The sequence below is a fragment of the Triplophysa dalaica genome, chromosome 25, assembly GCF_015846415.1.
Source record: "Triplophysa dalaica isolate WHDGS20190420 chromosome 25, ASM1584641v1, whole genome shotgun sequence".
Classification (NCBI taxonomy): domain Eukaryota; kingdom Metazoa; phylum Chordata; class Actinopteri; order Cypriniformes; family Nemacheilidae; genus Triplophysa; species Triplophysa dalaica.
In genome coordinates this window covers 2,202,643-2,346,821 of record NC_079566.1, presented here as the reverse complement: position 1 = coordinate 2,346,821, position 144,179 = coordinate 2,202,643, and the positions used below count along the sequence as shown (strand labels likewise).

General features: G+C 39.0%; 3 protein-coding genes across 13 annotated transcripts in view; 1 reads left to right on the top strand and 2 right to left on the bottom strand.

Annotated features, from left to right (window-relative positions):
* The window catches only part of tmem200b (transmembrane protein 200B), a 5,130-nt gene extending 3,184 nt beyond the window's left edge, over window positions 1–1,946 (top strand). The window contains exon 2 of the mRNA XM_056741407.1: window positions 1–1,946. This exon is cut by the window's left edge and continues 340 nt beyond it. Coding sequence (XP_056597385.1) covers window positions 1–888 — 888 coding nt within the window. The 3' untranslated portion in view covers window positions 889–1,946.
* A 71,185-nt stretch (window positions 1,947–73,131) lies between these two features.
* On the bottom strand, window positions 73,132–122,259 carry epb41a (erythrocyte membrane protein band 4.1a). Of its 11 annotated transcripts, none has more exons than XM_056742084.1 (21): window positions 122,170–122,259; window positions 106,209–106,588; window positions 104,941–105,441; window positions 103,238–103,342; window positions 103,024–103,066; window positions 102,462–102,537; window positions 101,139–101,357; window positions 100,871–100,958; window positions 99,810–99,962; window positions 99,248–99,345; window positions 98,500–98,675; window positions 95,840–96,087; window positions 94,516–94,590; window positions 94,154–94,192; window positions 92,474–92,536; window positions 88,807–88,977; window positions 80,139–80,267; window positions 77,986–78,084; window positions 77,301–77,381; window positions 76,873–76,989; window positions 73,132–74,942 (listed from the first exon to the last, which is right to left on the bottom strand). In XM_056742084.1, the coding sequence occupies exons 3-20, from the start codon at window positions 104,992–104,994 to the stop codon at window positions 76,891–76,893; spliced, it is 2,016 nt and encodes a 671-aa protein (XP_056598062.1). In that variant the 5' UTR covers window positions 104,995–105,441; window positions 106,209–106,588; window positions 122,170–122,259; the 3' UTR covers window positions 73,132–74,942; window positions 76,873–76,890. The 11 variants fall into 11 exon arrangements, with proteins under 11 accessions (XP_056598062.1, XP_056598051.1, XP_056598054.1 ...); XM_056742073.1 differs by lacking the exon at window positions 122,170–122,259 and adding an exon at window positions 114,599–114,762 and having other exon boundaries at window positions 106,209–106,606; XM_056742076.1 differs by lacking the exons at window positions 77,301–77,381; window positions 122,170–122,259 and adding an exon at window positions 114,599–114,762 and having other exon boundaries at window positions 106,209–106,606.
* Window positions 122,260–123,274: 1,015 nt separating this feature from the next.
* ccn2b (cellular communication network factor 2b) lies at window positions 123,275–127,686 on the bottom strand. Its single transcript, XM_056742085.1, has 5 exons — window positions 127,199–127,686; window positions 126,306–126,522; window positions 125,896–126,159; window positions 125,523–125,734; window positions 123,275–124,776 (listed from the first exon to the last, which is right to left on the bottom strand). Exons 1-5 carry the CDS (start codon window positions 127,253–127,255, stop codon window positions 124,471–124,473), a joined length of 1,056 nt encoding a protein of 351 aa, XP_056598063.1. The 5' UTR covers window positions 127,256–127,686; the 3' UTR covers window positions 123,275–124,470.
* Between the last annotated feature and the right edge of the window lie 16,493 nt (window positions 127,687–144,179).

Genomic DNA, 144,179 nt, shown 5'->3' with positions numbered 1-144,179 from the left:
AGCGAAAGGATGAAATTACTGGGTCCCGTCATTATGGGAGTGGGACTCTTTATACTTATTTGTGCCAATACGGTCCTCTATGAGAATCGGGACAGGGAAACTCAAATGCTTCTAGCTCAGATGAGGAGTGTGATATGCTCTGTTTCTGCAGCCGTTCCTTCAGCAGACCTTTTACAGGTCAACTCTCTTGCCAGGCACTACCAGTGGGTCAGTAGTTTACCTGCAGCCCACCTGAACATTCTCTGCCTGCAGGAATTATCCAGCTCAGAGCCGCTACTCCAAGTCAAGAGCATGGATGAGGAGGACAGCATACAGCAGAAAGAAACTAAGCACACTGAGGTTCTCCATCATCAGGACTCTTCTTCCACCTCTTCTATTCATTCATCCAACTCCTGCAACAACAGCAAAGTGATCTTTTGTGACAAGGAGCAGGGGACCACGTCTGCACTGGATCTGCAGCTGGAAAGTCATTTTGGACTCAGCAACTGTCTGACCGCATCCTCGATGTCCACACTAGGTGGCTGGGACTATGAGCTCTTCTCCATCCCACCCAGGCGGTCCTACAGCATGAGCCACAAGACTAGACAACAGATACTGCCCAGCGATGTTGTGCGTCAAGAGGACAAGTCCATGACCTCCTTGGATCATCACAGATTGCTTCCAAGCAAATCCAGCTCGGAGGTGTGTGTGAATATTGTTGGGGTTGACCTTGAATTGATACCTGTGGAAGAGCAAAGAAACAGCAGCTGGCCCCGACTAGACCTCGGAAACGTCAGGAGGTACCTCAAGCTGGAGAACAAAGAGGACTCTGTGGACAGGTTACTGGACCAGCTTGAGCAGCAATGCTTACAGCTAAACACAAGCTATGGCTCGGGTCCCTTCCAGTGAGGCAAGGTTTAATGATTACATCAGGGTTACTGGATTGGCAAATCTCACAGTCATACGGAAAAGCCTCACAAGGTTATGTACACCTGGAATAACCAAAAGCAGAAATGAGCACACATTTTTGTGGATGTCTTTGCACAGTTTCCGGAATCCCTTGAGGCTAATAGATCTACAAGACCTAGCCAGTTGTCTCACTTGACTAGTTTCATAACTAGTTTGTTCGGAGATATGTGGCAGATGCAAATGTCACTTGAAAGGTCAAAAAAACATGGTACGTACTGCCCTGGTATGGATATATTAACATACGTAATGAAGGAACGTAGGGGTGGAGGTATGTTCAAGACATGATAACCGCTACACCGCATGAATCCCTTAACCTGTGTCTAAATGGGCAACGGCAAGAGATGGTTTATAACTCTTCTAAAGCACTACTTGTTTCCAAGACACAGTAAGCAACATTTCAAGCATCACAAATAAAGGTACAATAAAGATATTGTCAGTAAATAGATAGAAGAGACTTATGAAGTTAGGTTGGGCGGAAGCATGATGCCATGATCTTGAGATTTGTACTAATGTGTTAGTATTAATGAGTGCTGGTTATTTGACCAATAATACACACTTTATCTGGTTCTTCCTTTGCACATTGTTCGTAAATCTTTGCCAGAGCATTTGCTCTCCTCTTCTTCATCTAAGCCTTACGGCGATATAACAGAAGATTAAATAACGAGGGCACACTGCTCTCTTGACTTCATTTTTGAAGGTGATCAGTGTCTTTGCATGCACTAATGCGGGTACATAATTGCTTTCCCTTTAAAGGCTGGAGCCCGACCGAGCCCCTCCTATTTGCAGTGAGAATGTGTGACTTCACTTTTTTGTTTGTTTACAAAACAATCTCCATCTCTATTTTGTTTGTTTAGCCTGTTTGTGAATGCTGTGTTGTATGCCATGTGTTAATGTATACTGAGCAATATCCAGAATCTGACCGACCTATGAGTATTTATGTCAGACCCTTTACACATTTGACATGCCTGTGTTGCAAATAAAAGGCAAAACCAAATCAACTGCATATGTTTGTTCACTGTCCATGATTTTTTCTTTGGTGGTAAAATCCCTTTGCTGTCAGTCGAGATATTAAGATTCCTTGGGGCAAAATCTCCAATTAATCATTTGCCTTCTATGACTTAATAGTAATAAAACTTGATCAAATAAACTCTACCTGTTTAACTTTTATACTCTTATAAAATTGTTTACCCTAGTTCTATTTTTTTGCCTATTGTAAAAGGCACTACTTAATGAATTAAGGTAAACTAACTTAAAACTGCAAAAGCAAATGTCAGACTACACTTGTTGTGTCTGGTGCAAATAGATGTTATACTGCGACACCTCAGCTGTGCTCTTGTAAGAGGAGATCTTCCAAAGATTTACAGATGTTAGCTGATTTACTGCTTTAAGCACAATGGAAGTAAAAGCTTGATTGTGCAATGACGGGTAAGCTGTGGAATATAGAGGTTTGCTTTTTGGCGTGAATAGAGGTGCTTTCTCATACTTATTACAGTACTATTGTTTACATAATTTTTTACTTTTTCTGTACTTATTTATGGGCTCTTGTAGAATTTCAGAATTTTATGTCCTATCTATTTTGGCGAGTAAACTTCGTATTCATTATTTAAATATTTAAACCTAAAAAAGCATAGTGAATTGCATTATGTTCATCTAGTATATCTAGTAATATTCCTGCTAATCAGAACTATTAGTTTAAATCTTTAAGGGGCGGTTTCCCAGACAGGGATTAATTTAAATTAGGAATAGGCCTCAATAAAATTAGGATATTTAAGTCATTTATAAAAACATACTTTACTAAAAGCATAACTGTGTGGGTCTTGAGACTAAAAATCACACTGATATATTTTAGAATATGCCAGTGTAAATTGTTTTCGAGACACCTCTAACATTTAAGTTAGTCTGAGACTAGACTTCAACCCTGTCGGGCAAACCACCCCTAGTTTAGGAGTTTACAACTGTTGAGTTACAAATGTTGCAACTTTAACATTATTTCTTATGAAATAAAAATGTATTAATTATAAAAACAAATTATTAAAGCTCAATCTATAACAATGCAAAGGCCACAGGTTTATATGCTGGCAAACATGTACTGTGAGGTCCAAAAGTCCGAGGCCACTAGATAAATGCTGCTATTTTTAATCTAATATATTTTTAATTACAAATGTTTCATTAGAGTGTGTTGTTATAGTGAAATTTTCAAAGAACATCTATCTTCAGTGGAAGCAAGGAAAGGTTCTGAACATGAGATTAAATGGTTAGTGTTACAATTGTGCATTTGTTTGAGTAATATGTTTTAAATAATATGTCTAACCTTTCTTTTTCAAGTTATATATCAGAATGTTATAATCTCTGCCTTTATAAAGTGTCCTCTCTCGCTGAATGTGCTTGTACCTTTTATCATAGTTTGATAAAAAAAAGTAAAATAGGAGAATCTAAACGTTAGTACCTTGGGTATTACTAATAGTAGATGTTTGATGAAAGGTAGTGGGAGAACGAGGAAGGAAAGAGGGATGGAGAAATTCCCTGCTGTAATTTTAACCTCAGCAGTATTTTTGTCAGGGGCCAACTTTTCCCCCTTATTAGATTTTATGGCTCCTTCCGGGCAGGTATGCAGGCTCCCGGGATTTAATTGGTCATTTATAAGATGGCTTCTGCGATTCTAACAGCTTGTAAAGCTAGCAGGCAGGATCAAGCCTCATTTTGCAAAAATTCAAAGAGGAAGAGTGTTGTGAAGGTGGTGATGAAGCAGAAGAGAGGTTTGACAGAACTGTTTTGTGTAGAAATATAATGTTTTAAACACCTCTATACTTGGCTATAGGGCTAGGCGGTTGAAGGTACAGAAATGTGACTTATGTTGGGTTGTTAACAATGAGTAGGACTTCATGTTATTAACATAAAAAATGTCGTCCAATGAGCAGGGTGGTGTCTTCAGAAATGTTATTATTTTTAATTTGCGCACTGGATTGGCTTATCCAGTTAACGTTTACAGTTGGAGCTTTTTATTATACTGTAAAAGTAGTTATATTGTTGTGGTTATAATTTAAACTGAAAGAGAAAGTTCAACCGAAAATGACATTTATTTTAATGTTATTACCCTCCTGTCATTCGAAGTTACGCACTGGTTAACTGGCCAATCATAGCACGCCTCGCTTCTCAGAGCGATGAGCTATGTAAAAAATCAGCACGTTTCAGAGAGGCGGGGCAAAGAGGAGATACAAACATGCACGGTGTGTGCAAAATACAGCGTTTTTTAACCTTAAATCGTGTTTAGACATTACATTACATCTAAAACAAACCATAACATTTGTTTTCGCCCTGTCATATGACTCCTTTAAACAAACGCATCGATTCGCTTCAGATCATTTACATTTAAGCATTTGGCAGAGGCTTTTATCCAACGCAACTTACACTGCATTATTCCATACATTTGTATACGAGTATGTGCAATCCCTGGGATCAAACACCCATGACCTTGCCGTTGTAAGTAGCAAGCTCTAACCACTGAGCTATATGAAAGCTTACATCAGAAGACCCATACCACTTGGGTGTAAAATGATATGTGGTATTATAACTCCGACTGCATTATTCTTCTAGAAGAAAATCATATTCAGTAGGATGTCTTGAGGGTGAGTAAAACATGGGGAAATTTTTATATTCTAGTATAGTATCCCTTTAACGCGTTACATAATGTGACGTTTTTGCCTTGTCTGCCAGATTCTTTGTTATAATAACAACTTTGGTTTGTGTCCAAGTCCAAAATAAGATAAAATGATTGAATCAGCGACCTTTCAATGTACAAAGTTATAAAGTTGTTTTAAATTGACCGGATTATATAAGGTAAATAAAACAAAAAAAATTAGAATACAAAATCCAGACTCAAGATTTTGGTTTATAATGCTAACTTCTGGCTGCACTGTCTTCTAACTCATCTTCGTCAGAAACTAAGTAATCATCCATTTTGAGACCTATTATAATAATTTAGATTTATGGAAATAAACTGGCAAAGAATTGTGCTGTGCACATACATTATCATCTGGCACACGGCTGTAAGCCACCCCCAGCATCTGCAGTGCATTACAGTAATAAAATATGAGCAAAAGGTTGCACAGTTTCAAGGGTCCTGTTGATACCTTCTTTAACACAATCCATTAAAATTGTGCTAAACACAGCCAGATGTGACACAAAAAAACTATTTTAAACCGAGTTGAGAAAATAAACATTGTATCATAATTTGACCTGTTTACTTTGGACCGTGAACTGCAGCCTACAATGTTTTTTAAGTGGATAAGAGTTTTAAATCATGTTTCACGTAAAACAGCACTTGAGGTCAAATCGTGCTTTTTGAGGTTGATAAAATGTGTGTTCACGTTGTGTGTTAGTAAGGAGGGTTGTTTAAACGGCCTGGGTGTAATTGTATTTTACTGCTGCATGTCCCAGAGGCAGTCTCGTTGGCTTGTATACAGGAAGTCAATGGGATCCAGGTGCAAACGGACAGAACACAGAGGGAAGACGCCAAAGGAAGAAATGAAAAGACAAAAAGGAAAAATGTGTCTGAAGTTGTATATAACATAATGTTTCTTGCTAAAAGAGCGGTACACTGTTAAAGATGATACAGATATTTACTTAAATAAATGATACAAAATATTTTACATTTATAAAGTATTTTTTTCTACTATGGTAGTCAATGGTGGCCAAGAACTGTTTGGTTTCAAGTGCAACAATGTCAAAATCTCACTGTACGGGTAATGCCTCGGTATATTCATTGCAATATTTAAAATGACAAATAATGACTTGGAAACGTGCCATAAGCATCTTCTTTTCTCTATCCTCGAATCAAAACTGTTGCCTGGAGGAGTTATTGTAAGAAATTGGTCAAATGACCTAAAAGTCCCTTTTATAAAATAAATAATTGCACCATGGACCTTGCCAAAGGTAACACCTATAATTTTTTCGAAAATTCTCTATGTTACACCCGGAAGACCTATTGTTTCATACAGTCATGTGACCATGATAATATTGAGACAATTTTGCTATTGCGATAACAATAGATCACATCTTTCTTTGTTATGGAAATACAATATATTTTGAATGGTTAAATTCGTTTATTGCATTGTGAGACTTGATTATGCAATTTACTGTATAATGCTTCATGGGAGTGGAAGACTGCCGCCGGGCATTCTTGTTGTCATTTCTGGTAAAAATCACACTGGCTTGTGGCTACAGACACATATGCTATTGCTTAAACTTACATCTGTATTGAAAGGTTTGTACACTCTATACGGAGCAAATGAAAAGAATATTACTCCACTGTAGCGTTATATACCCATGAGGTTTCTGCTAGAAAGAAGCTCATCTCTAAATCTACTCAAATCAGGACTGTAAGACTGCAGAAAGAGAGAGGACAGAATGACTAACAAAAAAGTGAGGGTGAACAGCAACAGAATGACCTTGATGTTCCTCACCAATGTTAGGTGTAACTAGTTCATAAGTAAATAGTTACTGTAATTTAAAAAGAATCCCTTAAAAAAGTAAAGTAACGGATTTCTCTTATTTTTTTCTGTAATTTAATTACATATTACATAAACTAAATACTGTGTAATGTAAACAATAGTGGAATTGACATTCAAAGTCTAACTGTAAAATTAATGTATTAATGCATCTTTCTCACATTTGTAATACTTTAGTCAGTTAATAAGAATACTTTATGTAGCTTTATGATATTTATTTGATTGAATTAAGAGTGTTTTGTGTCTTTCCTTGAATCACTTAACTAATCAAGGTTGATAGAATATAGAAAGTAATTAGTAATAAGTAACTTAATACTTTTTGGAGAGAGTCATTTGTACAGCAATCTTATTACACTATTGAATATGTAATTATGTAATTAAAGTAACTAGTAGTTTTCAGAGAAACTTCCCCAACACTGTTTCTCACAGAAATTCGCATGACTCCTTGAATGATGCTCCTTATTCAGTGTTTGCCTGAATATTTAAATAATAAACAAAATAACAATGATTGTTGCACCATATGACAAATATTTATTGACAATTACTCTATATTAACTAATATGTCACCAGCATCACCTTGATAACGGGAAACATTGAATTGACAATGAAGGACTCATAATCCCATAATCACTGCAGAAAACATCATGTGATGAAACTTAGATTGTTGCTTTATAATTTTTCAGCTAGGCTTCATATGGTAGGCTAAACTGTAGGTTCTCTGTCAAGTTAACAACAACTATTTTTATAATACCGTCAGTCCTGGTCCTTCATTCTGATTGGTTGAGCCGGGCTCTGAGCCGTTACAGAAATACCTGACATCACATAGCCTAAGTATCACTGTGCCACTATTGTTGCGTCTGTGTTGCTTGGCTTTGCTACGCATATAGAATAACCGTTTTATAAAAGCAATGAGCCTTGCGTTTTATAACAGCTAACGGGGGTCAACAACGCCCCTTTGCTGTTACGAAAAGCACTGTGACCCATTGCTTCTTGGGGCTTCTTGTAATGCACAATTAATTTCTTATATTTTTCTCTTGGTTTTAGGGTGTAATGTTACCCAATTTCTGTACAATTATGCCCCTGTCAACCTCTTTAAAAGCTTATACTTTTTATGATTCACTCTATAATTATTATGTATTACTGCGTCTTAAGGTTATGCACATAGGAACTATATCTAAGGTGAAGTCCATGACGTTCAGTGGCAAATGATGTAAACCTTCCGACCATTCCTGAGGTCTAAAGGCGGAACTAAGGTTGCAAGAATGTAAATCTCTGAGTAGACAGTGCTGGAGGATAAACCTCTGTATCTGCATAATGTACTGTGAGCTGTGCATCATTACACGCTGAGCCTCAAGCATCACATTCCTTTTAAATAAACAAAATGACCTTTGAATGTCCTTTTACTGTAACCAGAGGGAAAGGACGCTGACATTTTATTTTAATATTATGTCAATATATAATATTTCATTTTAATATTAATTCAGGTCTAGCTGTTTAAGTATAGGTTTTGAAACAAATTGCCTCTGAAATTAGTTTAAACAATTACTTCCAAAAATATATTTCCTTATTAACATGGGGTAAATGACCCGCCACACATCTCAACAGATCAGCAAGTTTGTCTTTAGTCTGTGCAATCATCATGAGATGATGAAAGTTGAGCATCTGGACAAAATAATAAAAAAGTAAAATGTGATTTAAAGATGCTACAATAAACCCTGTATGAGTACTTTACAATATAAAATTTACATATACAGTGCAGTGAAACAAATTCAATTAAATTGTATTTTATTTACATAGCGCTTTTCACAATTTTCCTTTTTGCAAAGCAGCTTGGCATACATCACATTTAAAATATTTATTATAATTATACTAGGGAAATAATTAAAGAGAGTATATGGTATTAAGATTCATGGTATTTTTTTCTAAATGCAATGAACCCCGATGAAACTAAACTTAAATAAATGGACTATTGGATTGTCAGAAACTGTCAATAACTCATTTGAAGTATAAGTAATTTAGGTATATTATTGTTTTTAATTATCGTTATCAGTACTGGGAACATAAAATTATAATAAACCAGAACAATTTGCATTAATGCCAAACTTAAGGAAAGAATATACTGTATTTGTTAAAGTACTGTATGTTAACGCGCATGTATGTTGTTTAGCAACGTTTATATTTATGGATTTGGCAAAATCAGCAGTCTCCCAGTGTTACGCGTAGGGCAGGACCATTAAGGGGAACAGGGCCAGGGCTCTGGAGCAGAGGCGCAGGATGGGCAGGCGGCCAGGGAGGTGCAGGCTGGTCTGAAAACCAGGGAGGCGCAGATGCTCGGATACGGCCCTCGAGGATAAGGCAGGGAGCTTGGATGCAGCCATCTTGGACATGGCAGGAAACTCAGTGGGTTCGGACACAGCCTCTGGTGCAGATGAACAGCGCACAGCCCAGACACATAACAGCCGCCGGCAGAGCTGACTCCAAGGGCAGAACCTCAGGAACTGACGCCTCTGGGACGACTGGACTTGACGGGACTTCTGCCTTGGTGGCAATCTTGTTAACAGGCTGTAGGGTTGGAGAAAATAACAGGAATTTATTGCTGTCACAACCCCCTCTTTCTTCCCAAAAGGCACCATTTGCCCTTCTAAAGATCACAGGGGTGCTGAGATAGGGATCAACCACTATTGCCCGAGATGTTTGTTTACTTTGAGTCCAGTTCACTGGGGGATTAAAGGTGACCCAGATTGATCCATTTAATTTATCATGATACATTGCTAAGTTGACTCACATCGTCAAGGAAAGGCTAAAAAGGATATGTAAGATACGATTTGTCTCTTTTCCTTCTCCCTAAGCTCCTCTCTTGGAGCTCTGGCTTCTTCTATACGTTCTCTCTGTTCTTTCCTATCTCTCAGGTTATTTCACATACATTTGGAAACTGTTAACTAGTTATATTATTTACAATTTTTTACATTTACTATGTGACAATTTTACAACTACATCTATTCAAGTCTGTTATTAGTAGTGGTGGGCCGTTAACGCAGTGAGACTTTTATCGCGCGATAAAAAAAATGTTGCCGTTAATCTATTCTCAAAGTTGGGTTGGGAGCTGGGTCTATACTACGCAAGCTATGATGACTTTCACCTTGATATTTTAGCGCGGATGTATACCAGTTTAACTGCACTGTACGGGGCGAGAACGAGATTTTTCAACTCGCGTGATTCGCGTCATTCGCGGAAGCAGAAGCCGCCTCATCATCTCATAACCAGGGCTTCATTCGCGCGATTCAAGCAGCAAGTAGGTCTATTGCCTCTTTGAATTAACACATAAATCACTCGCGCTTGACACGCCAGTCGCGTTTGGTATGATCACAACATAACGTTACTGTGAAATTACCGCATCAAACGAGACGTGCTAACATGGATGCAGCTTTGAAGCCGCCGGGTTGCTTCAGGGAATATTCATTTTTAAGAAGCTTCCCAATGGAAACATCGACAAGACTAAGGTTGTTTGCACCTTGTGCAATGCGGAATTGGTTTAAAAAAAAACACTTTCTCTCAACAGGTAGTGGTCTAACTTTAGTTGAAACCAGTAACTTTGTATTGAGATCTAATGTATTATGGCTCCTGTATGACATATCGCTTGTTGCTCCCTCACTCTTTGTAAGTTGCTTTGGATAAAAGCGTCTGCTAAATGACTAAATGTAAATGTATGTAGGAGCTCTTCCAGTCTCAAGTACCACCTAAACGCAAATCATCCCTTAGCTAATGCGGAAGTAAACACAAGTTCATCTTATTGAACATAATTTAATTTTCATCACCAATTATCATAGTAGAACAGCTTTCTCAAGCAGTTTGTGATGCATTTTGGAAACAGGAGATGAACCCCTGGTCTAATGCACCACCTGGCTTGAGAAACCCGTTCTCAAAGACTTACTTTTAGTTATTATTTGGGTAGCACACATATTCTGAATGCCTTCGGCAGAATTCAAACGAGCCATTTTAATCTAGATTAATCTAGATTAAAAAAATTAATCTATTTTCATTTTCATTTTCAAATAGTGTTGGTTTAATGTTAAAATTTAAATGTCCTTATTGCAATACAAAACAGTCATGTTATAGCAACTCTCTCCCACATATAAAGCTTTCTTAAGTCAACAGCGAGCTAATAAAGTTCATTCCATTTGATACATGACGGTTTCCTCTGTGAATGAAATACTTAGATGAGAGGTTGTTTAAGCTACTTGCATTCTACGTCAATTGTTTTGTGTTGTTAAGAATAACTGTTTCTCTTGAAATTGTATGTAAGTTTCAAGTTTGATGTGTTTCTATGTTTAACATTTTTTTCTCCTAAGCAGCACACACTGCTATTATCTGTATAGCTGCAGTCAAACCCTACAGAGGAGCACAAAAATGCCAAATGGCTACAATGTGTTATACAATTGCATTTATAAAAAAGTTTTCAGCAAAACAGGATCCTGTCGCACTTTTGCTATGTTCCTTAACACAAACACTGGTGTAAGAAACTTATTGAGCCAAATCTCAATATCATACTGAGATCCTGGCTTCAATAGTGCGTAGACATTAACACGCTGGCTCCTTTACAACAACAGGTCCAAATTTACATCACAGATCTTTCGAAAACTGTCTCTTGAAGTCAAAATGCCAAAATAAGAGTTTTTTCTATGTAGATTAATGGTATTGACATGTATTTTGCTCTTTATTTGAGACCTCATAGAAATCACGTTTTCTGCTGCTCCATTCCATTTTGTCCATTTTATTTACAACACAAATTGTGTTGGACATTATTATTATTATTACAAAATCCTTTGTATTTGGATACATTAATATGTTACTCTTGCTCCTACTGACAAAAGAGGGCGTTAAGGCAAACTTTTGTTGTGTTTTTAAATGCAATGTGTTCAGCTGTTTCCCAAAAAAATGTAAGAGCTTTAAAAAAGATGTTTATTCTAATCTTGATCATGTTCTGTATTGAGTAGGGACTTAAGGCAAAAGACCATTTTAATTTGACCACTGTAAACATCAATGATAAAAATTTGTTGTGCTACGCTGTATTTTTGAATGACAGGATTCCTGTTGCTTTACATGTTGTGCAACTTCAAGAAGGGCAAAGATCTCCCCCCCCTTCAGTTCTTGTGGAGGTGTTAAGTAATCAATAGAAGTTTGCATATCAATCAAAGGTGCAACACCATTTGATGAAGTCCTCTCACGCAGTGCTGAAAGGAGAACGACGTCTTCAAGACTGAACAGATACAAGTTTGGATCAGAAGTTTGAAGATGACATCTGCACACAACTGGAAGCACATTCTTAGACTGTGTCACCATTGATCTCATTTTGTGTGGCCCTCGGTGCCAAGGGGGGGATTAAAATAACAGGAATTTATTGCTGTGTCACAACCCCCTCTTTTTCCCAAAAGGCACCATTTGCCATTCTAAAGATAACAGGGGTGCTGAGATAGGGATAACCACTATTGCATGAGATGTTTGGTTACTGTGGGTCCAGTACACTTGGGGGTTAAAGGTGGACCTGATTGGTCAATTAGAATGTTTCATGTAAGTTTACTCACATGGTCAAGAAAAGGATTTAAGGGATATGTAAGATATCTCTTTTCATTCACCTTGGAAGCTCTTCTTCTTCTATTCTTTCTCTATTTCCTTTCCGATCTCTCAGGTAATTTCTCATACATTTTGAAGCTGTTAACGTTATTTGTATCATAACATTTTTGATACATTTACTTTGCAACCATTTTACATGTAACATTGGTGGCAGAAAGGTGGAAATTGACAAGAAAAACATGTTTATTTCATCTTGCTGTTAACGTTTCTTTAGTCATTTCGGCATCCTATTGCCTAAACGGCTATAGCGGAACCACCCTTACAGGACTCTAGGCTGCCGGCCATCTTGTGAACGGGCTCTGGGCTGGCGGCCATCTTGTGAACGGGTTTTTGGTTGGTGGCCATCTTGTGAACAGGCTCTGGGCTGGTGGTCATCTTGCGAACCGGCTCTCGGCCGGCAGCCATGATGACCGGGTTGGCCTCCATTAATGTGGAGCATGCAGGCCTCAGTGACTGGTCAGACCCCATGGCTTGCAGAGCCTGATGACTTCTTTCCTTTTTGGGATGGCACTACAAGACATTGTTTGTGTGCAGAGCGTAGGGATCTGGCGGGTACATAAATTGTAGAGTGTGGAGATATGGGGGTGCCAAACCAATAGTGGTCTTTTAGGCCAAGAGCAGAGCTTTGAATTTGATGCGAGGGACTATAGGGAGCCGATGTAACTTAATGAAGAGAGGAGTGATGTCTGCTCTCTTCGGTTCATTAAAGACCACTCTTGCCGCTGCATTCTGAATCATCTTTAGAGGTTTGGTGCTGCAAGTGGAAAATCCATCCAGTAGCGAATTGCTATAGTTCAGTCTGGACAGGACAAGAGCCTGGACTAGGACTTGCGTAGCATACCCGGAGAGGAAAGGTCTAATTGTCCTAATGTTGTAGAGGATGAATCTACAGGAACGTGTGTTGCTGTCAACATGATATATGAAGTTAAGCTAATTATCAATTACGGATATTATCCATTCTGTAAGGTGTGATGGTTGATCAGCGTAGTTGAACAGGTTGTGATGAATCTTTTGGTCGGCAGGGATTACATGCAGTTCTTTTTTGCAATATTCAGCTGCAGGTTATGGTCTTTCATCCAGAGGGAAATGTCACTCAGGCTTGCTGAAACGCATGCAGAAACAGTTGGATTATCAGGCTGAAATGACAAGTGGAGTTGTCTATAACCTGCAATGCAGTGACAGAGAAGCCATGTTTCCGAATGAAACGGTCCAAGCACTGAGCCCTGAGGCACCCCTGTATTGAGATGTTGGGATGAGGAGCAGATAGATCCCTATTTTAATATGCAGTATCTTTCATATGTAAAAAAACTATATCAACATAAGCTGATAGGAATTTATACCTATTTTACAAGGTAGCTGATTCCTATTTCCTACTATATCATTCGTAAGTTTTGTAATGAATTTGTAATGAAAATGAATTTTCCCTGGTGACGTTAGGATTAGTGGCGGGGTTAGAGTAGCCATTAGTCAATGCTTTGCCACCCTGTAAAACTCTGTAATTTTTTAGCTAAAGTTAATCTTTGTGCATTTGGTTTGGGGTGAAGTAAGGTGATAGCCACCACCTAACATATGTACGTCTTCTTTTGATATCAGGTTATAAATGTACAAACACACCTGGTATGTGTATTAAAAGTTATGCCGAGTGACACTAAAGAAGGGGGAAATTCGTGTCCAAGAATACGACTAAATAGATACATTTCGTACTTGTGCCACAAACCGACTTGAGACTGGGTTGATTTTATGTCACAGCAGGTCAGAGAAAACTCCCCTTGTGTCCCACTGCGAACAAAGCAAATATTGCACGATAAGTAGTGGTTAAATGATTGGAGAAATGTTATTAATTTTAAGAGTTTAAAGTTGCGTTTCTTAAACGAGTTGGCAGCAGAAACAACATCGAATGAAATGTCCTTTAATATTAAGTCAACTTTAATAAATGCAATTGAAAACATAATTGATATGAAAAATATATACAATATAAAAATGTAAATGCCGTGATTACGATATTTACAAAGTTGTTCATATGTGTAAATTATTCAAGTTTAATGTATCGTCAATACATCAGTTTTGTGCATTTAGATGCTGTAAATAAATCAGTATTTTGTGTTTAATCTTTGTGCAAACTAAAGTAAATGTGCATTTTGTAGAACCACATTTTACCCAAAATACATACAAATATCCTACATGAATGTAAATTTATTCAAATTGATTTATGAAAATTCATTACAGTTTGTACACATTTAATAATCAGCTGCAGGATGTGGATTTCTGAGAGTCTTTTTTTGGGTAATAAGTAGAATACATTACTTGTGTGGTATTTTCAGGCTTTAAACATTAAAGAGGCTATTCAACTGAATGAGAATATATCTCTCTCCCAGCAGACAGCTCAGATGTTCACTTCTAACTGATTGCTGTTGTTTTTTTATATTAAACATAGTTACATTCTCAAATCCACGGATCACCTGACGATGCCTGTTTGGCACACCTGTTTCACTGTTATCCATTTCTCTCCTTCTCTATTCAATTTGAGTTTCATGCTTCAGGATTAGGGTAGTGAATCACCAGTTCAAGACAGCAGAGGTGGAGAAAGAGAAGACCGTGTGTGTCTGATCTTGGAAACAATAGGGGGAGGAAGATTTGATTGCAGATATCACAATCTGCCAAATCCAGTTAGGATGCCCATAATCTTATGTAACCTTTTTGATCCCACCTCTCGCTGGAATAACTGCATGCTCAAACACACTCACAACTGCCCAGATAAACTACAGTATCATGTTCTGTACTTTATTACGGTATGTGGTTTTGATTTGCAGAGTCACACAAATAATTCATCTGCTGGTGTTTGTACAGTTTAGAAGCTTCAACTGAAGACAAAAAAGGAACTTTCATTCGTCACAAGATAACCTGATTTACACAGTTATGTGTAGGATTTAGCGTTGTTAGTCTTCACAAATGACCAAAAAACCTTGATTTATGACATGCTTGGATTTATCTGATGCTTATGTAACGTGGTGTGTATGTCAACTATGTTTATGAAGTGTGTTTTTACTGATAACATAATGTTTTCTTTGCTGGCTGTAATCCCAAATGCCACAATAATAGTGAATGCTATCGGATTAGGATAAAGTAAATTCATTTGTTAACATGTTATGCGCACGTGTGTGTTTGGTCAAAAGCAGTTAATATCTTGCAGATTATGAGCTTTCGTTTTGTGAACTCAAAACTATCTCTTCAACGCTGAATTTGTTTTGTAGGAACATGACACAGTGAAGATATGAAAATCAGGAAAACTTCTCACTAGTTACTTTGGATCCCTCTCATTTCTTCTCATTCTGTCTTCTGAGTCACAGCGAAGACTTTCCACACGCTCCTCTTATATAAGATTATCAATTTTAAATGGAAAACGAGCAAATCACAGGAATTTAAAAGAGATTTTTTTTAAATGTCCACATTTCATGATCCTTATTTTCACCAGCAAATTACTTTCTTGCTGCTCACATGAAAAACTTCTGGATACCTGCTACACAACCAGAGAGTGTTTTTTGTGTGTTTTAATTTTAAAGGTTTATCTTTTATCAAATCAATTCAGTCCTAAGAGGAAAGTCTTAGTAATTTTGAGAAGTTTTTTACTTAAAATCGTTCTTTACAATAAATGCCTCTGGTACTGATATTTTCTAATATAGCGTAATTAGATTGTTGTGTGATTTGAGTGTGTATTCTTAAATTTGAATGACATTAATATGTCCTTGTCAAGGTGAATGACTGCAACTTTTACAGTTTTCTTTTTGTTGTTGTAAACTTGCCTGAAGGCAGAGGAAGACAGAACAAAATCTCTTGAGATTTTTCACTTCTTTTCATTCCATGGGCAAACACCAGACTTTCACACTGGATGTGATCAGAATAAAATATTGCTTTACTGCTCATCCATTTTTAATTTTCTGTATGCAGTATATATTTTCAAGATATTAATTGACATTATAAATATTATTTAATTGTATACAAGACTAAATTGTAAATTGAGACCACTAAAAAAATGATGTTCAGCCTTTTTGAATTGACTATTTAAATTGTAGGTATGCGTTTAGGTTAATTCTGTGAATTACTGGCAGCATTTCTACAAATATATAGCAGGTATGCAGGTAGGTCTCTTTAAGCCATTGACACAATTCTTCTGGATTCAGTTTTATTTTCTTGTAATAATAGACAGGGTCGATGATGGTGAGACCAGAGGATGGTGGAGCATACCAGAGAGCTTGGTTTTATACCAAGTCTGTATAAAAATAGCACCTAATGTACTGCTTAAATTAATTATTCATTTAGTTTTTATCCAGGTATTTAACAGTATTTTGAATTAGGAATCAATTGTTTTGTGTAGTGCAGTAATTGTTTTAAAATGAACCATTTCTCTTTTTTTACAATCTAGTCCTGTAAGGCATCTTAAATTTAATATCATTATTGTTTACGTACAGTAAAAAGTCAGGATTTAGGATGCTTCAATATTGTATCATTTATCATAATATACACATAGTGAGAGTAAAATTAGTTTTTATAATTTAAATACAAATACAAATAATTGTCCTCATGTATTGCAATTAGAAATTAAAGGTCAATTTTTCTAAATCTATATTTTTAGATCATCTGAAGGCTGAATACATATGCTTTTCATTGATGAATTGTTTCTTAGGAAAGAACGTTATTTGGCCGAGATACAACTATAAAAAAATCTGGGAGTGCAAAAAAAGACAAAATATTGTGGAAATTCGCTTTAAAGTTGTCCAAATGAAGTCCTCACAAAATTAAAGCTTAAATATAATTAAGGTAGGATATTTACAAAATATATTCATGTATGATCTTTACTTAATATCCAGATTTTTGGCATAAATAGTTTTGACCCAAACAATGTATTTTTGACTTTTACTAAAAATGCTCCTGTGCTTCTTTAGACTGGTTTTGTGGTCCAGGGTCACCGATATAAAATCTATCATAATTAAAGCATTTTGATAATCATGTAACAGAAACAGATTTTGCGTTATTATGTGTATTATTTATTTTGTGTATGATTGATTGAATATGATTGATTGATTGATGGTATAGCACAAATGGTAGCTAAATTTAAATGCAAATTTTTTATTTCATATTGCCTTTATTGAGTTCATATTCCCGTATTTTATGGACTCTTGGTGGGAAAATGAAACGAACCATAACAAGTTTATAGAGTTGTCATTTCCATTTCAGTATTATTTTTATCTAACAATCATATTTTAGATTTAGATTGACAGTAAAACTCACAACACTTCCGGCAAATGCCATGACAGACCGATCTGCTCAAATGTCAAGATACGGCAATGATGGAAATGTGCAGGGATATTTCCTACTGACAAACTACAGCAGAAGATATAAATAACTGGCTGAAAACTTGTGTCTAGCAGACACGAACAAACCCAGATTGCAATTGAGCAATGAGCTCAGAGAGAAATTTCATGCCAGACTGTACTGTATATTTATCAATTAAAACATAAAAGTGTGAATAAATATTTTACCCCGTACGTTTACAGTTTGTAGTTTGCATTTCTTGTGTGTACGGAGAGGTTTTAGCAGTGTGCCAATTTTACTAGCCCACTCAAACTTTTTGGCATGAGGTCCTGTCTGCAGCTTCATGGCCAAAAATCAGCCTCTTTGGCCAAAAGAAACCAGTTTTGATGTGCTGTTCAGAGGTTTATCTGAATCTATCAGAGTATTAATTTATGCCATCTTCAACCAATGAAGTTTGGCTGGTTAGCGCTGCTGCTAAATGCCAAAACAAACATTTTGGGATTGATGATCTATTAAATACAAAGATTTGTTTTGACAGAGACCATGAAAATAGCCTTTTTTCAAACCTCCTGGTCCCCAACCATTTCATCAACCATTACATCACTTCAAAAAAAATCCTATAAGAGCTTCATGTTCCAGCCAAGATGAAGACGTAATCAAACGTATCTCCATGGGAAAACTATGGAAGGGCAGGGAAATGCGCATTAAATGCAAGCCAAGCTCTTTTGCAAGCACTGCTCTTGTCCAAACATAACAATCCACAATGAGTTTACATTATTGAACAGTTGGTAGGTGGAGGAAAAAAGACTGAACTGTATCTGGAGCTCAATCTATCGGTTGTATATGAATAGCTGAATGGTTAAAGAGAGAGTCTTTCATGCGTGTGCACTCTTGTTATCTTTCTACATTAAAATGGGAGCATAAAGTGCTGGCTTGTCATACCAGTGAACTGTAGTTCAGAGGGAAATGGACTGTGACATCATGCGTTTATGTTGCTCATCCATTTCAAGGAAATACATCCTTGCCACTGAATCTCTTCTTAGAGAACTACTATTCTTTACCAAGCAGGAAAGTACCGTACCTGAATGACAGTATATTGTTTTTAATAACTTCCACAGCCGTCTGATCTCATTACAATAGAGCAGTGACTATAATGCCTGTAAATGCACATCTAATGCAACAAGCTGCTTTTAACTTGACCAATGGATAACATGAAAAATGACATAATATAGAATATAATGACACGCAATATTATTTAATGACAAAAAACATAAAAAGGACATGAAAATAATCTTTTCAAATTGTGTGGGTGTGTGAAACAGTTGCATTACTATTGTGGAACAACTAAGCACAAACACACATTTAAAAAAAACCCACAAAACTCAACTTATATAGTGCTTTTTACAATTTTCAAACCAGCTATACATGAGTGTGTACATGAGACATATTGACTATAAACTTTAACATTTTGAAGCAGCCTCCCTGGCCAGGTAAATTGTGTAAAACAGTATGCAAACGGTGCCGAGGAACCCAAAACTACAATTGAGAAAAAAAACCTCAGCAGAACCCAGGCCCAACCAGGGGATTCCAGAAACACAAAAGTCTACTTTCACACAAACTGTGCCTCCAACTCAACACAGATCACTTTTTAAAGTGGGCTAAAATGTTTAAAAGGAATCTAGCACAAGCGTTTCCAAAATAGCATGAGCTTCATGTTAATATCAGCTCATCCAACATTATCTTTCACAAAAATGCAAACTTTTAGTGCAATGCTTAACTTTATGACTGTTGAATAAAATGTTTCAACATCCTAATTTCTCACTTTTTCACCAAGACAGCTTCGATGTATTTTACTGTCTATACACTTTGATAGATCACTTAGTACTTAACTGTACCCTCTTTATATTCTTTTACAGGTTTCTTTTACAATGCACAGAAGTAGGAAACACAATGTACAGCATTCCAATAACTATCCACGACAATCCATTCCAAAATGAGTTGTTTCTGGTTCCCTCGACCGAAAGACTTTGGAAGATTGTAAAAACGTACACTTTGTGATTAATAATGGTGGCAGTATCAATAAAATAATACATTTTAGTATAGTAAATGAACATTTGAATATTGTATCTTAAAATCTTTCATATAATCTATCCTTTACAGAACACACATTACCAATATTCATCATTTTGGCCTTCAGTCTGGATTTCACAAGTAGTGTCAAACTTATTAGAAAAGCAATAATACTCTGCCCGTAACTCTGACCTACAACTTACCATCATTGGTGTAAACGCAGATAGAAATTATCATGACATTGTGTTGGTCTACTAAATGAACGTTAACCAGAAGACAGTCAGGTATATCAAGAGTGTACAGTATTCTATAAGGTCATCACTTTTTTAAACTCCAAGCTCAATATTGCCTCTTCATTCTGAATATCTGCATCTGCACAAGCAGCTGATGAATTGAAAGGATGGAGCTTGTGTTATTGTTCCCTGAATACAAAGCTATCTCAGAACCTGATTCTGCACAGGCCATTGAATATTTGTGTTTGTGCTGGCTGCTGAACCGCTGTGTTGAAGCCAACATAACATAGAACTAAAAATACTTGCAGAGATAAAACCACAAACTGAGGACGAAAAGCATACGGAAGACTCTGGCAAGCAGAGTGGCATTATTATCCGGCTTATGTCATTGTGTATTTTGAAGTGATACCACCGAAGTGATTTTCAACGCATTCCATTTGTGGCATTCGTTTTCTTGTTGCACAGTAAGAGGAACTGACTCATCGGGCTCACCTCAGCAGCGGTGCTCAGTACTCACGGATCCCTTAAAAGGCTGACAGGATTATGTTCCTGAACTCCTAACATCAACACTTCATGTGTTATGAAGGGCTGAGCCACCAAATTTAGATTTAGAGTCTTTTGTATTTCTTAAAAGTGAAGTGTGTAATTTTTGAGATGTTAAAATACTTCATCTTATTCCTTTTTAGTGACAATTACCTTAGGAGACAACTATGAATATACCATAAACATGTTCATTTCTAGAAGAGTGCAAGCATTCCGTCTCTGTGCTTCTTTTAAAACAGAACTTTGTTTGGTTGAATGCCCATCATGTCAAACTCTTAGGTCAATCCGTTGGGTAAATTTGGGGTCAGGACTATTTGTTTGGCTGACCAATGGCACAAACACATGTGTTTGAGAAACAGAATGGTCCAAATGGAATGGTGTACTGCTTGCTGCATACTGCACAACAAATATTTAGTTAAGCCTGCATCATCTCATAAATAAAACAGTTGTTTAGCATTTTAATCCAATTTTGGGCAAAAATACTGGTATCCTCTTAAAATTCTAGTAGAGATATCATAAATCAATTTCTTTGTTTCATTCATCATGCATGAAATATGAAGGTCAAGGTGTGCACTGCTTTAAGGAATACTACACTGTAAAACTTTGCTGTAGTTTTTGCAGCAGGTTTGTCAGTAACTTACTGTAGATTTATCTACTTAATCCTACTATCAATTTGTAATGTTTTCAATTACTTTAATCAGAATGAAAACACTTTGACTTTTAAGATTCAAAATGAGCAAGAAGAGACTGGCATAAACACAGCAACACTGCAAAAAATACATTCGTCCTAAGCATTTTTGTCTTTTTGTTTTCTAGTAAAAATATTTAAAACTTCTTAAATTACAAAACATTTATATAACAAGAAAAGTGACCTAATATATTACAGTAAGTCTTGTTATATGGAAGAAAATGAACTGGGTAAGTTTATGCTTATAACCAAATTGTAAATTATATCTACAGTAAGTTACTGGCAAACCAGTACTGGCAAATGTTTTACAATGTACATTTGACAACTAACCAATTAAGTAGGAAATCTGGGTATTCTGTGACTATAGAAAACTTAATTAGTGACAATACTAATATATTATCGTCTCCATTAGACCCCCTTGAGAAAGAGACCCTAAACTTATGTGTAACAGATATAAATGCTTGCATGTATCTGCTTGCAAAACTGCACAACAACTTTAGACTTCTGAACTTATGTCCATCAAAGAAGAACGATCGTTTTAGCCCACATAATGGTAGTTTAACAGCAGGGGTTAACTGATGAAACTAACCATCCAAACCTTCACCCCTGAGGGGAACGGCCTTGAGAATCAGCGGGTGCCATGCAGGGTCATTACAAACTAATCACCATTAACAATCCACTAACCCACAGCAGATAACAGTGAAATTAAACAGACGCCAGAGGAATCTGTTTTACTGGTGTGTATTTTTAGCAAAGGGAAAAGGCAAGATTGCCCATTTGTGGCAACAATTGAATTGTGGGATCCCTCTCTGTTCTCCTTACCTCCTGTCAAACTAAATCAGTCTCTGATTCACATTCCCAGGAATCGCCGGCAATGCCATTTCTTCATCAACAGCCGAGCCACCTACATTCTAGTGAGGAGGAGGAGGACTACATGAGCAAATTCTTCATTCTTCACCTACCTCTCGATCCAAAAAAACGCAGCTAAGGCAGCTACTTTCAGCAAACTGATGCAGGGAGGAGGATTTAAGAACCTAAACGCATGAGTCTCCAATCGAATGCAATAGAAGTGTTTTGCATTTGCAGTGCTGCCACAAGGGGTGCCATAAAATGTACTTTTTTCTTTTTTAGTCTGACTAATTATTTAAAGAACTAGTTGATTAAAGTTAGTTCAATCTGATGACATCATATTTGGATAAAAGCATCTGCCAAATGAATAAATGTAAATATATACAGTAGCTTCCAGAAAGATAAACGTCTGGATAAGTTTCACAAATATTTGCATGCGGCCAATTGCACATTAAGATGAAGTTTGTTACAACAGATGCAAGACAACGCTGAGTACATAATTACTGCATGCTTGCATGTGTTAGCCAAGGTTCCATGTTGGCATAGTCGCTGTCCTTTAGATATTTTACATAGTCACATACAAGCCCACCCCGAGAGAAGGGGCGAGAGTGAAGTACTGTAATTGTTTATTAAATAAGAGGTTGCAGGATTGCTAGAAAAAGGTAAGATCAATAACTAGAACGCCTAACTTATTTAACCATTAGCTGACGCAGTCCACAATTGGGTCTGGTTAACATTTCTTTGCTTTCATACTCAACAGAAAGGTCGCCGTTTTGTGTGATTATTAGTATTTTGATAAATCCTTTATACCTTCTTTCATCTTGCTATTTAGGCTTAAGAAACTCGTTCCATTGTGCTATGAATCCCATTGCCTTGTGAATTTTGTTAAAAATATTGATGCCATGCAGCCACTATTGGTGGATTCACATAGGTACGTGGCAGTCACGTTTGTCCAGTTCATTCTCAAAGGGAAACATGCGGTAAGCGGCAAAACGCGGGTCACTTTGTTGGTGGTTGTGGTGCGCAAGCTGGGCTTGTGCATCCCGCAACTTCCATGGGCAAGGCTCTTTGCCGCATGCGTAGCTGAAGATACAAATATTTTATCTTTTTGTTATTGGCAGCGGCAACACAGTCTCACAGGAACCGTGAAATTGTCATGAACGTGTTCATCAATATGAATTTCCCTCTTTTTACGTGTCGGTCAGCACGCAATTTTTGCGTGTCACCCAGCACGACTTTCCATCAAAAGTACTTTAATACGCAATATTTTTCAATATATGCCTGGTATCAATATATTAAACAAAATACAGCTGTTAGAGCATGCCAAGGACATTAAAGTTTGTGACAATTTTCACACATTCCCGTGCAGCGCCGGCTTAAAGGCGAAGGACTCGTGTGAATCCAGCATAACAAAATTAAGCTGAGCAGAGTGGTGGTGTTTCAAAGCCCACTGCTTGCATTATGCATTCCTGGCACCGCTCACTCCAACAACACCCGCTGAAATACCCAAACCAGCAACATAACAAACCTCACAGGAGCTCCTTTCCCAACAATAATGTGACAGCAAGAATATTAAGCTTCATTATCAATCGCCGAAATGTAGCCTTTTTCACGAGAGGCCAGAGGAGAACAATAAAAGCCCCAGTGGAGTCTGATGTAGTCTAAGCTTATATTTTAAGAGGAACTCGAGAGATTTCCGATTGGGAACTATCTGTCCAAGAGCTGATTGTGCTGGGTCAATGGGTAAACAATAGGAGAGGTCTGAAGATGTTGTTTTGTCTTAATTGAATGCTGGGCTCGTCAGTGTGTGTGTGTTTGTGTGCATGTGTGTGTGTGTGTGAGGCTGACCTTTGACATGATTCTGATGGAGGTAATTGAATAGGTGTGTAATGTGAAGCAGAAACATCCCCTCAGGGGACACATTATAGTGAGACAGTTTGTCTTCTGTTATTGCTCTGAAATTCATGTGGCTGGACTGAGAGACACAGTCAGTCTACTTAAAGGTGCCAGTGATTTTCTTTGCAGTGATAGAATCGTTTCCCCCACCAAGTAACCTTTCAGCGAATATCTATATTATAATATACGTATTTTCTCATCTTTCTATAGTCTAATCAACCTTTAGTGCATATATATTACAGGTCCTTAATGGAATCATTCAACCCAAGAAAGAGACATTAGGGTTTCAATGCAGATTTGCACAAAGCTTTGGCGGTTTTGACAGTTTAGTTGCTGTATTTAGGCCATCATATAAGATGTTATATAATGTGAATTCCTGTGAATCTTTCCCTTTTCAAATGTTCTGCCAAAACATACCACGAATGGTCATGTGACTTTTTCATACGCAATGTGACTTATAAATGTGTTTCCATTGCAGTTTTGCGAAACTGCCTTAATCGTATTTCCTGAAAAAAACACCTCATGGGCATGTTCGTGCCCAACATTGAGGTCTAGTTTTGTCGTGAATTTTTATTTATTTAGTAATTCCAATTTTGTAGAAAACCTCAGCTGTCTAGATCTGCCTCAGCTGTAAAAGTGTCAATCTGATTGAGTTGGCCAATCAAATGAAGAAAGGCGTGAGTTGCTATTGACAGACGTCAAGCAAGAGTTCAGTTTCTACTGTGAAAGAGCGCGATGTTAGTACACTTTGCTGTAATTTCCCAGCTTTAACTTACTTTAGATTTAATGTACAATTTTGTTTTAAGCATAAACTTACTCAGTTTATTTATTTTTCTTTCATAAAACAAGACTTAATATCTAGGGTCGCTTTTCTTGTTATGTAAATGTATCGTAATTTAAGATGTTTTAATTTTTTATAGAAAACAAGAGAAAAATGCTAATGCCAGTCTCCACTTGCTCATTTTGAATCTGTGTTTTAATTTTTTATAAAGTTTTTGAAAACAGTACTTATTGGAAAGTATATTCAGTAGCAATTAAATCTACAGTAAGTCACTGGCAAACCTGCTGCAAAAACTACAGCAAAGTTTTACAGTGTAGCTAACTGTTTAATCTTTATCATAGAAATGTTAGCGGCCATTCACATGTGGCGTCTAAAAATGCATGCAAAACGCTGACTGCGTCGCTTTCTCCCTCTTTTCAGAGCGCCCGGGAGTTTATACTCTCGTTTTGAGCGAGCTTGATGCCCGTTAACATTTAAACAACAAACTTGAGTAAATGACTAAATGATACATCCTGTAATCCAAACACTGAAAACATATAATTTACACGTTTGATGTCAGTTTGACGCAACAAAAACATTAGCAGACCTCCACTAGTTCATGCATAAACTGTGTGGCTTTGACTCAGGTGTGTTTATAGGTTGTGGGTTAGCCTATTAAAACAACTATATGATTAGCAAATAATTCAAATGCATCACTTTTAAACAAATTATCGTTCTTTAATACTGTTTCTATATTGTTTTAAATTGACCAATTTTATATAAAAACCTAATTGTCTGCAACTTCTGTAGCAACACAAAAAGTGAAAGGGACAGTTCACTCAAAAATGGAAACCTCTTACCTTTATGTAATTTCAAACTTAAATGCATTTTGGTCCTTTATGAAAGACAGGTTGTATTTCAATCTGGTATTAATTGCATAAAAATAAGAATTGGCCCTGTATTTACTTTCAATACTGATAAACATAAAAAGACAGAGATGGTTTTAGGTTTTAAAATAATATATGCAGATCAAGAAAGTAAAATGTTTGGTTAGGAACAAATTACGTTTTTGGACCACAGTATTTCCGTAATCCTGGCACGGCCCTGCTCATGCTAGCGTGAAAATGTTTTTTTGTGATATATGGAAGTTTTTGCTAAATTGACGCGTTTCCATTGGGCATATGTTATCAATGCGTTATTAAAATTTGCGCCTTTGAAGGGTAATGGAAACGCAGCTACTGAATAATAATATAAGAATAATATAATGGAGATGATGTTCTCTAATGTGGTTGGGGCAGCAGTTCAGGTAATGAAGTAATGGCAATAAGTGGGATAAAGAGTCAACTGACATATCGATTACATGTTAATTTGTTAAAGAACACAACTGAACCCTGTAGTGCACATAAGAGATCATTACTAGTTAGGTTTAAGTATAGTGTTGTGATGTTAAAATCCCTGCTCAGGTTGAGGTAATGATGTTACGGTTATGAGGCTGATATGACTAGGTTATGCTGTTGAGGTTGTCAGGTTAAGGTAATGATGTTGATGATGTAGACACAACTAGATATCACTATCCTAGTAAGATTCAAGTATCTCTACCTCTGACATCACTTCTAATCAGTATACATTCCTCACTCTGTCTTAGCCATCCAGACAGAACTGTTGCAATGGCAGTGCAATGCTCTGATATGGTTACATGGAAGTAGATAAACTCTGCGGCTCCCCGGGGTCCTGTGAGACTCACACACTGCTACCTTAAGGCTCAAAATGTCTCCATGCTTGGGCGGTTATCTCCAAAAACACGCTGCACTGACATAAAGGGGAAATGTGAGACAGAGAAAAAGAGAGACAGAATGTGAGATGAGTCAGAATTGAGGATGTGCTGCGTTTCCCCGTCCAAAACTATTCTCATCAAAATCAACAATGGCTTTCACAAAACACAAGGGGAAATATTAAAGATTACAGAGGAGGGCTTCAACAGAGGCATTTTGTGAGCACTGACAGATTGACAGTTGCTGAAATATTTAGCTGACCGTGACACGTTTAGAGAGATCTTCTAGTACAATGATTAACCTCATGTGATAAAACTTCACAAACAGATTATTGATAGTACATTATTAATCATTAATGCACTTTTTCAAGTGTTTGGTTCTTCGGTTACACCAAAAAAATCTGTAAAACTAAGGCACAATATACTGTATCAACATAAAGCATTTTCTACAGTTGTCTTACCAGTATTTTACATTTTGCACTGCATTAAATAGCATTTTAGAATAAATGGAAATGGTCTTTTCTGCCAGTACTTTATCCGTATTTTACAGGATTTTTTACCGTGCCCATGGTTTAGGAGGAGCACGGAGATGCGGGCAGCTTTTGCTCCAGGTCATAAGAGTCTAATTCTTTGATCTTTCTTCACTCAGGGAACTTGTATGAAGCCCGAAAACCGTCTGACTGCGTGTGCTACAGTAAGCAAACACAGTCATACACACAAGAGACATACTCAATCCAGGCTGTCGCATGGGAATATGTACACATACACAACTTACAGACAAGGGCACTCAGACAGGCGGACGCAAAACAGAACAGTCAGAATTCTGGTGGGGGCTGCATCTCTCTTATACTCTGTTCACATTGACAGTGATTGATGAGCTGTAAAAGCGACAGGAAGTTGTTCATTTTCACTCTGTGATTTCTGACCACACGATCATTGGTGGCTGCAAAAATATTTGCAGTGGAACATCTCAAATGCAAGCACCTGCAGAGGAGGGATGCCCTGGGGGACTTGAACCCCTGCAAGAAAACTGGTCAAAAGTGCCACCATAAAAGTGTTCACTAAAATAAATAAAAATTATAATTAAAATAACAACATATACAAAAAACAACAACGAATATCATTTATTCAAAACGCAAATCTAAAAAAATACATTTGTCCTTCATCCATGACTAAATATAAATCAATTATTGACCAGGTACATAAAAATCATATTCAAAACTGTCTCATTGCACTTAAATGCAAATATACATTGGTAAAGCTTATAATAACAATTTGTAATTTGAGCACGTACAAGGTATGTAAAGTTAGTTCAAGCAGACATGGCGACATAGAGGTAGAGATTTCAGCTAATAAAAAAAAATTCTAGTAGTATAGAAATTGCAACCAAGGACCAGGCTATTAGACTTCAAAAAAGAATTCAAAAAGGACATGAGCAGAGTTTTCATACTATATCTTGCATGTCAGGATGTCTCATCAGTACAATTTCCCATTGGATAAGCAGAATTTTTTATGAATACTGCATAAAAACGCTATGTGTACAGCAACTTCCAGGTTGCTTTAGACACACAAACACAAGCACATATTTTATTATCAGGTCACTCTAAGATGAGTTTTGTTTGATAAATTCAATAAGATATACATTGAGGATGAGAAAAGAGACATAATATTTGAGAAAAATGAAGGGAATACAACAAAAAACTAGACCATTCTGTCTGAAATTCAACTGCTAGTTAAGAGTCCTGGAGCTTATAATACCTGAAGGAAATACAGTACTACATTAGCTCTTTACGTTCTTAATTATCACAATATGTGTGACCCTCGAGTTACAGAACCAGTGAACTGATTGGCTGATGGTACCACAGGAACAGTCATCGTCACAAGCCCTTCACTAGCCCTTCACCCCCTTGAGTTGTGACGTCAAAGGCAGCAGATAGGGGAACATATGTATTTCCCGCTTTAAAGAGCCTTCCAGAAAAAAGTCACTTGCAACTCCGTTGACTCCAATTGAACAGTTTTTTCTCAGCAATGGCGGTTCATAGAGCCTCTTAATAGTTCACTGAAGTTACTAGTAACGCCAAACAGACCAACTTAGGTAAACTTCTATCCCATTTAAAGACCAAAGCAGTTTAATTAATGAGAAAATAAGAGAAATAAAGCATTTAAAGAGAAAACATAACTTCCTGGAGCTATCTGAATGCTTTATGAATCACTTGACACTGGCTCTCAATAGTCCCTTGAAGTTACTAGTAAAGCATGGAGCTGCGACTAAACAGACCAACTGAGGTAAACTTCATAACCATTTATAGACGAAAGCCATTTATTGAATAAAAAACAAAGAAATAAAGCGAGAAATAAAGAAAAAACTGGAACTATTTGAAGGCTCCATGAATCACGTGACACTCCGTTGGCAGAACTCTCTCTCCAATGGCTCTGCTTTTGAGTAGCCATCAAAACGACAGCAGAATAAAAGTTGTATAATCTGCATTTGATCAATGATAACCAGCCAAACCTTGACATAAGAATTGCATTGTCCAAACATTTGGCCTCAAAACGAAACTATAACTTTTATAAACTCGTTTTTATCCTATGAATTCAAATCAGTCGATGCCAAAGGCATTCACTCAATGCTCTTTCCTGCAAGGTAATCATTTAAGTACCCTTATTCTGCACGATCACAAATGTCTTATGCTAGTGTTGTGCAATATTAGACTTATGATGGCAAACAAGTTCAAGCTAAAAGGTTTAAGACTGAACGCACAAACAGACACAGCCTAGTCCATATACAGTCTGAGCACGTTGCCGATCTCAGCTGCGTGTCAGGCTGAAGCCAGGAGAACTTCATCTAATGCAGCGAGAGGATCAGTCAGTGCTGGATCTCAGTAAGCTATTAATGGCTGGATAACTCTCTATAAAACTATCTTGTGCTTTCAAGCTCAAACGGCACAGTACTGACAGGCTAATACAGGAAATAAAATGCTCTTTCCTATTGTACATAATGAATGAAAATATTTTTTTGCAATATTCATGTTCCTCGTAATTGCCTAATTACATTTGAGCCGCTTTGAGTTTAAATTCCCAGCTCAGGCTCTTAAAACGTTTCTCTCTTCTGTCATATTTCTTATAGCTGACACAATCATATATGTCTGTTATGACTACACCCTGCCAGCCTGCAAAATCTCTAGCTTGAGCGGCAAAGCTAACTTTGCCATTACAAGTCATGTCAACGAGGCAGATGACAGCAAATGTGATGTGCAATTATCAAACAGACACGTCAAACGGCTGAATAGCTATAAAAGCACCCATGAGCTGCAATGAAGGCTCGCTCTTGACCTGCAATCTCTATTAGATACTAAGAGTGCATTAGTATTACAGATGATGGTTCTGTGCATGACTGTGTTTGGTACTTGTACTGTATGTGTGTGTGTGTGTGTGTGTGTGTGTGTGTGCAAGGCATAACTTGAAGGACGCTGGGGAAGAGGAGGCGGGCCTACGATGAGGTCCTGTCTCTAAGATCAGACTCACACTGGGCGCTAATGTAACGTGACAGTGACGTCTCACTACAGACGTTATACGGCCCCCCGGGAGGGTAATACCATTTCATCAGTCGTCCTTTATCCTTGCCTCTGATGGTTTTGTGCTTGGATACATGATAGTACAAGGACAATTACATATAATGTACAAACACGCACACATAGAGTAGAATGTTAACAGTGTGGGTGAACAAGACCAGCATTAGCTCCACTTTAAAAAGAGCAAGCTGTTTGCCTAAAAACATTACAGAGCCAATTAAATTAACTAATTTTAACATTACGAGTACATTTTGCATTTGATTATATTCTAGCAGCGGATGTTATTTTAACCAATATTTGTGAAACGAGGGGACATTTTATCCATGTGCTTCTAAAAAATATGATATACAGTAAATTAGTAACACTTTACAAATTCTGTGAGATTATTGTTTTAATGATCTAATCTCATACACTGAAAAAAAATGACTTTCTTATTTAGACATTTGTACTGGAAAACAAGACAAAACTACTATGAATTCTTGAATCAAGATGCATTTTCCTAACGAGCAAAATTACCTTGTTTTTCGACCAAAAAAATTGAAATTTCATCTTGAATTAAGGTTTACCTTTTTCTTAGTCACTAAATTCAAGACTATTTTCCTTACCCCATTGGCAGACTTTTTTGCTTGATTTAAGCACAAATTTCATATTTTTTGTCTAAAAACAAGACGTAGGTAATTTTGATCATCAAGAAAATGCATCTTGATTCAAGATTTTTTTACATATGTATTGGAAAACAAGACACAAATACTTAGTAAGAAAGTGCTTTTTTGCAGTGTAACTATGAAATTATGTAATGCATTATTTAAAGGCTTTTTTCATGTGCAGGGTTAGGGTGAGGTGTGATTGAGAAATTGAGAAAAATATAGTTTTGTTGTAGCCGACAAAGTAACCAATGTAAAGTAAATACAGTAGATTAAATAGTTTTTCTTCCTTGCCAAAAATATGAATTTTTCACACGGACAAAAGGTACAATTTTGTTTATCTTTGTGATAAACTGGGCCAGTTTGTCCCTGATGCAAACATTGTTTGAAAAGGTAATTTAGGTGCGACATCATAATGATTGGATATTTAAAAAAGTGTCTGTCATTTTAGTTAAAAAAAATCTAAACCTGCCAAAGTAATCACGGAATGGATTGGGGTCAGTGAAGCATTCTGGTCCATCCTAAAACACTAGAGGGATGCCTGCAGTGGCACGTAAAGTGCCCTTCACTGTCTGTCTGGACGATTATACTCGAAAAGAAAGATAATATTGAATATAAGTCCCGGCCCCTAAATCTTATCTTCTTAACTTACATCCAGTCTTTTTTTATTCTTATTAGTACTAGCACTGGCTCTGGCTCTGCTCCAAAACCAAGTGAACTAACTGTCTTGAACTGTGTACATCTGAGACAACATCAGACTGAAATGGAAGTCACTGATCTGATTCACTCTTCATAGTCACGCTCAAAGCATCATACAATAATGATCTGCATGCTGCGCACACAGAAGACTCGACTTGATTTTAGAAAAGTGGTATTAACATGTCGCCAAGCTGACATTGTGTTACACTTATAGTTGGAAGTTCTTGTGGTGCACAAAGAGTGTTTCAAATCAGACAGGTCAAAAAGATTTGATTTATGTTGGAATGCTGCCTCATTGTTTTATCTTCTCTACCTCATCTAAACACATGCTCCCTCCTTCATTCATTTATACACCCACATGTATTGGCTCTGTTCCAAATCCTGGTTAGCTGCCTACATTTTGGCATATTTTACTTTATCATAAGCCGTCTTTCCAGGGTGATTCCGACTGTCCGAGTTGTTGGGATACAACAGCATCAAACAGCTCCAGCATCAAATACATTATAAATCATCCCTTCAAACTAATGAAGACATTGGTTTTATAAAACCAATCCTTAAGTTTTGCACAGTAAACTTAGCAACATGCAGACCGTTTCATTTTGGTGTTAAGATGGGCTGCCTTACGTATGTAAACATCTTGCTAGGTTTTGAACCAGAGCTTTACTCAATCCATTTCATCTTTCTCTTCCTCACCACCTCTATTTCATCTTTATTCAGTCCTTCAGTTATGCTTTTTACACCCACTTGAAGTGACGCTATCTCACATTCAATATTAGACAATAAGACGATCTGTTATATTGTTTTCCATAAAAGCAAAGAACAACCAGAACGAAAGGCTTATGTCGCTCTAAATGGTTCCCTGCAGGTTTGTTTAGATTCTCTTCATGATTAAAGATAAATTGCTAGGCATCTCAGCAGAGCTCTCAAAGAGTAAAAAAGCCCCTGTCGTAAACAGAGGACAGTGATGAAATAGAGATAATAACAGCCATGGAATTCACTCTTTAGACTATCTTTAGACATGAAGACTGGTATGTGGGCTGGAACCAACACTCACTCTCATCATCATCTAGCTGAGAGCTGATTCAGTGCTGTGGAATTCAGCTTGTCATCTTTTAACACGTGACATGATTTGAATGTCCAATAAGAGGCCACACACCAGTCCACAGTTAACATGCCGTTGTGTCTCACTTGTCTTTTAGCTTTCTGCTAGAGGTAAGGACTGGAAATTGATGGCACAGTTTTTTTCTCTTGGCAACCAACCAAGCCATGCATTACAATAGGGCACATTAAAGTCTCAATCATATTTTTGTATGTGACTCTGTACACCAACACTGTTTTGATACTCTTGATTGGACAATGTCCTTACTGATGAGGAGGAGTCCACAAACTGGATATTTATTTACAGGGGAGTATAAAATATTGTATAGTGTACTGTAAAAAAGCACCGTCCTTCGGATGAGACGTTAAACTGAGGTCCTGACTCTCTGTAGTCATTAAAAATCCCAGATGTCCTTCGAATAAGAGTAGGGATGTCGTCCCATTCATCTCTACACATCGTGTCCTCCTTATTTTAAACAGAACGCACATTCGAAGTTTATTGATGTGTTTTTATTTGTTCATACAGATTTTAACAGGCGTAAATTACAGCAATTTCACAGTAGATGTTCTTTCAGCTCTTTCAAACCTTAATATTAAAAAGAAAAAGAAAAGTTAAACACATAGCAAGTGTTTCATTTCCATACATTTCTAAACCGCTTTGTCAAAACAAAGCTCCATAACACCATTATATTAACAAACTATCGCTATTATGGCCAGCAGTCTTACAACAACAATGTCATTATAGTTCAGTTCCATGCAAACGCTTGCCAACAAAAACATTTAACATCATAGCAACAGCTTGCTGGTGTTCAGCTGTAAAAACCATAAAAAACAAGCAATTTGAGGAGAAAAAACTAAGCTTTGGTTACATTTTAGGCCTTGCTGTTGTTGTCAATCATGTAACAAAAATTGGATGATTGTGTTAATGTTCAGTAATACAAAGACTGACAATATAAGCTCACAGAATGAACAAAGCAATGCACTTAGAGATGCTTAGAGAAAAGGGTTGAGTGATAGTTTGTTATCTGTGGGAGATCGAGCAGCCTCTGAAGAGATTCCAAAGGAGGACAGTAGTATTTGCAGGAAGAGAGGATCTGTACCACCAATACTCTCATCTACAGATGTGTATTTATTGGTGAAGGAATGCATTTTAGGAAGAGTTGGCTGCATAATTAGGGACGATTTACACTTATAGAACATGCATAATAACTTTTTTGTGTGTCCAATGACACAAGCATTCCATTTCATCCATTCACCATATCTGTATGTCCACTGCAGGGCCGTGGGAGGGATGGAGCCAATCCAAACATCACTGCCCACAGGGTCTCACACCCTGAGTAGACCATTCCATAGCTTACACAAGCATTGAATTTGTAAATGTTAAAAAAGATATAATGTTAATCTTTGAATTATGAGCTAATTCATGAGCTAACCTGTGCATTTTGGATGTGACATTGTGTGTGGCCTTGCGGTATGTGCGTGTGCTCTGTTATTAACAGACAGGAGAACAGGAAGCGGATCCAAATGAAGTACAAAGTCTTTTATTGAAGACCACAAAGTAACAATCGTTAAGCATTCAACAATAATAGACAACGGAACATAAGGGCTATATTTACAGTACACAGATGCAGCGAAATGGGACACATGTGAAACCAGTTGACAATCACAAGACTCAAGGCATGATGGGATATGGAGTCCTTACAAAAAGGCAGAAACACAGAGCAACATGGCGCCCTCAGGTGGAGAGCCAAGGCACAAGCAACGGTGGTGACAGTTAGCCAATTTTCAAATACTTTCAGATTTTATTGAAATCCAATGCGTTTATGATCTGATATGTGATGTAAATCTGATAAAAGAGCGAGTTCTACAAATGGTGGTTTTAAACCCGGGACTCCAACATCCAAGCTTTTACCAACTACACACTTTACATCTTATACCACTGGAGTCGCACTTCAAAACGTTGTCGTTCTTACACAGTCTCCATTCCAATCAGATACTTGTGGGCAGAATGTAAATAGTTTCTACCAACAAGGAGGGCTATATGTACTCAAATGACAAGTCATTACATCACTTCATTATTATTACATATTATTACAATTTACTAATGTTGCTGAACAAAATATATCCTATTTAGTCCAATGGGATACTTTGTAAACGTGTCTCAGTGACTGACAGTACTCAGGGGGTGGAGCTTAGCAAAAGAATGGTTCCTGTTGGTGAAGATGTAAACAGTACTAACCAGATGCTTCAGGTCCCATTCTGGAGTCTTTGTGTGCGTGTCGGAAAGAATACTGGCTTTGTGTGGTCATGAATTATTTTTAAATGTATGGTTCTGCTTTCAAAACCTTTGTTTCCATTTTAAAATGTGTTAGTGGATTTTCGTGTCAACCTTGATTGTAAGTGAACAAAGTAAACATTTGCTGTTACAAGTTCAGGGACAAGTTTTATTAATTTATTAATTTATTTATTTTTGTAGTAATAAAGATTAAGTTGTTTTCTGTTTGGAGTTTCCTTTAATGACTTTCAGTACAGCTCTTGCGAGATTTCTTCTCATTAACAACCATGTGTAGGCTAGTAAAAGAATGCCAGATTAAACAATGATTTCTCAGTGGTATAAACACTGAATGAGTACTGCAGATTTGCTAACATGTTTCAATTTTTAATAGCAGTTTAATCAATACAAATGGACAACCTGGCGCTTATTGCTGTCCAGTTGTGGTCTAGTGGGTATGTCTGAACTCTGCTGTGCACACTGCAGCACTTTCACACTTCTCATTGTTGAAATTATTCTTATGCGAGACATTAGCAGAGCCTTGGTGTATCCATTAGCGCAGGAGGCTAAAACCTGAAATTAATGCCAAACATCCCAAATAATTCCAAACATCCCACAGTTACGACCTATTCATGTAATATCAATATCTGAGCTCTGCAGTAGGTGCTTTAGCTTAGTTTTGGTTTGTTTAGGGTTAATAGGTGTTCATTCACCAGTGATAAAACATAAGACCAGGTCCACAACTAAATTTCACAAAGCCCGGGCATAAACTAGGGTTGTCATGATACCATAAACATATATTATGATGCTATAGCAGATGAAGTATCACAATACTGTGCAATATTGTGACAAGTCATAATCTAAAAGTAATAAATCTACAAAATAAATCAACATTTTACAATCAACAGTTAGTTTTCGTAGCCTGTTAGCTGTCACCCGTTCCGTATACGGGACACCTTAGTTTGCGTCACTATTGTGCATATAATTTATAATCGAATCATGACAAACTATATATCATTGGAAAGATCTAAGACTCTAGAATACAGATTTCTTTGGTGTTTTTTTAAATAATTTATGAAGGGAGAGTAATTGATTATTTTTTATAAAGAGTGTGCTTAGTTTTTTGTTATGCTTTTGCGACCAGTATTTTTTTTAATGTATTTTTTAATCAAAGAAAAACAAACTTTTTTTATTTATTTTTACAATAATCCTAACAACATACCTTTATTTTTTTTGTGTGTGTGATTTTTTTTTAGCATTAATCAGCTACTTTTCTTTTTTTAAACGAGACCAACCGTATGTCTGTATTCCAAAGAATTCATGAGTTACCGCCATCTTAGTTCCAACATGCGTTTTCATGTTTAGGCTCAAAAAAGGCTCCAACAGTTAAAAGGTTTTAAAGCAGCACTATAGAACTTTAGCTCACAGGTTTCCCTATGTGGTTGATAAGAGCAATTGTCTGTTACCAGTGTTGTAAATAATGTTGCTGTATAAGCTTCCCCTTGGGCAGCGCAATACATGTAAATTTGTTGACTAAGCTAATGGAAATGACAAATGCAGAAACGTTGTTAGGAAACCATGTGGCACTCAACGAACATACTTAGGGGAAATGTATCAGTGTAAAAGTATACATTTTGCTCAGGAAATGTAGTGGAGTAAAAGAAGTCTGCAGAAATATTAAGACTCAAGTAAAGTACAGATTCTCACAAAAAATTATTTGTTAAATTACAACACTGTGTAATTGTATGGTTTAGGTTTATGATGTTTTTTTCAGATTTCTGTTTTCATACATTGTAATCTTTTGACTTTATAAAACCATGATATTAATAACCGTGATAGTAATTGTGACATGACGCTCAGGAATACGTGATTCTGATTGGCCAGTCAAGACCTCCCAAGGTATTTTATTTCCAGATAACAGGAAATTAAATGAACTACTAACTGTTTAAATTAACAAACTACAAAACCGACTAGTTTAATCATGCCTTTCTCCAGTAATTCAGAGAAGTTTATGATCTCTGTTTACACTTAATCATAGAGAATAAACAATATCTAGCCTACAGCTGCTTTATAATTGTATTACATCCTCAAGCAATTCTGCAGCACTCACACAGCTACACGATAGGAGCCAACCAATAATGATAATAATAAACAACTTCATCTCCCTCTACGCTTTGCACTTGTCAATAGACTGGCCCGCCTGACATGAATGCAAAATTGAGACTAGATCTTAACAACCATGGGAGGAATGACACAGGAATCAGTGAGGAGATGTGGGGCCCAAGAGAAAGCTGTGGGCCCTCAGCACAGGATGGAAAGGACCTCCTTAAAGACTTTGAATAGGCCTGCTTTGTGCACTAGCTGCCAGCATCTGTCACACACAGTCCAGATGTAGGAACACAGTCTTCCCTGAGTCAGACATTCTTTGTGTAGACCTCAGCAATCAGCTTTTGAACAGGTTAGTTTCCACAGCTCTGGTTTTTATAATCTACGGAAAGAATGAGATACCATAAATAGACTGCACTGACGGAACTTAATACTACCCCTAAAACCAACATTTGCCCAAATGTCTAACATATCTTAGCCTCCTCATTGTAAACAGAGTTTAAAAGAGGTATTTACCATACTTCAGAGTATATTTAGTGGGTGTCCAGTATTGTTCAAATCTAAAAGAATGTTTCTGTATGTTTATTAAAAAAACAACATTAAATATTTATCTACGCTCATCGGCCATGGTATAAGGTACACCTGTTCAAACGTTTGTAACACGATTTAGGCATGTAGACATGTTGTGAAACTGCTGACATGCTGGAACTGTTACACACTAACATCACTGGGATTTAGAAAGAATGGAAAAAGTGGCAGGTCTGTCGGTAAAAATGATTTGTTAATGGTAGAGGTCGATGAGAATGGGGAGACTGAAAAAACACAACCAGAAAGAAAAAAAGAGCAACTGAAATGCACAACTTGAAGCAGATGGACTACAACAACAGAATCCCACCAGGTGCTACTTCTGTCAGCTCAAGACAAAAAAGTGTGGTTACAGTGTGCACCGGCTCAAGGGTGGCGATTTGGGTAGGAGTCGGACATGTCCCTACCAATATCCAGGGAACACTGAATTGTCCCAATAATTTAGACCACACATTGAATCTATATTTCGATATATCCACTGATGCCCACCTGTGTTTTATTTTTAACATCACATTTACTTATCCAGGAATCTTTTAATCCAGTTAAAAAATCTTTTAAAACAGTGTTCTGTAAAAAAATTGTGGAACATTTTTTTTTAAACTTTATAATTCATGTCTCTACAAGAATTCGTTTTGGCTTTGTTGAGTCCCTCCCAGTGTTCGATTTGGGGGGGGGAGTGGGGTTGCTGGAAAAGGTCCCGGACCTCATGTAAGCATGAGGGGACCTCCCATAAGGTCTAAAATAATTCACTTTGGGGTTCCCCTGGTTTTTCATTTAAACAAAACACCATTGTTGTAACAGAACCACTAGGAACACGGCAGGTAAGATCTTCAAACAATGTTTACTCACAGACACAGGTAACTAAACAGGTGAACGTTGAAATGGCAGACTGTGAGAACTGACTATAATTACTGCTAATATACACTGGTACAAATCTATGGAGAAAGTCTCTGACAACATTGTGCATAAAGTCATGGAAGACAGAGGGGGCATTTACAAGTCCATATGGCATGACTAAATCTTCATAATGGTCAGTGTGGGTGATGAAAGACGTTTTCCACTCGTCTCTCATTTAGATCCGCACCAGATTGTACGCGCTGTGGAGGTCCAACTTGGTAAAGATGTTGGCTCCTCTCAGCTTTTCCAGGGCGGCAGGGAAGAGGGGAAATGGATACCGGAACTTGACAGTCATACGGTTCAGGGCTCGGTAATCAATGTAAGGCCGTAAACGCCCATCTTTCTTGATGCGGCAGGGGATCGTTTAGGGCTTTACTTTACTTTAGGGCTTCCTGGATATACTTGTCCATGGCCTTCTGTTCGGCCTTCTTTGCCATGGGTCACTGGCCCACCCTCCTTGATTTCTATCTCACAGTCCCATGGTCGGTGAGGTGGTAGCTCTCAGCCAGTCTTGTCTCTTTGTTCCAAGGTTACCGCAGGATGCAGTTCATGCCCAGACCTGATGGCAGAGCTGAGAATGGGAAGCGGTGACCTGACAAGAGCTAAGAGGATAGAGCTGGATAAAGGACGCGACAACTTTGTTTTTTCTACAACATTTCAAATGCTATTAGATTGTTAGTGATAATCTTAAATCCTTAATTTTTTTATTTTTATTAAGCCTTGTTGTGCAAGCACTGTTGAGCTTGTGCAGAGGCAGCAGCTTTTGCCAGAGGGGAACTGGAATCCCCTGGTTGGGCCCGGGTTCCCCTGAGGTTTTGGGTTCCTCACCACCGTTTGCATATTGTTTTGCACTATCTGCCTGGCCGGGGGGGCTGCTTTAGAATTCATACTTGTATTCAATGTGTCTCATGTACAGCTGCTTTGTAACAATGAAAATTGTAAAAAGCGCTGTATAAATAAAGCTGAGTTGAGTTGAGTTGAGTAGCTGGGTTGCACGGGCAGGACAGAAACATAACTCTCAGCCACTTTGACTGAAAGCTTAGTGTGACTCTAAGATGCTGAGCGATCTTCCTAGGATTGACTGAACTTGGTAATGGATGGGGATGTTATCTTTCTTGAGCTTGAACTTGTGGCAGAGGGCATCGGAGATGATGTTGACATGGATGACTTGGATGACCAGGGAGCCTCGGATGACCCTGAAGACTTGGAAACAGGAATGATGATGAGATGCATGTCGGTGATAAGACATTTTTTCAGCACGCTAAACAGTACTGTTAGTTTACAAGGCCATTCTACTAGGGTTTTAAAAGCTGGAGTAGGGAGGGAGAGAATGAACAACAAGATTTTTTTTAGACATAGACAGTTATTTGTTGGTCAAATTAATGTAGAACAGATATGATTTGAGCTGTTTTTACTACAATTTTAAAAACCTGAAAATATTAACAACAAAAAAAGTATTTACACAGTAACTTATATGCAAAAGCCCACCCCCCCAAAATGATAGTGTAGAAATACATTGCCGGTCCGATGAGTCTCAATTTCTGCAGCGACAGCATGCACTCATCCATTCTTGAATAGACGTTTCAGGCTGCTGCTTGTGTAATTGTGTGTTTTATGGTACATTTCAGTCCCTTGGTACCAGCTAGGCATCCTTTAAAGCAGCCCTGCAACCAGAGCCGTTTCGTGCTATATGCAGACTATGCGGCTGCATAGGGCCCCCCAGCCACCAGGGGGCCCCCAAACTGCAAGTTCAGCCTCATATTTTATTATATTTTGGAGAATTAAAAGTTCTTGTCTTTATTTGCATGTATTGCATGCATTCATTATGCATTCATTTGCAAAGAATGTATTTACTCTGGTTTGGTAATTGGACAAATCTGCTGAATTCCCCTTGCCAAATTTATTAGAATATATATTGTGACGATGTAGTTTACTAATTTGAACAAACCTGTACATTTAAAGTGTCCTGTACTGCACGAGTCTGCTACTTGTCCACTTTGTAAGGCACTTCAAGATATATGCAAACATATTCCCTTCATATCATATGGTGCTCATCACTCATTTACCTTCATTTTTATTAATAAACTAGTATAATGTGGAGATAAACATATATACTTATTTACTTGAGTAAGTTTAGTTATTTATTTTTACTGTTTTGGAATGGTGGGTTGAACCTTTTTTGTTATGCCACCTCAAAGTTTACATTAAACACTTTTCAAGAACACTCTGAATCTGCTGCATTTATTAATGTGTTCTAGCCTGCTTTCCTCTTAAAACGTAACAGACTGCTGCAGCGTCACAGAATATATGTAAAAGTTAGGAATCTTATTCAGAGTATAAAAAAATATGTGCCCCCCAAATAGTATCTTGCAAAGGGCCCCCAAACAGCTAGAAACAGCCCTGCCTGCAACGATGTGTCATGCATTCTGACTTCTTTACAATGTTAAACTACTTCTCATGCTTAACATGGTCAACTTGTCAAAAAACGAGTTATTACGTAGTATTTCTGTGCTCAATACACTCCCCCAGCGATTGTACGGGTTTCGGAAAGTTTTTTTTTTAACATATAAAACTGTTTCGTAACAACTCTTCTTAGTCCCTTATTGGACAATTCTCCCGGAAAAGCACATGGCACGGCCACACGGCAGCAAGGAGAGCAGGAGAAGGAGCATGCGCAGACATCACTTTCACTTGTAAGCAGGAGAGAGAGAGCATACATTCACAAAGTTTAGGTGTTTGTTTTCGCTGCATTTGGGTGATGAATGTTACATAAACTATGGATATAACGTTGGATTTGGAGATCATTTGAAACTGATATGGAGCCGTCCCAGCGCCAAAAGATGCCAGACATGAACCGCATGCCATGCGGTGAGTGTCTGTGTTTTGTTAACAATGGTTGCGAACGTGCTTTGGTTCAGCCTACCCCTCCCCCACGTATGTTTTCGGAAACAATCATAAAGCTGTATCCATCTTTTATAAATGTGATCAAACTAAATACTCCTTGATGATACGGAGTATGCAATACTACTCTTTAGGTACTCAAGATAAGTATGAGATTGGTAGAAACCCTGTGTGTTACGCCCGCTTTAAAAACGTCTTGGTTACGTATGTAACCTCAGTTCCCTGATGGAGGGAACGAGACGTTGTGTCGAGAACGACAGATGGGGTTCGCCCTTGAGAACCAATCAACTCTGACTACTATAGAAAAGGCCAATGAAATTTGGCGAATGCAATTTGCATGCGGGACTCCGCCCCCGGAAATCCGGTATAAAAGGAGGCCGGCGTGCAGCATTCACTTACCTTTTGTTCTGAAGAGCCTGAGACCTCTCAAACTGCAGCAGAATACGATACGTGTTCGTGGCATAAGGGACACAACGTCTCGTTCCCTCCATCAGGGAACTGAGGTTACATACGTAACCAAGACGTTCCCTTTCTGTCGGTCTCTCGACGTTGTGTCGAGAACGACAGATGGGGTTGCCTATGGAAAACGCCACAACGCTGTATCGCGTCACAATCTCTTGCGAAGCGACGGTAACAAGCCTGGGCGTGTCATCTCGAAGCTTTCGTGAGACTGTAACCTTCCAGTGTGGTGGTCGGGGGGTTCCAGAGCTTTCTTGGAGAAAGATGGGTACAGCCCTGACCGGAAACTTTCACGGACGGGGCCTTAGCTCTCTATAGGCGAGAGGCCGTCCGGATCAGTTTACACCGGGTAAGCGCGACTCTTAATCAGAGAAGCGCTACAGAGGCCACCTCCTACCCGTGGGGAGGAATATGGTGGATAAAAGTATGGTCTCGTCCTTGGAGGAGAACGCATGGAATGTGCGGACTGGGTAGTTAACCGCGAGGTGGAGGTCCACCTGGGGAAGTTCATGGGTTACCATGTGTGGGAACCATAGTCATGAGAGTATAGCAGACGGAACAACCCACGGTGGGGGTGTTGCTGCGTCTGACAGCACCAGGCCGGTTAGAACTATCTGTGATAGGTCATATGGTATCCCGGCCTAAGGGAAAGGTTGCTCTGCCCAACCAATCCGCAGGGGGTGCTTTGCTTAGTGATGGATGGAATGCCTGTTCTTAACCAGAGTCTGGGTAAGAAGGGAGGCTGGTGAAGTACCAATTTCCTTAGCCATGTGATAGGGTAAGAAGAAAAGGTATATATAGCACACTGACCCAACCTGCTAGAGGGTGGGATGGTGCTTTCGCAGGCATACGCCCTCCCGGATGCCAGTCCTACATGTCGCCACGTAGGACGTGGGCTGACACCGGGTTTACGCGAAGATTGTAAAACCTTGCGAAGGTGGTGGGCGTAGCCCAACCCGCAGCCCTACAAATGTCTGCTAGAGACGCGCCTCTGGCCAATGCCCATGAGGAGGCCAGACCCCGTGTGGAGTGAGCCGTAACCGACAGTGGGCATGGGAGATTCTGTGATCGGTATGCCGTCGTAACGGCATCCACGATCCAGTGCGCTAATCTCTGCTTGGAGACAGCCTTCCCCTTCTGCTGTCCTCCAAAACAGACAAAGAGCTGGTCAGAGCTGCGGAAGCTCTGTGTGCGGTCTAAGTAGAGGCACAGTGCGCGTACTGGACACAACACGGACCGGGTTGGGCCTTCCTCCCCGATGGGGAGCGCCTGCAAGTTCACCACTTGGTCCCGAAAGGGAGTAGTGGGAACTTTGGGCACGTATCCGAGCCTGGGTCTCAGGACAACGTGAGAGTTACCAGGCCCGAATTCAAGGCAATCCGGGGACACAGAGAATGCTTGGAGGTCCCCTACCCTCTTGAAGGAGGCGAGCGCCAACAGAAGGGCCGTCTTACTCGTCAGGTGAGGAAGATCGGAAGCTTCAAGGGGCTCGAAGGGAGGCCTGGATAGGCCCCCCAGGACCACATTAAGGTCCCAAGAGGGTACGGAGCGGAGACGAGGCGGGTTCCGCCTTCTCGCGCCCCTTAGGAACCTGGTGATCAGGTCGTGTTGTCCTAGAGATCTTCCATCTACTGAGTCGTGATGAGAGGCAATTGCGGCTACATACACTTTCAGCGTGGAAGGGGAGATGTTAGTCTCCAATTTCTCTTGTAGGAAGGACAACACGATACCGATCGAGCATCTCTGTGGGTCTGCTCCTTGGGAGAGACACCAGGATGAGAAGAGGCGCCATTTGTAAGCGTATAACCGCCTAGTGGATGGCGCTCTGGCCTGTGCAATGGTTTCAGCCACAGCGGGGTGTAACCTGCTCAGGATCTCCTCGTCCCGTCCAGAGACCAGACATGGAGGTTCCAGAGGTCTGGTCTGGGATGCCATAACGTGCCCATCCCCTGAGAGAGCAGGTCCTCTGTCAGGGGAATGGGCCAGGGGGGAGCTGTTGTCAAGAGCATCAGCTCCGAGAACCAAGTGCGGTTGGGCCAGTACGGCGCAACCATTAACACTTGTTGCTCCTCTTCCCTGACCTTGCACAGTGTGTGTGCAAGGAGGCTCACTGGGGGGAAGGCGTACTTCCGCTTGTCCCGCGGCCAGCTGTGCGCAAGGGCATCCGTGCCGAGGGGAGCCTCGGTCAGGGCGTACCAAAGCGGACAATGGGTGTTGTCTCGGGAGGCAAAGAGGTCTATCTGTGCCTGGCCGAACTGTACCCAAATGAGCTGAACTGCGCGGGGGTGGAGTCGCCACTCTCCGCAGGGCGTGTACTGGAGAGAGAGCGCGTCGGCTGTCTCGTTTAGTACGCCTGGGATGTGTGTGGCCCGCAGGGAGCGGCTCACCTGCTGACTCCAGAGGAGGAGGCGTCGGGCAAGTTGTGTTAGCTGCCGAGAGCGTACGCCACCCTGGCGATTGATATACGCTACGGCTGCCGTACTGTCCAGGCGGACCAGTACGTGCTGGCCCTGCACCAGAGGCCGGAGCCTTCTCAGTGCAAGCAGCACCGCCCACAACTCTAGGCAATTGATATGCCAGCGCAGCCGGGGGCCCGTCCAGCGCCCCGCTACTGCGTGCCCGTTGCACACTGCACCCCAACCCTGCAGCGAGGCATCTGTTGTCACCACAACGTGCCTCGTAATCTGCCCGAGGGGAACTCCCGCTCGGAGAAAGGTCATGGAAGACCATGGGTTTAGAGTGCGTCGGCAGACAGGAGTTACCACCATACGCCTGTTGCCGGTGTGCCACGCCGTCCTCGGAACTCGACTCTGTAGCCAATGCTGAAGCGGTCGCATGTGCATCAATCCGAGGGGTATTACCCCCTCGGAAGACGCCATGTGTCCCAGGAGCCTCTGAAATTGTTTCAGGGGGACCGCCGACTGCCTGAAGTGTTCCAGGCAGTTCAACATTGACTGGGCGCGTGCTGCGGACAGCTGCGCAGTCATGGTGACAGAGTTGAGTTCCATACCGAGAAAGAGGATGCTCTGCACTGGGGAGAGTTTGCTCTTTTCTCGGTTGACCTGAAAGCCCAATCGATCTAGGTGCCGGAGCACCATGTCCCTCTGCGTACACAACAGATCTCGCGAGTGCGCCAAGATAAGCCAGTCGTCGAGATAGTTGAGTATTCGCACGCCCTTCTCCCGGAGAGGAGAAAGGGCGGCCTCCACGATCTTCGTAAAGACTCGTGGAGACAGGGACAGACCGAAGGGGAGGACTCTGTACTGATATGCCCGACCCTCGAAAGCGAACCGTAGGAACGGTCGGTGTCGAGGAAGAATCGAGACATGAAAGTAAGCGTCCTTCAGGTCGATTGCCACAAACCAATCCTGACACCTGATAGATGTCAGGATGCGCCTCTGGGTTAGCATCCTGAAAGGCAGCTTGTGAAGGTGCCTGTTCAGGGTACGTAAGTCCAGAATGGGGCGCAACCCTCCGTCTTTCTTTGGAACGATGAAGTACGGGCTGTAAAACCCGCTGTACATCTCGGCTAGTGGGACGGACTCGATCGCCTGTTTCGCCAGGAGGGTGGAGACCTCTGCCCGAAGCACGGAGGCGTCTCTGCCTCTGAGAGAGGGGGAGATGATGCCCCGGAACTTGGGAGGGGCCCTGGCGAACTGGATCGAGTAGCCGAGACGGACCGTCCGCATTAGCCACCGAGACAGTGTGGGCAACTTTTGCCAAGCTCCCATGGACTGTGACAGGGGGACCAAGGGGACGGTCTGCTTCATCATTCCGACCGAGGGTGGTTCGTTGGCAGGCAGAGCCAACCGCATGTCGCGGAGGTTTCCCCGGAGGGATGGTTGACTCCGCCTTTTTGCCTGCCTGGCGGGACAACGGCACGCACTGTCGGTTTGAGAGTGGTGACAGTTGTCGCATGTGTACGGCCTCACACCTCGCCAGGGTGTGAGGTCGGTTCGCCGAGCACAGTCCGGTGGAGTGTGCGATCGGCTGGAATGAACGCCCGGGGAAAGCAACTCTCTTTGTGAGTAAGTGGGCGCCAGGCCCTGAAAAGGGCCTGGCTGTGGAGACGAGGCAGGGATCGTCCCATACCGACCGGTCAGAGATGGTACTGTGAGGGTCGGGCCAGATGTTGCTTCCTCCGGTGTCTTCTCGTCAGGGCCGCTTCTTCCTAGAAGGCTGTTGACGAGGAGGAGGTCTTCCCTTCGGGCTCTTTTTCCAGGGTGCAGCACGGGGGTGCACTTGAGCCGGTGCAGAGTTCGAAGGGGTCCGGGGCTGTCGGGGAGCAGGTGGTGCGCGGGAACTCGGAGGCCTGGGGGCGGCCGAGTCGCGACGCGGTAAGATATGGCTTATAGCCTCCGTCTGCTCCTTCACCGCCAAGAACTGCTGTGCGAAGCTCTCGACGGTGTCACCAAACAGCCCACCCTGCGAGATGGGTGCGTCGAGAAAGCGGAATTTCTCGGCGTCACTCATTCTCGCAAGGTTGAGCCAGAGGTGTCTCTCCTGGACCACCAGAGTGGACATCGTCCGACCCAGGGCCCGCGCCGTCACCTTAGTCGCCCGTAGAGCGAGGTCAGTGGCGGCACGGAGTTCCTGCATAACACCTGGGTCGGCCCTGCCCTCGTGGAGCTCTCTCAACGCCTTAGCCTGGTGGACCTGCAGGATGGCCATGGCGTGGAGAGAGGAGGCGGCCTGGCCCGCAGCACTGTAAGCCTTCGCCACCAGGGATGCCGAAGTCTTACAGGCTTTGGACGGAAGGCGAGGCCGGGTCCTCCAGGTGGCGGCCGTCTGCGGGCACAGGTGCACCGCAATCGCCCGTTCCACCTGGGGGACGTCGACGTAGCCCTTGGCCGCCCCACCATCGAGGGAGGTGAGGGAGGCGGAGCTGGACTGAGAGGAGCGAGCCGTGAGTGGGGCGCTCCATGTCCGACACAGCTCCTCATGCACCTCCGGGAAGAATGCAACCGGGGGTGGGCGTGGCTTGACACCACGATCCGACCCCAGAAACCATGTGTCCAACCGCGAGCGTTGGGGTAGAGGCAGTGTCGTACACTGCAACCCAATGCTCGCGGCAGCCCGGGTTAGCATGGCCGACATCTCAACGTCTGCTTCCTCCAGAGCTTGGCCCCCCGTAGGGGGAAGCTCGGATTCGTCATTGTCGGATGCCAGCAAATCTCCCTCCGATGCTGCGATAGATATCTCATCTTCGCCACGCCCCGTTTCCGAGTGCGTGGATGAGGATCCGGACGGTATGCCACCGCCGGTTGGGGAACGGTCAGAAGAGCGTGCTGGGGTGTGAACGGCCCGTGAGCGCTTGGCTGGCGGGTTGACGCTCACAGTAGCCCCCGAATCACTAACGCTGCTAACACGAGAGGACATCGAGGCCGTAGCCACAGATGCCACAACCCTGGTAGCAGACGAAATGTTGGCTGGTTCCCGGAGGAAGACAGCCAACCGTGACCGCAACTTCTGCATGACAATCTGCCCGCAGTGCGGGCAAGATGTGTCAACGAACGCTGCTTCAGCGTGCTGGACGCCCAGACACCTAACACAGCGATCGTGTCCATCCCCCTCCTCGATGAGGGTACCGCACCCAAGAGAACAGCGGGACATGCCGCGCTGTAGAGTGCCGAGTCCTGAAAAGGACTTTTTGGAAATAGCTCTGACACCACTGGAACCACCGAGACGCCCAGGGGAAGGTCGCTGCAGGAAGGGACGATCCGCTGCAACACGTCGAAGATCCGGTAGTGAAGTTTGAAGAGGATTTGGGAATCCTGAGATGTAATCATGAGCGATGGCTCTGAAGAACAAAAGGTAAGTGAATGCTGCACGCCGGCCTCCTTTTATACCGGATTTCTGGGGGCGGAGTCCCGCATGCAAATTGCATTCGCCAAATTTCATTGGCCTTTTCTATAGTAGTCAGAGTTGATTGGTTCTCAAGGGCGAACCCCATCTGTCGTTCTCGACACAACGTCGAGAGACCGACAGAAAGGGAACCACAACCTTTCTAAATATTGTTGCTGAATGTGTCCATCCCTTTATGACCACAGTGTAGCCATCCTGTCTGTTATTTTCCCACAAGCATAATGTCTAATGCAACAAAGTTCTGATAATCTCAAACATGACAATGATCCCTGTATTCAAATAGCACCCACAGTTAAAGGTCTCAATAAAATACAGCAACATTGGGATTCTATGGAATGCTAGCTCGACATAATCTTTGAGAAAATCTGCAAATTATGCTATATATTAATACAAACTGACATAAAGAAGAAATGTGCAACTGGGAAAAAGGTTTCACCAAAAAGTGGTTTGGAGTTACAGAATCTAGACATGAAAGAGCTGAACCTATTTCTTATTCTATATAAAGTGAGAGCTTGTCTTGGAAGAAATGACAATGGCATATCTAAAACAAGAGTACTTCAGTGCCAGCTAACAGGAAATACTGCAGACTCTAGACTATACAAAATGATAACGGCTGACTTCCCGTTAAACTCAGGACATCAGATTATAATGACAGGTTTAGTCCTCAGTCCTAGAACTTTTCAGATACAAATTTAGATCTTTACATTTCTGAAGAAGAAAAAATTGAGCTTGCAAATGTAATCCTCCCTACCATGATGGTCTGTTGTGATCGGTTGCCATGGCATTACTGTGGTTGCTAAGGTGTTTTTACAAATCATGAGCCAAATCTTTCTGATATTCTGGTCTCATTTGGATCAGGTCAATTAAAGCCTTTTTTCTTTGCCTGTTTCACCATTTGCCATGTCAAATGTTTGGCTATGGCACATCCAAGGAGGACAACAGGTAGTTGAACAAAAAGTTTATTCACAATCATCAAAGGGTAACAAACACAGGTTAGCATCCACTGGTAATATCCACAGAAGAACAACCACAGGTAAGTAATCCAAGACAGGTAAACATCCACAGGTAAGTAACAACGGGTATGTAAACATCCATGGGAGAGATCACTACTAACGTTAACGACAACTTCAAGCAACTGGAATAAGGATCAGAGTAACATGAACGTAACATAGACGAGACATGACTGTGCTCAGTCAGTGATGGGAAGTGTCGTCCGGTGGAGAACGTGCACGTAGGAGCGGTGACATGCCAATGCTCATCAATTCCCATGCTCAGGTATGATTTATGTTTTTAGCACGCTCAGTAAGTTGTGTGCCGAAGTGAAATATTATGTCTGTGAAGCTAAAGAATCCTGGGAGTTAAACTTGATGCGAAACTGAACATTTATATAGTGGTTCAAATTACTAAAAAATATTCAATTTAAGTCTGAAGACATGCCACATGAGCTGTGGGGGGTATTATTAGCGCTCTGTCTGGTTTTGGTTTGAGAATAATTTTGCTGATTCAGGCCATCAGCAACGGAAGCTTAATATTCAATGCCAGAAAAGCATGACCTTCCACTGCAAGCAGCAAAAATTTAATGCATTCCCATAAATGTCATGAAGTCCAGCCTCTTTTTATGCGTGGGACAGATCGGTTCTATACGTTCGACCTAGGCAGGACCTCATCTGTTTCAGCCTGATAATGACCTGCCAAATGCAGGAGCAGTTACACATTCCCTTATGGAGTGCTGCCGCCACACTTGTGATTGAGTTTAGTGGGCAGTTAGGTAGAGAGTTATCTTGCGGCAGAATTGTCTGAGACATGAGCAGGGCGGGAGAGATGGTGAGCTTTGAAGAGAGGATGGGGGATACATTAACATAGCTTAAAAGTGTGCCTGAGCTGAGCTGGAAGAAAAAGAGCTTCGGGGTCTGAGATACAACGGTAAAAAACGGTTCATGAGTAAAATGTTAAGGCATGTGTCAGAGGTTGATAAAAAATTGTCTTATCATGCATTCCTCATCTGAGATATAAGGGAACCATTAAGGAGCTGAAAAAGATTCCGCACATAACAGCGAATGGCTGTGGCTCATACTGTTTATAGGTAGTAGTTAGTGATGTTTAGTAAGGCATCCAACCATTTATGTGTTAAACAGAACAATATCAACTTTACTTGCTGTGGCAAAACTTAGCACTAAGTTGCTTGAGTGTTTCTAGGTGACAGCTATGGTGTTTCTATGGCATCCTTGGTGATTGCAAAGGTGTTGCAAGGTGGTTGCTAGGTTGCTCTGAATGATTGCTTGGGCATGACTCGATAGCTTCACAAAGATCCTGTCTATTGGATTTTTTTCCCGGCAGATGAACATCATATGCACGATCACTTTTTAAAGTTAAGCATACAGTTGTGTTCAAAATTATTCTACCCCCACTGAAATTGATTGTTTTGGTCGGTTTGACATTGATTATGATCATTCAGTCATCCTGCTTACAATTAAATCAAAGAGGCACGTGTAGGTCAGACAAATATAACATAACATTTATAATGAAATAACCACAAATGTCTTTTCTGAGCTCACATCATTATCAGTTTTATTCAACCCCCAAGTGACATTCAATCTTAGTACTTAGTACAACATCCTTTTACAGTTATAACAGCTTTTAAACGTGAAGCATAGCTTGACACAAGTGTCTTGCAGCGATCTACGGGTATCTTCGCCCATTCATCATGGGCAAAAGCCTCCAGTTCAGACACATTCTTAGGCTTGCAACTGCTTTCCTTAAGTCCCACCAGAGGTTCTCAATCGGATTTAAGTCTGGTGACTGCGATGGCCACTTCAAAATGTTCCAGCCTTTAATCTGCAACCATGCTCTAGTGGACTTGGAGGTATGCTTGGGATCATTGTCCTGTTGAAAGGTCCAACGTCTTCCAAGCCTCAGGTTTGTGACGGACTGCATCACATTGTCATCCAATATCTCCTGGTACTGAAGAGAATTCATGGTACCTTGCACACGCTGAAGCTTCCCAGTACCTGCAGAAGCAAAACAGCCCCAAAGCATGATTGACCCCCCGCCATGCTTCACAGTAGGCAAGGTGTTCTTTTCTTCATCTTTTCCTCCAAACATAGCGTTGATCCATGGGCCCAAACAGTTCTAATTTTGTTTCATCAGTCCACAGAACACTATCCCAAAACTTCTGTGGTTTGTCCACAGGACTTTTGGCATACTGCAGTCGACTCTTCTTATTCCTTGGGGACAGCAAGGGGGTGCGCCTGGGAGTTCTGGCATGGAGGCCTTCATTACGCAGGGTGACCGTATTGTCTGAGCAGAAACTTCAGTACCCACATCTGACAAATCTTTTCTCAGTTCCTCAGCAGTCACACGGGGACTTTTCTCCACTCTACGCTTCAGGTAGCGCACAGCAGTCAAAGTCAGCATCTTCTTTCTGCCACGACCAGGTAGCGTTTCAACAGTGCCCTTTGCCTTGAATTTGCGAATGATGCTTCCTATGGTGTCTCCTGGTATGTTTAACATCTTTGCAATCTTCTTATAGCCATTGCCCTTCCTGTGAAGAGTAATCACCTGTTCTCTTGTCTTCCTGGACCATTCTCTTGACCTCACCATGTTTGTAACCACACCAGTAAATGTCTAGAAGGAGCTGAGTATCACAGTCATTTTAAAGCTGCCTAATTGGTGCTTATTAGGCTTTATTGCTGCTCCCTGATATCCACAGGTGTTTTCAATACCTGATTGAAAACACTTCATTGAACCTCTGTTCTTCAGAGTGGTAGTCTTTAAGGGGTTGAATAATTGTGTCAATGAAGAATTGACAAAAGAAACATTTACTACTGTATTACAAAACTAATTGATGTCATTTTAGTTGCATATGGTTCTTTAAGAAGTCCTTGTAGGATTTCATTCTGAATACAATTACAAATGTACACTAAATTCCCTAAAACCATTTACAGCATTGGGGGTTGAATAATTTTGAACACAACTGTACCTCTCCTCAATAAGCCGCTCAATTTTATATCCCGTTCATGGGTCTATGATAAACAGTGAGGGACAAGTTATGAACCAAACTTTTGTCCAGAATGAAAAATGAAAAATAAGAAAAGCACCTATTACTTAGTGTAAATGAAAGTATTTAAAGGTCCAGTCAGTGTAATCTAGCGCCAAGTTTGCGAATTGCAACCGACCGCTTGCTGCACCCCTCCCTTTCAAAACACTATGACGGCTGACAGAACATGGTGAATTACATCGAAGGGGACTTGCGGTGCATGTAGATAGAAATAGCTAATTATAAGGTAGTAAAAGCATAACGCTTCATTGTGTAAGCTCTTTATATTCCTCTGAAGGCATAGCTATCTATATTATAATGCATTTCTATCAATAGATCATCCCAAAAATTACACACTGGACCACCACCGGCTCCTCCTTGTTTCATAGCTTCACCTTCGTCCATGACACCCATGGCTTCCACCGGGTTGCCAACTTGACCCTCTCCTCACTCACCATCAGCTCTGGCCTGGTGCTGTGCTGCACCGCGGCCGGCTCCACCCTAGTGTCCTGCTGCTCCGCCACAGTCTCTGCCCTGGTCTCCCGCTCCTTCCTGTCTCCGGGCCCTTCCTCTTTATACCCCTCCTGTTATCCACTGTGTCGAAGCTCTGGTGTTTCTTTGTTTTTGGTCAGTCTTTGATTCTGTCTTTGTGCATCTTTGTTTCTTTATGCCTCGCATGGTCTTTTGCCCTGTAGATAATTTTTTAACCTGCTGTATTTGGATCTGCTGGCCTTACTGCCTTTTCCTATTGTGACTAATCATTTTTCTTTTAAAACTGCAATTATGATATATATAAAAGTAATAATATATATTGGTAGGACCAATATTGACCCTTGGCCACCCTCTAGTTCTGCCCATGGTAGGATTTCCCTGGTCACAACCTACATTACTTTAACACTGTGGTGGTGAGTTTTACATGGGTAATTAACACTATTTCTTCTATGTTTCCTCTTCGTATATGAATGTTGCCTATTATGCACAAACCTCAAGGTCAGTCCCACCGAAAGAACAGCACAGAGGTAATTAACTGGACCGGAGTTGAATGAATGTCCTACACCAGATGTTCCAGGACATATTGTTAGACGAAGTGGGCACAGACTGTCCAGAGATGAGATGATTATTTATCCAATCAACTTTTAGCGGTCCTCCTTGTTTGTGCTTCATTCTTTTTTCCTGTTTGTCTTTATAGAAACACCATTCCTTTGAAATATTGCCATATCAGAATAGCGTCGTCTGTGCTGATGATTTTACAATCCTATTTCCTTCCTGGAGTATTTTAATGCACAAAAAGCTAAGAACAGCACAAAAGAGTGCTGGATGGCTCTCTTCTGAAGCTAGTTTTTACACCCCCTTCCTTTTCCCAGTCGTTCAGGGAAAACATCTGTGTGCTCAGTAAGGGGCCAGATAAGCCCTGTCTATCCTCCCGCTCATGTTAAGGGAGATTTTGTTGATGCATAGTCAAAGCTCCCCATGATACTTCAACACTGGCACCTTCTGAGCCCTGTGCTCATGCCAAATAGCAGTAACGGTCTGCATTTCACACAGATTTAGTTTTACTGTAAGGGCAGTAGTGTTGATGAACAACCTGATAATGATATCATAACACAGGATTGTTAAAATTTGTGATACTAGGCTCAGCATTTGTCACAGAGGCAACAAGAAATTATATAAAAACAACATTTGCTGCATTTAACTTCCTCTGAGGAATATGTATAGGATATCAAATAACTAAGCTATATAAATATACAGAGATGTAGTGAATGTATTTATTAATAACTTAATGTGAACATTACAGAATATTTTCAGTTACCCATTTTACTTTCATAATGTTACCGGGAATATACTTTTTATCCAACTTTGTCAATTTTTTCCTAACAGAAATTGACAAGACAGTATCAACAATTTCATGAATATTTATGGTTTTAAAGATATTTTGAAGCCCCTACCCAAGCCTAAACCTAAACACTTCTCAACCATACAAAACGCAACACATGAGTGAAAGTACAGTCACTGGTGTTTATAGCATTAATTGACCAACAAACAGTATATTACAAAACAAGTCGTTGCAAACCCTAAAGACTTAAGAATGTTACTTAAATAGTAAAAATAAAGTAATAGTAATAATCCAATTTTCACTATTACAAGTGTAAAAATACCTTTATTCTGCGGTAGGGAGGTAAGACACATACAATATAAATGTACTTAGAATCCAGGGCTGTGTCTATGGGGAACCAGGGGGTGGAAAGATAAACTGTAAGAGATTTGTTTGCAGGGACTTTTTATACATTAGGTGAGTGTGAGATGTGCTTGTATTTGATTTCTGTTCACATGTTGGCATAAGTGTCAAAATTATAAGACAATTCACAAAAGTGGCCCAGTGGGTTGATACAGTGTTTTGTAGAGGTAGTTAAAATCTGACACACAGAATTCAGGCTGTTTGTATCAGCATATTGCAAGAAAGGGCTTATGTAACTTATGTATTGAAGATGCAAATTGTTGTAACTTGCAAGATGCTTTCCCAAGGCCCTGGTACCTTCAAATGCTTGCATTGAAGGTTCACACAAATGCATAATCCATACTTTGCTCTCTTTCCTTTCATACAGTATTAGTAAAGTGATGTAAGGCTTAAATACGGGAGCCTTTGACAAAGTCAAACTACATCAAGACCTCTTATTCATGAATCAAACTGGCAAATAATATAGAGGACACTGAGACTCTGTATAGTCTAGTGACTATTTCTCAGTATTTAATGCTTTCAGCATTATTTCCCAGATGATAAACATATTAAAAAACAGATAACGTTATTTTAACAAGCATGAACCTTGTGTGACAACAAGCCAGATTAATGAATGAATGTGCCATGCTAATTTAAAATACATAGCAATGAATCTGTTATAATTCTTTAAAAATAAACAGTAGCAACTGCTTTGATATTTTATGAGGTTTACATAATACAATATAAAACGTTTGAGGGACGAAGGTTGTATCTAGTCAGGACGGAGAAAAATTTGACAGCCCACATGCACAGCGATGAGAAGAGAAGTTCAAAGCTTGAGAATCCGAGTCCACATTGATGCTCAGCAGCAGCCTCATTGAACTTCCACACCAAACACCGGCCAGTTTCGTCTCTAACACTGAAAAGAAGACCTTAGAGATTCTGTCTTTCAAGGCAGTTTCAAAGAAAACGACACCTCTGACCCAGTTGAATAAGAGAAAAAAAACGGTTAAAAGGCCGAAATACTGTAACAAATGAGAACATGAAGGTTTTGTGGAAGGTGTTTGAGTGATTCATTACATGCAGGGATGGGCAGTATTTCAAATACATGTATTTAAAATACGTATTTGAAATACAAAATAGTATTTTGTATTTTGTATTTTAAAGCCTTTGGAAAAATCTAATGTAATTTGTATTTAAATACATTTAAGATGAGTATTTTTGTATTTTCAAAATACTCAAAATACTTTGAGCCAGTCAACCTTTTTATCAGGGTGTTTTCGTGCATCAACCAACATAATTCAGGCCAGACACGCCCTTCCCCAGCCCTAACATTCATGCACGTGAGCTTCAGCTGTAGCTACAACCCAACAATCTGTATTGATTGTGTGCATCTGTGATGACACTGATTAATGATACACCACACAAAATCTTTAGCTTTTAGTAGAAAAAAAACAACCTTTGGTTGAATAATGCCAAATTCTAATTTTATTTATTTTTTATTTTAGACAAACTTTCTATTTTTGTTACTGAGTTTGAAGTTATGATGGTGATAAAACATCCATCCATCCATTTTCTACCGCTTTTCCGAACTACCTCGGGTCACGGGGCATCAAGGCAGGATACACCCTGGATGGAGTGCCAACCCATTGCAGGGCACACACACTCACTCATTCGCTCACGCACTCACATCCTACGGACAATTTTTCCAGAGATGCCAATCAACCTACCATGCATATCTTTGGACCAGGGGAGGAAACCGGAGTCCCGGAGGAAACCCCCGAGGCACAGGGAGAACATGCAAACTCCACACACACACACAAGTCGGAAGCGGGAATCGAACCCCCAACCCTGGAGGTGTGAGGCGAACGTGCTAACCGTTAAGCCACCGTGGGTGATAAAACATAATAAAATAAAACATTTTATAAAGTGTCTTTTTTTGTAGTTATGTATTTCCTACCAGGCAGGGGAAGGGAAGCGGTAAATAAAATGAAAACGAAAGTTTCTTAGCAGTTAAACACATCATGCTTTTTGGCATTTAGAATAGGCCCAGATAGATTTTAGCCTAATAGGGGTACCTGCACTGAATCACCAATTTCACATGTATTTTGTGTATTTTCAAAATACAAAATACTGTATTTGTATTTAAATACATTTTTCCACACAGTATTTTGTATTTGTATTTAAATACACTTTTCCACACAGTATTTTGTATTTGTATTTTAAATACATTTACATGTATTTATGCCCATCCCTGATTACATGGTCAGACAAATGCCCAACAAATGCCCCAATCACACCTACAAGATCATGGAATAAACCTCCAGCTAAATATTTCACCTGAATTAACTCACTGCTTTGGTCTCAGTTGCCATTAAAGGAGTAGTTCACTTCCACAATAAATTTTCATGATCATTTACTCACCCCCATGTCATCCAAGATGTTCATGTATTTGTTTCTTTAATCGAAAAGAAAATTAAGGTTTTTGATGAAAACACTTCGATGGACTCCAAACGGTTGAAGGTCAAAATGACCGTTTCAGTACAGCTTCAAAGGGCTTTAAATGATACCAGACGATGAATAATGGTCTTATCTAGTGAAACGATTGGTCATTTAAAATAAAAAATCTATATGCTTTATAAACACAAATGCTCGCCTTGCTCTGTTCTGCGATGTGCGCTCACGACATCACAAAATACGCAATTACGTTGAAAAGGTCACGCTTGACAATCGAAAGTACAGAGTCAGTGTTTACAATTTGAACGTGCAAGTTTTCAATGTAATTACGTATTACCTGAAGTCATATACACGTATCGCAGAACAAAGCAAGGCGAGCATTTCTGTTTATAAAGCATATACTTTTTTTTAAATGACCGATTGTTTCGTTAGATGAGACATTTATTCATCGTCTGGTATCATTTAAAGCCGTTTGAAGCTGTACTGAAACTGTCATTTTGACCTTCAACTGAGTCCATTAAAGTCCACTATATGGAGAAATATCCTGGAATGTTTTCATCAAAAACCTTAATATCTTTTCAACTAAAGAAAAAAAACATACACAGCAAAATTAACTCTGTCAAAAATGTCACATTAACTGTCACAGTGTTTATATAATCCACACTTTGAGAGTGTGCATTATATATACTCTGTGAGTGTTAATTTGACATTTTTTTACAATGGCGATTAAACTGTGTAAGCATCTTGGACGACATGCGGGGCTGAGTAAATTATCATTAAAATTTGTGTTGATCATAACACTTGTTTTGTAATATTCACAAAATGTCTGCTAAAAAGTCTGTTTTAAGCCTGTCTGGTCCGGTCAGGGTTCAGTTTGATCTGACCCGAGACAGTTATTCTGGGAAGACACAGATCATGCGTTGACAAATTACAGCAGTATTTGATATTTCAGTGAAGAATGCTTAAGATAGGGAACAAGGGAAATGGCAGGCATACAGTATATTTCTGAAACATGTTATATAAAGTACAATAGATGTAGAGAGGGCATCTCTCAGCAGTCATAAAGAGAAAGATAATGAGTATGGATACCACACACTGCTATCACATCTGCAGCTTTTTAAAATACTGCTGAAAAGTTTTTTGTGTGTGTGGTGTGCTGGTAAAGTTAAACTTTCATATCAAGGCAACTCGAGATCAGATATTTTTAGACTTCTCAGTTTGCTTATAACTTGGGGGAAACTGTGTTGTTGAGATATACCATGATGAAATTTTTTACTTTTCTAAAAATGCTGCTGTATATACCTTCTAATAAATTGTTAGGTCTCTCTGTCTATTGTCTGGAGACGGCGTCAGCTAGAGCTAAATTCCTGCACAACTAAGCTGAGTGTAGCATTTATCACAAGAGTCTTAAAGCTCAGAGCTACGAGTGTCGGAAAACAGACTATGTTCCCCTCCAGAGAATCACTGACTCAATCTCTCTCTCAGGGTGAAAACTCAAACCCTGCCAAATTCAGTTGACAGTCCTGGTAAACAAAAGCTAAAAGCGCTAAGTGAGTGTTTCTATGATAGGCCTATACTACAAATAGGTGTCTAAAAGCACTAGTAAATATTAAACAATTTACTCTTGAATTTTTAACCGGGAACTGCTCCACAGTAGCAACATAAATTGTGTTTTTGGGAGAAAGGATTGTGGTCCTCGAGACTTGTCTGATACATATTAAATCACATCTTCTGTTGTTATTCTAATGAAACTCTAAGTACATTCACAAGAACTACAAAAGAGTATTTGTTTAAACTAAACATATCTCTTCTTTTCTGTGTGTTTCCAGTAAGTTTATATTTTGCAAGTTCACTGCTTAGCATACTGCTATAGTATTGCATATGGCTAACTGATTAACTATTAGCACATCTAGGCCCCAAGAGGTTTTACAGAATGTTGTTAAATGTAACAAGCAGACCAAACTGTTTTGATATTGCCACAATGCTAGGATGTTTTCTCTTAAAAAACCAATCATTCTGTCTGCAATCAAAATCTGAAAATGTCCCTGTAGAAAAAAACAGCTTAAGCAGGTAGGTTTTGAAGCATTTTAGCCGGTTTGTGCTGGTTTAAGATGGTCATGAGCTGGTACACTGGTCCTGAGCTACCATGCTACCAGCTACCATGCTTCAAAAAGCCTAAACAACATATTCTGTTTTCTTACTTCTCTGATCATTTTAATTAAACAGAATATCTGTTAACCCCTCCCCTCCAACTGTCAATCAGCTCCCAACTCCATTTCTGTATGAAATGGCTTCATTTCTAGATCAATCCTCAATTGTATAAGGATTGGATGGCAGCCAGGTGGTTTCTTGTTGATCAAACTGTTCCACCTCCAAATATTTAGCGACAGGGTAATAATTTGAAGTTTAATTCCAAATGAATTCTTACTATTTTAACATTCTCACCTAGACTCATATTTATGCAGTCTAAAAATGTTTGGTTATTTCAACCTATCTTTGTACAAAAATGGACTAACCCAACAGTTGGGTTACAAATTAACCTATGCTGGGTTATTTCAACCCAAATGCTGGGTTGTTTTAACCCATTGTTGGGTAAAATATAAACATTTTATGGGTTAATTTAACCCAACAGTTGGGTTTGTCCATTTTCGCCCCAACGATGGGTTGAAATAACCCAACATTTTTTAGACTGGATTTGTTTGAAAGTAAAGTAGGAGAAAGACAATATGGAAATACATGTAAACAAAAATATTAACTATATTTAAAATATTAGGAAAAAACTATTAAATTCTGTTGTATTCAATAATTGTGCAGCGAATCATCTTTCTGGAGTAGAATCCATTAATTATACAGCAAAAACATATGTGCTAGTGCGGCAAAGGAGAGTACTGGCGGTTAAGGCATCAATCCTTTTAAGGGGTTGTTGAGCATATTTGGCTCATACACATGAGGTCATGTGGTAGGTCTCAGAGATACAGATCCTCACAGGCCCAGACCAATTTCTCATTAATGCATCAGCAGCACCAGCTCACGCATATGCTTTGCCAGCATGCATGTGATTGTGACAAGAACGCAGGATTGCATTTACTGCCAACGATTTCTCCACAAGACTTCTAGAGAAAGGATTAAGTTGTCATTTAGCCGAAGCGTTCAAAGTGATTTACAGTACAGTATGTTACGCTTATTATGAGGACAATAATGCAGCAGTGGTTAAAAATCTAGTGCAGTTGCTATACCACCAGTGGTACAGCTAAAGCAACCCAACATAGTTTGAGATTTATCAGTCGCTTACACAAACAAACTATTTAAAATACATTATACCATTAAATGACCATCAATAAAGAAGCTCAAAAAAGTACGTCCTCAATCAGATTCTAATCCTCAAATCGATGCCAATCTGTTTAATACGGTATTCAGCTTTAATCATAGAGACGAGAAACATTCCCCATGTTTATTTGACTGCAAGTTCCTGTTCCTTTATTGCCAGTTGCTGGAATATTGGCCGTTGTGATATTTCAATTCCCCAATTAATTGGTAACATGTTGCTTGACAAACTGCAGTGGATCCCAATGGACAAACTAATGGATTCTCTTGAAATGATTTCCTGCCCAGATGTGATTGCGGTTCTGGCTGAAAGACTGATGAGTTTGTCTTGAAAGGATTATCCTCATCATCCCCCAGTTGCACTATTACTTCATTTCAGCCACTAGGTCAATGCACCAGGACTTAATCCCTGAATATCCCCTATGCATATACACTGTAACCTCAATGCATAATATTTAATAAGAGTATCATCCGGTTGCATTTAATTAAAGTGGTGCAGTGTGTAATAATGAAAAAGAAAATACTTTAGGCTGTTATTTACATGAAGTTATTTGAGAGATCATCATGTTATATTATTGGACACCAAAACCATAGCGCAGAAGGTGAAAATGATTTTCATTGATCAGTGATAACCATAACGCTGACATGAAGTACATTGCAGTCGATATCAATTTAGCAATATGGGACGTCAGGGCAAGGCTTGCACAAATGTTCACACACTGTTTGCACAATGTGTCTTTCTCTAAAGCTGCTTTGCAACGATGCAAATTTAATACCGTGTGCCTTAAACTGGTGTCTTTAACATAAACGTTTCATCGTGTCCTGAGCACATTTTTAAAGGTCTGTAAAACTGAGATGTATTAGAAAAATTTCTGCGAGAAACAAAATCTGGTTGAGTCTCAGTTAGCCCATTTGTAACCCGCAGCTATCGGCTAATCAAAGGAATGCCGCCGACTGTAATTTTCAGCCCACTAGAGATCTCCTGTGAGTCACGACATGGCAGAATGCTGACGGGCAGAAAATGCACTGCTGAATCACAACACAAATCAGATTTCTATGGATTACGAGTGTGAACGGCTGCATAATGAAGGAATGTAGGCACACGATGGGTTTTATTTAATCATAAGCCTAATGTTTCGGTTTTAGGTGACATTATGCAAGTTTGCAATCCTCCACAAATTTATAGATTGCTTCACTATTGCACAATACTTTCACCTAAAGTCTCCAGGAAACAAGTATTTACTGCCAACACAGACAACCAATGCTGAGTAACGGAGTTAACTAAGGGAAAGAAATTATACACATGATTGAGTTCATCTGAATGCACAAAAAATTATATTTATCAAAAATCAGCATATTATAGAAACCTTGTTTTACATGCATTTAAAAAAAAACGGCTACGAGGAAAACCGTGTTTACATGGAAATTTTTGTCCGTCTAGTAATTGAAAATGCATCTGGAAATCGGTTATAAACAGTTTTTTTTCATATTTTTACTCATGTCCGCAGTAAATTCATATGCAATAATAGTTTGTCATTTTGCCATTTCTACATCAACTGCATTATTCGAGAGCGGACATTTATGCCTTTTCGGATGTTTACTACCTCTGCCGTGTGGGTTTTGCTTGTGCAGTTTAGGATCTTTCCACCTTACTTGATATCAGCTTTTTAAGCATAATCGGAGTTAGACTGTGTATGTAATCGCACTTGTTTGTGACAGGGTAGTTGGCAGGAAGGTGGGTAAGTATACTTTTTTTCATCCCATGTGGAATATTGGGATGTACAATATGTCAGAAAAGTGTACATTGTAAACACCATACACAATATTTATAGTACAAATACAAACAATATTAACAGATAATAAAAATAATAAAAATATATAAAAACTGTATACAAAATTATAATAATTGCAAAAAAAAATATATATATGTAATAAATAAATAAAAAATATATATTCAAAATTAAATTAAATTCCACAAAAACTGATTGCAGGTTTTTTTTATTTGCCCTTGATACTCACCATTGGAGATGATAACAGGAGGAAGAAGTTACAGTCACATGACACACTGTAAAAATAAAATAGCATAGTAAGCAAACAGAAGTGAGACAGGAAATGAGAGGAAGCCAGGATGAACAGCTGAGATAAAAATAAATGCCACTACTGTTGGCGAAGGCCTGCATGGGCGATGAAACTCACAATCTGCCGCAGAATACTGCCAATGTTGACAGGAAACACAGCATTCGACGGAACAACACAGGGAGGTGGCGACAGGCATACTTGACTACACACAAACTGTATGCAAGAACACAGAGACACAAATATCTTCTTACAGCATGAACAGCCAAAAACATTACACAAAACCAAAATGTATGAGAACACATAATGAAAACAAACATTGGCTGTTTCATGAGGCATCGCAGTCTTTTAAGCTTGGCTCATCTCCTCGCACAGCTTTCTGGGTAATCAGCATGGTGTGACCACATATCTGAATGTCTTTCGCAACAGATGCGACAATGGTTTAGGGATCGTCTGGGTCACAAACGTCAAAGAAACACACTCACATGAACTCACAGCACTGTGTGTGACTGGCAGAGTCCTTGCATTGCTGTGAATATAAACTAACAGAGTGAAGCTTCATGGGAACCTTATCGTCACTATGGACCGAAAGGGGGCTGTGGACTGAAAATAAAGGGCTCGAGAATGTTTGCCATCCAATTCTTGCATTTTTTGGAGTTCCAAAACAGGATTTATAGCACAAATATTTTCATAGGCAATACTGACAAAAAACTTCCTGACGGATTATGCGTGAATATGATCACTTCAGTAAGTCACACACAAAAGAAAAAATATTCATTGCATCTTATTCTGACATTCAGTCAAGTGTTTGGGATAAATGCCCTCTAGTCACCAGCATTTTAATATGACCTATGGTTAATTGTATTCCAATGATTTAGGTCAGTTGTTCTCAACTGGGGGGCAGATGTACTGCAGGTGGGGCATCACGGATGACACCACACCGTGTCTGATTTATAAACTCTCGCTTGTGTTAAAATGGTGAAACGCGTACCGTTGTTGTGATCTGGCAGATTAATCCTTATGGAATAATGCCGAAAACACCATAGTTTTGTAAAGGTTTTAATGCAAAAAGCTAATGGCTCACAATGGTATCTTAATGGAAACCATTAATTTCTGTGATGGTTTCTTTTGTTTTTATCACGTGGTTGTTACATTTATAATCTGATCTCTTGAGATCAATCTGTTATATACAGGTATTTTTTGCTTCTTTATATATAGTTTATATATACTGTATATATAAACTATATCTAAACATATTTTACATATTATCTTATCTATCCTCTCTGTACAGAATGGGGGGGGGGGCGCCAGTTCTTTAAATGGGTTTACAGGGTAGTGCGAACCACAGTTTAAGGTTGTTCGCCTTATATGTCACAATCAATTCTTTGCATAAGTAGAAATGGTTTCATAAAAGTAAAAAAAAAGTAAAAGGACCGTCACAGGTATTTATTGAATAAATTAACCCAAAATAATTGATCGTTTTCAATCAAATGTAAGTAAACTTGTTAATTAAGTAACAAGTTTAGTCTTCAAAATGATACTAGTCATAAGTAATACTAATTACTACTAAAGTAAAACAGTCAATTAAAAAAAATTACAATGCCTGAATTTGTCATGAAAAGTGCTGCTCTTATTGATAATAGCTTATCAATGTGCGTCAATCGCTTTTTAAAAATCACAACTTAAAGGTTCACGTGGACTATTTCAACGGGACATAACAAAAGACATTAGAAACGCATTAGAACCCATTATAATTGAAAATGTTGTCCACACTGGATGCGGCGCGGCGGTGTAGACACGGTGTTACTGTAATCAAGTCTCTGCAATGTCACAGTGCACATTCACAATGACATTAATGACGGTGATCTATCAAAGCTGGAAACAATGAAGATTGTCTCTTGTGCACGTCATCCCCGCAGGCTGAAGTCACACTTCAATGTTACTCCGCTCTTGTGATAACATTGTCTTTTTGTTGCTAGAATTAAATAGTCTCATGTTAACAGAGGTTAATGACACACCTGGGATGGGGGGTTGGTGAGCTGTGATATCTCATGTTTCTGGACCAGGTGATAGTGTTGCTTTAGGTGAGGTCACATTAAAGGCATACTGAGCGGAAATGAGCCAATAGAGAAATCACTTCATACAGCACTGAATGAAAATCCTTTACTGTGACGTCATCCAAAGCATAAACACATACTGTAGATCACCACTTGAGTGTGTGTCCTTCATACTACGCATGCACTATATATTACTGTGACAGCACTACTGGGTGTTGTTTGAGGCAAGCCAAATGTATGACACCTCAGCGCTATGGTTAAACAGTAGAGAAATATGATAAAACACCATTTAAATGGCATCATATCAGTAGTTCATAAATACATTTTATTATTGATAAACATTTTTCTGAAGCACATGTGACTAGTCATTAGCAGGAAATTACCGTTAAGAAATCATGTTTGAACCCAACCTGCTCAAAATAGCAGGAAAGGAGCAATCTGTGTGGTTGCTAGGGTGTTTCTATGTGGGTTTAAAGGGGGGGGGGGGTTGTGAGGGATTGATGCTAGATGATTTGATTGCTTACTGGCAAAAAAGCTTCTCTATCTTTTTTCTAAATGTGCCTTAGCGCTCTCCTACAATTGAAGTCTTTGGATTTTTGTCATAAATCATAAAATCTTTGAGATCTAGCATAAACAGGTAATATTATGGCTTCAGGTAATTAGCATTATTTATACATTTCAATTTGATTTTATAAGAGCGTGAACTCCTTACGTGGCAGGTGGGCTTGACTTAAGCCAACAGTCTCAGTTGAAAGAAACTGGCTTTTACAACAGAACAAATCTGTTTTTCATATTTAAAAGCACTGTCACAAATCACACTTAGATTCTTGGTGAATAGACGAACATAACAACCCAAATTACCAAGCGCATCAACACAAACACTTAAATCCCCACAGGATATTGCTCGAATAATGTTTGGATTAGATGTAGCGATGAACAGCATGAATTTCATGCCCGTCTCTTGATGAACTCAGGGTAATTGAAATTCAACGGTTGTAATCCAGCAGCCTCTGAGATACTTACGGTGAATAATATCACGGCACTGCTGTTATGTGGGTGCACAGCTGCTCAATACTGCACCAAGAAAAGTGTCATAAAACAACATGTCATGAGGTTGACACAAAGAGCTAAAGTTAATTATCAAGGAACATCGACAGGAACTTTGGCAAAAATAATCATCTTGATCAATTGAATGACAACTTCACCTATGTTTCTGTAAATCTTTAAAGTTTGAAAAATGTTTACACAGTTTCTTTTCATATCTATCTGCCAAATCTTAATCTCATTCTCAGTGGTGCGGTTGACATCGTTGATGAAATTAGGTGTATTACAACCTGGTCTGCACCTGCACTTTTGTGTGAAAAAAAGTAATACTAAAATCAACACAAAATAACTTTTGCTTATGGTTCCCCATGTGGTTGATTAGCGCAATTGTCTGTTAACAGGGTCGTAAATACTGTCGCTGTATAAGTTTCCCCGTGGGCAGCGCAAAGAGTTTATTGAATAAGCAGAAAACGCTGTTACATCTTGTCACTTCATGAACTGTGCATGTACTAAAGCACTCTCTTGGCTCCCGCGGTGTATACTACTGGGCTATAATAATAGATCAAACCAGATTCTGACACTGGATCTCACCATTCCAATATGGCGGACAACCTACCTATAGACTGTTTCATCTAAACAACATGAACAAACGTTGCTGCGCATGTGCATTTTGTGACCCCAACTTGACATCCGGCACACATTCTCAAACAGTAGAGTGCCTGTAGATTATTTCTAATAACAAGCAAAAAAAAAACGTTACTTGGCTAAACTTGTCTCTCCAATATATTGAATTTAGACTACGATACCAAGCTCAACCGCTAGATGTCAATGTACCATACGGTTTCTTTAAATGCGACCAAATACAGGACCTATTCAATAAATTGTTTATTTAATTAAATTAACATACAAAAAAAATCAACAAATCGTTTATTTAAAACAGTTATTATACAGTAAAATAATAATACAAATTAATGTTTACATAAATATATTCACATAGAGGAAGTTAACGGGGTAGGGCACGCGGGAGTCCGATGAAATGGTCTTTGGCGGCCCATAGAAACAGATGCTAATGCAGCATATAGTTATTTATATGTACGGTTAAAAGCCAAGAAGCTTTGGTTGTCCTAGAAACATGTATGAACAAATGCTGCAGTAACTGACGAGAGACGGTTGATGTGAGCTCCACTGCATTACTACCATTGGAAGTTGCTTATCATTTGCATAAAGATGAACAATTCTAAACTTTATTGCGTCGCTAGCCACGCCCACTTCCTGTCGTCAACGGTCACTGTGGCTTGTTTCGCCAGAAGCAACTTACGGAAGTTGTGCCACTCGGCGGCCATGTTTTCAACGCCTGTGGGCAGCTACTCACTTCATAGCAAGTCCATCCTCTCTACTTGATTGAAGGAAGGCAGATATATCTTAAATCGGTGAAAAAAAATCACAATTAAACAGCAAATGTCCGATCAATATTTTAACATGACATGAACTGTATCATAATTTTGGTTTTCTAGGCTTAAATTGCGCTAATCACCTTACGAGAGCTCCGCCCCATAGAATTGTCAGTCTTTACCGATTAACGATTGGCTCATTTTATTGGAAGGCGGGACTTCCTTTGCTAGAGCGGCCATATTGAGCGTTGCTTTCATCGCCATTTATTCAAACCGCAGTGGTGCGTCTTGTTAATATTACTATCTTTGCCGGAAGTAGCCGATCCTCCACTTCTAGTTGCCAGCAGTATGAACGGGCTGTTAGGCAACATCACATTTCTTCTGCATCTACATCTGGATGCATGTACTGTAATAAGCAAGTGTGTGTGTTGTCACAGAGATGTAGAGCAGCCCCCTGAGCTCTCGAGTGGAGCTGTCAACAAACAATGAGCAGTTCATTACTGGCTGCTGAATTACTCCTGTCATCTGGCACGACCCAGGGACCACTTACATGACAATAAAGCCCCAACAAAATAAATCACACAGCCCACATATAAGCACCTCAATAAAACAATTTTAAAGAGCCTTTATTGTGGAGAAAGACAATCACAGGAGACAATTGGAGCTTTCATTTCCTTTACCTTAAAAAGTAAATATGAGGAGAAGAAATATACGAAGAGACAAAAGTCTGCAAGATGATATATGGAGAACTCTTTTCATAAATTGAATTTATTTCAGTTTTCGGAAATAAAAAATAAAGCAGCTGTTCAAACAGAGATGTCTAGAGGTTTATGATTTATCCCTCTGTCTTGTATAAAAGAACATCTCTATATTTATCTCTCAAAGAAAACCTATGAAGGCTGTTTTGTTTAAAAAAAATGGCTGGTGTCATAATGATGTCAAAACTACACAAAAGAACACAGTTTTATTGTCTAGTGTCTCTTTAATGATAAACTATTAATACTTCACTCTGGGACTTATTTACTTGAAAAAAGCTTCAACACATTGTTTCAAAAGGACCTCTTCGGCTATTGTAACTATGCAAAGAACCGAAAAACTGTTGAAAGAATGAATTAAGAAAATATTCAGTTTCATAACCATTTTGTCAAACCCATATGCAGATTAAACACAAAACAGGGCTGACAAACAGAACTCATGTGAGAGTAAACTTACCAGAACGATGACAAAAAAGAAACATTATAGTTTGATTCGTGAGTTTAGAATATGTTTAAAAGAAACAAGACGAGAAGAGACACATCTGCCAAAACCCAATACAAGACCAAAAGTCCAGACATCATGCTTTGCCACAAGACACTGGGCTGTGACGATCCTGCTTCAAGATACCGGACAGTAAACACAGGACTGGAACTTCTTGGAGTATTTCACAGACATTTTTCATTTCTAGTTTGCAGTGTAATCAATGTATGCATGTTCTCATCTTTAGAAGATAAATGACTGACAGGTGAAGTGAATAACATTGATAATATTATCTCCCAGAAAACAGTGTTTATCTACCAAAAGTGGTGCAGGGAAAGACAACCAGTCAACTTTTATCAGGGTCATGGGTGCCCGAGGGTCATTGATGCATGTGGGGAGCGAAGCCTTGCCCATCTGGTCCGATCACAGAAAAGCGACTGTACTATCTCAGTTGCTTAGAGTTTCTTTACACCAATTTTTTGTGTACATCTACTGATAATGTTTGCTACAATGTACATTATATTTTATAATTATTTTTTGTTTGTTTCTTTGCCATTTTTAAGCCTCTATTGCTTGTTCTAAAATATAAATCTGCTTTACAACAATGCAAAATTGGTGAAAGCACAACAGAAATTAATTTAACTGAACAAGGCTGGGTTTCCTGAAACCTTAACGCTTCATCATTCTTATGTTGTCCCTTAAGAGTGGTAGCGATATATTCGTAAGAATGGCGTAGTGATACGAAGGTTTCGGGAAACCCAGCCCAGAGCTTTTGCACGCTTGTAGGGCTCTTTAAGGGTTAATGTCCTTTTCATGCATGCTTTACAGTGATCACACACAAGCTGTGGATTTGCAGCTGGGTACAGTTTACCTGTAATTTACATTACCTAAAAAAGCCCAATTACATACAAAATATTACACCAGGTCACAGAACGACTCACGCTGAAATCAATTGAGCTCATGCTGAGACGCAGATGCTACGCACAGCTAATAACTGCATAAAGTCTGGCACGTTACTGCATTTTACATATATATTATGTTATTCGTACAGGTATCCACATACAGCAACATTGATCATGTCCTCCATTCTTGTTTCGGATTTCTGCTTCTGCCCTCGTCGTTATAATCACGTCACTACAAGAGGATCTCCTGATTGGTTAACGTGGCGCAAATTTTTGCCAAAGTACTGTACATGTACAGTTTTATGTAACCACACTGTATGTAAGGCACATCATAGAGGTTTCAATTGGTTTCTGATTCTATTCTATATGGAAGTATTTAATGATTTATAATTCAGAGAGACAATGACAAACAAAGACTTTAAGAGGATAGAATTAAGGTAGATTTTCAATTGGTTATTTGTATGGATAAATATAGATTTTTAGAAGATATTCCATAGAGCTAAATCAACCTCTTTTTGTCCAGAAGTTTATAAAGATTGGCCAACACACTCCAGAATAAAGTTGAGTTTGCAGTGGCTTGTGGATGATATCCTCCTCCTGAAACACCAGTCTGTGGGGGGGGGAATGAATGCAAATGAAGTCAGTGCAGAATGATGAAAAATGCATCTCAACAATTTGGAAGAAATATACAAATTATTGGTTTGTGTTATTAATGCCTGTAGGAACTGAAATATAGAAAAAAAGCTTTTGTCTAGATGTGCCCATTTAAGGGTTAACAACGCTGCTCACATGTGCATACCTACTGTAACTACAAACATTTGAAAAATCAATTCAACGGCCAGTTTATTTGGCACACCAAATTTCTAGACTACTTCATCCCTTTTGATATAACACATATATTTTTTAATTCCACCCATAAATCCCAGGATATCACAGCCGGCAGATACACATATGCTGAACCACCTGCTGTTAATGTACAATAATCATTTTGACATTACACTCATAAATATGAATTAAGTATAAAACACCCACTCCATGGCTTACGCTGGATGCTTATATTATTTCACATTACTTTATTAAATCACTTCGGTCTCCCCGAGTGGACAAACACTGCCAACATTTGACCCGGAAATTGAAAATGAGGAATATCCTTCTATCAAGCCTATCAAGCCTAACAAACTCCAGTCGGGACTAGGCAGATTCTTAGATTTTTGGTAAAGAGATCTGTATGTCACAACACCCAAATAACTGAGCCTCATTAGGAAGGCTGTGTCCTCCGGACATCACATACGTCGGCCTCATCGAGGTTATCACATTTCGGTGAAAAAACATTATAAAATGAAGTAATGGAATGCCTTGATAAATGCCTCGAATTGTAATCAAATTCTTGATCTAGAATTTTAATCAAGGTAGAAAACAGGTTGAACGTAAAGATAAACGTAGTTTGTTCTATGAATCACACGTATGCACTTACAGAAATTATCGTAAAATCAAATTTAGGACGGTTTCTAAGCAGCATTTTATAAACGGGGCCCCTTGTGTGTAATGTGCAAAATATTAAAAAAATTCTCTCATAACAACAGGCTATGGCATTCACAATGTGTGCTCAAGAAACCGTGTCAAACCGTTTACATCTCTTTAAAACAACTGCATTTTTTCTCACATGTGGTGTTATATTCTGGTGTTAAACTTAATCAAAGCAGGCTGCAGTTCATGACTTTAATTGCAGTGGATTCCCTCATAACTCTGAAAACAGGCCCGTCTCAAATTTAAACTGGTTGGAAAAGATGTGTGAATACAGAAAAGATGTGTGAATATTTTTGGTAGTTTAATATGAGGTATGTAATACATTTTGGGCATAGTGTACTTTTCACACTACACTTAACCCTGGGTTATATTCTTTACTTGGATTAAACAAATTGTTAACCTACAGATGATCAACAGATCATAATTTGGCTCAAAAAGTTTATCTTAATTTGTATGTTATTTGTGTAGTGAAGGACAATAATGTTCATATTTACCTAGTTAAAGATGACATATTAAGTCATTTAAGTTTTCTAGATAGGGACTGAACACCAATTAAAATGTATTTTAACCAGTGGAAGTGTGTTGGTGCTCTATAGGAGCACAAACTTGACTAGACATTTTTAAAGATGGGCAAGCTGTGTGTCCATCATATTAGCTTCTATACTTTTTAGTGCTGTCAAGCCGATTAATCACGATCCAAAATAAATATTTTATGTTTATATAATATGTTTGTGCCATGTCTATTTTTATTTGTACGTTTAAATGCACACATGTATATATATATATATTTTATATATTTATATATATATATATATATATATATGATTGTTTTATATACATTTAACAAATATGTATATAAAACAATCAAACGATTAATCGCGATTAATCGCATCCAGATAAAAGTTTGTGTTAACATCATATGTATTTCTGTTCTGAATATGTGCATATTCATTTTGTATTTATAAAACAGATACACATAAATGTACATATTTTAGAAAAATATCAAATAATAAAATTAATAAATGCTTGCATATAATCTTAATTATTGGTAAATATAAATAAATACATCTAAACATTTTTAAATATATATACATGTAGGTGTATGTTTTTGTGTTTTTTTACACAAAATGAATATGCACAGTACACATACATATATTATGTAAACACAAACTTTTTATCTGGATGCGATTAATCACGATTAATCGTTTGACAGCCCTAATTTAATTATATGTAATTGTAAGTTCATGTAAGTTCATATAAAGGCCACACACACATATATTATATAAACGCAAATATTTATTTCTGCACTTAAGAACATTAGTTGGTCAGTCAATGTCTTTTACATTATAATTATCCAAATACATGTTCCCATTCATTAAATAACATTTAAAGAGTGGTTTCTGATGATCATGACAAATAATGTCTTTATCAAGTCCAAGCCTTACGAATATCGGGCACATCCTTTTTGTCTCATGATTTTATATCAAATTATTTTCTTTAAGATTACATTTTGTCACGCAAACTGTTCTGGTCCTGTCAGACTCTGCCTCTAGTTTGTCAGAAGGGATCAGGAGGACATTTTTAAGACCATCAGAGAGCTCCACCGTTGTGACTGGTGAGCCGCAGTCAGTTAGAATAATCCAAGAAATTACTTTTTCCTGGAGCGGTTATTTATGGGAATACTCAGAATGCTCAGAATGTTTAATCTCTGGCCACCAATTAGCATCTCGCTAAAGGTCAACGCAAGGGCTGAGCTGAGACCAGTGTAGCGTCATTTGTGCAATCAGCCAATAGGGGCAGGGTGGATTAAATGCTCCAGCGAGCCACCTGCAGTAAATCAAGTCAGATGGTGGACGACGGACAATATCTCAGGCTAAATATCATCTTGGATTTATAGCTGAAATGCAAGAGCTGTTTGTCTTCACTTGATGATAAGGTTGTTTCCACAATCACTGCATTGTGGTTTATTAGTGTCAGGAACATGAAGTACAATGTGAAAGAACTCAAATTAGTTATAAACTAGTTTAGTTGACCCAAAAGAGAAAACAGACCATAGAAAAAGACGTAACAATATTTAACCTAATGATTAGAATGTATACTTACAATAAACTAAACTCGAGTCGTTTATTGCTTAACTACACTGCCAGCAGCAAAGTGATCTTATATATTTCAGTGGGAGCTTGGCGGAACCACAGTGGACCATGTTGTCCACAGTTATTTATTTTATACATTTTACAACCTCCTTTTGGCTAAGATAACGCACTAAGTCTTCTTCTTTAATAGAGATTGATGGAGAAATGCACAATTCCTAATTAAAGAATCTCTCTGGATACTTCTCAAGGACCCCACTACTTAAAGTTCAGGTCAAGACACCGGTTGGCCCATGGCAGGATCTTGATTGTGTGCTCGGTTGCACATTTTTTGTGTTGGTTTGATGTTTGTTATGTCAATGTCACTATGGAAGATCCAGCCTTGGCTCATTATCAAGCACAAGATGTTGAAGCCCTCCGGTAAAAAGTACTGTAGGTCCACAACATTAAAGATCTACAGATCTACAAAAAACGATCGGCAGAGGTAATTTTTTTCCCATTACTCCGATTCCGCGCTGCATGTAAACTACTTTACAGGTTTTCTTTCAGTTTTGTTTATGTGCGCATGTGTGAAAGCGCAATAGTAAAAGTCCCAAACAGAAGTAAAAGTAAAATAACGTATAAAAGTCCTGGATCATGCAGTTGATCTAGAAACGCTGCGGACATGAGAAGAGATATAAAAATACAGCTTCTGACCGTTTTCCCTATGCATTTTTAATTACTAAACAGACTATCGATGATGACGTCACTGCTTGTGAGAAACCCGGCAAGTCTAAAGCTTCCATGTAAACGTGGTTTATTACACATGTAAACACACGTTTCTTTTTAATCTGATTTTTGATAAATATACGTTTATTTTGTGCATGTAAACGCATTTTAGCTTGTAATGACATTGGTGCTTTTTCACTTAAAAAAATATTTTTTGGGCTTTCTGACCCCCAAGACTGTAATTATCCAGCTATGGTCATTGAAGATGTTTTTGGCCACTCTTAACTATACAATTAGACCATAAAGGCAGGTCTTCTTTCTGGCAGATTTGTAATATCTCAAGTGGTTTAAAACTTAACTGTCCTGATAGTGTAAATAGGAACTATCAATGTTTTCAATATTTCGTCACAGTCACTTTCTATTTTAACCATTTTTTGCTGCATATATAGCCAATCTGAAAAAGTTCACGATCTATTTTATGTGCAGAATATATACTGTAACCTTTACATTTTTCACACTGAAAAAATATTAATGGAAAGATTGAATTGACGGGATTGTGAACAACATGAGGCAATTAGAGAATAAATGTTAAGAAACAAGAACATTAGCTAAACAGGAACATTGTTTAAGTTGGAAAAATAGCTATTAAAAAATCATGCGAAATGGGATTTTTACCCACATTTGATTTCGTCCAGACTTGTAGGTAAAGTTGCACACTAAGAGATTCTACATACCATATAAATACTACTAATGAAAGTGAAAGATTGTGTCTACGTTGGAGTTTATTCAGTGCATGGTGCTATATTTTCAACATTTGTCTTTTTTCAGTATTGGCAAACAAAGAGGGCTAAGATGAGAAGAAAAAGAACTTGAGAAGAAAAGTACCATTCCCGTCATTTCTTCACCTCAGACGATAGCATAGGAAAGAGTGTCACGATGATGAAAACAACACTGAACGAACTACATTTTGGTCTCTGTACAGGATACTATCTGAACTATTATAAAAGCCTAACATTTTAAAATAGACATTTAAAAACTGGACGTGCTGAACGTGAGGCAGTATGTTTTACCACAAGAGCACCTGCATTATGGCCATAGTTGATGCACAATATAAAATCCGTAAAATTACGACATTGCTTTTCGATTTCAGAACTGCATTGCAAAACAAGAACCTTTAATTCTGGCTTTTAAAGTGGTTTAAATGACTCGATGAATGACCTCAAACACATCGTAATTTGCCGTCAAATCTGTCTGATCGCTTTCAAATCAATGCTAGGCACATTTAAGTACCGTAGTCGCTAATTAAATCCCTTCATGACCAATCAATTTCATTTGATCTAAAATCGCTTCTGTCTTTTTTGTCTTTAAAGGCTGTGCAGCTCTGTAATAGACCTCATGGGTAAGAACATACTGCCCCCTCTAGTAGAAAAGTAGAAATATACTGAATGAAGAAAGTTGTCCCTGCAAATCCCATTGAAAAACTGGCAGGAGCTGGTGTTTGGGATGCTGAATCTAATACAAAAACGTCAAAGCTGTATTAAGAGAGCAGGGCATCTAAAATGCAAAGTACACACACCAACAAGAAATAAAATGGATGGAAATAAATAGAACGTATCATAGAGTGTAGTTACACAACAACACCACACCCATCCTCAATGGACCCCAATCCATGACACAGGGCATTACCAACAAACAAAAGAAAAACATTTACAAACCGCTGACAAAGTAATACACAAGAAAACATTTGAAATTGTTTTAACATTTTCAATGAAGGTAACGCCTTCGTTTTACAGCCAGAATCAAAGAACCATCACATCATGAGGAACATAAAACATGGAGCTTCAAAACAGAAAGACATTTTCATTATTGTCTCACCCTCATGTCCTTCTAAAACTGTAACACTTGATTTTTTGTTTATTTGGAACTCAAGATTAAATGTTCAGATGAATGTCATTTTAACAGAACGAAAGTGAAAGAAGGCCGATACTGTTGAGCATGAAGGCGAGTAAACAATAACAGTATTACTGTATTTGAATGAACTATTCGAGACAAAATACACTGTGACAACAATAAGATGTCACGCTAACCAAATCCCCAAAATATCTGAAATAAAAAAAATAATGACATTTTAGAAAACTTCTTCCAACCAAACACCCACTTCACGTGTGAACCATCCCTTTGAAATCCACCAACATGGGTTTAAAATACAAAGATATTCTTTTGCCAATGTTTTAGAAAACATTTTTAACATGGTCTAGTCTGTGACGGAATGTCTCGGATGAGGGGGAGGTTTTTAAGAAAAGTCCATTGGAGGTGCTGGAGAATAATAGAGGAGGACTGCTTTTTGCTATTTTGATTCTGTTCTTGAATGCAGGGCGGAGGCTCAGTCTGCAGTATTGACGCTCGAGGTCTGACAGATGTGTAGGGTTTGGAATGTGGCGTCTCAGCCAGAGGTTCATGGGTGGGATGTTTCCTGCGGTGACGGGCTGGGTGGTTGATGGCAAGGGGCTGGACGTGAAGGCTCTTGCGTTGTTTTTTCACATTCATAAACCCGGCTGGTTCCCTTTTTTTCACCCTGCGTAAAAGCGAGATCAATCGCGCAAAACAGAACAAACAAGAAAACATTTCTGGTCAGGCGAAAAGTAAACATCCAGAACAGGTCATGAATGCCTGTGGCATGCAGATCTGAGCGACACGGAAAGAATGGAATATGGCAAATAAGAAAATGATGTAAACACCGCTGGGATGAATGGGGTCAACTGGGTCTCTGCACGCACAAAACAGGGCACTGTGGGAACGCGCGCAGGGCAGCGTTACCCATGAGCCTCTGGGAGTTCTGTGTGTGTATACATACCACCCTGACAGCTGGATAAACAGCACCAGATGCCCAGTGCCTCGCATAAACACACCAAAAGGCCCACATTTACAGGCCTAATGTTGAGAGCGGGCGGGGTAGTTTTCTCAGAGGAGGTAAGAAATGCTGTGCCTCATCCAAACAATTCAACCGAGAAAAGAATCTACAGTAAAAATATAACTTACTTATCAGACACACTTACTATGAAATTCAGATTTTATTTAATTCCTGTGTAATTGCAAACCTGAATGACTTTCTTTTATCTGCAGAACACAAAAGAAGAACGCGGGTAACCAAACAACATTGGCCCTCATTGAATCCACTGTACGGACACAAAACCACCGAGACGTTTCTCAAAATATCTTCTTTTGCGTTCCACAGAAAAAAAGTAATTTACAGGTTATAAGCAACATGACATTGAGCAAATGAGGATATTAAAATGATTTCAAGCTGAATGGTTGATTCAACCATTTGGTGAACTGACAGGTTTGAGTAGCACTTATTTTCTAACACAGGGGCGGACTTGAAAGCAAAAATCCGCCATAGCCCTCCACCATTTCTGTTGACCGGGGGGGATGTTTGATTGCATCGGCCCTCCACCATCTCTCTCCGGGGCGGCCAAAGTGGCCATTCTTGCCCCATACGTTAGCAGCACACCGGGACTCCTGATGGCCAGTCCGCCCCTTGGCACGGCTGTTCTGGACTTTGACAGAATCTCCTACCGGTCAGTCCGCCCCCGCCTGTGCATTATGTTTTAAGGAAGGTAGCATTTTGCTGGACTCTCTATGTTCTCAAGTAGACCCCAAAGCATGGAAGTGAGTGAATAAGAGAAGATGTGACTTATCGTCTAAAATGGAGGTGAGTATACATAATAAAAGCCACAAAGCTTAAGCTATGGCACAGAAACAATTAAATATTTGCCTGATTTAAAAAGATACAATATGACATTTGGACTTTTTCATTATTTTCCTTACAAATCTCATAAAGAAAATATTAACGTAGAGCTATGAAGCATTGCAAACATATCAGAACTACAAGCACGTATTCGTGTCATAAATATGGCAGGATTATATTGCTGTCTAAGGGACTTGATGCAGAACCGAGGGCTTTACTAAGGCACAGTTCATTTTCTCTACCGTTTATGGAGTCTGTAAATCACACATTTCCTTGCTGTGTCTAATACTAAAGAATTCCCGCAGTCTACACATGCACTTCTGTGAAGGGTTTTCATGCAGATAGAGGGATCCTGGACTCCCTTTCAGTGGGATGCTTTTGGAATTGTGTGAATTGGTCATACATCACAAAAATTAAAATTAGAATGAAAGGAAGAACATTTTTTGAGAAATTTAATAAAACAGAGCATATGTGATCCAAGGCCCATACTCAGAAGATGTTTAGTATTTTTACTTAACTTAACAGATTTTCCACCACTATAAATTTGGTGTTTAACCAAAATAAAAATGTTAAATTCTCACTATATTATAAATAAAATGTATTTTACAAATGAAATACAAAACTCCAAAACATGCATAGTTTCTGGCAGTATGTTGTATGATCATATGTTTATGGTTAATTCATACTAAAATGTATTATTAAAAACTACACAAATGCACATTCTATAAATCGCACACAGGTTAACACAGGCACTAACCGGGGTCTCATTCAGATGTTACTCAGGGGTGATCTCTGTTTCCTGATGAACGACCACTTTAGTGACAGACATGTCAGGATGCTGCTCTTTTGCCTCCTTTATAGCCTGAGCAAGAGCCTGGAGATCAGAAAGAACAGCTTTAAAACAACCGCACACCACAAAGGCCAAGGGATGCACTGTAGATGGCTTTGGATAAAAGCATCTGCCAAAAGTATACACATTTCTGGTATCTCATGTGCAAAGTAACGCGTATATACTGTATATCTCATTTGAAGACGTTTTTAATACAATGTGCCAATCGTGCTTTTCTGGACTATGATATAAATTGAAAGCTACGTCACTCATGTCTTGTTTCCATGGGAAATACGTATATAGCGGAAAGAACATTATTTTATAGGCGATAACTGCAGGTAGTAAATGCATTTCACCTTATCATGGTCAATCTCAGTGTCTCCAGTGATCACAATTCTCTTCTCGATACGGGTCTCTGAGATTCCGCCTTTCACAGTCTAAATAAAGACAGAGAGAAGCAAACAAGACGATGAGAGCTACCTTATCATTTTCCTAATTTTATTTTTTTGATAATACTAGTGTTATCACTAATGCTGTACAATATACAGTTGCTATGTATTGTAAACATTATGCCGGAGGATTTTTTTCCACGAGTGTTTAGAAGCTCATTCAGAATGACACAATAGATTGTCCTATACACCGTTTCATCGGACGTGCGGGATGACTATTTATATTTAATTGTTTTATGTAGTATTAATTTGTATTATTATTTTACTGTATAATAATTGTGTTAATAGATTTGTTGAATTTTGTTGAATGTTTTATTAAATAAACTATTTGTTGAACAGGTCCTTTAGTTTGGGGAAACCGTATGGTACACTGACATCTAGCGGTTGAGCTTGGTATCGCAGTTTAAATTCAAAATATTGGAGAGGCAAGTTGAGCAAAGGCACAGACGGTTATTCTTGTTTTTGATTGTTATCATAAATTATCTACAGGCACTCTATTGTTTGAGAATGTGTACCGGAAGTTAAGTCAGAACACAAAAGTGTGCATGCGCTGTAACGTTTGTTTATGTTGTAAAGATGAAACCGTCTGTACCTTGGTGATCTGGGTTGTAGTGGTGGTGCTCACAGTCTCAGATGTGATCGTCTGAGCACTCAACAGCATTCCAGACTCCTTCTCAGACACTGCATTGGTCTGTTAGAAGACAAAACATTTTTGCTTTGAATACTAGTTTATCAGAAGTACAACCATGTATCTTTTCGATCATTGGAAATCAATTTTACTTGCATAATACAATCATACTGTATAAAGTCGAAATGCGCTGAAAAAACTCATTACTGACATAAATATAAAAGAGGCAATCCTTTGTTCATATAATTATTATTATATGGTTGATTATATGGTTTCATGTAATATTATTAAATTATTGAATGACATATGATAAGATATTACAACATATGTTCAGAATGAAAAATGTATAACAATTCATTTTGAAAAGATGCAATCATAATGGGATAGTTCACCCCAAAATTTCTCATCCACAAGTTGTTCCAAGCCTGTATAAATTACTTTGTTCTGCTGAACACAAAGGATAATTTAAAGTTAGCAACTTTTAGTTCTAGGACATCATTGACTACCATAGTAGGAACATTTTAAATTGTAGTCAAAAGTACCCCAGAACTGATTGCTTTCACAAATTATTCAAAATACCTTATTTTGTGATCAACAAAACAAAAGAGCATACCAAATATCTTTCTTTGTGTTTAACAGAACAAATTAATTTATACCAGATTGGAACAGAACTTTCATTATTGGGTGAACTATACAATATACAATTGTTTATTGTATACATTATGGCACAGGGTTTTTCCATGAGTGTTTAGAAGCTCATCAGAAAGACACAATAGATTGTCCTCTATGTGAATGACAGATACTTGAGTGTGATTACTGCAATGTGGTTATTTAAACCGAAAAGTAGAGTAAATACAATAGGAAATAAGTTTGAATATCCAATGTCAGATACTACTACCAATTACACATACATAAAATCAGCCAAAAAAGCAATGTCAACCAATGGGAGGCATTAAAAATCACTAGTATCAGCGGATGTGGATACAGATAGGGATTATACTGTATGCACTCATACCACTGTACAAATACATGTTCATGTACAACTTTACACATATTAAAGGAGTAGTTCACTTTTAAAATCAATTTTCATGATAATTTCCTCACCCCAGTGTCATCCAAGATGTTTATGTTTTTTTTCATTAGTCGAAAATAAATGAAGGTTTTTTTGAAGGAGTCTTCAATGGACTCCAGTTGAAGGTCAAAATGACAGTTTCAGTGCAGCTTCAAAGGGCTTTAGACGATACTAGATGATGAATATCTTATCTTCATAATATCTTATGAAGGTCTTATCTAGTGAAACAATTGGTCATTTTCAAAAAGAAAACAAATCTATTTGCTTTATAAACACAAATGCTCGCCTTGCTCTGTTCTGCGATGCACATTCATGACTTCCCAAAATAAGTAACTATGAGAAAAGGTCACGCTTGAGTCAGTGTTTACAAGTTGAACGTGCAAGTTTTCAATGTAATTACGTGAAGTCATGAACGCGCATCGCAGAAAAGAGCAAGGCGAGTATTTCTGTTTATAAAGCATATCATTTTATATTAATTTTGAATGACCTATCGTTTCACTATTAAAACATTTATTCATCGTCTGGTATGCTTTAAAGCCCTTTGAAGCTGCACTGAAACTTTCCTTTTGACCTTCAACCGTTTGGAGTCCAGTGAAGTCCATTATATGGAAAAAAATCCTGAAATGTTTTCATCCAAAACCTTCATTTCTTTTCTTCTACAGATGAAACAAACAAACATCTTGGATGACATGGGAGTAAGTAAATTATCATGAAAATGTATTTTAAAGTGAACTACTCCTTTAAATATCCTGTACTGGCGTTCATTGTAAATCACTAATATTGACTAATCTGTATACTCATACAAACTGTATACTCGGCAATGTTGATATAAGTATTGTTATTGACACACCACGCCATCCTCCAACACTAGTTCAGGCGATTGTCATTTAATGTAACGTATGACACTTGCAGACAAAAGCTGGCACAACAACAAACACCCGACCAAACACCAAGCAAAATTGGCAACAGAGAATAACAAATGTGTTGTCAGTGACACACAGGACATAAATGCACAAAAGAGTGCATGTCCTAGACCCCCTCTCACCTGTGCAGACTCATAGGTGATGGTCTTGGTTTCTGTGTGCACTATTGGAATGTCCTTGATGGCGATTTCGCCGCGAAGGGAGTTGGAGACATCAGAAATGGTGATAGTTTTTGTCTTCACCACAGGAGACTGTGTAAGGGGGGTCAGAATGCAAAGTGAGTAGGATTGCTTTTCTCACTACATTACCTTACTGGCACACATCAAAATTACTGAACACCATCTGGAAGCTTCGTCCGAGCTTTGTATAGTACTAGAACCTGAAGGCTGAAATTCTATGCTGACTGGCTCATAAAAAACAACTACCAAACAGAAAAAAATGCTTAGTCTGGCGGAATGAAAAAGGGGAATCTCTAACAGTGCCACTGCAATACGTTCGGATGGGTTTTGCGCTCCCTTTAAACAAATTTTCCTGGTCAGCGGAAGGGTCAACCCATCAACAAGCATCATATAGTGTGCTGATTCGATTGTTTATACGCAAGTAAAAAAATAGCCTCCAAAGCTAAAAGGATCCGAAAGAACATAAGCTGAAATAAGAAAAATGAAGGTTGAAATTATATAGGCCTGTGACTGCACAGAAATGGCCTTCAGGATACCATAATTCATCACAGAGCACAGTGTAATATAAAATTGGGGGTGTGCATCTTCAATTTTTACAAAGATAAGGCACGTAAAATGTGTGTTTGTATTAGAAAACTCTCTGCGAGAGGACCAGGCTGAAGCCTACAGCATCTCACAAGAGCCCAGCAATACCCATAATGCTCAATTTAGATACGCAGATTATGCATATTAAAGCCATAACAAATCACATCAATTTTCCCTTTTAATCTTTTATCTCCAGGCACTCTGCCATAAAAGCTTTTGATTTGGGAACGTTTCAAGTCAAAAATGATTTTCAACCAATAAAAGAAACGGCAGGTTGACAGATGTCGAAGGCAATGCAGCATCAGATTCGAGCCAGGACTTGCCATGTGGCGCTTTCAAAAGAACAGCTCATCATGATACCTCACGTGCCGAGCTCTGGAAGTTTCCTTTCAAGTAGTTATTCGCTCATTTTAAAGAGGACAAACTGCAACTATGACTCTGAAGATTCTATAGTTCGGAGAAGATAAAAGACTGAAATCAGAAAAGTGTTTCCAGAGGACGTTTATAAAGTACTTTGCCATCAGTGGATGGGAGTTTTTCTTTCCTTTGAGAAACTAGCGGTGTTCCTTAAAATGAGATGCTTTAAGGGTATAAAGACAAAATCCTCCATTGGGCCACATTCCCATCTTTAAACATGGTAAATGAAAAGTATGCTTTATTTAAATCTAACAATTCTTAAAGGGATAGTCCACCCAAAAAAGAAAATTCTGTCATAATTTACTCACCCTCAGGTTGTTTCAAATCTGTATGAATGTATTTGATCTGATGAAGACAGACAGATATATGAAAGAATGTCACCCATTTTCAGATCTGTGACATCATCCACTACCATAGTAAGAAAAAAAGAGTATACATGTTTTTCTTCATTCGTTTTAGTTATTAGATATTTTGAATAAACACCAGTTCTGAGACACCTTTGACCATTTTATTTTTGCTACAATGGTAATCAATTATGTTCCAGAAGTGAAAATGACTCACATTCTTCCAAATATCTTTTTCTGTGTTCATTCATTTATACAGGTATGAAATTACATGAGGGTGAGTGAATTGCATATTACACTGGATGTTTTTCCACTGTAAGGTGACGGTTGACATTATACATTATTTTACCTGACCACGTGCACCTATATATAAATACATATTGACTTCTAAATGTTGTGAAAATGACGTCAAAGAAAATATATATTTTTTAGATTTTATTGATTGTACATTGGATTGTCAATATCAGGAAATGGATCTCAGTCAGAATTCATGCCATATTTAATTTGACGCAAAGGAAAACAAGTTTGTGGTGTATGGAAATATGTGGAGTCGTGTCAGCGCAGTAGCCCAGTGGTTTGCCCTTCAGACACATATACATGAGCATTTGGCTGACGGGGAACCAGGTTCGAGTCCAACCTGGGTCATGTCCCAATTCCACATCCTGTCTATTACCCGAAAAAAGAAGGTCATTACCCTATTACCATAATGTTGTGTACAAATTGCTCTTAGATAATTTGTCCGGTTAAGATCATTTGTCGAAACATTTCCAGGAAGTAATCAAAAAACATGTGGTTATTGAATAAGACATGAACTTGGACGTTAACATTGTTTTTCTATCCTACACTGGATCAGTTGCAATTGCATTATTATAAATATGACATCACCTTGACTGGAGTCCATAGAAGTGCAAAGTTTTTCTCTTAAGTTAAGCTACAAAACCTAAACTGTACAGTGCATCTTAAACTAAAAACAATGGTGTACAGATCAAAACATACAGTTTCTTGCCTTTTTTGCTTTGCATTGTTTTTGTGGAGTGAGAGGACCTGATCGGAGTCACTTAAAACTAGAGTTGCAGGAGAATCATCAACAGTAGTGCAGTGCTTTAGAACACAAATAAAAATGTTCTCAGTTCCATAGAAGGAAAACAAAACAATATAAATTAATGAGGACTATCAGTAAAGCACCGTATGATAGTCTGATGTAAAATATAAATAGACTTCCTGTAGCACAGAAACGATTTCATCCATCACTGCATGAAGATAATAAAACTGTTGCAGCTAACAAATACTAAAACAATCACAACAGCAATAAAATAAGAGCAAAAACACACAAAAATGTGCTGTCCTCAAAGAAATACCAGTGCTTGCAGTGCAAAAATGACACCCACAACCACATGCCAAGTTGTCTGTGTATGAAATTCAACAAATTCGGCAATGATGTCCTGCGGTTTGAATGCCACAACAGACACATTAGAAAATTAGATGCAAGCAAGATACAGCCATTCACAATTCAGTACACAATAAAGATGTCATTGTTTAAAGCTCAACTTTACATGTGGACCAACATAAGAATATTCACTTATTTGTAAATCAAATCTCATTAAAAGTTTTGCCCACAAAAGAACCCGTTAACGTTATTTAAATAATCATATACATTTTTTTTTATTATGTAATGAAAATAAGAAATCGCTTTGGAATATTTTTTACATCATCAAACTAAACGAAAAAACTTAACGTATCTCTCTATTTGTCATTATTACTTATCATTTATCAAAAGGGTTAAAGGCTCTTAAAACCTGCATACACAGGATTAGACCTATCGTGAGTTTTGATCGTAGCAAACGCTCACGTCCAATTTGATAAATGGCAAGTTTTGAGTGGAAACGATCTTACGTCCGTGCGTTTATGGTCGTACGCTCATTTCATAAATGAGGCCCAATGTCTGTGACGTTATTTACGGTTTTAATTGAAGTCTGCACATCAAGCTGAAAGATTGGCAAAAAAGAATAAAAGAGAGGAAGACTTTCTCATTTTAATGTATAGCTCATTCTGCAAGCACCGTAATGATCGGAGAAAACAATCTGACTAAAACCATTTGAGTAGTAACTACAGAAAGCAGAACATTTGAAAACACTGAATGAACATTGATAAATGAAGACTGTATGACCTTGAATACAGTCTGGTACTGTAGTACAGTGCTCATGTCCAGTGTTTTTGTTCAGACTCTTAAACTCTTAATCAAGATCATTAAGAGATCATTAAGAATTCACCAAAATTCAAGGAAGGTCCACACTTTCCCTCCTCCTTAAGTTCTCAAGATCCAAACTCTGTTTAGTCTGAAAACTTTCCCTTAGTTCCGTTTCTTCTCTTCCGCCGTCTCTCAAATGAAGACTAGCCACCACAACGTCAGCGCCACGACCAGCAGGCCGCTCAGCAGGACAGACACACGAGTGCGATACAAAACTATGGGGGACAGCTGACAGACTCCTGTGGCACTCCAGTCTTCTTCCGTGGACACAGCTATGGAGATTTGGTCATTGTGTTCCTGAGGCTCAGTGACTTCATCTTCATTACCATGTTCGTCCTTCTCCATGTGCTGCAGGAGCGCCAGCCCCCCTGGCATGGGTGCCCACCTGACCCTTACCTGTTCTAGCCTCGGCGTACCTGCCTCACGCTTCCACCTCTGTGCGGGCCAACGGGACATCAAGAGAGACAAAGAACAATGAACAGACGTGTGGAGGAGGGTTGGGGGGTGGAGAGACATGGGAGAGCTTGACGGATGATAGATGTATGTGTATGGTCATAGAGGATTCTGGATAAGTTTACAGTATAGACTCAAGATCTGAGCAGAGATGACACCAAAGAGGTTCAGGCAGGCCAAACAGGTTGAAGCTTTGAAGGTTTTTATGGCGATGGTGGTGTGCTGTACACCTGATTGACACTTAGACCTGTCAGAAAACAAGTATATTTTGACAGTGCAAATACATCTGTTCAGCAACAGACAAACACCATAAAAAACGGGATGATTTGGGGGATCGGACCACCAGTGAGATCCTCACTGCCTCACGGGGTAAGAAGTTATGTCAAATTATCCATGTGCTAGATAGAGGTTTACTACAATACATCCTAGAAGAACAACCATTCACCGCACACCCACTATATCTGACAAATATGATTGGAAATTGGGGAATGAATAAAAAATTACATTTTCTAACCACAAGTTTCCGGAGGGCGCTACTGTAAAAATGAACGTGGGCACAACTTTCGGTGAGGCGGCGGAAGTAGTGTATTACAGCATTGAATAACTTATTCTGATGACAGAAAATGAGACTGATTGATATTTTGAATTGTAATACTATTGGTTTCATGTGGGAATATATGAAAAAACAATTTCGAAACTGATGAGCAACACCTGCTTCGTGGCTGCACTTACAACAAAACGAGCGCATTACTCACAGATCTAAAGATGGACTGCTCCTGTGAGGGACTGTTCAGTTTTTATAGGGCGAACTTTAAAATGTTGACCGCTTATCTCAAGCAAATAGATAATGAACATTAAACATGACTTAGACTCAATGTCTCCATACTTTAAAAAGAGAGTTCGGAGTTTTATAAGGGAGATGTAATAGATTCATAAGGTATAAATAAAAACGCAAAACAGATTTTACAAGGATTCTTTACTGTATTTTATCGATGTGTCTGTTGATATATTGTGAGATGGACAACATTTCTCATCTGATATGCTTTGTTAAGTAGTTATTTCTTCAACTTATCATCCTATAAACAAAACATAGAGAGAATGTTTAAAAATGAATAAGGCAGCATTTGCACGTGATCTTTAGTATGTTTATCAGATTAATGGCCAGATGACAATACAGTAGCTTTATGATATGTTCACGTGGCCCGTGTAATGCTCTGCAGTTTGCTTTTAAGAAAAATGATTCACCGTTACAACAACTGAATCAATAAAGTTGCTAAATATCCGTTGTCAAGTATTAAAATCATCATCCCATTCCCCTATAAAGTATTGGACAGAATGCTGATGTAGTTTATGGGGCGATTCAAATTTTGTGTCTAAAACTGCGCAGAAAACGTGAGCCGCGCCGCATTCTCAAGTCAAATGTAAAGTTGAACTATTTTCATCTCAATGCGGCGCTGACACGCATACAAAAATGTGCATGCCACACCCTATGCGCATTACGACTACGACGCTCACTATTTGCGCGCGGCTGCCTCTTGTCTACATTTAAATAACGAACTTGTGTGCGTAAAAGACGCAAAATGTGAATCCCCCTTAAATTGCTATCAGTGTGTAAGTTCACATTGTGCTATAAACGAATGACTTAAAATACTGCAGAAACACATTTCTTTACATTGAACCAGAAGTTAATCCCGTTTTTCGCGAAAGGCATCATGGGGCGTAGGAAATTTGTGGCTTGCATTGACGTAACGGATTACATGCTACAAAAAACAAACCGTACAACCTGTGATCTCTTCTTCAAAAACTATATTGACTCTTATGAGCCGGGTATTTTTATGAATTACTGAAAGTTTCAAAATCTCAAGCTCATGAGATTTCTTGTTAAATCTAGTAAAAAAAAAAACGTTTTTTGTCTGTAACGTAGCAGTTTTATGTGCTTAGGTTTGAGACTGCTACATAACATAATAAGCCTCTGCAGAGGCGGGGCGTGGGGCAGGCGGCCGTATCGTCTTATGGGTGTTACTAGACTCTCCTGCTTGTGGGGATGAGAACTTGAGTGGAGATATAGATGTGAGTGAAGAGAGAGAAGGAAAAGACTGAGACCCAGAACAAGACTTAAGTGGAGAGATTGAGGAGAACAAACAAGGGGAAGGAACGGATGGACAAGAGGTGTAGGACAGAAACACAAGGAAGAAGGGGGAAAAGACAATGACATGAAGAGGAGGAAGCGTCAGAATCTTATCGCTGGCTTTTCCTGTTTGCTTCTTTAGTATTCTTTTATCTGCATTCCTTATCAGAATCATGCAGAAATCCAGCCATGCGATTGGCAGATCAAAGCAGAAGAAAGCCATTCAGCAGCAGCAGCAGTAGAGGGGACAGGGCGTGGCCAGAGGGTCTATTAAAGCTGCAGGCAGGGGGCAGATTTCAGACAGAGAGGAATTGTACTCTGATGGGGCCATGGCCATTGCATCCAGCGGCCATTTGAGCTTGCGTTGTTCTTTATCAACATAAAGAAACATGTCTTTTCTGGTATGGATGCGTCACAAGCCAGCCAAAAAGGACCAAAAAAAGAGTACGATTACCTCCGATATATCCCCCACTACTCTGTGTATGGGTAGGAGAGGGGGCGTCTTCACCTACACAACATACACGCAAACACACACTTTTCAATGTAATGGCATATAAAATTAAGTTTGTATTTGTTTTAATGTTTATCTTATATAAATAATCAAACAATATGCTCTCTGTACAATATCAGTTAAACTTGTAGACAATTGTATGGTTATGCAAAAGAGCTACACTAGGAGTAAAAAGTAGTCAACTACTGGTAAATGCCCACAAGTCGTGATGCACAACCATTATTTTATCAGAACTTTTTAAGCGACTCACCACAGAGGGCAGATAACAGGACAATTGATGATTTATGTTGGGTAACTCCAGCCACAATGAAAATTCACAGGTCCAAAGTCCCACTCAACCTTACTGTATATTAAACAAAAATATTCTCTGACCAATTTAGACTCGTTCTACACTAGTGCGTTTTCATATTTGCAAACTCGCACCTGCGTTTTCGAAACGCTAAGTTTACATTGACAAAAATGCAGTCTCAGTGTGGACGAAAGGCCAACTTTAAGGGATAGTTCAGCTAAAAACTCCAATTTGCCATTTATTTTCTCACCCTCAGGCCATCCGAGATGAAGGTGATATTTTTTCTTGAGAAAAACCATAAAGAAGAATGTTTGGTAACTCCGCTGCCCTCTCTGCTTCATATAATGGGAGTCTATGGGGTCCACCTGTCTAAGAGTTCCAAAAGCACATTATTCCAAAAGGCGTCTCCTGGCGACATGTTGATGCTTTGTGAAGCAAATCGTTTGATATTTTCATAAAACTGAACGTCAGCCTCTGCACACTATCGCAATCTTCTTATTATAGTATTTGGTGGAGGATGGCATACAAGCGTGTGGTACGTTTAGCGCCACCTGCAAAAAGGGAGTGTTGAGGCTGTACAGGAAGGCTAATATTATAAAAAATGACTTTCAAATTCATGGAAATATTGAGCGAGTCACTTCACGAAACGTCAACATGTCGCCAGGAGCTGCTTTTTGGAATTAAGTGCTTTAGGAACTCTTAGACAGGTGGACCCCATAGACTGCCATTACATGAAGCAGAGAGGGCTGCAGATTTACCAAACAAGCTTCTATATGGTTCTACTCAAGAAAAAATGTCACCTACATCTCTGATGGCCTGAGGGTGAGTAAATAAATGGCAAATTGGTGTTTTTGGCTGAACTATCCCTTTAAAGTCATTAAAAAGTGAAGTGATGCAAAGTTCTAAAGTAGGAGGTCTTAACCCATAACTTTTTATCATGATTAAGAATACATTTTAAAAGAATTTTGACCTCTTATGTATTGACTACTTTAAAGGAGTAGTTCAATTCAAAATAAGCCCCCACTGACTTTCCATAGTCATTTTTATCATTATTCCTACTATGGAAAGTCAAAGGGGGCATATTTTGAAGTGAACTACTCCTTGAAGTTTTACTGTCTGGTCCAGTTTGTAGTTCATTCAGGCCACCATCCATCCACTTGGACAGGTAAAGATCATCTGACTTACATGCAAAGAGTGTAAATGTCCTTTTTGGGCGGATAAATGTAGTAAATACCACAATAACAGACTGAAAGGAACAGCTTGGCACATGGCCAAACAAATAACACCAAAATCTAGTTTTGATGTCCGTAACCTTCTTTCTCAAAAGGACTCATACATCAACTTTCCAAGCTTAAAATGATGTGTGACTTAAGTCTTACAGAGCGCTTTCAATTCTGTATATGCATATATGCATCAAACCGTCTGTGTGTGATTTGCGGGTGTGCCATCAAATGAGTGACATTCATTTCACCATCAAGATAAATCTTTAAAATACCACGTTGTCTGTTATGACAGTACTGATGTTCCGAAGTTAATCTTCACCGTAAAGTCACCTTCATATCAGCAAACCAGCGACACAACCATTAATCTAATGTGACCTTTAACATTTGACATGTACAGTAACCCAAGCACTCACGTCAGGCTGCATCTGGCCGTTGAAGCTGGCGGTGCGGAAGGGCGAGTGGGTCGACAAGCGTTTGTCCCACTCGCTGGGCCGTGGAACTGGAGCCGACTCCATGAAGCTGCGCTTGAGCTCACTGATGCTAGTGTGATGACGCATGATCTCAGTCTGGGTCTTTTCCACATCCTAAGAGATAGAGAGTCAGAGAGAAAGACGTCCAGGCAGAGAAAATATACCAGGAAGATCGAAAGAAAAAGACATGATGACACCGGAAAAGAATCAAATGAGACAAAAAGAAATGACACAAGAAAAGAAAGAAGAGAAAGAAATAGTGAGATTGTGAGATCAGGGAGAAATGAAGCAGAGAGATCTCATTAGCCTGAAGTTCTTATATTATTGATCATCTCAATCACCGAACTCTGGTGTGTCACGCGCAGGGTTGGGAATCAAGAACCAGTTGTTTTTTGATCTCATTTATTTTTTACTCAAAATATACAAATGATCTTAATGAAATAACGGTCCTACAATTCCCGTCCCCGGTCACACCAGTTTACAGACAAACAGATATCAGGAGAAACACACACATGGTCATTGTACAGATGGATAACTGAGACACAGATCTCTCTCTCGGTTTTACTTGGTGAGACCTTGATGGTCTTCTATCTGCCTTTTTAGCGGTTCTCTTTCCCCGTGGGCTGATTTGTGACCTCTCTACACCTGAGGGGATGCTATGATTATTCATCTCAGATCCAGTCTGCGATTGGCCAGAACCAGTGGTCCATGTGTATAGTGACAGACCGTGATTCATGACATCGAGTGAGATACTAGCTGATCTGTATTCACGTCAGATTTAATCTGGATACCTGCAGAAGGCAGCAGACGGTCGGGACATTAGATGTAAAACAGAGAGAGCTGATTCGTGTCTTAGTGGGACACACAACAAAATGAAACACTCTCATGAGAAAACAGCCCTCATCACCTCCCTTGACTGACTTCAGCTGCCTCTTAACATTAAACAGAGCCAAGCGCCTCATCATTTTTACTGCTCAATGAAACCATAAATCTTAGTCAAATACTTGGGATACAATGCAGCAGGTTATATAGCTTGAACATGTATGATCACAGTAGGTGGAGTGAAACTGGCAGCACATTGAGAGCACTTCGGTTTCAAAACCTAGTAAGCAGCCTACCTAGACAACATTTTGAGGTCAAAGACTTGGCAAAACTGAGTAAAATGTGTGACATTGTTGTGACATCCTTTCCGATACTCTGATCAAGACATTTGTGAGATTTCTTTGAGAGAGTCTTTTTTTCTCAGGAGAAATAGCCGAGACAAGGTATTTTATAATAAGGTGTTATTAGTTAATATTAGTAAATGCATAAGCTAATAATGAACAATTTCGTTATTCAGCATTTTTTATCCTAGTTCATGGAGCATTAACTAATGTTACAGGGACAAAATTTGATTTTAATAATGTATTAGTAAATGCTAAAATTAACATGAACCTCTTACCTGCCGCAGCCCTGTTTCAGCCTACACATGAAAACGCACTGTCGGCACTAAAATGGCTGTAATTCAAGAATTATTTCATTTATAAAGAGAATCAGAAGATTATTGCTGTAAAAAGAAATTACAAAAAAAACTCTAAACGGTTAGTTTTTCTTTTAGAAAAAAAATACAGAAAAAATACAGAATACCCAAATTTCATGAGTCGAAGTCCCAAGAGTCACCAAGAACTTGATACACCAGAGTTTTTTGTGCCTATGTTTTTGAGCTGCTCTACCACCAAAATCCTCTAGGGGGCCATAGGTTTCCATTGTTTTTAACACTTATTCTGAAATTTGATGACATAAGCTTTTTTCACTTTTCCAATTAACAGACACAATGAAAAAATACAAAAGCACAGGAACAAGTAAACAAAACAAGAAATTTGTATGAAACTATATTTTTTGATTCACACTCATTCTTGAATCGATTATCATTTATGAATCAATAATTCTTCCTACATTTATCTAAAATAATAATGAAATAAGTATTCAAGAGTCTCAGAATTTCCAACAATATATAGTTTGTCATGATTAGATCAAAACTCCCACAAAAATATGGAAGCAAATGTGGGTAAACGGGAATGTCACAACAATAAGATAAGAACTCACATGCATAAATCAATGGACAGCGCCAGTTAAGAGGTACATTTTAATAAATCCTTTAGAAGTATTGTTCGTTGTTATGCATTAGCTAAAATAAACTTATTGTTAACAAATAGCACCTGTAAAGTGTTACCAACATTTCTATTTAGTCCATTTAATCTCATTGGTACCTTAATTTTTCTTATGGGCAGCTGCAGCTCACTAGGACTAGAATTTATTTTTATCATTATGGATTTTAATGAATTCATCCTTTCTTAATAATGTCATGTCAATAAAAAAGGAGTTGATGTGGGTGGTTATCAAGAGTGTTTCACCAGGTTTAAGTTTAATAATCAAGTACAAATCGACAGACATGGGTCAAACAAGTGTGTTCTGTAATCTATAAACATGGTCAATATTAAACTAAACCCTCCTGCATTTTTGCATAATATGCTTTAATAAGTTTCTCTACTTGCAGGACAGTTATTTGACACATGCCTGTTCATTTAATGGTGTAAAGAATGAGCCATCTTCAGCTCAAACATCAGCAATGTGAGTCTCAACATGAGTAAATGAGATGGGCATACAGTGTTATTAACAACACGTTTGGTTAGATACAGTGACGATTGGGTTAGAGAAGAAGTCATGGGGTGACTAAAGGAGTTAATGTCACAAAATACTTGTCATAGTTTCATGGCAGGACTCATAATGACCTCATAAGAACAACGGGGACAACATTCTGGCTTTTTAGTGACTATGGAAAATATATGACTGGGACATGTATTGTAAAACTACTAGATAATATCATAATAATGTGGCCTATCACCAAATAAATCAATTAAGAGTCATGCAACAGCAACTAAATGTAGAGCAAATAAATATACATGCGGCTGTTCAGTAGCTTTGAGAGTATGTATCTACTATAGCAGTCTACTGTTTAGAAATATCAGAATAAATAAATAGGAATGCAAAGACATTTATAATCAACATGAAAACAGACCTGTTTACTCTCTTTAAACATGTTCGCAATCTAAACATGTTAGCGTCTCTAGTAGATGTTACTGTTAAAAATGTAATAGCGATATGGCATCGCCTTGCTGCGTTTTTTACTCTGAAATAAGTCACAAAATGGAAGTGTGAGTTGTAAATGCTGTTTCATGTTGACTTTAGTGAACGGTATGGTCTCTAAAGAATTTTTCTTCCATGTTTTTAATGCATGCATTTAAGTCCAGCTGTTGGCTATTTTTGCATCCGAGCAATTTGCAAAAAAATTCAACTGAAAAATGTTTCGATCTTATCTATCTGCAGCGATTCAAAACTCCCAATCATATATTCAACCAAATAGTGCTACAAAATGAAACCAAGAAAAAATAAAAGCGAGTACTTGCATTAGAGCTAGTGAGGAAAATAGTGCATGCCAAGCCTTTAGGATTAAGCTACAAAACACAGAAAGAGAAAGCGTGTGAGAAGAATGAAGAAAGAAGCTAAGATGAAACATGCAGTGAGACATGCAGCAGCAAAAATCAGATATTTCCAGAGTTTCCATACAAACCTCCAACATTAAATTGCTATGTCTGATATAAATAGTTTCACCCTCAATTTTCTTTGCTCTTTTCTGTAAAGAACAGGAAAACATAAATTGGCAATGTTTGAACATAAAGTCGTGAAATGATTCATGTGTCATTTTTACAGTTTGTTTCACACATTCGATGTGCAGAACGTGATGGAATCAAATTAAACATGAATCGGCCGTCTAGTCGGGCAGAAAGAAGGGTCAAAGGTCAGGGGTGACTGCCAATTTAGGGATAACTGTCTAATGGATAAAATGTAATGAGATTATACACACAAATTAAAAGTGAAATGTACTGTATTCATGCTAATCCTTAAAAGTAAAGTGTGTTTATTATTTCCCCACCATTGATGAGATTTCAGAACCATTTATAGACACAACGATTGTCAACCATTGACCGGTTTTTCTTGCTTTTTAAAAGATAGCGTAAGGATAAGACAACATACTCATACAACATAATATTCTGGAGGCCAGGAAAGGTTTGTAAATATAATAAAAAATGCTGAAGCAATTCTATTTGCTGGGAAACCTTCTTCAAAACATGCTTTTTGATTTTTTTTCAAAATTCACATTTACTCTTTTAATGAGTAAAAAAGGCTCCCCTGCCCTAATTATTGCCTGTCGATTTCAGATTCTCTGACATTCTCTGCCAGAATCCGACCCCAAAGCACCTGAGAGAAAATAGTGCAAATAAAAACATGCAGCCACCGCAAAACCGTCCTATTACCACAACACCAGTCTTACCCTCTGTCCTCATCCTCCTACATCTTCTCTGATGGCTGATGACTCTCAGCAGAAACAAACATTAGCAGCCAACTTTTACTACTATACGCTCTGAAAAACCCAGCTCTTCACCTGCATCATCTCTGAGGTCAGTAAACATCTCCCATCTAAACATCCCACCACCTGTCACCTGTTCCCTCCTATCTCTGTAAGCGTTTTTTTAAATGACGAGATAACTCGTCAATGGCGGTGAAAGAGTTAAATATGTCAAATTAAGGAGTGGGGTTCCTGTAGCCCAACTGGCAGAGCATTGTGTTCACAAGCTAATGGCAAGGGATCGATTCCTAGTTAACACAAATACTGATAAAATATGTACCTTGAATGCACGGTCACTTTGAACAAAATTTTTAAATGCAACAGAAAACCAAGCTGAAACGACGTCGGACTTCTCTTCCCTCAGGCTTGGATAAAACCCAAAGTATCAAAAGCACCTGTGACGTGCTGTGAATTACCACAAAAGAAGAAATGTGGACTCGTTTGACCTGCGTGACTAAGACCTGCAGTCGGAAAGCACAGCTTGGCTCCCTTTAAAAACGGTTTCCGTCCTCATCTACGTAAAAAACAGCGTGATGCAACTAAAACAACGATAACTACGCAACTGACATTGGGTTCATCTGTACTCCACTCTTGCTGGGTAGCACAATGAACACAGTAAAGCTCAGCAAGCTTCATGTCGTGCTGACACACTGTCGCTGTCTTAAAGTGATGCATCGGACAGCCACAGCGGCATCTTTTATAGCCAAACTCATACCAGCGAAACAAAGCGAGACGACACAGCCAAGGCGGATGAGAAAGATGGATAAAATGGTGTTGTGTGCTGTAAAACATGGGCAATGAGGACAATGGCATCTTCCTCATGCTGTAATAACAAGTTCTGACCTTCCTCATGCGCACCACCTCTGTGCCTGCCCGTGGTGACTGCTCACACGCCCGAAGAAGAAGAAATAAAGAAGCATGTGAGTGTCTGTGATATACGTTACAGTATCTCTTTCCCAACACAACAGACACAGGAGCACATACCACACACTTGTCTCATAGTAATGGTGCTATAATATTGTCAGCATGCATTTAGCAGATAAAGGATTTGATGTTAACAATTCATATTACTGCTTGAAATACTCAAGACAAAAAGTAAATAAAATAAGCAATAAAATACAACAGTGCTAGTGAAGGCATCCACATTGGGTAAGTCCACTGTTGTGCATGCTGTTGTTTGATTGGCTGAAATCCTGAGCACAAACCTGGCTCTTTCTCTCCCCATTAGTGGCCGTCACCACCTGGGCGTCACGGTGGCGCCGTTCTCGCCGGGCTACCGTCTGCAGTGGCACAGAGACAGTATATACACACTGCCATCTCAACCACACCTTCACATTGTGACTGTGATGCTCTTAAGGTCACAGGCAAGGTTTCAGATAGATCAAAACAGTAAATGTAGGATTACCTATGAATATTCAGAACAAGCACTAGATGGAAAAGCTTGTCTGCCTGCTAGAAATAGTGACAGCTACAAGTCAGCAGGAGTCGGTACTGCAGATGTAGTTATTTTGATCAGGTGCAAAAGTATTTTTTGGTTTAATGTGAATAGGTTATACATATGTAAGGGATAATGTAATGTTGTCTCAGAAATAAGCCAGGACCGAGGGATCACACTGCTGCTTGTACATTATCCCGCTTATTACACGGCTACTTTAAAAAGCTGTTTACTTTTAGTTTTAAGTTAAGAAACTACATTCAAATGTCACGAACACATCAATTTAATAGTGTCATATATGTTCTATAAAGACATATTTATATTTCATTTGTAAAAAAAACAGTAAAAATGATTTGCTGTCTCCAGGTTACTGCGTGTTATTAATTTTGAGAGGTTGTTATCTGGGAATTACGAACCTGCAAATATAGCAACTGACCAATCAGAATCAAGCATTCCAACAAGCTGTGTAATAATAAGTTGTAACTAAGCCCCGACAGTATGATCAGGACCAGAGGCCAAGCAGAGGGTCTTGTATCACATTGAAGGGGCTTATTTCGCGATAACAGCCGGCTGCTTGTACATTATCCCAATTATAACACGGCTACTTGTCACATGAAAAAAAAATAGACATAAAATGTGAATTTGAAATATTTTATTTGCTCATTTTTACCGAATGAAGCCCTTCAGCGAGGAAAAGCCGCTTAGTTTCGTTTACGTTCAAACGTTACGAACAGGCAAATTGGTTCAATCATTTGTAAATACATTGTCATATATCTCATTAAAAGACATATTTATAATTAATTTGTGTGTAAAATTAAACTGCTCCTATTAAAATGATTTGCATTATCTGGGTTACAGGATGTTATTAGTTTTGAGCGGTCGTTATTTGAAAATAACATACCCTTGGCGACTGGCCAATCAGAATCAAGCATTCAAATGAGCCGTGTAATAAGACATATTAAGCATTAAGTATCATATTAGGTATTAAGAAATATACAAGTTGCGCTATAATGATTTATAATATAGGAAAATATATTTTTTGATTTTTTTTAGTTTTCTATAACTTCATATTGAAAAGCGTGTGTGTATTGTACCTTTATTTCAGGTGTGCCCTCTGCTTTGGTGCTGTGTGTTTTGGAGCTGTCAGTCACATGGGCTTCTGCCTTCATCTCACTCTTCCTCTCAGTGGAGCGTGGTCGGCCTGTGGGTGTGGATGTCTGTTTACGATCCGTGCGGGCGGCAGATGGCACCACTGGAGAAGGAGCTGCATCGACCAGGGAGATGGGAGACATGATGGGAGCGCTGACCGGACGGGTGTTCTTATCCGGGGTCGAAACCATGGCTGACAGAATGATGGATGAAACAGATGAGGAAAAGGTATACGGCACTGCAAGAATTCTAACAGTAAAAGCTTGTCTGTATGGACTCGGGTCATTGGTTTGCTGAAAGAGTGCTGCCCAAGATCACAAAGCGGTCAATAGTATCTACACATGTCTAGCGCAATAAATAGCTGTATTAACAGTTTATACAGACTTGCCAATTGACAAAGCTAATTTTCAGTATAGTCAAGTAACACTGACTAAAGTGTGCAGTTTTGTGGAAACAAGACGCTGATTTTATGTCAATAGATAAGATGCTTTAGTGGATAATAATGAAGAAATCTGCGAGGGAGTAACCTGTTAACCTAAAAACCTGTCTGGAAATCTTCACTCCAGCAGAATTGTTTTGTCAAGGTCAAGGTTTATTTATACAGCATAAAAATAAATCACACCAAGTATTATAATGCGAACGCGTACAGCCGAACACACCGCCTTAAAAAAGTATACTTCTTTTGACCCATACACATACACACTGGTTTTTACGCATGCACATTACGACATATTGCGATATCTCTCTGGGCCAACAGGGGTCAGATTTTCTTCAACTACATTGAATCGATGCTCCCAGGACACGGTTGCCACCTGGTGGTTACTTTAAGAAATGGAATGCGCATGCGCAACCTGAGCGTACTTTATACGCGAAGTAACAACGGCGGTGTGCGTACTATTCTGATGACGAAATTTGCGTCATGCGCACTGTACACGGTCCCTCGAGTACGCATAAAAAGGGAACTATAATCCGGGCTTGAGGCACAACATTTTAAAAAGACATGTACATGCACAGTGCACATCTCAGTAATGCTATCAGACATTAAGAGTCAAATGAAGCTTGAACTCTGGGAGCTTCTCAAACAGAAGGCCAGTAATGACAAAAGACTTCTGCTTAGTGTACAAATAACAACAGATGCTTGAAATGTTGCAAGAAAACTTGCATAAAGAGACCACAGGGGAACTACAGTATAAACTAGCGAGAGACACTAGACAGCAAATGGATTTAGCATAGCAACTCAGACCTCCGTTGTCAAACTCCTGAAGGGCAACTGGTTGTGATTGGCCACAATCCAACAGAAAAAGACCTGCTTTGGTTTTAAATCCGCACTGCAATAATTTTGATTATATCAAACGATATATATGATATATACTTAAGAAGCAACACTGTGTACGATAAATCTTTTTACAATTCTTAATTATTGTCAGTTTTTAAATACACAAATTTGGAAGATAGTTTTCTGGATGCTGCTCATTTACAATAACACTGTGTCTGAACCGGATGCGATCAGCGCAATGCGACAAGATACGGCTTCCTTTAAATGGGTTTGTCGTAGCATGTCGCGGAAGTCACGTCCGGTGTAGACACCGTGTGAAAGTGACTTATAAAATACTGATAATGAAATACTGATCATACCGGTTGTGTTTTCGTTAAAGGACAAGTTCGCTTTATAATTAAAATGTTTTGATTTTTTACTCACTCTTATGTCCAACCCTATCCAACGTGATTAAGTTTTACGAGAAGTCGTGAACGCAAAACAAGGTTTGGTGCAAGCCTCGTATTTGTGGTTAAAAAGGTATATTTGTTCTTAGAAAATGACATTTTTTGCTATAAAACACACTAATTCATTGGCTGGTGTCGCGCCCTTTAAAGCTGCGAAGACTCAACTCAACTCAACTCAACTTTATTTATATAGCGCTTTTTACAATTTTCATTGTTACAAAGCAGCTGTACATGAGACACATTTAATACAAGTATGAATTCTAAAGCAGCCCCCCCGGCCAGGCAGATAGTGCAAAACAATATGCAAACGGTGGTGAGGAACCCTAAACTCCCATCGAGAAAAAAAACCTCAGGGGAACCCAGGCCCAACCAGGGGATTCCAGTTCCCCTCTGGCAAAAGCTGCTGCCTCTGCACAAGCTCATCAGTGCTTGCACAACAAGGCTTAATAAAAATATAAAAATTAAAGATTATCATTAACAATCTAATAGCATTTGAAATGTTGTAGAAAAAACAAAGTTGTCGCGTCCTTTATCCAGCTCTATCCTCTTAGCACTTGTCAGGTCACCGACAAGACACTGAAATTTGGATCTTAAATCGGGTTGCCCCCCCATTAAATCTCTTATTTGGAGGAAAATCCTGAAATGTTTTCCTCAAGAACCCTGAATTAGTTTCTACAGAAGAAATAAAGACATGGACGTCTTTGATGACATGAGGGTGAGTAAAAAGTATAATCAGTTATCAAATATTCTAAAGTGAACTTCTCCTTTAATCAGATTAAGTTTTGAGTTAGATCCTTTTTTTCATCTAGTTATCAACTGTACATATGGATAATCAAAATGACAAAGATAATAACATATTCATTTACATTGCACTTAAACACACCTCCATCTAAGCTGCGTGATGCCCTCTTACTGGCAGAGCGCTGGAAACAGGGGGCGGGTCTGTCAATCATGGAGCTGGCCTGACGGGTTTGGGCCTGAGTTCGCCCGCTGAAACGGAACTTTGATCCCAGAGCCAGGAACTTCCTGGGAGTGGTGGCCGCCTCTGTGGACACTAACCTGAGACAGAAACACACAGATTTCTAATAAGTGTTCATATCCATTCATTTTAAGCAAGCACTTATCTGCACATAGCAAGACACATGACATACTATGCAGGTATAGATGGTTTTATTGGACGCACGTGCCTGGGTACCAGAGTAAACTTCCGGTCTGTGTTTGCTTATCGGTCTGGCAAGTGGCTAGTAAAATAACAATTTATATTCATATTTTTTATATCAATTTTTTATGTGTATTAATTGGATTTCCTAATTGGTTGAATGGGTCATGTTTAAACACACGGGCACCTTGCATTTAAGTTAAGCCAATTAACGAATCTTCTCAGGGGCAGAGTACGACTTTTTCTGCAAGAGCCGCCCACCACACACCCCTCCATTTGTGAACGCATTTCCGTTTCCCCTCTGTCTGCTCTGTTCATGATCACACGAAAAAATTCATGAATAATGGTGCAAGACACTAATAGAAATAAAATGTTACAAAATCTGGGCTTGATATGGTGAACCTATCAAGGGAATATCATCATGTCATGAGTTTGCACACTGCATTTGTAGTATACTTTTTGGTGTTTATACCTGAAGAATGTGTGATGCTCCACACACACTTTCCACAGTTTCTTGGCAGCCGTGTAGTTAGGCAGTTTAAAGCCAATGGCGCTTTCATAATGCTCCAACTACCGTTAAAAAAGAATGAATAAAAAACATGTGAGTACAAGCTTATAAAATGAAGTAAAGGTGTGGTCGATTTTAATTTAAGTCATCTTGAAGAGTGAATTTTTTACATAATCATTAAATATGAACCTTAACCATGCATGTGATCCAACTAAAATAGAATACTAGGTACCTCATGTTTTTTAATTGGTAATGACATTTCTACTTAATCGCTCATTAAGATTTTTTTTTTAATTACACCACCAACATCGAAATTACAAGGACAATAAAATACTAAATGTCAAAAATTAACTAATTAAAAACTAAGTTTGGAAAACATAGAATGACTATTACATGTCTTTAAAAAGTTGGAAAAGGTATGCATTCTTAATGAAGTTTACAATATTACAATTTCTGACTCCGCTCTTCAAAACAGAATCACAAACCTAAAACACTATAATCTGAAAAGCTTCATGAGCACACATACATCAGATGGCCGTATCTTAATGAAGAAACTGCTGCGTTTGTAGGAGACTTTGAGAACTTTCGGCCATGGAAAACGATTAATCCTCAACTTTTCTTTATACACCATCAGACCACTGGAACAGACACCCAACATGATATCCACCCCATCCAGATCCTGAAAGAAATATCAGGGAACAAATATACAAATATCATCTTTTGTCTTGAACGTTCAGACTGTGACAGTCACAAAAACTCCCGCAGTAAAAGGGCTTTTGTAATCACAACACTTCACCACTAGGAGGCGCCCCAACCTTCAATTTTAAAATCGTGAAATCCATAATTTATTTAAATCCATGGCTTGATGCAAACAGATTGACCTGGTTTCATCTACTAAACCTCAACAGTAACAGGGAACTCAATACTGTTTATCAGAACACAAACAAGCACTCCGGTGATATAAAGGACACTTTAATTCAGAATGAGGACTTCACTTGAGAGGTTTAATCAATGTCAAGTCACTTTGTTAAACAAGGACATTTAATGTAATTTATTGTAATGTATGTAAGTCTCTAGGTACTGCAGCAACCCATTTAAAAACATACCTAAAAAATGTGCTATTCATGATGAACTAAATTTGAAGACCCTTATGACACGTTGCCTGTTTTGCACTTCCCTGTTCCTCCATAAGTTTCCCTCCTATTACAACATGTTACATTCCTTCACCCACCTTAATTTTCACCTGCATTTTTGGGTGAACTATCACTTTAGTAAAAATACAAATAAAAGTATTTTAAAGGAAAACTTTTTTGAAAATATGCTCATTTTCCAGCTCCCCAAGAGTTGAGTTTTACCGTTTTGGAATATATTCTGTCGATCTCAGGGTCTTGCGATAGCACTTTTAGCATAGCTTAGCATAGATCATTGAATCCAATAAGACCAGTAGCATCGTTCAAAAATGACCAAAGAGTTTCGATATTTTCATTTTTAAAACTTGACTCTTCTCTACTGATATCATGTATTAAGACAGGCCTAGAAAATCGCAACTTTAAATTTTCTGCCTTTCAACATGCAGATCAGCTGTACCTTGGCTTGGTGGAGGTCAAGCCCGTACATGGCAAGTTTTTTGGCGTTCTCCAGGAACATCATGTCAGCCTGAGCTGGGCTCATAGACCTACATAAAAGCATGATAAAAGTAACTTAAAAAAAAGGAGGACATTCTCAGCCGTATGTTTAGTTAGCATCATACCAGTTTGGGGAATTCAACTAAACATGAACATTATGTAAGTACAACCACAAAAAGAATAAATAGTTTTTTTTGCGAAACATCCCAATCAGGAAGGATCATAATAACCTGTATGTGCGATGCAGCTCCATGACCTTCTCCTCAAGTTCTTTGGTCTGTCCTGGGATCAGCTGGAGATCCTTGGCATAGTCAGTGCCGTGGACCTCCAGGTCGTACTCGCCCAGTTCAGACTGCAGGGCGTAAGAGCCAAGCAGGGCCAGAGTCACAAAAGAGCAGGGCAAACGGCCACTCTTGATGTCCTTTCGCAGCTGCAGACACAGGTAGTACCTGCACGGCAAACAATTGATAAATAGGCTAACATTTTTGCTAACGAAATTTGTTATCAGTCAACAACCAAGGTAAGTTTTTTCTTGCTGAATGTCATACACACCAAATGACACAATTCATGGAGATGTGCACAAAAAGAGAGGAACGGGTCTAGACGATAATCAAAAGATGCGTTGTGTTATAGCTTATGGAGTCAGGACAAATTAATATTGCTTTTGCATCTCTCTGAAGCTTGCAAAGAGGTGGTCGAAATCCATTAACTGAAAACCTAAAACAACACTTCTGTACAAAGAATACATAGGGTTTGAACGACAAGTGAGCGAGTTATTTTTTCACATTTTCATTTTAAAGTGAACTATGCTTCTAACAACAGCTCTAGCCCTTTAGTTCCAACCATGTGACTCTGCGATGCTGCTTGCGATTGATCAATGGACGTGGTTTCGGGAAACACTTGGATCGTTGACCTATGCTGGAACTTCTAAACTTGGACCAAAGTTGGCTAAGGGCCGATTCACATTTTGCATCTAAAAAAAAGGGCAGAAAACTCCCTTTTATCCAAAGCACCTAGGAGTTCGCGCTCTCCTGGCGTCTGTTGTTGCTAAGCAACCATGGACCACGCTAGCCATTAAGACGAGGAGGTATGAACAAAGGATAATATAAACTGAAAATACCTTATAATAACTATGCTACTAGATTTATCTATGCTGTGATCATCTGTGTCTCCATCTTAACTGAGCGTGTCTATATTGGATTGTTGGTTTTTGGTATCATGAAAAGTTGAAATATTTTAATCTTGATGCGGCGGCAGCGCGCCTAGAAAAACACTGCATGCATGTCGTGACCGAAAATAAAATAACGATTTGCGCGCACAAAAGACGCGACCCCTGGTTGATTAAGTCAGTGAACTGATTCGACCCAAAAGGTCATGACGTGTTTAAGAGATTTGTGTCTTTTTGTCTGATTTGTTAATAAGATCTGGGTGATTGAGTCATTCATCTGAAACTGTAATGTATGCATAATAGATGATTATTACAGATTGTTAAGAGATGTAAACACAGACGGGAAAGTGTTAAGGTCAGTATAGGATAAAGTATAAATATTTGCCTGGTGAGGTCCTCTGATAGCTGAGCTGGATCAGGTGGGTAGAACTTCACATTAAATGTGAAATCATAGTTGGTGCCTAGACAAATACAAACAGATTTATTGCAGGACTCGCAGACAACACATTTCTAGGCGGTTGCTAATGTAATCTTTGTAGTTGCTAGGGTGTTCCTAATAATTACAGCATTACTAGGTGGTACCAAGATGTTGTTATGTGGCCATTAAAGGAATACTCCACCCGAAAATGAAAATTCTGTGCCCCAAGTTGTTCCAAACCTGTATGCATTTTCTTTTTACTGAACACATAGAGAGATGTTTATAAAAATGTTTGCAGCTGACATTGGCTATCAAAGTAGGACAAACTAAAATGGTATTCGAAGGTGTTCAACAGAAGAAAAAAAAATATATACAATAATTGTTACTACTATGATAGTCAACGTTGTCCCAGAAATGTCAGTTCCTAACATTTTACCAAATAAGTATACAGGTTTGGTGAGTAAATGATGACAGATTTAAATGTCTCGGTGGAGTATCCCTTTAAAGCAGACTTTGTCTGTGTTCTCACCTTGTACTTGTCGTCTGATTTCCTTGGTAAAGTCTAGCCATGTCTGAAAGACAGAGAGATCTTAAACAAACTGTTTTATAGGTACCACGAAACCTGACAGTACATTCAGGAAAGAAGAAGCTAGAAAAACTGTCTTATTCTAAAGTTAACCAAATATAGTTATTGTTTAACAAGTGTTAGTATTACACGAGTAAGAGCAAGCGCTGACACGCACCTTTATTGATGGTGTCTCCCATATGGCCAGACCGTAATAGTCCTTTTCTAACAGGTTGAGGTGGTCGCACACCTTTGCAAACAGGTCCTGGCCTTTGGCATGTTTCTATAAATACAAATAAACCCAGTTAAAAACAGAAATTTAAAACATTAGGGCCCGGTTTCACAGACAAGGCTAAGCTTAAGCCTTTTAAGACTTTGCCTTAGTTGAATTAAGATTTTTATGTCGCTTTTATAAAAATACCTTAGAATAATACATTACTGGTCTGCATCTTGAGACAAAATAATGACTAATCTATTTATAAGATTTTTCAGGGAAGGTTATATTCAGATAAGACAGGTCAAACATTAATTTTAGTCTGGGAATAGCCTTAAGCCTTGTCTGTGAAACCGGGCCTAGAAGTTTAGCATTACTGTATGTACCGTTTATTCAGGATACAGTCTGTGCTGTTTCGTGTGTGCATCTCTTACAATTCACTGAAATTGCATATCCATGCTTTTACAGACAAAGTTTGAACCTCAAAACTTATGTCTACAGAACATTCAATATAGTAAACAAAGTCTTGGTCAAATTCACAAACTCCAATGTGATTGGCTGGTTGCTCAATCTAATGTTCAGAGGTTAATTTTGAATGTTTTTTGAGGTCAAACCATGATACAGTTAAGAGTATGTTTAAGGGTTTGCATCACTACACAAAGAGACACAGACTGAGGCTCAATCACATTTATATTAATACATTTAAAGTGGCAATCCGTAACTTTTTGGTTGAACAAAAAGAGAGTTGTGGGGCCTGTACGTAAACGAGCATTGAAGAAGACCTAAGAAGACAATGTTCACGACTGTAAGTTTTTAATAATAATTAATAATTTTGGCGGTTGGGTATTTTGCAGAAAATGTCAGTTGTTTTTCAACACACAAAGTATGTAATCTTCAATTTTGTGTTTCAAACAGAGATGGCGATAAAGAGGCAAAAGTTACAGATTGCAAAAGTTTTAATACATTTTTTTAGATATGATTTACTCAAGAAAGGGATGTGTGATATGCTTCTCTGTCCCTATCACAGTAAAACACTGTTAGCTATACTAGCTACATCAAAATTGGTCGGGGATATCAAGTTTATCAGTGATAAAATTGACTTATCGTTGCTAGCTCTTTCTATCATCAGATTTAACTATGAATGTTAGCTGACCATTGACTTCTTAGCTTTTAGCCAGAGTAAGATAATATCATTTTAAATGCAAGTGTGACTGTGTGGTCATTAGATGTTTTTAGACTTGTTAGCTTTGCTAGCTAAATGCTATCGTCAGAATTAGCTATGGACATTAAGCCAAGCTCTCATGCAGGTCAAGTTACCACTAATGCAGAGCAGTTCTATTTTGCTTAGGATGCAACGTAGACAAATGACATCAAGTCTTCAAGCTCAGAAGCTGTTGAAACAGACACTATAAGTAGCATCTCTTACAAAAACAGACCAAAGCATCACATCAGCAGAAAGTCTCACTGTAGTCAAAAATGAGCAAAGGACGTTAAAGCCCTCCAGCAATGCAGGAGTTTCAGGGTCACTCTACTGGGATGAGACAACAAAACACACAGTTGTTAAGCAACAAAAGCTGCTCTGTGTGATGTCATTGTGTATGTGTATGTGTGTGTGTGTGTGTGTGTGTGTGTGTGCGTGTGTGTGTGTGTGTGTGTGTGTCTCTTACATCGAGCTCACACTCGAACAATGTATCATCCAGCAGCTTGACTTTGCAGTGCATGATCCTGGGGCGGCGAGATGCTTTCTGCTTCTTCCCTTCCTCCTCAGCTGTGTTTTCTTCCTCCCCTTTCTCGCCTTCTTTTTCCTCTTCCACCTTTCCCTCTGTTTCTGGTCCCCCCGTGTCTTCTGCTTTGGGCTCTTCCTCTTCTTGCTCTTTATCTGTTTCTCGCTCCTTCTCCTTCTCAACAGCTTTGGCCTTGTTCTCGTTCTTCTTCTCCTTTTTCTCCTTCTCCTTCTTCTCTTTCTTTTCTGTCTTCTCGGTTTTCTCTTTCTTCTCGCTCTTCGCTTTCTTTTCTGTCTTGTCGGTCTTCTCCTTATCTGCCTTTTCCTTCTTCTCTTTCTTGTCTTTCTTTTCTTTCTTTTCTTTCTTCTCCTTCTCCCCCTTCTCCACCCTTTCTCCCTTTCCTGACTCCAGCTCTGCGTCTTCCTTTTGATCCGCTAAGATTTGCTGGAGAAAGACAAAAATTAAGCCCATTATTTATATTTCCAAAAACAAATGTTTTCATTTATACTTGAATAATACTCATTCATTTTAAAAACTATGGGACTCATTCATGAAACATTCTCAAATATAAGAGTAAATTAATAGTAATTTGCACGAAAAACTGACCTTCCAAAAAACTTTTCTCCGGATTCACAAATACAAATACTTCATGTTAAATGTGTGTATGTTAATGAATTACAACCATTTGTAAACAGTGTACGCATGCACGCTCATTCACAATTAGCATAATCCCCATCTATAGTTTGGTTGCACAAGATAGCCCAGTGAGCTTTTGCAACGGTAGTGTCGGCAGACTCATTTCCGGTCACTATTGAGTTATTTTGGCTTAACGAAGTGCTCAGCAATGTAAAGAGAATGTGTCATGACGTTGAAATATGACTTTCTTTCAAAGTTTGGTCAAGGGGTACTTGGCTTGAAAAAAATCATATAAGGGGTACTTATGCAAAAAAAGTTTGAGACCCACTGCCATAGGAGATAAAATGTCTAAAATGCCTGTATCCTCTGAGAAAGCTTTTAGTGTGACTATTTTCTTTTTTACATTTACATTCACATTTAGTCATTTAGCAGACGATTTACAGTGAGTTCAGGGAGCAATAAATGATATGTCATACAGGACGAATAATACAATAGTTGGAGCTGAATGTGGGATGTGAAAGTTTTTTTTTTACATTTGAAAAACATACAGTGTACCTGTCATGTATGTTTCTCACCTGGTTTTCAGCACTGCTGATTGAGTGCTGGTCTAGTGCAACATCACCCTCTAAGCGTAGTTCTGGCTCAGGGTCTGCAATGGGAGCTTTGGGTTCGTCGCAGCCTTCATCCCGGGCCCTCTCCGTCTCCACCCCCTCACCCTCCGAGCACTGTGAACGGTGCTTCAGGAAGGAGGAGAAGAGGCGGGAGAGGCCGCGGCCCGCTGACGAGCGCTGCCGCGGCTTTAGCTGCTGTTCTTCCTCCGAGCCCCCGGGGGGCAGCGAGGTGCCCGAGGGGCTGTCCTGAGCTGTGTGAGGGGGGCCTGGCTCCTGAGCAGTGGGGTCCTCCTCTTCTTGATGCTGCTCGCACACCTGTTTCTTATGAACGCTCTCCGCCTCGTCTGTCGTCATGGCAGACACTAAAAGGAGGGAAAGAGCAGTTTTATTTTAATATTTTATTTCAGGTCTATTATATAGTAGGGCTGAGCGAAAATATTTATACAGTAAACTACTGCATTTTTTTTCACAATAGTTTATCGATAATCCAACCTATACTCTCAATACTCAGGGGGTAATGAATTAGATAAATAAATGCCGTTTGTAAGCGACCCATTCAGTCACTTTATTCCCTGTGCTAAGCAGTCGTTGGTCACGACTAACATGGCTACTACACATACTAGATGACTGGTTATAAGCATTCTTCCAAATATCTTTCTCTGTGTTCATCAGAACAAAGACATTTATATAGATTTGGAACAACTCGAAGGTGAGTAAATGATGACAGAATTTTCATTTTTGGGTGAAGTATCACTTTAAAGTTTGTGTTTCACTAGAGGTATTCCAGGCTTAATTTAAATATTCACAAGGAAAAGAGATCCGATCATTGATGTGGATACAGAAACTATTGGATGCGATTTCATGTAAATGCCAAGTGTAAACAGGGCCAAAAACTCTCTCTGTGAGAGAGTGCAGGTGTACATATGATATGCAAGACTGCCTAGAGCAAATGCTGGACCACCCATTCTGATATTAACACAAACAGGAAGTCAACTCTTTAACTTCCCCATTTATCTTCTCAAAGCTCTCAACCAGAAAACCAAACTATATACAGTACTCCAAATACTTGCATAACCATTACTGAACTATGTAGCAGACACTTAACCCAGAACATTAATGCATAGGAAGGAACTATCAAGACGTATATTAACAAGTAGTATTATTTTAAGACACAAATTTCCGTAATATTAGTTAATACCAGTACAATAGTTCATTGTTCATGACAAACTATTCCAATAGTTCAGAATAATTTCATTCACTGACAAGACAAGCTTTAAAGTTTAAACATAAAATAAATGTCACAGAATGTGGGTTATAATTTGAAGTGTATTTTTTCAGACAATTATAAATATGACCTATTTTTAAATATGGAAAAATACACGTATCATTAATAAAAATCAGTATTGTAATTTACATTCACAGTACAAGAATATTACACTACATAAATATAAAGAAATCTGTGTGAAAGGTAGTGGCAGTAGTGTTACTTCAAATAAATAAGGATAATGTAAAGATCTGTGTGTGTCTCTGTCTTAAAAAAGGAAAGACACTTATTTTTTCCACGATTTCTTAGTTGTTATTATTATACTTGAATATTTTCTCATTTAAGAACATCAAGTTGAACATCCAATTCCTTTTTCATAATATTAAAATTTTACAACATAAATGAGATTTTCAACAGAAAAGTAACATAAAGTACGTTTACACACGTAAGGAATTTGACTTGGCAACAGAAGCTTCTAGTTCATAAGAAAATATACACATGGTGCAAACATAGATGAAAGAAATTATAACACTGAGATAGAAAAAATAATAAAAATAATAATAATAATAATAATGCACAATATACAAAGTGAGATTATAGACGAAAAACAACATTATCATTGTTATTTACAGGTTTATCATGGTTGCTTACAATGTACAATTTCCAGATGTTTTACACAAATGTACAAATGCGCATCAACCTGATGGACAGTGAAGTAAGAGCTTTTAATTGTTCAGGCTGAATATAGCCTGCGGGAAAAAACTGTTCTTGTGTCGGGCTGTTCTGGTGGTCAGTGCTCTGTAGCGCCGGCCAGATGGCAACAGTTCGAAGCAGGAGTGAGCTGGGTGAGCGAGGTCCAAAGTGATTTTCTTAGCCCTTTTAGAGGGACTCTACTGGGGGACTTTCCAAGAAATGTGTTTTACGAGTAGGCACTGTGCCAGTTAAAAGGGGGTAAAATTCGCATCACTCTCCTGGCCCATATGAGCAGGTGAGCAGAAAGGTTTTGTGGATGTGACATAATCTATTACAGCACATGAACACAAGTCTCTTATCACCCTAGGGCATCCATCTCCCATATTTAAGTCATCCCCGTCCCAACGGTAAAATCCTATTTGCTGGATTTAATAGGCCTGTCCACCTATATTTGTGTTATGCTGGTTTTGTATGTCACTATTAAAGGGTAAGCTGGAGGAAGGGTTGGGGAGGCGTGACTGAGAAAACAATGACTAAATCAAACACAATGAAGAGAGGGTGGGGGGTGTTTAGGGGGGGAACTGTAGTAAAAAAAAAACACTATAGCCCGATTTTTAGTTCTGTGTAGGACATACGCCGTAGCCGATACGGCGTGGCCTATGTGTCGGTTTTCATTAATACTTCAACGCCGTTGTCCACGTCGACAGGGAATGACCACTAGGCGTCAGAGTCCATGCGCCTGTTGCTTGTTTAACCAAGACAAGAGCTGAAGAGGAACACAGTCACTTTTGTTTCCGATTTAAGATGTTTTATACAGAAGCACAAATATTTTACTTAGATAATTCATACGGAAATGCGTTTGAGTAAACGTGATTCTATCGCAGACTTTTTTGACCTGAGGGAGGGGTTCAAACAAGACCAATCCCAGCGCTTCTGGTCCGCGTTGAGTTGACGTGTTGTTACATTTTTGAAGAGGTGCGCGTCAGGCTACGTCGTAGGGTACGCGGCTCTGCGTAGGCTATGGCATAAGCTACGGCATAGGTCCGACGTTTGACTATAAACTGAACTTAAAGTGTATTAGAATGGACATGAGCAGGTGTAAAGTACAGAAACACATACAAAATAAATAATAACAATACCACAGAAGAAATGAGCTTGCAGCGAGGTAAAACTAATGCGTTAATAACTGCAAACAAATACATTAAAAGAAAGAAATGAATGAAAAAGACATGAATGACAATTAAGAATTGCAAACACTATCATCATACAAAGTTCCAGTACCGCTTTTTTGGATCCACTAAAACCCCACTTGACACTAATCCACTCTCCAATGTCCCCTTCCCCCTCACACACACACACACACACACCATAGCTGCATCTGCCATGCATCAATGCACCCACTTTGCATATCTCATGCAAATAAAATCATTTATAACTCCTTTAAAACACACAAATGCAAGCATTGTGAACCAAAACACACTTTTATTCCATTACTGCTACTGCGCACACAATTTGATCTAATTACAGCTCTCTCAATTGTCCCTTTGCTAACACACACCAGCCTGCCCACACACACAATATTCTTCATCCTTTTAAGCATCCGCTACAAAGACACACCGTCATCCAATTTTAGCACGCTGTAGGTGCACACGCTTTTGTATAATTGTGCGCCGATCACAGCATAAACACTGCACAAACTTCCAGCAGCTAACACACACACATCAGATGGTGCAGAGGTGACAGATGGCATGCATGCGTGGGTCCCTCGGAGACCAAAAGTGGACATATGCAGGACCCTTTGCCTCCGAGATCCTCAATAGATACACACACTTATTGACTGAAAGCAATCCATGTCATGAGACACTCCTCAGGGGTCCAGGACAGGATAAGATTTCATTGACACATCAAGACTCTTTATCCTCACACATTTTTCCCTATTCTTTTTCAATCGTGGAAACGATAAGATATTAAGTTTTTGTAGGTTGTCATATCAATTCTGATGTTTGGGATGTTTGACAGAGTGTTTCTATTAGGCAAAACTATATTTATCATAGCACAAAAAAACCAAACAGTTTTACTTACTGTACGAACGTCAGGATTAAAAGAAGATTCAGAATGTAAAAGCACAGACTGGTCATTTATATAGCCGGCCGGTCAAAAGTTTAAGGTCACAGTTTAAGGAGTAGAATGAGAGACGGTGTAAGGAGGGGACAAAGGGAATATGAGTGCTTAAAATCTCCAGTAATAACAGCTTCAACAGTGAAATGCTGCTCTGTGATTGGCTGACAGGGGCAGGAGTTGCTGATTGGGCATAAAAACAGGACAGGTGCAAGTGTGTAAAAGCACAGAACAATGCTGTTTTGGATGCTGACTGTTACAGTTAACAGATCTGAACACGTAAACAACACACAAATAATGTCACACCTGCAGCAACAGAAACCATTTCACCTACATTCAGCTTTAAAGAATAGTTACAAAATTCTAAATGATGACATCTGCAGTCCTAATCTACAGTATATTGCCAATCCAGCCAAAGCTAAATATAGCTGTGAATAGTTGCACATAGACAATTAAAAAATATATTTAAACATCATATGTCATCCTGTTGTTATTATAAATCTATTACTTAAATATAAATAAAATGTGTCTGTCTTTGCAAACCACAGCACCTGCATCTGAACTCATGAATTCTCATTTAACTTTATGAATAGGTGACAGAGGGATACTTCACCCCAAAAAAAGATATTTGGAAGAATGCTTAAAACCAGACAGATTTTGCCCCTCATTGACTACTGTTAGTGAAAAGTGCCCCAGGGGTGAAATATCCCTTTAAAAGCAGATTTTCAAAAAGAAAGAGACCAACTCTTAAGCCGTAGTCAAAATAGGCTTTGAGTGTACCAAAGTACAGTAAATACAGAATCATCTTTCAGGCCACTGTTACTCTTGGTAATAAATACATCACAAAATAAAGATAGGCCTAAATCAATATTGATAAAATAATGTTTGCATGCGTATGAATTAAAGTGAATGGCACAGCACCACTCTGCTGGACATCACCTTTCAGCCGTGACTGTTTTCACCAAGAGTTGTTTATTCTGTAATGAGTTATACAATTATACTAGTAATACAAGTAATACAATTAAACCTTGATATCATGATATATTGTCAGTAGGTTCCAGTTCGTCGTGATGCATCATATCATGCCCCCCACCAACCACTGGGCATAAATGATGGGAAGACAGCGAGTAAACAGTATAGCACAGAGGCGAGTGCTTTTGGTGAAGAAACTGAATGCAGAAAGTAAGCTTTAGGCTGGAAAGCGGCTTTAACGTTAATCGGGGTCCTGTGCAGGATTAGGGAGAAGCTCTCTCCCTCTTTAAATGTAGTGAGGTGGAGAATACGACAGCAGCTGGATATGTCAGTGGTGTCTTTCACTGTCCTGTCTATTTTCCTCACTTGATTCTGCGCACCCCGGGCTCCATGACAGGAACCTGCAGTGATTGACCCAGAAAACGCCTGCCAATGCGTGACTCGTGTGTACCTACTGGGGGGAAATGGAGGGGAAAATTGGAGGGAGTGGGTGTGTCATGTTTGATGTGACGATTGGTAGGTTCCGATCCTGAAGTCTAAGGTACTTTTAAAATATTGCCCTGTGTGTTCAGTTATGTAAATGTCCAACTCGGCCAGTAGTGTGAATTTAGGGCTACCATCATACGGTAAAACCTTGTTTTTTTGCAAGGCAAGTTATTGCTCAAATGGTTCAACCGTTATTGAAAGATACCTCATATCGCTGCTGTCCTTCTGTAACGTTGTATCGAGAATTTCGAGATTTTTGGTCTAAAAATCATTATTATTACCTTCGTGCTTGGCACTGGGTTTTGCAATCTAACCAATGAAAAGTATTAAAAAGTCTGTGTCAACTTTGACATAGCAGTGTTTTTTATCATTTGAAAAGTACAGTGTTTTTCCATTTTCTGCATGTTGTTGTGAAGATCTGTCTTGACAGACTTGTGGGCGGTGGTGACTTCACAAACTAATTAGCATATGTGTGATGTCATCACGTTGTGTTTGCGTCGTGTTAGTGTTTGCACTTGATATCTGTTTTTCTTCTACAGTCTGATCTTGTCACATTATACAGTATTTTACAACTGAATGCCACCAGCCGTCACTTTAACTGGTGCTAAAATCCTGATCTATAAACGCAACATCATCGGACAAAATCACGATAAAGCACATCTCCATGATAGAGATATGCTGTTTGCCCTTTCTCCACAATGTGTTGTTGTATTATGAACGCTTCTTTGATTTTGAACGCAAGTGACAGTTAAATACACTACACGCAACTAACTAAACTCGCGGACGAGAGGCTCCACACACATGGAGCTCAACGGAAGAGAGTGCATGCGAACACGGAAGAGGAGGACGCGCAGGCGGCCACGCTCCACTCACACCAAACAAGTCAGCAAACCAATCTACATAGATTCCAGGACCTGGTGTTCGCTGGGACAGATGTAATCTCAGTAACAAGGGCGTTTTCAGTTCTGACACTTATAGGATGTTCGCTTGAATACGATTTCCTCTTATATAAAAAAAAAGTTTGGGTCAAAATTGATGTCTTAATTCGTGACTCTACAACATCTTCTTTGGTAAACTCAACAAACTGTCACATATACTACACTTAAAGATTCAGCAGACAATTTTGAGACCAAGATACACAATTCCAGCTAATTACGGACGGATAGATCAATTTTCATCAAATGAATGAGGGGTTCCTCCTGGGACCATCCCAGGGGCAGGTGCAGTACAGAGGCACTTAACACACTGACACACATACTGGGGCTCAGGAGGATGAACTCAGAACAATCAAACCGATCAATGGCCATATCGTGTCTAGCACCTGATCTCCTTGGACACAAGATTGCAGGGAGCGCTCCAGTCCAGCAGGAACAGAAGTAAACATTCAGAAGACATGAGTCACCGAAAGTGTTGCAATTTAGAAATGTGCACAGTTCAACACACTCAAACAATGATCTTAAAGATAACAGTATCTGTAACACAAATGATGCGGTACAAGTAACGCTCAGAGGGTTAATACTGTTTAAATAGCCAAAACATAAATTGAAAAATGTAAGAGTGAATAATCAAGGAAAGTAAGTGTACAAAACAAAGAGCAATAGAGATTAGAGAACAATAATACATTGCAGTATAGAGTATAAGACATGGTGTCCCACAAGCTTTTAAGGAAACATTAACACGTAAGGTGTGACACGCTTATGAAAACAAATGTCTGATTCTTTACAGCTACAGATTTGATGAACCCTGAAGGTGGTAAAAAACAATCTGATCAAAAATGCTGATCGGTAGCTGGTGTGAGTGTTCAGCAGGGAGAACATTGTTCAATCACAGAGCAAAATTTGCTTTTCATTAAACTCCTCTGTTTTTTAAACAACAACATGTAAAGGCTTACTGCACTTCATAAATTGCAGAACACTTTTCATGTGTTAAGGCTACGCTAAATCAGAAACAATAAACTACCAAAACTTTGCTTCTGGCTTTAAAAACAGTAGAAAGAAAGAAAGGGTGAGAGAGAGAGAGAGAGAGAAAGAAGAAAAGAAAGAAAGAAAGAAAGAAAAAATGAGAGAGAGAGAGAGAGAGAGAGAGAAAGAAAGGAAAGGAAAGAAAAGAAAGAAAGAAAGAAAGAAAGAAAGGAAGGAAGGAATGAAAGAAAAAATGAAAGAGAGAAAGAAAGAAAGAAGAGAAAGAAAAGAAAAGAAAGAAAGAAAAAATGAAAGAGAGAGAGAAAGAAAGAAAGAAAGAAAGAAAGAAAGAAGTTTAAAGCTATCAACAAAGATGTTCAAACCTTATTTACGCACATTTCCACAAATCATTTTAAACATCCATACAGAACCCTTTATGCCTCTATGTGAAGTGAGCACGTTTTATTCTGATACGTTACACCGTCTCGGGACGGTTTTCGCACGACACATCATCACATATTAAGATGCGGTGTAGTGATCGAACATTAACATCAACTATAAATTACTGTTTTACCTCATTTAAATGCCAGAATTCAATCGAAAATGTAAACATTCGCCTGAATCTTGCATTTAAACAATCCGATGTATGCAATGCACAGGAACTAACGTTAGCCCTCAGCACTGCACCCAAACAAAAGAATAAATCTCTGCAGTTATAAAACGACTGATACTGTAATGCCTCGGGAATGTTTTGACAGCTGTCCATCAAAATGATTTGAGCTCGGGAGTCATAACAGACTAGCAGGTGCACACGAATGGAATGTCTGAAAATGGCGCCGAATGTGAAAAAAATGTCAACAGATTCCCGTCCTCGCGAGCATCACACAATACATAATCCAGCAGCAAGATTTCCATCTTACCTTTCACTTTATTTCATCAATTTGAAGAAACAATCCACTATAAAATATCCTGAAACCACTTCCCAGTAGATATCACACGGGCAAATCCATGAACAATTTATCCAACCTTTTTGAAAACGGTGTTTAGATTCTAGTAAAAAAGGGGGGAGGCTACGTATGCAATGAGGCGAGCGTATTTCCAAAACCGACCAATAGGAAACGATCAGAGGGAGAAATGAACCAATCAGGTGCGAGATAAACGAGCTTCAGTCCCAGGCGCTAAGGCAGCAGCAGCAGCATCGTAACCAAGGAGATTCAGAAACGAGGCTGTGTTCTGTTCTGGTCACTGTTTGATGCCCGACGTTACTTTCTTTCAGAATAGGTTGATTTGAAAAATGTATTTAAGTATGAAGATGAAGTATCACCCAATTAAATTTATAACACTATAAATAAATAATTCACCTCTGCTGCTAATTTGTTTCATAATAATTGTATGTGCTTTGTCATCTCATAGAGTTGATATTTGATAAACAAACAATTATTACAAGTATTAAAATAATACGAACAAAAAGAAAAAAAATAAGTAAAGACAAGGTTAAGGAATTTAGCATTACCATTATAGGCTTGTGGTCAATCTCAGCCTCACAGTAATTATGACCTGAGGGTTGGGTGTCATCCCTCTGGTCTTAACATACACCACAGTCCATCACTACTACTAAATAATGGATGGCAGCACTAACCTCGTAGCACTTACAAAAAGTGAAATGTGCACTTATATTTGGTGATTTATATTGTGTTTCATTTATTTATGTGAGAAAAAATCCCCAAAAGCACAAAGAACACATTAATGTAAACCAGATCTCTAGCATTAATCAAAGAAATACAAATATTAATTCTTATGTCATGAATATCAAAAATAAAAATGTGGGAAAAAAGGTCGATGCTTCGGTTTAAACCTATTAAGACAACCTTGAGTGAGGTAATAAATCGCTGTCTTTTATAAGTCTTTAAGATTAAAAACAGAACTTCAGATCATTCATCAAAGACTATTATAATGTCACAGTAGTTAAATGGTTAATTACAGTTATCTCTCTCTCTCTCTCTATTTTGTAGTTTCTTACATCGTAAGCATTGGTCCTTTCCTCTACTAATGTAGGAGTCTTGCCATACATCTGGTAAAAAATGACAGTCAGACAGTTAAAGTCCCCAGAGAAAGACGTCACAGAGGGAAGGCACTCACACAAACATCTATCCACCCACCCACCACACCCGTCTTTCCAGAACCGTCTGGCTTTCAACCCCACCCCCAGACGGTTATCTTGAACATCTGTGGTAGTGGGCACCAGCTGGGCAAAACCCCTAATTACCCCGTCAAAAACCACATCATTAGTCAAATACTTTTAACCTGACATTTGGAGACATCCTCACAGAGAATGAATGATGTTAGACGTGGTCCAGCCATTATGTGGCAGAAGCTTTGAGAATCATTAGTGCAGCTCTTAAGAAACGAAGAAAACTTAAAAATCAATACATTTATCCAGATTTCATGTTTGAACGTGAATGACTTGCCGACTTTAAGCATTATATAATATGCTGCTAACTTAATCAACTTAAAGGAATATAATGATGAGAATGGGAAAACAAAGATAAATGCAGGGAATAAATTACAACTATAAAGCACATGCAAAAAAAATAATCATTACCACTATTTTACGCATTATGATCGCTTTATTGTTCAGAGAAATAACTGAAATAACAGAATACAGTGTAACTGTATACAAATTAATTTTATACTTTTTTGTTTATTTAACAAGTGCAATATAAAAAATAAAAAGTGAAAAAATGACTGATGTAAAACAGTCTGGACATGCTCTATTCCTGTTGTTCACTGTGTTCCGCCTGGGATGATGTTTTTAAGTCTATCTGTGTTGTTTGTAAGTTGATAATCCGGAGCTAAAAGCCAGTGAGCACCTGTTCCAATATATACCCAGCTGACCCTTTGCTGCTATCTGCTGATAGTCAGTAAAACTACACAAGGGCCAAGATTTGAAAGTCATTTTTTGTAATCTGTAGGTCACAAGATGAAGTAAATAAAATCTTAAATGTTGAACATGCCAAATCCCTAAGAAATCCTGGCATATATAGATTTTTTAAATTATTTACATTAAAATATAACATGAGACACACAGAAGTGAGAAAAAGTCAAATTATAAAATATCTAAGTCAAGGTTAAATATTAAAATATGAAAAGTATTGAAAATATGCTTAAAATATGCCAAACATTCATAAACCATCTAAGTGAATTGTCAGTTAACGACCATTTGAAGTCACATCATTTGATTGCTAAACAGACATGCAAACAATGCGCTTTATTGAAAAAAATCATTCGGGTTTGGAACGACATGAAAAAAGAAATCGGCATTTTTATTTTTAGATTAATTATTCACTAAACTCTACTAAGGCTAAATAAAATGCCTTTGTACAAACTATTTTTAACTCTGAGCTAAATACGTTCTTTCTGAAAACACAAACCTATTTCGAAGCACCCCCACCAAACAACATGTAAACCAAACGTGTGCAAGGTTGTGTAACATCTCAAACTTGAACAGGTTAATGTTGTAAATTGTACCTCGAATTGCAGTCTCAGGTTTTATTAAGAAGATTTTACATTTTGCAAACCATGCAAACACACTCAGTGGATATTTGTAAAACTGTGCTGTTTGCCCCCCATTAGTTTAAATATGCCATATGGTTGTTTTGTATGTTTTTATGTAAGAACTTCCTTAGGGTTAATTCAAATGTTAATTACAGTTTGATGTGATGTTTAAAGAAGCAGATGGGTTTTCCATATTTCTGCAGGAAATGAAAGTAATGTGTCATGCTCACCACAAATCACACCAGGCCGTATCCAAAGATATCAGCAGTCAATGAAGCGTGTTCCAGTCCAGGATGAGAGAGAGAAAAAAGAAAGGGAGAAAAGATTAGACTTTCAATAAATATGTGTCAAAGTACAATTCTGAAGTAACAGCTTTAAAATGTCATTACAAGTGAATTGAACTGTTTTATGTTTGTGTTGTTAAATGAAATGTATCGTCCTGTGTCATATAAGCTTGAAGCAGGTGTTCAAAATTCACAACTGTCTGTGATAACCCATACTTTGAAAGCAACAAAAGGAAAGATAGAAAACAACAAAAGGGAAAGGAAAAGAACACGGCCCTTCATAAGAAAACTAATCGGAAAGTTTATCGAACATTTTTGGACTATTCCTTTGAAATCGTGAAGTCTGAAAGAGTGGTTCTCAAACTGTGGTACGCGTAACACTAGTGGTGCTTGAAGAGGTGATGCCTGAGGTGACTATATATTAATTTACATTTTGTTTAATACAATTACAAATGTTCAAAATATTAAAAACGAAATAAATCTTAGCCTATGTGCAATCTAACAAATGTATCATTGGTCGATGTAACTCAAAACGCTTATTCATCGACTGGAATCGTGTAGAGCATTTTGATGCTGCGATGAAATTTACACTTTGACCTTAACCAACAGCCCGATCAAGTCCATTATATGAAAAAGAACCCTGGAAAGCTTACCTCATAAGCCTCAATTTGTTTTCGACAGAAGAAATAAACTCACGGACGGCTTATATTACAGGTGGGTGAGTGAATTATCATGAAATTTTAATTTTCAAAGCCCTATGCAAAGGAGATTAGTTTATTAGAGAGGTCTGTAAATTAACTGTTATGAACATCTGAAAAGTTAGTATGGGAATCTCTTTAATCAGATATAGGTATCAGGTAAATCAGGTAAAAGTATATACTTAAAGTATAGCAAGTATAATAGCAAGGTAAGTAGAGGATTTATCTGTTTCTGTCGTGGACTCTCTGAGTCCAGTCAACTATCTGAACACAAAAGGCAATTGTCTTTGCCTGAGCATACTGAGAAAAATGGAAGGGCAGATAGGAAGACAAGCAGAATGAACCAGCTCTATAAATACTTTCTCCTGCTCTTCACTTTCACACTGGTAACGTTCAATATTTAATGTAGCCCAGAATGAACTATAACTCCCATTAAACTACAGACAGGTGCATTGTGCTTCATACTCTGATTGTGTTCATCTCTAAGACCACTTTAGGTCTCCCTAACTCTATTTGCAGAAGATAAAAGAAAAATGGTGTGATCCTCAAGAATATGGCATGTTTAAAAGGTGAAAGCCAGCCACGCCAGCATATGGTACTGATAGATATGTTTGTAGAAGAGCTCCAAATTCATTCAAAACTGAAAATGCAGTTGTGTTTTCTCACCCTCACATTGCTTCAGACCTGAACGAATGTTAATCATAGGATTTTGTTTAACATGATCTTTTGTTCTACAGAAGGTCATTTGAAACAATCCAAGAGTGATGAAATGACATAATCTCTCCATTTAAGAATATAAATATAGTATAACTTTCTTAAACTTTTATTAAACCAGTATAAAGTATATATATTTGTGTGCTGTTTTAAAATAATCAGTCTGTACAGGTACAACACGTTCTTTCTTCTGCAGAACATCATTGATAACTATTTTAAAGAATTTTTATTGAATCACAGTGGTACCTTTTTACTTGAATTAGTTTTGTCTCCATACAATAGAAGTGATTGGAAAGAGCTGTTGTTCGGTTACTAACATCAGTTTGAAAAGACAAGAGGGTGAGTAAATTATGACAAAATCAAAAGTTTGGGGTTGACCTGAGCAACTCACCCAAATTCATATCTCGTTGTTTCTGGGATGAATGGCAATATACAATATATATCCAAGTATGGAATAAATGTTTACTTGCAACTCAACGCCATGTGTAAGATTCTCTTTTTACAAACAGCTTATGATCAAAATAAAAGTAAAGGCAGGGTTTTCCTTTCTGTTTAAAAACATTAGGTTATAACTGTAGTAGAGTAGGCGGGGCGAGACCGTGGTTCGAGTCCGGTGAGTAATTGTGAATTAGCGCCAGCTGTGCGCACACCGGCCTCGAATCACGTAGGAGATGGGAGCATATAAAATGAACGAGCGACCGGACCGTCGAAGAGAGAGGACCGGGCCCGAACTTGTGTTATGTTTGTATTTATATTATATTTATATTATGTTTTGTTCGCCGGCGGTCGTCCGTGAGGGGCCGCCGGCTGTTATATTACTTTATTAAATGGTTAAATGTTTGCCGGTTCCCGCCTCCTTCCTTCGATTTTATTGAGATGTGTTACAATAACATATAACAATGTGTTAAAAACATGCAAGTTTGTTTCTCATTCACTATGTAAAACTTATGGTTTTGTCAACTGGAAGCACACAGAGGCCCTGCACTTTTTGCTGGAAAGGGGGAAGAGACTAGCAGTGCATTTGCATTTAAAAAGAGGGTGTTTTCCTTCTAAAAACTTCACAAACACATTCTGTGGACTCAAGATTTATATAACACTTTTAAATTCCCCTAGTGGTGAAAATCAAGTTTTTAATGTTGTTCATATGTCTATGTTGTGTCTTTAATATGCTTTAAGATTAACCATGTGCGAATTCATAATTTTAAACAAGGGCTGAGTATTTTCTCAATAAAACTTGTGGTTTGAAATTGGTAACCAATCTCATCAACACTTCTGTTCTGACCGTGTGGATCAGCAGGTCAGGTCAAGCCAAATGAGGATGACACATAGACTCAGTGCTGAAAACTTTTGTGTGCATTAAGAAACTGGCATTAGCAGTGTCTGGAACTACAGACGGTGCCATCTACGTACATATCAATGGTTTGAGCTAGTGCGATTGAATAGAGGCAGGGACTTATTTGCATCTTTATAAACTGAGTAAGTTATAATCAATATTGAGAGCATTCTTGCATAATTTATTGCAATTTGTCACATAATACAGTCCTACACAAAGAAGTGTTGGTGGGCAATTATTAGAACAACAAAATCACTGCTGATTCCATCCTATCGAGACTGAAAAATCTGAAACCTTCCAATAAGCATGTTTCAATACCAGCTACACGTTCTCGCGCTCTCTTTTCATCCGACAGTGAGTGTGTTTACATGCATAAAATAAACTGATTTCATCAAAAATCAGCTTATCAAAGAAACCTGTTTTCAGGTGTTTAAGTATCAATAAACAGGCAACGCAGAAAACCGCGTTTACATGGAAATTTGAGACTTGCCAAGTTTCTCACGTGCAGTGACGTCACCATCGATAGTACGTTTACTAATTAAAAATGCCACGGGAAATCTCATGTCACCAGTTCCCGTTTCAACATCAAATGCACGATTCGAAAGCGGCCTTTTATGCATTATTTTACTATTTCCTCCGTTTGGGACTTGTTAAACTTCAGGTTCCTTTCGAACACTAAGTTTCTTTCTGTGTTTTGGATTACCCTTAAAATCAAATCAGAAATAGGTTGGATGTTGTGAGAGAATTCTTCTGCAGATCTGGAAGCACAAGAACTAGACACAGAGGCATCCAGCTTTTGAACTCATTATTTTAGAAATTACAAGTCTTTATACAGGTACCAAAAGACATCTGGATGGTTTCATATGTCCAGGGATTCACAGAATGACCAAATAAGGTATAGCAGGTAAGACGAAGAATGTTTAGCTTAGAAGGAATCCCCCCATATAGCCAGAGGGAAACCCTTCCTCCAACTATCTAGCCAGGAATGTATTCAGTAAGTGTAACAACTTCACAATTCATTAGTTTGCAGGCTTTATTTGTTTATGCGTAAATTAAATCTAACAGGACTTTTACTATTGCACTGTCAGACATGCGCACATAAACAAAACTGAGAGCAAACCATTAAGGCGTGCCACTCACAATTTCAATTCGTTGTGTTATGTATAGTACATGTATACAATATGTGACTGTTATATATTGTCCACTCTATAAGCTTGTTTTTCTGGGTTTTGACCACATGGATTGGTAAAATACAGTGAAGTTTGGTGCCTTAGTAAGTTTGTTTTTATTACGTTTCTCTGCATGAAGAATATATATTTGATTACCCAATGACTCAATGTACCTTTGCTTTGGGTTTTTATCTGAAACAACCATGGTAACCCTCACCATGAGTGTCACCCTCACCCGCAAGTACCAACCTCCTGACCAGAACATCAGGGATGGATTATCTCCATGCCCAGGTGATCCCTGACCACTAACATCCATGGACAGGAGAACCACTTTCCATGGACAAGATAACCACTTTTGGCATTCACAGGGAATTCTTATGACCACTAAACACTTGCACAGGAGATCCCACCGACCACTGGACCCATACAGAGGAGATCCTGCTGACAACTATCCCTAAGTTAAACCAACATTTGCACCCATAGGAACACTGTAAGTCAAGTCAACCCATGTATTGATGCCAAAACCAGCAGTAAATCTCAGTTTAAAATATAAAAAACATTACTGTGTTTAACTGTTCTCTCAAGATCATTTATTTTCATTCAAGCGAAAATCAGTCATCTATAGAGGAAGAGTTTCAATGTAGATTTCTAATTTTTAACGCTGGAGGGCTATAAACTCCACAATATTAATGCATACATGCCCTGGCTGGAACTGTGCCATAAATAAGCAGTACTCACGGCCTCGCACAAATCTTTGCACAAAATTTAAACTAGTCAAAATTAGAGAAACATTGAAAGAATAATGTAGGAAAAATAATATCAGGTCATCTCTATCGATGTTTCGTCGTTTGGTCGATTTGTTTTAAGCACGCGCGGATGCTGCTGACGCATCGTGCACTGCTTGTAACTATAGCAACATTATCTGTCAATCAAACTTACCTCAGTCGCCGGCGCCGCGCCATTACTTAACCAAAATAACGACACTCGTGAGAATTACATTGATCCTTGGCATACTTTCAACCCTTTTAATAACAGTGGCCGTGTTTTACCTCAGGCGACGGAAAGGCGCTGTCCTCTGTGCAGTCTCTCTATAAAATAGTGGCTTTTGGTCCACACTGCGCTCCACTGCGTACGTAGAGAAACGTCGCGTCACGCGCACTGAGTTAAATTCACGATTCCTCTCCTGGAGACGTGGGTGGTGTGGATTAAATCTGGTGTGTATGCTTTAATCCTAGAAGGTTGGTTACAGTGTTCAAAATGTGTAACTTTATTTAAACACGGGTTTAAAAGTGGGTCTGAACCTTTTAAAGAAAGTCTCCATCTGCATATATATCAAAACACCCACGAGCTTAAACTGTCTGCCTGCCTGTAGACAACATAAATGAAAAAAATAAATGCAGCAGCGTCTGCCTTATATACATGACATTTTATTTCCCGTCATTTTCATATTGCAATGTTTTATTAAAACATTAAAGGGAAAAACAAAACTGCATTGACACACTAGCAGACAAGCTCCCAACATTTAACATGACGTCGATTAACAAGCTCAATATTCTCTGTTATTACCATAAATTGGGACTTTTAATTTGTGTAAAATAAAAGTATTGATTTAAAATAAGCAAAAAATATTTTAAGCTTGAACCTTTTCTAATAACAATTTATGTAAGATACAAATACCAGCAAAGGATTGTAGGATCATACAGAAGAAGATTTCTCATAAGAACATCAACAATTTATGTTTTAATTACTACAAACATGCTGCTAGGTGTTATGGTACATACAAGATCTAAGTTTAAAAACAAGTTTTTTTTTATGACTTAAAAAATCAATGATCTACAGAATATATATAAAAAATATAATTTCTTTATTGGAAAAACAAACAAAAGTGCATCAGAAAACAACTCACCGGTATCATTGGCAGGGCGTTACAATGACCACAGAGCAGTACAGTACAAATACAAAACTACATTTAAGAGTTAAACAACAGTTACATAAATTAGTACAAACTGTACACGGTCTTACAGTATTTACACAAGGTGTATTTGTCATTGTGGAATTCCTTTCCATTCGTTTTTTTAATTAAATAAACAGTAAACAATATAATTGACAGTATCTCATTATCTGTGCCTCATTTGTAGTGAATCATTTCTTCCCAAAAAACTTCGGGACTCATTTTAAGCTTGAAAGATTGAGTTGAATTAGATAAACATTAACATAAAAGTGACCTCTGAAATCAGAGTGAGTTATTAAGGGCAATTATAAAACATGATTCCTCATTATAAATCCTAAATCAAATCCTAAATAAAGATGACCCGATGATAATTTACAAATTAAGCATATAGAAAAATACATATAAATCGTAAGATTACATTACTGTTATTTTAATCTGTTCCCATAGATTAGAAGTGACCTCATATATATGAACTTTATGTCCAAAACGTCTCAAATGTTTTCAGTGCTTTAGGTCTGCCATAGTCTGTGCATGACCAGTCAAACAGCCAAATGACTTCAGAGCATCACAAGGAAGAGAAGAAAAGGATTGTGGAGCCATAGTAAAGGACCTCTTCGTATCAAACATTCTAGTTTGTCATGCTAACAGGTAGTGAGAATTTCAGGGTGCAGGAAGAACAGGGAGCTGCCTCATGTGGTAGATCGTCAGTCGCTATGTACGGAATGGAAAACCACCATATCACTACTGAATGCAGTGCGGTCAATATCGTATGCTGTCTACTACTTTTTTTCTAACCGAAACAGCACATTTTATGCTACAAGAAACATTTCAAACAGTAGTACAGTGTTGTCACATGACCTCTTCACGTTGTATGTTTAATTCAGCGAGTCTTGAAAATCGAAACGGTAAAATATGCATCGTGCTGTGGGCATTAGGGCAAATCATCTAGGAATTCCACACGGGCATGCTGTCGACAGTGTACCTACTATGTAATGCACAAAAAGTAAAAGTATGGCAGTATGCTATTCCGAACATGGCCAGTATGTGTGTTTGTGAGCATCTAAATAGGGTGTGTAACACTGAAAGCCTCACATGTCATTATCATAGTCCCCAATCATTCTCCGAGAGCTTGAGGCGAGGAAGATATCGTTCTCACGGGGGCAGTCATGATGACAGGTGCAGGTCTTAATGAACATCATCTTCCTTCTAAAGGTGTCTCCCTCAGGACAGCGGAACTCCACATCGCTTGTGATGGTGGTGTGAGGCGTGCAACAGCGGCCATCTGTACACACCCCGCAGAACTTCGGCTTGTACTGCCGTACACTCTGGCACCCAGATAGCTCGAAATGCACCCCTCGCTGACTCCTTGGGGTCCGAACACACTTCTTGCCTCTCTGTGAAAAAAAAGGTGAGTTTGTAATGTTAATGAAAGATTTGTAGGTTTAGAGCAAAAGGAACATCTGGGACAGAAAGATGCTCTACCCATTGCAGGCTTGTGGTCCTACTTTCTACAAATTTCAGAGTACAACTGGGATATATCGCCATCTGAAGGGCCCTTCGAAGTGACAACAGTCATGGCCGCCAAACTGAAGGGTCGTTCCAAACTGAAGTGATCAAAACTGGCCACTTCAAAGAGCACTTCATAATGAAGGATTTTGAAGGGTACAACTGATGGTCAGGGTACAAGGGTACAACTGATAAATCGCCCCCTAATAGGCGCGGGATGATGACACAGAAGGGCACTTCAAGAAACAGTTTTTGATCCCCTACACCCTTTAACTCTTCAAAGCTCTCACTCCGGAGGGTAAACCATTGGAATGGATTAGGGCATAAGGATGAGCCCTTCGAAATGGAACGCAGGGACACTCTACAAAAGTACACAAGTATAGTAATCTCTTCAGTGAACAACTGAAAAGACCTTCTAGAAGGGGATATCCGTAGCAGCTGATTCTCTAAGATTCTCTTTAAACTTGTGACATTAGCCTACGCTAATGTACACTATTGCAAATGCAATGTACTCGTACTGCACTACGAACTGTGTTTTGATTCTGTCATAGTCCTACCCAAAAGAGAACTTTGCCGTTAGAAGCACATGCGAAAAGTGTGTTTCAGGCCTTTCTTAGTGCTCTGCACATCCTACCTTGATCTCCTTCTCAAGCTCTGCTTGGCAGGGGCGAATCATACAGATGCGGCTCTGACGTTCCATCTGGCACTGCTCGTTGTCATTGGTCACGCGAGAGGACATGCCCATTCCACATGTGGAGGAGCATTCACTCCATTCAGTGGTCTGAATGATGCAGTTGTCCCTTGCGCTCTCATGCTGGACTCCTTGAGTCGACAGCTCTCTATATGCTAAGAGAGGAAGAAAACATTAAATTCGTGTCTCAATGATGATATATAGTTACATGAATTGGTCTTCAAATGCTTACAGGGCCAACACAAACCACATCTAGGCCATATGATAGGTTATACTATGAAACCACGGCACAAGCTTTTTAAAAAAGTTGACTTGCCAATTGACCAACCAGTCATTTCTGACTGGAAGGAGTCTGCTTGTGGGATCTGGTCACACACCCATTCCTCGCAACACTTGCCAGGGATCTGGATACGTCGCGGGTACGGGCAGTCAGGAGAGGGCAGCTGTATGTTGTTGGCACAGGTTGGTACGCAGCCAATCTCTCCATTTATGCACACACATTGATGCTTGCAGTTCGGCTGGAAAGTCTCACCGCTGCGGTAGATTACACCACCCAAGTCGCACGTCTGACCTTCTTGAGCTGCAATATATGTAACCATCGGTGCATATGAGAATATGGCAACTAGCATGGGGTGGGTTTGGGTGAGAGGCTCCCTCTTGTGGACAAAATTTCTTTCTCTTGTACTGCATTTTTTTTTTAAAGCAACAGAAGACTGATGAACTCACCCATGCAGATGCCTGTCTCAGTGTCACTGAGCACGCTGTAATCACAATACAGATCCTTATGGTGGTCGCATGGCTCCAGGAGAGAACATGGCTCCCCTGCCTGTCGGGCACACACTTTACAGCAGCTGCAGCCATCCAGCACCAGACTGGTGCCTACAGGGCATAAAGGGGTCTCAGCTGGGCAGCTACAGGGCTGAGAGCAATCTTGACATATTGCCTGCATAGAACACATTTATTATTTTCATAGGAGTATTATACATTTTTTCGCAATGGTTCGTCTCATTGTTATTGTTTAACAATGCGTGCAATGCAACGTAATTCTCCTCATGGCCACAAGGGAGAGACAACATACGCATTAATGCAGTGATGTTCAACCACACAAAGATCTTCTAAAAAAATAAAGTTCAAAGTCATTGAAAGTGGGCAGCCACACGTAAATATTCAGCTTTTAAAATCAGCCCATCAAAAAACTAATATAAACATAGGAGTACAGACTGTGCCTTAAACTTACTAGAAATCAGATGTAATTATGGAAAATGTTGTTATTATTATTTGTACTTATTGTTGTGTGGAATTGAATCCCTAACCACGAGTAATGGATAAAATGTTAACCACACCCCCAACTAACTGCCTCTCTCTGCAGACTGAGGCACAAACACACACACATGCAAATTGTAAGTTTCATTAATATCTATGTAATTATGTTTTATTAATCAATAAATCTGTAAACTATATCTGTTAAAATCCGTTACTAGTTAAAATAACCTAGTTAGCAAATTAATCTAAATTCTGCACTTACAGCTGACAGTTCATGTAGCAATAGTTGCTGAATATACTGTACATCACTTATAATAAATACAGAGAATATATCATTACAGTTTGTGTTCACTCACCTCATGAATAACCATGCAGAGAACAACGAATGATCTGATGAATATTTTTCCAGCCATTTTGTCAAAGCGTCTCCAACAGATGCACACTCCACGGGTTTGTTTTGGTTCTTGGGTGTCTGTGATTGCTGTAAGTCTGCAGGATTGTAATGGAGTCCTGTGCGGAGAGCCCCTCTTTAAGTACTACACGAATGGGGTGTAGCCCACCAGAGTCAAGCCATGCCACGCGACCCAGAGGGGTGAAAATATTTCAATTCCAGATGGTTTTCCAGAATGTTTGAAAACGCTACAGATGCTGTCGACCAGCTTTTTCAATTAATCATACCATAGATTCCAGAGAGTTCACAAGGGGGAAAAATCAGTTTTTTGCACAAAGTGTGACTTCTGTTTATATTGTGTATAGGAAATCTATTGGTCCAGGATAACACAACAGAGGTTTGAACATGTTTTGAATGCATTCGTTGTTCCAATTTCATAATTGAATGCATGCATGCACTATTGATTTGCATCAATTGTTTTGTTAAGAATAGTTCATACTGCAACGACAAACACCAACTTCTGATAGCCATGCTGTTGGGTTGTGTTGGATCAGTGTTGTTGGTCCTGCTGATGTGTGGTGGGGCAAAATAAAAAAAGTTATATTATTAATACATTTGAACTCTAACTTTAGAATGTTTGAAATGTTACAAAATCTATTTCTCACCACTGTGATGTCATGTCAGACACATCTGCTGGGCATAGGGTATAACACAGTCTTTAATATAATGTACTCTGTGACTACACTACAGGCAGAAGTCCTGGGTCATCTAAAGTTTTTTTATGTCAGTTGTGTCAGGAAAGAAAAGGCAGATATTTATTTTCGTATCCTCTCTTATCGCTGTTATTTCCTATTGTGTGTGACATCCATGTAGAAAATAATAATGTGCTGGAGAGAACAAGTGCAGATACACACTTTTACATGGTAGTTAAATGAACAAATTTATTAGACAGTACAGCACCGTATCCAACAGTTTTGAAGGGTTTCCTGGAAGATGTCCACATCTGACACGAGCAGCATTTAAAACAACCCAATTTTTGAAGAATGGAGTTGCATGCAAAACACGGGACAGCTATATGTACGATTTTAATATATTGATGCAGTCAAAAAGGTTGAGATCTCTGACGTGGGACAGAACCAAATCACAACTTTAATGGGAACATATGTGACCCTGGAAGAGACAAAACCAGTCTTATGGGTCAATTTTATAAAATTGAGATTTTGTACATCATATGAAAGCTGAAGAAATAAGCTTTCTGTTGATATATGGTGTGTTAGGACAGGATTATATCTGGCGGAACAACGACTATTTATAAAGCTGGAATCTGAGAGTGCAAAAAATCGAAATATTGAGAACATTGCCTTTGAAGTTGGTAATGTGAGGCTCTGTAGCAGGCCATCCACTCACAATAATAAAGTTTTTATAAATTTACAGTAGGATATTTATAAAAATGTCTTCATGGAACATGATATTTATTTAATATCCTAATGAAAAAAGAAATCCTGTTCAAAAAGAAAAATCTTAAATTTTTGCCGATTATTAAAAATGTTCCCATGCTACTTAAGACTGGTTTTGTTGTCCAGGGTGACATATGATGCATACTTTTCATGTGAGTTTAATGGTATACAATGGGTTAATGTAACACACCAAATGTTCTGTCCATACTTGTACCTTTATTATTAAAGTAATAGGAGACCAATTTGGACTGTTTGTGGAGCGTCCAGCACTGTCTGCTTTGCAGCAGGATTGTGTAATTGCACGTCCAGCCTGCTATAATGTCCAAGTATCTGCTGTAAATAGTGGCCCTATCATGCTGTAGTATGAGGTCTCTTGTTTATATGGGGATTTTATTTCTCAGAGTTGGGGAACTTGAGGTTCAGGAATGTAACAGCAGGCAACACGCCGCGTTCTCTGTTCTCTGCTCCAGAGCAGCGGGTTAGGGATTGTGCTTTGGCAACGCGACACTCAACCATGAAACATCTACATAAGTTCAAAACAGAACCGTAACTAAGGAGTGCCGTAAATATCCTCAAACTGTGAGCTTGTGGAGTTGCCATGACTCTGTTGCTGCGGGACACCCTCCTAACTGTACTCGCGCTCTCTCTGCGTTGCTCAGTCGCCTGGCAGATTTGGATTAAAATGCGATGGGACGCCACATTTAGTGCTGGCCAGATGCGGTTGGGTGAAGATTTGTTACTCTGGGCCAAACGATTATGAAACTCCTCCACAGACCGATGACAGGGATGGTTAGTTGTTCATATTGGATCAGCAAACTGTCTTGTATGTGTTTGTGCTAGAAAGACACATTACTGTTTCATATGTTCATTGCAAACACGTTGCTATGATGCTGTGTTGTTGGAGTTTGATTTATGTTGATATGGAGCATCACACCTGTTGACGGATGTTGCTGGAATCTCACCCTCTTCCGTCGATGATTGGTCTCACTTACAGATAAAGAATGTAAAAGAGGTGACAGACGATACAAATGCCCACCTTTCTCTAATGGTGACAATGCTAAAAACACAGATGGTGCTATGGTCGTTGTTAGTGTTTTGAGTGGTTGCAATACGGTCTCTAGTATGTTCTAGGTGTTTGCTGACTCATGATCCATGCAAAAAAAAGCCTTCCTCAAAGTCTCCATGATATATGGGTCTCTTGAGTATTTGGGTCCTTTCTTCGGTGTAAGCCATATAGGATGTTTGGTCATCAATCAAACATTAAGAGGCAGTTTCCCGGACAGGGATAAGCTACAGCCAGGACTAGGGTTGAAATATACTTTACAAAAAACACTACTGCTCTGTTGAAAAAAGAGCATGTGCTGGTTATGTGGGTTTGAAGCATGATAGCTGGTTTGTGCTTGTTTGTGCTGGTCATGTGCTGGTTTAAGATGCAAGGTCATGTGTTGTGGTTTAAACTGGTCCTGAGCTGGTTTAAGATGGTTCGTAACCAGCTCAAGATCAGTTTAGTACCATCTCATGACCACATGATATGCTGTTTTTTTTCAACTGGGTGGTGGGCATCTTGAGACAAAACAATCGTGAAATATTTTGAGATATGTCAGTGCAAGTTGTTTTCAATTAAGACACCTTTAACATTTAAGTTAGTCTGGGACTAGGCTTAAGCCCAGTCCGGGAAACCGCCCCATGAGTCTAATTGCATATAATCACACCTTTTCTTAACAAGAAAAATATTTACCACATGGGGTAAAATGTTTTAGCACTTTCCTGCTGATTTGCACATGCGGTTAATGATTCAATAAATACGAAAGCAATAGCAACCAAAAGAAAATGAAAGCTTAACCTCGTTCTGTTTTTTGTTGAAACATTTTGGCAAGTATTATTAGATTAGCTTGTTGATGCGGAAGATGTGTAAAGATCAGACATCGGTTCTCTGGACATCACAAACAGTGAGGTTCTTTCTGATGAAAACCACCCAACATCAGCATCTGATCTTTTCCTTGTTGCGTGTAGATATTTTCTTTTGCCTTTGCGTGCACATTAAAAAAACAAACAGTTGATGGTCGAAAAAACAAAATCCACAAAAGTTTCATGGTCAAACATGTTGTACGCAGGTTTAATGTCGTTTGCCATCTGCTGGTCTCAACTGTTTGAAGGAAAAGAGTGGCATGTTTTCACGACATGAACTTCATTGGCAGGCTTTGGTACTTTCCCACATGACACCAATTAATCAGCACAGCCCATGTTTTCACTGAATCTGTGTCACTATGTGACACAATGAGGTTTTAAGAAGCTTTGTGTTTATATGTGAATTCTTATTTGTGTTATTCAATAATTACCCACATTAAGAGCCTAATTGAAAGTCATGTCAACCTGATTATTCTTGAGCCATATGAAAATGGCCTGCCACAATACAGAAATACAATTAATAAAATTAAGTAGAAATGGAAGCTTTACCACTAAACCTAACATCACTGGGACGAAAGATGATCATTCTGACACAAGGACGCTCAGCGTACCCCTGTACCATCACTAGCCACTATTCTGAAATTTGACGTCAAAGGCAGAAATCAAGGAAAACCCATAATAAATAACCCTTTTAAAATTAATCAGAATAAAAAAAGGCAATAATAAAATGAAATATGTGCAATTTATATGTTACTTGCAACAATGGCCATAGAAAAATACTTTACAGCCAAATAATGGTGTAGTTCTCTTGTCTGCCAGCAGAGGCTTACTAGACCTTGCTAACCAACCTTGACTCGTATTGCTGGTGTACTGTACTTATCCATCACCAGCTAAGTGCATATATTATGTATTTTAAGTGTGAAAAATGGGACGCTGTTAACAGAGAAAATCTTCCGGTAAACACAGCGCAAAGCTTAATAAGAAACATTCCATTCCTTTTGGTCAGGAGGATGTAACATCTTCCATCTGAGACACATTAACTTCCTCAACTTGAATCACATGTATCTATTTAGAGGTCTGTCTCTGATGTGTCTTGGCCCCCTGTGGTGTGTAAAGAGAAGGATATGAGAATAGGTCTTGACCCCGTTCTGCAACTCTTCATTACACGAGGTGTTTGTCTCATCTGCACTGACACCTTGCTTCCGTCCGGTAACCTTACCGTGTAACCTTCCCAGCACTGCTATCGTGGGATTACTAAGCAGGAGATCCATGGGAACACGTTTTGCATGGTCAAGCACGGGTCACATTGTCTTCATGAAAGGTTGCAAATTGAAAATAAGGTGACAGCAGAGTGTCCTGTGTGACGTTCAATAACTGCTGACGCAATGTAACATGTCCTCCATTTCATCAGATGTTGTGTTTGTATTGAGCTCAGATCTTGAGTTTGTTTTCTAGTAGTTATCTGCTAAGGAACAGTACCGTGGCGTGTTTTTAAAGATGTCTGATTCATGAGTTGGGCAAAGGTTTGGCCGCATTTTCATGTGAAAGATACTTGTGAAATGTAGCTCTTGCTTACCACGTCATCTCATCTTTTTGCTGATGCAAATATCTGTCATCATGTGTATGTCATACTTTACGTCATTTTCCTCTAAGGAGATTTCATTGATCCCATCGTTAACAATAGTATAAAGCGATTCTAGCTCTCTTGAGCTCTAGTGATGTCTGTGATGATGAGAGCCATTGGTTGAGACTGGTCCTGTGTCTATTTAGAGCCAACATATTTTGCATTTTGCACCCAGTTCACGCAGACATCATATGTGACCCTAGACAACAAAACCAGTCTTATGGGTAAATTTTTTGAAATTGAGATTTTTACATAATATGAAAGCTAAAAAAAAGCTTCCAACCAATGTATGGGTTGTTAAGATATGACAATGAATGGCTGAGATACAACCGTTTAAAACTCTAGAATCTGAGAGTGCGAAAAAATCTAAATATTGAGAAAATGGCCTTTGAAGTTGATAGTCAGAAGCACTGTAGCAGGCAATCCACTCACAAAAATCAAGTTTTTATATATTTAGGATAGGCAATTTACAAAATGTCTTCATGAAACATAATCTTTACTTAATATCCTAATGATTTTTGGCATAAAAGAAAAATCAACAATTTTGACCCATACAATGTATTTTTTGCTTTAACCTAAAATGTTACCGTGCTACTTAAGACTGGTCCTGTGATCCGGGGTCACATATGTCAACAGCGCGCTCACATCCCCAATGTCAATGTAGGGAGAATGGCGGAAAAGCAGCAACACCTAACTTGGCCGCGGAACTTTATTACTCATCGACATGTTACACAAGTGACACAAGCGACAAATTGCTACATCAAACTCCGACTTAAAACGATTGTTAACAATTACAGATCACCAAACATTACATAACCAATGTGCTCATACTGCAATAAATCCACCAACAAAATTTGTCATGCATCATCCAGAGAGTTTAAACTCATCAAATATTTTTGATACACTGTAAAGTTTTCTTGTGTAATGACCCTGTTTGTTTCTACAGTAATGTTATTCACTTCGTACTGAAATGTTTTCTCACCGGTGAATGTTCCATGTCTCTCGCCATAGCGCCCTACAACTGCTTATGCTCTGTGCGCATTCATGTGTTTTGGAGGAGGCGTGGCTGTGGACGGGATTCGCATGGAGGGTTCGGATCCTGATTTCAGTGCTAGCAGCAAGGTATGTGAGGTTCAAGTATACAAGGTTCTCATAAACGTTGTTGAAAACCTTTAACACTTTTGTGAACGCACAATGGTTTGTTACTCCACATCCGTAGATATGACACGGCACAAAACACGATTGGTTGCTTCACCTTTCAGTCATATGGCTTCTTGGGCGATACTTGGCCATTCAAAGCGCCAATGTTTGTGCGAGACAATGTGGAGACACTGGTCTTTTAAGTGGATTACTCCAGAAAACTTTACAGTGTATCAAAAATATTTGATGAGTTTAAACTCTCTGGATGATGCACGACAATTGTAGTATGAGCATATATGTCATGTAATGTGTGATGATCTGTGAATGTAAACAATAACTCCATTGTATAACTTATAAGCCAACACCACATCAGAGAACTACAGCAGTTCCACCCATTGCTCTGTGAAAAAAATACATATTTCTGACATTATAAAACAGGCTGTATGCAAGAACCCAATGAAAAGAAATCCAACAATTTGCTCATTAATAAGTCAAATTCTTTCAAGCAAGACGAAAGCCAACCGTCAAAAATGTTCCTTTATTCAGCTCCAAACCTTTTATGCAAAAGGCCTCGTACAAATCCAGTATTTCTCCTAATGACGCTTTCTTTTGACGAGATGCAGACGGATTTTGCTTCAACATCTGTCTGAATCAGGCATGTATCAGCCAAAACTAACATCTAAAACAATACAAAGGCAATTTATCTACTTCTCATACAAAAAGGCAATTGAATAGGAGTCAAGAGTACACTCAAAATGGTAAAAACTGCTGAAAGAAAAATGTAAGTAAAAACAAGGTTCATTTCTCAATTCCAAGAACGCAAAGAACGGACTCCTCGTGGAGACTGGCCTTGCCAGGGAACCTTGCAAGAACGAACTCGGATGGATGTGTCTCAGTGACTTCTGGGACTTCGAGTAGGTTCGGTATGCGCACGTAGAGCGAGAACACGAGGACGAAAGATTTGCTAAAGAATGCATATTGAGTAACAGCCAGGTCTACTGGGGAGGGGGTTAACTAGGTGAACTTTTCCAACATCCAATAAAAGCTCATGTGTTAACAGCCTGCATTGGCTGACTGTTTATCGTGTGTAATAAATGGTTCTTGTAGCCCACCTCGATGACAAAAGCACCTTGTCTTTAATGGGGCGAGTTGCACCGGCTAAAAATAGCAATTCTTTACTTTTCCCTCAGGATGTTGTTCAAGCTTCTGGTACATTCCTGAAACGCTGGGCCTGTCTGCATCGTCACCTCTCTTTTTATCCACTTTTTCCACTTTCCCTCCAGCCTCGACGTGGATGAGTCTTGAGAAGCACTCTGTGTCCCATGCCTGTGGTTTTGTGGTGTTCTGGTGTACCGTCTGGTAACGAATAAAGTTTAGACAGCTGATTCTCTTTCACATTCAAATGTTTTCTATTTTTGCTGTTTTTCTGGAAACCTTCTGGCACATGCAGGCTGGTGATCTTAAATGGGATCCGTGATGCAATAAATACACTGAAGATGAATTGCTGATTCCTGCAATTTAAGTTGGCCTTGGCTCTATAATAAATCATGTATAAGAAATGTTTTTGTCAATAATTGTGGTACACCAATAATAATGAGAAGGTTGTTAAAGAAATAGTTCAAATAAATTAGATTTTTTGTATCTTTCTACATATGATGCAGATTGTTAAAAAAAGAACATCCATAAATCACTAAAGTAAGTACATTTGGTGTGTTTAGCCTTTGATGGCCATCCATTTACACAGCTACTCATTCAGATATGGTAGCAAGGCGATAACTTGTGGTGAAACAAAGATTTGACAACTACCAACAAAACGCCAACATGATTATTTTCCATAATTAACCAATTTTTTCCTTCATTTCTTTGTTGCATAACAATTGGCAAATATTTTTTGAAAGCAACTAGAATTCAAGGTGTACATTTGATCGAAACCATGGCCTTGGCACTGCTAATGCTCTTCGCAAATGTGACGATTTTATAAGGGTACGAAACAACAAAAAGAAAATGGAAAGTTAAAATGTTCCGGAACATCCCGTACTTCCAGCTTCCCAGGTTCAAGCTTTAGACTAGTGTCAATATAGCCAATGAAAGATCTGAAGTCTGCAGCCCAGATGTGCTTCTTTGAAACATCAATCACATGCTTACATCTACTTTTAAAGTCTTTACTGGACTGATAAACATCGTAATCAGACTTTAACTCTTATGTGTATTGACAATGAATGCATGAAAATTCACAGAAAGAACACATTCTCCACACCACACTGTGCTCCATTCAACATTACTAAGTGTTGCTGCCTGATCCAGGGTCAGTGAACCATGTGCATACCCTTGACTGTGGAGTCCCTGAACCTTAATGAGTAAGTAGCATTAGATCATGAAAGTTACATTTCATGCAGTCTGTTATGTTGCCGTGTTTGAAAGTAAGCAGTCTGCCAAGTTGTAAGTCCTAAGGTGAATAAATATCAAAGTTATTGGCTTGTAAAAAAAGGGAGTCGACTCTGAATCACGCAAACGAGACGTGTCTCTAACCGCCGCGTATTTACGTCGCTAGACATAGTCCCCGCCTACGTTTTCCTGGGACTGCCGTGAAAACTTCACTCTCTCCTCCCCCAAAACACTGTCGCTTGTTCGTGATGCGTGTGCCGTCTTAAATCTGTGTTCTACGTTGTGAAAGTAAGTGCATCTTATTTAAACTACCAAAGGAAGAATGTCTGAGAAAACAATGGTTTCAATTCATTCGCAAATGACACAATAGTGTTTTTTGTACAATGTTGTTGGACACTCCATAAACCAAAGTAGGACCTTAAAATCATATGCTACTTACTCTTTAAAGGTGGCCTGTGTAAGGTTAAAATGCAGAGCGACACAAGATAAGACTTCTTTTACAATGGCTACACTGTAAAGCTTTACTGTAATTTCGCAGCAGGTTTGCCAGTAACTTAAAGTAGATTTAATTCACAATTTTGTTTTAAGCATAAATTTACCCAGATTATAATCTTTCATATGACACATTGTGGCGAGGCGCCGACCGAGGATCAGCGTCGCCCTGGAAACGGCCCGGCAGCTAACGCTGATTGCGTCCAGCTGACGCTGATTAGCTGCCGGGCATAAAAGAAGCGTGCTCACACCACTAAGGGTCCTTGGTTAGTCGCACCCACCGCTGTCCTCGTTTGACCCCCAGCGCGAGAGAGTGAGAGGACAGCGAGGGAGACACGAGCGTGAACTACCTAACTGCACGAGCGCGGACTTTATGTTACGAGCACCCTGGGTGAAACCTTTTATTTTGTTTATTGTGGATTTGTGCAATAAATGCCCCAGTGGGGTTGTTGTTATCACCCCTCCTGTCTGTGTCGTGTCTCTCACCCCGTTACACTGGTGGAGAATGCAGGCAAAGAGAGACCGACTCGGCAGGCGTTCGTGTGGTATGTGTTTCCTGGGTCCATCGAGGGACGGACACGCTCTCCTCATCAGCGTCCAACCCGGAGGAAACCGAGGACGACGAAGAGAGAGTGACAAAGGTATCGATGGCGCCAAGCGGAGGGACAATCCCAGCCAGCAGAAGATGCTGTGGAGCCGACCGAGAGCGCGGTCCAGGTACCAGATAGTGCCGCCCAGCTGCCCGACAGAGCTACCCAGCCGCCAGAGACCGCTACTCAGCCGCCCGACCGAGCTACTCAGCCGACAGGAGATGCGGCCCAGCCGTCATGGAGCGCTGCACAGGTGGGAGTCCCGTTCGGATGCCAGCCGGCAAAGTGTACCAGGAGTGTGCCAGCCGGCGATCCAGTTCCGTCCTCCAGCCGGCCTTTCCAGTCCGTCTTCCAGTCGGTATGGGTCGGACTATAAGGCGATATTTTCCCTCCCACCCCTACTATCGTCCCGAGGTTCCTGTAGGAGCTGCCCGGTTACCAGGTCGACGCTTGGGGGGGGAAATGTGGCGAGGCGCCGACCGAGGATCAGCGTCGCCCTGGAAACGGCCCGGCAGCTAACGCTGATTGCGTCCAGCTGACGCTGATTAGCTGCCGGGCATAAAAGAAGCGTGCTCACACCACTAAGGGTCCTTGGTTAGTCGCACCCACCGCTGTCCTCGTTTGACCCCCAGCGCGAGAGAGTGAGAGGACAGCGAGGGAGACACGAGCGTGAACTACCTAACTGCACGAGCGCGGACTTTATGTTACGAGCACCCTGGGTGAAACCTTTTATTTTGTTTATTGTGGATTTGTGCAATAAATGCCCCAGTGGGGTTGTTGTTATCACCCCTCCTGTCTGTGTCGTGTCTCTCACCCCGTTACACACATACTTACTGTTATATCTTTGGTCAGTTTTCTTGATATAAATATTTTTACTAGAAAAGACACAAAAGCATAGGAAGAATGTCATTTTTGCGGTGTTGCTGTGTTAATGCCAGTCTCTTCTTGCTCATTTTAATCACGTTAATCCCTTGCACCTGTTCCCTCTTGGTTCCTCTCCCTTTAAAACATCCTCGTGTTCATTGTCCTGTGCTGGTTCATTATATGCTGTATGTCTTACCTCGTTTGTAAGCTGTGTTTAACCTCGTACCTCGTACCTCGTACCTCGTCACTGTTTGAATGTTCCTTGTTCCATGTTCCTAGTTCCTGTTCCCCTGTCTTAGTAAGTGTAGTCAGTGTTCGTATCAAGTGTTTGTTTTTGTAGTCTTAGTTTAGTCAGTCAGTGTCCTTGTTTGCCGTTTAAATTATCCTGTCTTGTTTTCCCCATCGTGGGTTTTTGTTTTGCCTTTTGTTATAGTGTTCTGGGGCCCGTTTCAATAAGGAAGTTCAACCAACACAGAGTTAAAATCTGAACTCTGGGTTGATTTACTCAGAGAATCGCTACTCTGAGTTTTCAGTTTTAGCAACAGCTGATTTGAGTTTGTTCAATCAAGCCTGAGTAAGTTCACTCTAGGTTACGCGCGTGCACCATGGATATAAAAAGCCATCATCAATTGAGCGAAGATAGCACGATTCACCATGGCAACGGCACGTGACAAATAGCGCTCTGTTTATTTCTCGCCAATGGAATTGTAGGTACTAATATATATATATATATATATATAGAGAGAGAGAGAGAGAGAGAGAGAGAGATTTAGTAGAGCTCAATATAATTACAATTTTGACAGTTTCAACAAAATGAATTTAAAAGTATATTATATATATTTATATATATTGTATACACACACACAAACATCTACGTTTTTTTCATATAGGTGCAATCCTTCTGCAATTAAAAGAACTTGGCATCATTCAGTCAGGTGAGTTTAAAGAAATAAAATGCTCTTACTAGTGTAAGATGCCTGACTGGGATATGTTTGATATATTACTTAAACAAGCCTTAAAAGTTATGAGGAGAACCGAGTACTATGGTATTCTAAATACTGTCTGTATAACAGCTATGCACTGGATTTGATAGTCCTTGAAACCACAACCAATAAAATAATCAACAGTTGTAATGGCCTACCAGAGAAAATTCTCTCTGCATATCTTAATTAAAGTAATGACAATAATTTGACTATTTCATGTCTACTCAGCCAATAGAAAGAGGGCAGAGGCACGTAAAACGGGAGGAGGACCTGCACCACCACCTCTGACGGATGCAGAGGAGATGGCCTTGAGCCTCAGCACTGGACGACCAGTGGCTGAGGGAATTCCAGGAGGGAGTTCATCAGAACCTGTTTCTCCCCAGGATACAAGTGCTTATATAATATGTAAGAGGCCTGACTATCTTGGTTTGTACAGGCTCTTATAGTTACCATAACTTCACTTTGGCCTTTTTCTTTGTCTCAGCAGATTCTGATGGTAAGGTTGGCCTTGTGGAACCTCTTGTCACAACAGAACCCCAGGCAGTTGTAAGTGGCCTAACCCATGCTGAAAAATTTCAGGGCATTCTTAAAACGTGAATACTACACAAAATTCACATCTTCACAGGATGAAGGGGATGAAGAAACCTTGTCCGCTGACACAGAGAGATACATCATCATGTGATGTATCTCCAAATCACACACTCCGTAGTAGACCTCTAGCGTGCTAGTTGGTATATGTGCACAAACTGACATGCTTCTCATTTTTTGAACAGAGCATGGCAGAACAGGAGGAGGGTCCATCAAATTCTGACACCCAAATTAACGCGGTTCAGTAAATGTCATTGTTTGAATCTGCAGTATTTTTTTGAGCTTCAACATCTGACATCAGTCTTGTGTTTTTCAGTTGCCAGTTAAGGAGCTATATAAGCTCAATCTAATAAAAAATTACAAAAGACGGATAAAGAACTTGTGTACATGGACCGTCAGATTCTAAAAACCGATTTGGAAATTGAGCTCCTTAGGCACAAAGTAGAGGTGGGTGTACAAAATAATGGAACAGTCTTACAACCTTATAGGGAATTTAACTGTTGCTTTTGTATTTGAAGAACATAAAGAAGACCAAATGAATTGTGAATAAATTGAGTTTATTTAACAGTCCTGTGTTGGTGTGGTTCATTAGTTTCCAAAGACATTACGGCATATGAGGTCTCGGACCACCCTTCCATCCTGGAAATCCCCAGGGTGTATGAGGTCTGCTTCAGGATCTTGAATTTATAGGGCAGGGTGTTGCTCCCCTCTAATAATGGCAATATTATGATGAACAACACATGCCACAATAATGTCACAAGCCCTTTCAGGGGTCACCCTGAGGTGGTGCAGGCACTGGAAACGTGATTTCAACAGGCCTATGGTCATCTCCACCTGGGCTCGTGTCCTGTTGTGTGCCATATTGAACTGCAGCTGGGGGCCTGGCTCAGGTTCTGGGTAAGGGGATAACGACTTGCTGCCACCCCTGGAGGTAAGCTAATAATTAAAATCCCCTTTAGGATTTCCCAATGTGATTGGGTGCATAGATGGCACCCATATACCCATCATCGCTCCTTCACAAAATGAGGCAGATTATGTCAATCGGAAGTCCATCCACAGCATTAATGTGCAGGTACACTGACATGGCCTAATGTTTCCTAATCTCAAAGCCTTTTTCCAAGTACAGTAACACTAATGTCTTTTTTTTTGTCACTGTATAGATCATATGTGATGCTGCACACATAATTACAAATGTGGAGGCTAAGTGGCCAGGCTCAGTTCATGATTCACGGATATATCGTGAGATATATGGCCAGGAAACCAGCAAAAAGTGCTTGAGAGCGAGGCACACTTTTCTTACCACTCTGCATACAGCTCGGCCACGACGAGTGAGGTTTGTGATGTAAGGAAGAAGCAGAGTGTGTATACATGTTATGGACTGTAAAGAAAATCAGTATTGCTCAAATAAAAAATCCTCTGGATATGATAAAACATCCAAACGGGGCCTCACAATTCTCTCTCGACGTAAATGTAAATCTCTGCGAATTAATGCAGCTTCCTCATCTACGGGTTCATGAATAAACGGACATGCCATTTTAAGGTCTGTGTAACTTTATTGCGCGCGATTAGGAACGTGAATGAACAAACAAATGGCATATGGAATTTCAACACCTCTCGCGCTTCGAAATGGGGGTGGAGATTGTAACAATCCCTGGGTTTGCGGAATAAAACCTGCTCCCAACCAGGTTAGGTTCACGGAGTACGTTACTCTGGTTACTCACTCGGAGTAGAAGATACCTCGATTTCTGAAATGGGCTTGACTTACCCCGCGGTCGCGGGTTTGACATACCTCGCGTTCTGAAACCAAAAACCCTGAGTATTCCGTTTTCTGGGGTTAACTTACTCTGAGTTTGCACTTACCCTGCTTTCTGAAACGGGCCCCTGTTCAATAAATCCTTGTTTACCCCTACACCATATCGTCCTGCCTGTCTCTGCCTGCATTTGGGTTCTCCCCTGTCAAATCCTTAACATGTATGATGTGGTGTTGCAAATGTGGCATGCCAACTGATTTTAAGCACTATGTTAATTAAATAACAGTTACTTAATTACAGGATAAAAGCTGTTGCACATGTTTGATGCAATGATGCGCCGGAATTAAAAAAAACGGATCCCTATTATTTATTTGAACTTACATTTGATTTGATTCGCTTAATACGATTTTAACTATGTGTCTTTTAAAAGATTTTTAGTTCAAAATAAACAGACATTCAGTAAGTGCTTGTGTATGTTTCCTTAAGTTAAAAACATTAAACCCACAAAGGTAACTTCATGTCTATGAACTGCGTGATTGATTTTTGTATATATATATATGTCTCATTAATCCCATGTACTCAATACTACTGTGCAATTCAAAATGTTAGGCAATGTGTAGGGGGCCTCAGGTCTTGACTTGCTTACGGCCCCCGAAATGGTAAACACGCCCCTAACATTTGGTATCCATGGTAATATTAACCTAAATTATCAGCTGCTAAAAATGATCAGCCTGCTAAATTCAAATTATTAATCATGCTCCTTTCTTTGCTTAAGACATTAAGCATCAAATTCAGAATTAGCAATTTATAGCAAGTAATGTTGAAACATGAAGTGAAAAGATGTTCAGTTGGCCTCTGTTCAGATCTCCCACACTTGTAAGCTCATGCGGGAGAGGTACATATGCAGCGCTGCTGTTACAAAATGGTATGCTCCATGAAATATTGAGCAAAAGATTTGTGCTCTTTTTTTATCCCAGAAAGAAGCCCCACCAAAGCTACAGGGTGGTCCAATGTCTCATCCCAAACTTGAATATTTTCAGAAGCAAAGAACTATGTCCAACATCAGTATCAGCCCAGCCGTGGTTTGAGTGTTCATTTCCCTGTCATTATCAAACTGGACTCTATTTAGGTCTTATTTTCTGAGCAGACGACTGCCTTTACTGTATTGGCATAGAAAAATACGTATTTTTATTAGTGGTGGAGGGGTAATGTATATATTTTTAGGGAGCTTTTGGAGACTTCTAATGAAATAATAAGCTTTTGCAACTCACCACTGCTGACGTGGAGCTGTGAGAGACAAAGAGACTTGTTTGTTCAGCTCAACAAATGAACAACATGTGAATTATGGTTGTTGAAAAAGTTCACCTTTAAAGCAGATTACATAACGTACAAATAGGCGTGACTGTGAGAGCTCAAAGGGGAAGGTTTTATGACACTTTCAATTCCAGACAGGTACATGCACTGGGGGTTTTAAAATTGACCGGTGTGGACTTCTACACCACATCACAAAACTGTTATGAAAACATAAATGATCTTTATAGAACAATTAACAATGAGCGACTGATATATGCAAGTTGTGGTGATCTTTGCATTGCTTGTTCAGTTTCCAAAGATCATATCTTAAGTTTCCTTCTGTACCTTATAGGACCTGAGAAACATAAGAAAAACATATTAATAATTCATCAGATTTAAAGGGATAGTTGACCCCCAAATTAAAATGAACCTCCCTTACACCATCGTAAGTCTATATGACTTCCTTTCTTCATAGAAACACATTCATCAAGCATAAACATAATCCATAAAACAGTGGGTAAATGAATGTAATCTAAAAAGAAACAACATGTTTGTGAGAGAAAATCATTTATGATCTGATCCATGCATCACGTTAGAATGTAAACATAATACTGTATATGGGTAAAGTACCATTAATATGGCGACACCGGTTCTCACCAATGAGACTAGTCATCATATACAGTACATCATGATGAGGAACTACAAATATTACTTTGAAACACCTAATTTCCTGTACATTAGTAATTTCCTAAACTGAACAGTGTTAACATTACCATAGATCTCGATTTTCTCTTGAAAATGGCTACAAGAGTATCTCATGACTCCATTGTCAGCAGTCTACAGTCAGCATCCTCTTCATCTGCCCCGTGTCCGCTCAACCAACAAAAGAAATTTGACAGGTTATGAAACATCAGTGAAAGCCCAGGCATCTGACTGCTTTTGGCTGACCTTGTGTAATGACCTGTTAATGGAGCTAGAATAATACACAAGCAGTTAAAGCATTTACGGTTACTTGGGGCTTGCTTCCTGGAAATGGTTATATTTTATCTGTAGCCTTTTGTCTTTAGGGAATTGCTGTCAATTTATTATTTATACTTAAAGGGGATAGTTCAACCAAAAATGAAAATTTGCTGTTTATGTACCCTCAGGCAATCTGGTGTGTTGGTGACATTTTTAGTTCAGTATACCAATAAAGAAGTTTGCCACTTTGAGAGTTAAAAAAGTATATATATTAAATACAAGCCCCATGGCTCCTGCTGACATTTTGACATCTTGTAAAGCGAATCAATCATGTTTTTTTGCCAGAAACTGAACACAATTTATATCATTATTGAGTGGTGCAGGGATTACGTATTTTTGTAGGCCAACTAGGAAGTTAGTTCCACATTGGTTCACTCGACCGAAAGCCTATGCATTTTTCACATAAACTTTTGGAAGATTTTGTAGGGTTATTATGACGTCTAACATCCCTGCCAAAGGATGTAGTCACTTTTAGCAACTTATATACGTCGGGGCGAAGTGCTAGAAAGCTAACACGCTTTCGAGTTTGCATACAAAAATACGTTATCTTTGAGTTACTATATTAGCATTAATTCACAGCCTCTGTCCAATGCGTGATCTTTTTGCGGTGTTTGGTGGTGGTTTGGTCCATTTAGGGTAAAGTGCACTTTCTGTCACATAAGAAAAGCAGAAAGTGTGTGGTATTCCCCTTAAACTCCCCATAAACCGAAAATTGTGTTCGTTATTATTTCCGAATTCTGGCACATTTCCGAGTGAAATAGAATTTAGGACAAGAAAAAAATAGTGGCCAGGGTTTGTTTAACTGACAGTTAAAGGGGAGGACTTAACAGATGCTACCAAGCCGTCTAACT

Coding starts and splice junctions, on each gene's coding strand:
- ccn2b (XM_056742085.1), bottom strand. CDS start 127,255: ATGGCTGGAAAAATATTCATCAGATCATTCGTTGTTCTCTGCATGGTT. Junction 126,523..127,198: donor TCTGCATGGTTATTCATGAG/GTGAGTGAACAC, acceptor TGTTCTATGCAG/GCAATATGTCAAGATTGCTC. Junction 124,777..125,522: donor AGCTTGAGAAGGAGATCAAG/GTAGGATGTGCA, acceptor TTTTTTTCACAG/AGAGGCAAGAAGTGTGTTCG.
- epb41a (XM_056742073.1), bottom strand. CDS start 106,598: ATGACGACAGACGAGGCGGAGAGCGTTCATAAGAAACAGGTGTGCGAG. Junction 98,676..99,247: donor GAGCATCACACATTCTTCAG/GTATAAACACCA, acceptor TTTCTGTCTCAG/GTTAGTGTCCACAGAGGCGG. Junction 77,382..77,985: donor CTACAACCCAGATCACCAAG/GTACAGACGGTT, acceptor GTCTTTATTTAG/ACTGTGAAAGGCGGAATCTC.